The 117,839-nt window shown below is 39.6% G+C and overlaps 2 protein-coding genes and 1 long non-coding RNA gene across 3 annotated transcripts; 2 read left to right on the top strand and 1 right to left on the bottom strand.

The window, feature by feature from the left end:
* Positions 1-20,799: 20,799 nt before the first annotated feature.
* On the bottom strand, positions 20,800-28,412 carry LOC146443273 (uncharacterized). The gene is made up of 2 exons (XR_014846678.1): positions 28,263-28,412; positions 20,800-22,035 (listed from the first exon to the last, which is right to left on the bottom strand). It is a non-coding gene; the product is annotated as an uncharacterized LOC146443273 (long non-coding RNA).
* Positions 28,413-43,652: 15,240 nt separating this feature from the next.
* MAPK11 (mitogen-activated protein kinase 11) lies at positions 43,653-75,098 on the top strand. The gene is made up of 12 exons (XM_085041813.1): positions 43,653-43,983; positions 56,975-57,104; positions 58,054-58,112; positions 59,205-59,316; positions 61,568-61,597; positions 61,734-61,781; positions 64,175-64,289; positions 64,413-64,484; positions 66,083-66,162; positions 69,550-69,628; positions 71,003-71,176; positions 74,422-75,098. The coding sequence occupies exons 1-12, from the start codon at positions 43,871-43,873 to the stop codon at positions 74,493-74,495; spliced, it is 1,086 nt and encodes a 361-aa protein (XP_084897939.1). The 5' UTR covers positions 43,653-43,870; the 3' UTR covers positions 74,496-75,098.
* Positions 75,099-83,211: 8,113 nt separating this feature from the next.
* Positions 83,212-113,800, top strand: MAPK12 (mitogen-activated protein kinase 12). The gene is made up of 12 exons (XM_085041826.1): positions 83,212-83,412; positions 84,107-84,236; positions 93,538-93,596; positions 94,930-95,041; positions 102,432-102,461; positions 104,144-104,191; positions 106,296-106,410; positions 107,048-107,119; positions 107,721-107,800; positions 108,554-108,632; positions 110,178-110,351; positions 111,141-113,800. The coding sequence occupies exons 1-12, from the start codon at positions 83,297-83,299 to the stop codon at positions 111,209-111,211; spliced, it is 1,086 nt and encodes a 361-aa protein (XP_084897952.1). The 5' UTR covers positions 83,212-83,296; the 3' UTR covers positions 111,212-113,800.
* Positions 113,801-117,839: the final 4,039 nt, after the last annotated feature.

Genomic DNA, 117,839 nt, shown 5'->3' with positions numbered 1-117,839 from the left:
GATATCTATCAACCAGAACACATTCAGTGTAGGGCCATGGTGACAGCTGGGTGCTAGAGCACTTACCTTGGGAGGGGAGTCTGAGGGAGATGGACTTGCCCAGCCTTTAGACAGTCCCCACTACCCAACAGAGGTCATCAGAAGCACAGAGCCAGGCTCTTCATGGTGTGGCATTAGAGAAAGGCAACAGGTATTAGACATAGGCCAACACCCACTCCGTGAACTTCCAGATAAGTCTGTGTCATTGTTCTAAGAAGAAGAATGTCATTTTGTTTGGATGGCAATCCCTGGCCTGTACTGCTAGAAAATAAAAAGATCTGGTTTTAAGTCTACAGATCTATACATATTGAGCTAAAAGTATCTGTTACTAACATGCTACATCAGACACCCAAACCCCTCCCCCCAGTCAGTAACAGCATCAAAGACTTAATTTTCTCTATTATTGGGTATGTTGTTTACAACTACCCAGAAGATCACAGAGAGAGTTAAAAGGATATTTGCCCTCTCTCATCAGCAATGTCAACACTGTCTCTTGGGTAAAAGGATCTTGGGGTAAAATGCTGCATCTGGAAGGTCTGATTCCGTAAAGTTTTTGGTGTCTGATTCGTATGGGATAGGAGAGGCAGAGGGCTGTGTCTGTACATCAGTTTCTCTTACTTGGAGGCAGGCTATATTTTGCAAATTTTGTTTTCCTATGTTTTGAAAATGGGCAGTTACAAGTCATTCACTCTATGTTGTTTATAATTTTCTGTTCTTTCAGAGTAATTTTCAAAACACTTTGATTTTCTTTTCAGCTGTGAAAGAATAATCCAAAACCAAACATGTCATTCTTTGAAATTAACTCACTCACTAAAGCTGGTTTCCCGATAAATTTGACTGAAGTGGATGATTAAGAAGTCTTCTCTAGAAATAATGCTTCATGCAATACAGCTGTAATGAGACTACAGTCTGATTATTTAAAAGGATGAACATTTTTATTTACTGCAAAATCACTTGTGGCTTGCCCTATATTTAATACTTAATGAGACTTTGAAATCACAGTAGTGGTTTCACACATTGTTAGGGAGGTCAACTCCAAAAGCTGGTTACTTCAGTCCTCAAAGTTGACTCTGGCCTTCATGTTTCCCTAGGGCACCAATTAAATTTAAAGGATGAGCTTTACCAAGAACCTGAACTTGGGAGTTAGCTTCCATATACTGCCTATTTTTGTGCCCTGCACAGGGCAGGATGCAAGGTTATTTGGCCCTAGTGGATTTCTGATGTTCTTTAAAGAGCTTCTAAATCTCTCTAACCGAAATTTGAATTGAAGGCATGTAATATATGCTGGATCTTCTTCAACAAACTGATATTGTTTTAAGTTATGCTGCAACTCTTTTTGACATCTTTTTCTGAGGTCTGGTAAAATAGTTCCTCAATTATCTATTACACTGAATTTTTACAAAGGACCCCTAGGAGGAGCACCTGTGTGATCTAGGATCTGAAGGCAGGTTACTCATTCAAGAACAGCCAGATGTCTCTACAGAGGCAAACCATTAGGGGACATTAGTTTGAACCTGCACCATGCCCAAGCCACCCTGTCCTACTTCTCGGTACCACTCGCTCTCTCTGAGCTAGTTATGCCACTTTCAGTGCTGGGCTTGCTGTGGCAATAGACTGTGAAATAAAGTGCAGCCTAAGCTCCATGTGCTACTGTAAAAGGTAGATATGCCCAGAAGCACTTTCATTGTTTGCCTCCAGACTCAGGTACCTTCAAGGTTGGCAGGCAATTGTGGTTTGAATGCTTTGCATTAGAGAATAGTCAAAGAGAAGGAAAATTGTCTTGCACTAGAAGAGGATGAAGAATGAGTTTTTTGCTACATTTTCATGTAATGACAAAACTGAACTATAGTGATACCCATGAGGGAGCTGTGTGATGCTCCTTATTGATTCCAATAGGTGGTTCTTACAGGGGTGGTGTCCGCTGTTCTTTTTTAGAGAGGGATGTAATCAGACTGGAGTGGAGAAGGAAAGCCCTTCCTAGCAAATAATTTTAAATCTTGCTGACTGATCAGAGGGGGAGTGTGAAGCATTTAGACAGGCACTTTTTCCTTGACTCTGATATTACAGAACCAGAGGCCCATCAGAAAAATCCCACTCAGAAAGGAACTTCCTTGAATTTCCATGTTTTTTTACTTTGTTTTGCACAGATGTCTACTTCTCCTGCCAAATTCTCCAGCTTAGTGCATGCGAGACAGAAAGGACGATCTGGATCTGAGAGCTGCACTCTACAGTACTTAGCTGAAGGGCTAACTGGAGTGTTTTAGAGGCCAAAAAGTCCTACATGACACAGGTCTGTTGTGAAGAAAAATAGAACTTTTTAGACTTCTAAATGAAACTGATTGTTTATGGTAAGTGGAACAGTGTGTACACTGGAACAGGCTGCCTAGAGAGGCTATGGATGCCACATCATGGGAGTTCAAGACCACATTGGACTGGGCCCTGAGCAACCTGATCCAGGAAAAGATGTCACTGCCCATGGCAGGGGAGGTTGGACTGGACAATCTTCAAAGGTTCCTTGCAACCCAAACCATTCCATGAGTCTGTGATTTATGAAAAAGTATTTCAACCTCCCAGGTAACATGCCAGAGAGCTCTCAATAAAAATAAGCCATGTACAATTCCTGAGTATTAACTGGTCCAGAGTATAAACGTACTGAATGTACCTTTCTATGTATAGACACAAAGGGAAGTGGAAAGGAGAGAAAAACTTAGAGATGAATTTTGAGGCATCTTGCTTTTTTTTCTGTTGGGAGTGCAATCTGGCTTTCCTGAACACAAACTAGAGAGAGTCACATAAAAGCAAGAGACAACAAATGCTGCCTCTGTTTCTGGTGCAACTCTCTGGTGAAGAATGACAGATGCACGCATAGCCTTATCAGACACAGATGTACACAAGCATCAGGTTGTTTGAAGTTCTTCTTTTAGTTGTCTTTTTGGCCAAAGAGTTAGAATAACATTGGAAAGGATTCAAGCTTAGTCAGCTTAACCAGACTTCCCTGAAAGACATAAACAACTAGATAAGAAAAGAGAAAAAAGAAGACAAGGAAGCTGAAAAAAGGGATATTCAGGTACAACACAGTGGATGCAATCTAGCCAAATTCTGGCTGCCTGAGCAGGTGACACCTCTGGGCTTCTGAAGGCGCAGGGCTGTCACTGTGGGTTCCACAACCCCGAAGAGGGAATGTGGCAGTCACCACAGTAAGGCTTGCTCCTTTCAGTCCATCTGCTTTCCTGTCATTGATATTTACAGCCCAACAAAGGCGGATAGGCCCAGCCGCCCATGCTTTCATTATTAGACCCAGCATGAAGCACATAAAATTTGTTCATTAATTCCCAATTGCACATTTGTATTATTTATCAAACACAGCCTTTGGGGGATAGTAATGAGAATCTTGGGGTTTGCTAATCTCATTTTTTTTTTCTTTAACCCTTCCTTCACTTGTATGAACAATATTGGATAATGGCTTGACTCTGCTTTTTTGTTCTGTTTTGGAGACTTGAAATAAAAAACTCTCATCACTGTGCCCTCATCTTTTATAAACCTTTCTTGCAGTTAGCAAAAAGAACCAGAATAGAGGTTGCTAAAGAAGTATTGCTATATGTCTCTATTCTAAACCATCAGTGCCGTTTACACTCATTCCTGTACCAAGAGCATTTACTCCTTCTGTGAACTTCTGTCTCTTACCTTCCTTCTGATATCAGTAAATATCATTTTTCATCAGATCAACTTTAAAAAGATTTAAAGGACAGGAATGCAGGAAACTCTTGTCAACATGGTTTTAGGGAAATAGCTCCTGTCAAATACCTGAATTACTTCTAAAATTGTTGTTTTAAAATTGTTTGACTGTGTTGTAGCTCCACAATTATCTTTAACTTCTATAGATCTGTTAAACTAATTCATTATACTGATCCAAAAATTTGTGCTATATAACATAAATGCAATGAGGTAGAAAACAAAGTCTGGAAAACTCATTGCCAATAGAGCAGCATCAGTAAAAAAGTTTCACTAATCTGATATTTTTTCAAAACTGATAAAGGAGGAAATTGCAATTCCAGGGACAAAGACTGAAAAAGCAGCAAACAATAATAAAGGACAGAGCAGACAAAACCCTCTGACTGCCTGGAAACCTGAGTAACCTATTCAAAAAATTGGTATAGCCAAAGGATATTCTTCCTTTTTAAAGATGAAGGGAAGGCTAGACTTACTGAATAAGGGAAAGGATACAAGAAAAGACTGATGGTATGATAGACCAAAACTGTAACAACAAAATCCAGCTAGGGGAAGGCTGAACAGGATTAATAAACTGATTAAGTGCTATAAGTACTGGTGAATGAATACTGAAATACTCTATGGGGTTTGGAGACTATTTTTAAAAAGAACATTGACAAACTGGAAAAGATAAAGCAACTAAATTATTTGAAAGCTGGAGTGGAAAAGATAAGAAGCCTGGTCTCTTTTAGCTGACCAAAATGATGACCAAAGAATGGCTAAGTAAGCATTTCAAAGGAAGAAACTGCTGAGTTTTCAATTCTAGCAGTGAAAAACCTATCAAGAACCAGTGATGAAAGACAGAAAAGGAAGAAAAGAGAAGAGAAGAGAAGAAGAAAAAAAAAAAAAAAAAAAAAAAAAAAAAAAAAAAAAAAAGAAAAGAGAAGAGAAGAGGGAAGAGGAGGGAAAAAAAGAAGGATGAAGGGAGGAAAAAGGGAAGGGAGGCAGTGAGGAAGCAAACCACAGGACCACGTTTTAGAAAGCAGGTGGTTAAACATTGAAACAAATTACCAAATGACAAGGTTTACTCTTTTCATCTGGGCTTCTAAATTAAGTTTACAAGCTTTCTCAAACATGGCTTTCAGTGGAAAACAAAACATATGTTCATAAAGAAACAATTATCACTTCAATATAGGATATCCTTACCACCTGTGACATATGGGAAGCTCAAATGGTCTAAGGAACCCTCCAGTCCTGTAAGGTATTTGTAAATGGTTGCTGGTAGTATTGAGATCAATGGTTAAGCAAAATTTGCTCAAAACCTTGTATTAGGCCCTATTTTCTCCTAGTTAAAACTTTGCCGTACTTAAGCTGTAAAAAGCACCAAAAACATATGAACTGAGTGCATACTTCATGGTTCCGTTTTTTACAGTCACTTCATGCACAGAAAAAATTGCCTGGTGTTTTCTTTGAGATTAAATGCTGAGGAAGCCTGTTGCCTTTACGGTCTAGGGCAGAAGTTTGAAATAGGGCACAGGAAAACTCTCTTCTTCTGGCCACAAAACATTTATGTTTTATGTTATGTGCAATAACTAATTTAAGAAAGGGGAGGAAATGCCAGAGAGGCAAAGAATGATTAGGGAATAAGAAGTGTGAGAAATAGCTGAGATGACACCAAATGTCTTTATCACGACCCATGAGTTTACTCACTCCTACTATTCCTATTTTCTCCAAGGACTGTCTTGCTGAGGGTGGGGGCTGAGCAGCTGGTTGGGAGTTTTGACCATTATGGTATCAAGCATTGGAAGGGAGCACAAGGAGCAGCTCTGTATCAGGACAAGGTCAAGTCACATCCTTTTCCTCCTTGTTGTTTCCTGAGAGGCATAGCAGAACACGCAGTGTACAGTCTCTTTTGCAGCATGTAGATGAGAGGACATGGCTAGGTCAAGACACAAACTAAACTGCTGGCCAGGGCCAAGAAATACTCCTCCACACAATTCTAGGCTATAATTCAGGCATTCAATACCAGTCTCAAGAGGCAAACTGTGTGAGCTGACCCATTTTGGCAGATAAGAGAGTTTAATGGTAGGGACACAGCTTTTTCCATACCAGTTAGCCTCAGTGTCAGAGCCCAATTCTGCACACACTGAATTTACAAACAGTGACACACCCACGCTGCCCTCAGGTTCTAGTCCAGGTGAACAAACACTTATTTGCATTTACAGGGTTCACAAAGTTAGTCACGTCCTTGCCTGGCATTAAACTACACATTTAGCAGCTATTCCTTGGAATTCACCCTGTCTCTTAAATTTTAATGCTCTTGAGCAAAAAGTATTTTCCCTTTTTCTAAGCACTGCATATTGTTCTTGTCAATTTCAATGGTTATTTAATTATCAACTTAAAATCTCCCTATTTTCAGAGTAAACATTTGATTTATTATAATTATGCCAAGTAAAAATTAATGCATGAATTTGTGGTATATAATTTTTAATGTTGCAATGCCTTGAGACCTTGAGAAAGACCATATGTGCTTGCTTTAAAAGGCACTTCTGGTGTGGGTAGAATTTAAACAAACAGTGTATGCAAATAGAGTAGTTGTAAGTAATCAAAAGAGAATTCTCTACTCTTAAGAGCTAATATTTATTACTGTTGCTATCACCATTCCTGGAGCCAAAAGTCACAAAACTAGATTTCCTAATTTGACTTATTCATGAATAAATAAAAAGAACCCAGGCCTCTATTTTTGTTTTCCTTTTTTTTCTTCTTTTTTCTCCAAATGAATTAAGTCAAGTTTGTTTCCGTCTTCCATACCTCTCCCAGATGAGCAGCTTACTGCACTACCAGTGGATTGCAACAGATTGTGAAGGAGTCAAGGAGACATTTGAAAATAGATTTGTTCAGCCATACACTGCAAACAGCACATCTGTTATTGACAGATTGAAAATAGAGTCTGCAAGGAGTTAGCACTAAATGTAATTCAGACTCAGGAACAGAATTCTTGCCTAGATGTTACTTGCTCATTTTCCTTAGGTAAAATTGTGTCCGCTTCACTACAATTGCCATAAGTAGATACAGAGGGTCTGTTTTAAAGGTTCCTAGGCAATGAAAGACACCATTCAAAATCATATATTACAGTTCACTCCACATCATGCTTGTGACACCTTCACAAATGTGAAAAATCTTTTTTAAGGGAACAGAGAGATTACAGTAAGAAGAGCTCAAACTGTTGGGTCATTAAGGTTATCAAATCTCAGTGGACATGCCTTATTTTTTCTCCTGGAAATGTTACATTAGAAGAAATTGAGCTTTTTGGCTCTTCTCTGATTTCTAGAGAGTTCAGCATTCTGTGCAGCCAGTGTGCAAATTATTTTGGTGCAATCTGGGAATCTAAGGACCCTTTCTGTATGCATCCAAGAAATTTCTAAGACCTACAGCATTTGTGGGAAATCTCAGAATCCAAGCTATTCATAACAGGAGTAATTTGACTCCTGGGGTGTAGTCTTAATTCATATCACCTGACTTCAGCTATCTAAAAGTTTCTCTTCAGCATTTACTTTCCTATGGTCCCTCTAAAACTGGGAGGGAGGACAGGGTATGCCCAGATGGGTGACAGAGATTCACAGTGGTATGATAAGGTATTAGGTTAGACTGGACATCAGTTTCTGCACAGCTCAAGTCCAGTAAAATGATTTGCAGCTTTTACATGTAGCCATTTTGCACTCTTGACATTCACATTCCACATATTTTACATTTGCATTTTTTGTTCAGACTCTTCTGCTTCCAGAAAGCAGTCTTCTCTGAACAGGCACCCACTCAACATATTTTCCTAATCAGTACAGAAAGCACAATTCTTGCCTAGGTCTTCTTGGCTGCACACAATCTAAACCCACATTGAGTTGGATTGTTCATATCCTCATTACTGGAGCTGTAGCCATTTTTGAGAGGAGAAGCCAATCAGTTAGGTTTAGGTGTTCAGCAACCTGCTAATGGAAGGCAGAGCTCTTGTCTCCAACCTAAGCAGCCATCACAGTTTGTTACCAGCTGATGGAAGATGCTGTTCCCCACCACCATTTTCCAAGTATCCAGTCAAACACAGAGCTACAACAAACACCTGTGAAAGAAAGCTGAATACAGGCAGTTTGGAAAGTTTTGTCCTCCCACAAAACTATATCTGACTGTGTGAGTATCTGCACAGCTGCCTGTATAAAGTTGCTCTGCTTCTGTTGACCAGACAGGGGACTTAAATTACCTGTTTGGCTCTTTTTAGGAGAATCACATTTGTCCACAATTCCCAGACCATTACTGGCCTAGCAGAGATCTGCTAAAATGAGCTGCTAAGACCTAGAGAAGGCTTTTTTGTATTATTAAAAAAATTAGATTTCTTTAGAATGTAAATTAATTGAAACCACAACCAGCCTTCAAAGAGAAAGCAGGGTAATTACATTGCTACAAGGCAGTAGTTGAATTACTGGTGTAAAGGAATACTCATACATGTAACTATCCCAAAGGTAATGTTATTATCAGGCTATATGTGATACAGATGCTATTGCTTCCCAGGCTTACTGCATTCTCCTTTCATATAAATAGCCTTCTTGTATTTCCATTTTTACTGACTTATTTACATCAGGATTTTCAGTCACTTCAGAAATTAATCACCTGCAAGTCTTAATGCAAGTCCCAGGGTGAGGGTATGGAGACTTTCCAGAGCACAGCTTCCCCTGATCTTGTGATCAAGAACATTCTTCCTTCCCTACAGCTAAATTTTAATTAACCCTGGCAGTTAAAATTATATTGGGAGGTCTTTCCCAACCTTAAGTATCATTTGCTCCCAGTGCACAAATTGAAACTTTCACAGTAACAATGTTCCTGCCATCACTCTGGTGTGGCATTTCCAATCTTGGACACTCTACTGTCAGGTAAACAACTACCACCTGCTTTCTTCTGTAATGAGTTCACAGTAGCTTATAATTCTTCCTCCTACTACTTACTATATATATATATTTTTATTTATTTTTTTTTTTTTTTAATGTTTCAACTATTGAAAAATACCCTTGGTAAAAAAAATAATTTAGACCACAAAATACTAGGGACAAAAAGGATTAGGATATCACTTTTTCTCCATCTGGAAAGCTTTTGTCTATGCATTGCAATATCCTGATTTTCTCCAAACCGCTGTATTTTATTTTCAAAATGACAAAATTCACAACAAAATACAGGAAAAGAGCTATTACGTCTGCCCAGACAAAAAACAAAATACAGAATATGATACCCTTAGTTTAGATCTTACACTTTTTCTACTAAGTTTTTTAATGTTCTCTATAGTTTGACTTTCTGGATCAATAAAAACCATTCTGTTCTCTATTCTGTTTTCTTTTGGGGGGAAAAAAATCTTATGTAAGTATTTATCATGAGCTCAGGCAGGAAGTAAAGACATCTCAGGCACAATCTTTGTGGGGATGGTTTCATCACAAGAACAAACTCATTCAAAGTCTCAACAATGTTGAGAGGTAAAAAGCTTTTTTTTTTTCTCCACTTGCCATGTTATCTCCTTTCTACTTTGCTTCTTCATCCTCTTCTCAACATCCCTCCTTCTCATTGTTCCAGCTCTGGGGTTCATCTGAGTGTCAGGTTTTCATGGCCTGTTTTCATGTCCCTGTATCAACTGCAAGATAAGCTATTATCTATCACAAGAATAATTTTATTCCACATTGGGCAATACTGTATCACATAATTTATCAGTTACAAAGCACTCAATGTTAGCATGTTAGGTAGGTAAATCAGTCTGTCATCTTAGAATGGTCACTGTTTTCTTTCTGTTTAAATGCCACATTGGTCTGAATGCTTTCAGTGCTTGTTCCACCACAGGGCTCACTGCAATGGCAGGACCAGGATAACTTCATCAGGGCAATTAAATCAGGAACATGGCTTCCTTTGCTAAAAATATAATCAACTGGGAGAAAATCAGGCATATCCAAAGAGAGATTCAACTATCAGACCTGTCCTGCAAATCATTCCTCTTTTGTCACAGCAGGAACCCACACCAGCTCTACTCCTATGAAACATTTACATCAAGCTCCAAAATTCACCAGGACCAATCTCCTCATGTACCTCCAATAAGAGGAAACACTTTGGAGGTTGAAATCCAGCACACAGTAGCTGGCAACCTGATTTTGCCACTGCTCTGCCTGGGCTATCAACCTTATACCTGATGTGCTCTTGTTTCAGTTTCTCAATAACATTTTGAAATAGATTGGTGCGAAGGAATACATTTTAAATGTCCAGATCAGCAGAGCCTGGGCCTTTTATTCACAATGGAAGAGGATATAAGAAACAACTGTCGTAAGTTCAGGTCCTGCCTTTCAGGTGTCTCTACAGGGCACTGATGTCAGACCAGCTCACACTGCTGGTCTGATGCTATACACCACCTAGAACCTTCTGTTTTGCCAAGGATTTACTTAGTAGAGGAAAAGAGTAACATGCATGTTGCAACACTGTAGAGATTCACCTGCCAAGTTAGGGATGATAGAGCAGATGCAGAGATATGAATCACTATGTCCAGAGGGTATGTGCAAAGAGGGTATGTCAGGCTGATGTGCAAACCTCAGTTAGCTCCTCTCGCATTGAAGACGAACCCTGAGTCATGTATAGGGCAAGTGCAGTGTCCCCAAACAACCCGTGACAATGCATTGGTGGTTGGGCATGCAGACAAGGTTGTATTTTTAGGTGCAAACAAAAACCTTTTCCTGAAGCAGAAAGAAAATTGCAAACAAGTGGTTATATTTCCCACATTTTTTATGCTGCAAACACTGATTTGTGTTTGTTGTTAGTAAAGACTGCTGTGCAGACACATAAAACTGGAACTGAGAGATCTAACACCTCCCATGCTGGCTAGAGCGACCGGAGATCAGCCAGGCATGCCAATACAGAAACAGCTCCTTGCTAATGAGGTGAACTGCAATGAGGCAGTTTAATTTTGTGAAAATCTCCAGGCATAAAAGAGGCCAGAAAGCAGCGCTGAGTGTTGCTGTTAAATACTTCCAGGGCAAGAAGAGCCATGAGGAAGTGGTACTGACCAGAGTCAGAGCTGCCTACCAATCCACATCTAATTAAGACTAATGAAAGCCAATAATGCTATCTCTAGTTACGCCTACCTAAAAGGCTTATTTCCTTTTGTCTTAGCAGTGGGTTAAAAGGTGTTCTTTGCTGTAAGGGACCTCCCTCACACTGAGGCCAGATATATCACAGAAGCTGAGTGTTGCTTGGACCAGAATCCCTGGACTCCACAACCAGAAGAAATTGCATCTTTAGTTTTAAAGATGAAGAGAAAGTTCTAAGGTGACACACTCACTGCTGCCTAAGTGTTTCCTAAGAAACATCTGTCCTTTCTTTGATCATTGAAAGCACTTCTGCTGGTTGGAGTGAGTAGGCAGATGGGCTGAGCTCCAGGCATGCCTCCTTCTTAACTTTCAAATAAATTTGTCTGAATAGTCAAAGTGAGGCTAGGGCCCTGACTGTTTCACCATAAAGATACACTACTCCTGAGTAGCCACTTCTAGCACTGCTTAGGTAGGTGTAATACCAGCTCAGTAATTAGCAGCTGCACCCTCAGCAACTGCAGTTGTTTGTTTGATAAAACAGCCCTGAGTCATCAGGATTCTGAACTCTTGTGTCCTGGAGGACATCAGCTCAAATTTATTCAAGGAAATAAACTAATGGCGGCTAAGGGTGTTCATAGCAAAGGCATGAAGAGAAGAACATGAGCAAGGAACTATTTCCTGAACCAAGTGCTAAAGGCACACACATGGGAAGCAAAGTGGTTGGGGTTCAGTCCCTACTCCAATGGCTTTGAAAGAACTGTGAGCAAAACCAGAGCAGTAAAAACAAGATAGTTTGTCCTGATCACTCTGTAGCTCAGGCATTTGTTCAGCTTCCTTCTCAAAGGTAGGCAGAAAGGATCTGAACTCAGATTTCATTCCTTTCATGACAACTGATGTATACATAAAGGGCATCACTACCACTTCTCCCACTCTGTGACTTGATTTTATTAGATCTGTTCAGAAACAAACCAAAACAAGGTTATAATCTATTCTCATGGTGTATTTCGACAAAACCCTGTGCTGCTGCATAAGGGTCTGTATACAATCTGGTCCTTTCACTTCAGCCAGGGTAGAAGTTGAACAGCAGAGATGGTAGCAGTGAAGATGGTCCAAGGCAGCAAATAGTTTCGTGCAAGAGAAAGCCAAATGGATGAGGGGTCTCCAGGTAGGAAAAAGACAAATGAGGAAGGCTAGAAACAATGAATGGTGCTGAAGAGGTGACGAGGTAATGACTATTCACTGTGTCACACCACACAAAACCTACAGGGCACCCACTGAAATTATTAGGTGTCAAATTAGGAGGAGAGAGCAGGTATTTCTTCACACAGTGCATAATTATATTGTCACAGGCTTCTGTGCAGGCCAAAAGTGTTGCTAAAGTCAAAAAGTCAGAGAAATTCAGGGAAGACTGGTCCACTGGTAAAAATTAATAAATTTTTTAACAGAACAGTAGTCTTAATTCAACCTCTGACTCAGAAAGTAGGGCAGGAGAGATCACTGTTCACATTCTTTGTTCACTGTTCTTGTGCTTTCTCTGAGCATTACTGCTGCAGTGCCATAGTGACAGGCAAGCTACTGGGCTAAGTTTTCTGTACAGTGATGTTAAGGTTCTCAGTCTGATGTTAATTTTGTTTTACTTTTTGGATGAGAAAATCAGGTATGGACACAGCTCGCAGCACAGACATAGGTTAGACGGAGATACAATGGACACAGGAACCATCCTAAATCTCAGATGTCACTATCACGTAAACTCCAATTCCAATATTTTGAATACCCATGTCCTTAAGCTCTATGTATAGCTGCAAAAGCATTATATGAAGAGCATTAATTTAGTTCTATCTCTAAGGTTACCATGACAGAAGTATTTATAGTGGAAAAATGAATACAAGACAAGTACCATATCTCACACAGAACAATGAAACTTTGCACTTTCTCCTGCTAGGATATATTTAACTTTCTGTAAGTGTGCCACTGCTTCTATGCTGTTTCCTATGTTGCCTCCAATATGTCCTTTCTGAAACATTAAGAAGCAAATTAAGAAGCTTGTTTATTCAAGGATAAACACTGCCATTCCTTTGCAAAACATCCTTGTCTATCTTGGGATGGAATTTGGTACATCACCTAGCACTGTACAATACCTTACAACCTAGTCTGGGTTGCTGCCAGAAAACTAATGTTTAAAACCACCTAAGGGAACATCTCAAACTTGTTTGACATTTCTACTAAGATTTCTACTAAGAGAAATTATAAGCTGGGGTAGGTGATGTGGGGACTTGGACTAGTTCTTAGAAGAATTCTTTTTCTTCTTCATGAAGGACCATTAGTTAGTGCTCAAGATGGCTGGTTTGTCTCTCATGCACACTACCCCCTCTCAGGGTCTCTACCATGGAACCCACTAGTGAAAGTCCATGCCCAAACATAGCAGCCCCTGCTCCTCCGAGCCTTCAGTGATGCTCTGGCAGCACTGAAATTTTTACAGAATTGAGACACAATACAGAGACCTATGCCAAAAGAAATTCTTTCCTGTTAAAGTAAGTTCGACAAATTAAGAGGAAATAAAGTACTTTTTTTTTTTTTTTAACTTTGGAGCTTCTTGTAGAGTTTTCCCTCATCTAATGAACTGTAGGAAGTTTTTTGTTCTGATGACATAAGCCTAGGCTGCCTCCTATGGAAAACTTAATTTTGCTTTCAAAACAAAAGCTTCTCAGAGGAGCCTGTCTTTTTCCCTAGGAATCAGGCAGTTATGCCTCTAAAAAACTATCCTATTCAGCATATCTCAATCAGACAACTAAAAGAGATTTAAAAAGACACTTAGAAAAATTAGGCAAGATGCAGTTTAAAAGAAAGCCATTTCTGATAACCAAAACTATCCTAGTACACTGCAGATGTACATTACATGTTTGTTATATTCCTGCCCAGCTATACTAAGGAAAGAGTAACAAAGGAATGAAAAAAAAATATGTATCAGTTTAATTAGACAATAATTTTCTCACTTTGAAATAAGCATTAAGCATGGAACAGCATACCTTTTGAAAGTTACCATGAAAACAAAAACTTGTCATCATTGTATGCTGGAAAAGAAGCCAGAACAATAAAGGGAAAGTTTGTTCCATGTTTTTTCAAATACTAGATCTCATTAGCTGCCTATTGAAAGTGGCAAAGCTCAGTTTTTCTACAGGTTCTTTTGTTTTATAATTTTTTTGTTCTCACTATGCTGTTCACACAGACTTTGATGTCACTCAGTAGCCTAATACAAAAATGGTCTGAATTTCGGAAGGAAAAAAAGACAAGCAGGAAGCACACACTCTCTGCAGGGAAAGTGCAGCAGGATGCAGCACACAGCTGGCTGCTTTCCCCAGGAACCAGGGGGGTCATTCCTGGCAAACCCCCTCGCCTGAAGATTGCACCATGGTCCACATGAGGAGTGTGATGGTAACTTGTGGCTGAGCTGAGCTTCAAACTGCAGTGCAAATTAAGATCTAGGGAACATGCATGTCCCAGGGGAAGGAGTTTCCTACCTCAGAGACACAAGTGAATGATCTTTCTCAGGGTGACCTTTCATCTAGAAGGAAGCTATTTCCCTGCCTGTCCCCAAAACCCATCTGTTTATTTGAGGGAATGTGAGAGCACCTCTGCACTGGCTTAATTCAGAGGACAATATTAATTTATTCACTTACTAGTTCTGACCAATTCTGGGCTTAAAATAAGAAAATTAAGTCGGCCCCAAAGCAGTGTTACATTTCACATCTGGAATGTGTGTTGCAGCTGTACTTCAGTCTCAGGGCAATTATTTCAATCCCAAACCCAGTTGCTGTAAATAAATCTAATTAATTAGAATGTTTTTCCTGTGCCTTTACAGAAAAATACTCAGTATTTCAGCAGAACCATAACCACCAGAAGTAGATTCTCGCTTCTCTGCTGCTCAGTTGTCCTAATTTATAAGAAATGTTCTCCAGTTAAACCTCCATCTATTTCCCACCCACAAACTCAGTTTTATCTCAGATTTCTGACACTAAATCACTTCTATCAAAAAGCCTGCATCATTTCCCTGAAGCCTTAGTTTAATGCAAAGAAAATTAAAACTACTACATTCTGGAACATTGCTACGCAGTTATTTTACTTTCATTTCTACTTTCTTCTTCTTTAATGATTAGCACACAGCTTGCAAAAGTATTACAAACACTGAAATAAATTGTGCACGCTTCCCAGATTCCCTGGCTAGAATTCCCCTCCAGATGAGACAGCAAAAATGCTGCAAGTTGGTAACTATTACCAGTGGACATTCTCATAAAACAGTAGACTAAACAGTTTCTTGCATTCCTAGGAAACTCTTCTCTGTCTCCTGGCAAACCAAAAAACAGACTTTACTACGACTATACTGCTCAAGTACAGTGATTTCCAGTTAAAAAACAAAATTTCCAAGTGATTTCAAAATTTCTGAATAATGTCACACACAACTAAAATCTGTTTAAAATAGATTAAAAATGCTTTTATTGTAATTTACTGCCTTTCGTAACGCAACTGCAACACAAAATACCCCATTGTGTTGTAACTGTATTAAAGAAAAGGAAAAAAGAAAAAAAGAAAGAAAGAAAAAGGAACAGTTTGGTGGCCCAGCCGTCAAGTCAGTCGTACGGTGGGGTTTCCCTTAGCCGTGGAGATTCCCTACCCGTGCCCCGCCAGCCGCTCCCGGGCACCACAGCTACGTTTGTCCCAGGGGCGCAGGGTCCGCAGCAAGCCCTGGGGGACGGCCGGGAACCCTGCCCAGCGGGAAAGCTCTGCCGCCAATCTTCGGGCACTCGCCTGCATTTGTCAAAATCCCAAACATTTGTGTAAAAAGTAAATAAACGGGCTCTCTGGACAAGTCTAACGGGGCGGCCAAGGCCAGCCCGGCGCCGCGCCATCCCAGCTCTTCCCCCAGCCCCAGCAGCGCGGCGGCTCCTCTGGCGGGCGGCGAGCGCCATCTGGCGGCACGGGGCTGCCGCTCCCTTGCCCCGCTCCGGGCAGAGGCCTCAGGGGGCAGTGGGAGCAGCTCCCGGTGCTCGGCCTGGGCAGGGCCGCATGGCTGCCACGGCCTGACCCCGAGTCAGGACATTGGGCAGCAACAATCAAACGTATTTTTACAGCGCTTGAATGGCCAGGGTCCTCAGTTCCCACAACGCCGCTAGTTACCCAGAGTCTCTTGGAGAAGGCTGTCCTTTTGTGTTCCCCATTTCTGCACTGCTTCCAGAAGGAGTTTAACTAAAATACTAGTATCTAATACCCAGAATTAACTAGGGCTAGGGTTAGGGTTATGGCTAGGGTTAGGGTTGAGAGATGTAAAGAGCCTCAAGCTGCAGGCACACTGGCGCTGGAAAGAGCCTCCCAAGGCCATTGCGAGAAGGCCCTAACATGGCTGCTCCTCCATCTTTCTCAGCTGCAGAAGCCAGGTACTCTGCTCGGGTTATTAACTAGGGCTAGGGTTAGGGTTATGGCTAGGGTTAGGGTTGAGAGCCCTAAAGAGCCTCCCAAGGCCATTTGGAGCACCTAAATATACACCTGCACGCCCCTCAGGCACCATGCCAGGAGTCCCTGGTGTCAGTGACATGGGGATACTTCACCGGGCCCTCTCTTTAGGAATGGTTGGCCAGCCTCCCCACACAGCTCTGTGACCTGCAGGGCCTGACCATCGCTCAGTGAGTAGCACCAGCCCTGGTGTTATAAAAGACATCTTAAAGACATTGACTCAGGGGTCTTTGCACCGTTTAAAAAAAAAAAATTAACTGGGAGATTGCTGCTGCAATTATCTCATGAAACTTGCTGTCACCCGTGTTGCCAGTAACCCCTAGTAGGGCCACAGCTATTGAGCTGAAAGCGTGAGGCCATATTACCTGTTTCTTTGTGTGACAGGTTAATTCTACAATCCATTATTTTCATGGGCAATAAATTTCACAACGAAATTTGTCTCTTGGTAACACTGTGAAATATTTGTCCTCGCTTTTGCCTTCACCTAAATGAGATGGCTTTTGTGAGTCAAGTGCTGATAAAACCCCCTGTCCTGACCCAGAGCAGTACCAAGACTAATAAACATTTCTGACAAATTTTTTCAAACACAATTGCAACCTCCTTGTCACAGCCTATTTTCGGAAGACAAGGCTTCCCTACAAGCTATTTTACAATTCTATTAAGAACTGTACTCTGAATAACAGACCTGAGTACTTGTGAACATTCTACGGAGATGTCATATGGCTGGGGATCAATTAGGGTGTACAAGCCCAGCATGGCAAAGACATGACAAAATTAGATGGTGTTAATGCTTTGGCAATCGTAGCTTATGCAGCAACCCATGCATTAAGAGTATTTTGTCCATATAATTTTTAATGTACCTGGCAAAACTATTTTTCTTCAACTTACTTAGCAGAATATACATCATCCAGATGTTGATTATGGTCTGAAAGTGAGAGACATTTAATTCACTGTTTAAATTTCGATAGACTTATGAGACATTTATTTAAATATTGTGAGAAAAATAATTTTCATAGGTTAAAACCAAGCTCCATGTGTTTGTTAAAGACACAAGCTGTCAAGACCTTACTTCAGAAGTCCCATATCTTTGTGTTAATTATTAACCCATTGCTTCCCTTCATTAATTAAAAGGCACTGACTTGGATGCTTTGTTGCTGGGCAGCTATGAGAAAGATCAGCAAACTTAGTATGAATGATGAGGTATTGAATATCCCCAGCCAGGTCTCCTTCATGTTCTTGAATGCAATCTAATGTGGTCAAGTACAGCCTGATGTCCTTTTCTGGACATTTTTTAAGCAAAGCAAATATTTATGGCAATTTGCTAAACCTTTTGTTCAAACTCAAAAAAGAGGAAAAAAAAGAAAACCAAGGAAAAAAAGAAAAAATGTGGGAAAAAAAAGGAAAACAACCAAGCAAGGTTCCCATAGGGTGATTCAAAGGGATAATTAGGTAATAGAAATACTAGTGCTGACACAATAACATTACTTCTAAAACAAATATAATTACTCTGTCTCTTGCAGTATTAACTAAAAATGACAAAGAGTTGTGCAAATAGAGATCCAGTGAATAACAGAAGGAAAGAGCATTTCTTTCAGAAAGGTGCAAACTGGAGTATTTTTCTGCTTATTTTGTCCACGTAGTGGGTAGTACAGACTGATCCCTTTGCATACTATACCATGCACAGTGCTATTCTACTTCAAAACTGAGCGCTTAAAGGGATTAGTGTTTGTTGATTGCTTCCATAAGATAATATAGCCTTGTTCTCCTCTATGCTTTTTACCCATAATCTTTTATTTCCAAGGAGAAAATTCTGATTAGCCCTATGCTTTGAATAGGAGAATTATTTCCTAGAGTGTGACGATTGTGTAATCATTCAAATAAGCCAGTAAACAAGCTGGTACAAATTTATCCCCAGCATAACACTTCTGATTCAATTGAAATGAAAACAGTCAAAAATCCCCAGTAACAGAGTTAAATTCCCATGGGGGTTCAACAAGTGAAACCTCTCAGGCTGGAAATACCTGTTTTGATTTCTTAACCAGATTAATGCATCAGCCTTACAGAATATACTGTGTGTTAAAATACAGAAACATAGTCAGAGACCAACAAAACCAGCTCACAAACAAGCTGAAATTGCTTTAGTGAATATAAAGCAGAACATTATAGCTCATATAGGTATCTGGGCTTGGAAGTAAATTATGAAAGGCAGATTTCTAATAACTTTTTTTTTTCAGAGATGAGCTGAACCTTTAACAGCTTAAATTACAACAGAAAATATGCATGTGACTTTTCAGAGAGACATGGATAGGCTTCCAGAGCACTGAAGTCAGAAAAAACAGTGATGAGACAATTTCTTTTACCTGGTGGTTTATACAATGACAAAGTCATTGCCAGAATGGCTTTAATTTAATGCATGGTTAGAAGACCAAGAATGCACGATACATCCCAGAGCATTCCTGCACCACAGCTGAGATGAAGACTCTATGGCTGTACCTGGAATACTGCCCAGCACTAACTGCTATTTTCTTTGAAAAACTCTGAAAAATGTGAATGAACTTCCAGAAGGGCTTAAAAGAATTATATAAAGCCCAGGGAACCTAATAACAGAACTTCAAACTGCTTAGTTTGTTGAAGAGGAAGCTCAGGGTTCATTCAGTTGAAGTATCTGTTTAGAAGATTTCTAATAATCAAAGGAAAGGAAGATTCTTTAGCTAGAAACTAAGTCAAATAAAATGAGAACAGAAATAGGACTACATTTTTCACAGTGAGCGTAATTAACTCCTGGAATTATCTACTCAGGAAGCAGGTGTTTTCTCCATCATTCTTAGTCTATCTGGGGCAGGTATGAGCTTTGCACAATAATGTTTGGAAAGAGACATACGGAAACTGGCTGAAAAATATTGCTGCAGCCTGCCCAAACATTGGAACTGCCAGCTTACCCAGATGCAGCAAGAAAAGCCCATGATTCCGAATAAACTGCCTGCTGCTGACACCAGTAGGCTGTGTAGAAGCTATTTCAAATCTTCCTGTGCTTGACCCAGCTGAGAGGAGTAAGAAGAATGTGTCACTTGGATCTAAAGGTTCCACTGCTGTACCACAGGACCAAGCAGGATCACAGGTAATTTAAGAGCCAGCCTCAGCAGCCCCCTTGGACCTTCTCTTTCCCATCATAGGGGGAGTTCAACCTCCCAGCCAGCACATCCCTGATGCCAGCCACATGCATGACTCTTCCTCAGGAACCACACTCGAGTTGCCTGCATGCCTTACCAGGCCCAGAAGTCACCCTCTGACCAGCCCTCTCAATGTAAACCTAAAGTTAAACCCTCTCCATGTTACTCAAATAAGTAGAACATCCTGTGAACATCTGGTTGGACAAAAAGGCAATGTGTGGAAAGGGGACATGGGGAAGAGGGGTCCGTTGAATATGTGGTGGTGTGATGCTTGAGAGGTATTGCTGTTGGGAGTTCTGTAACAAGATAGGAAACATCTGTGGCTGCTGTAGTGGACAGATGTGTTAACGCTCTCTGTCTGCATATGAGTGACCATCATATGAATCATCAGCACCAGGGTGCAAGGCAAGAACCTGGAGAGAAAAGACCAGGAGGGCCAAAGACCTTCTGAAGGAACCTCGTGCCAGGCATAAGGGAAATAAAAGGCTATTTAAATATTTCTCCTGAGCTCAGAAAGTTTAGAGGGTGCTTAAAATGTTCTGGTGAGGCTGTGAATAATTCTTGGAATTACACAGATTCACTCAGCTGGACAATAGTGTCAGCAGAGCTGTGAAACTCAGCTGGACCAACTCACAGTCCCAGGACAGTACCTACCTGGGAAACCAGCCCAGCTCCACGGCAGAGCAAGGTATGACTGTAAAATATGAGTTGCTTCTGTTTTATAAAATTTTCTAATTGAAATTTCAGTGCAGAGGAGATATTCAACAAAGAAATTTAAACAAAACAATGAACATTTGGCAAGACTATAGCTGTGATGAAGTGTATGAGACCATATTAATTGAATATTAATTGAATCATATAAGGCTGTACTGTTTGTATCTTCTGCATTAAATAATCTCATTTGCAGAGGGGGAGAAACTTAAGTTCTTGTTAACAAGAGATTACAGTGGAATCAATTATTAGAAGCCTCTAAAAAGGAGTGCTGCATTTACAATTCTCCTATGTAAATTCAATGGCAGTTCATTTCTCTTAAACTGCAGGTTTGATTTGTGATAGATGTAGCCTTTTCCATCACTTATTTCTGAAACTTCAACTTTTAAAATCTTCTCTTTTAGATATTTATAATATTTCACTATAGCTAAAATCCCAATGCCTCTGATAAAAAAAATGTTCTTCCATATGTTATACTGCCAGAAGTGTCCATTACTAGGAGACCTGAATCATATTTCCATTTCATTTTTCTGAGGAAAAAAATACACTGAATTCATTTCTCATTGCAATTATTATGTTAATTTTTTTATTGGGAGACTCTTCTTTCTCAGAAAATAGGCTGGCTTAATTCCCCTTTCAGCATTCACACGATTCACATAGCAATGTCCAAAAATGGCAAATTATGTCAGGCAGCAGTGGACTTTTCTATAATCAATCAATCAATTTATCTGTTTATCCAACTTCAAAAAAGACTTTCATATATTATATCCAGTGTTCTGAGTGAAGCTTACCCAGTGACATAGAATCATTAGGAAGAAGTCTCTCACCATGTAAGAAGAATGTAAGAATGGACTGCCTGGCATGGATGCATGGGAGCCAGTAAAGAGTAAAGTGGGTGATCTTTAGGTGGTCCCAGTATCTCAAAACCAAAACATCTTAGCACAGAAAGCACAAGCCTGGAGGGGATGTCATGGGCAGGTTTGACCAGAAGTCAGCCCCTAGGCTCCGTGAGAAGTCTGTGTCAACCTACAAGGGTAACGCAGCTTAACTAGTTGGAAGTGTTGAGGTCAGGTTGGTGTGGCTTTGAGCAACCTGACCTAGGAAAAGATGCCCCTGTGCAAGGCAGGGGTGCTGGACTACCTGTTCTTCAAAGCTCCCTTCCAACCCAAACCATTCTCTCATTCTGTGATATCACAAGTTATTACAAGGAGGGGTCATTTTTACATTTTCTGAAAACGTTGTCCTTTTATAATTCTGTTTCTGTGTGTGTCTGTCTCTCTATCTTTACATACAACACAATTTTACCTCTTTTTGAAGATTCTCATGGTGATTTCAACTTTTCCTTGGCATAAGCCTACAACTTGACTCAGCAAAATAAGTTCAAATATATATTTATTTTGTATTTAATCTATTACATTTAAAGGCCTAAATATTGCCAACAGAAGTAGCTAAAGATGCTGGAAAGAGCTCTGCAAATTTAGTCTGACTGAGGTCAGTGGCAGTGGCCTTGATCTGTGCCTGAATTAGTCCAGCTGCTGACTGTGTGCTTTGAGCTCAGCCTCAGGCATGCCCTTCTCTGGACAAGCTGCTTCTGCATGCCTGTGTCCTCCACAGCCTCCCTGCCTATGGGAGCCTCTGTCATTAGACATCTGTGGGTCGTCACCTGGAGTCACCAGGAAGGGTATCAGAAGGGAAGTTCCTGACCTCTGGAGGGGTTTCCTGTACTTGAGAGGCAGGCTGGAGGCTCGCTGTCATGTAATCCAGATGTGCCTTTCCTTATCCTGAATGCACCTGATATGTGCCTGCTGATGTGAAGAAGTAAGGTTACACACCTTAGTACAAAAGGAAGTTCTTTTAAGCTACTCTTTTCGTGTTTTACAAGATGTTGGATAAGCTTACATGGACAATTTAAAGAAATGGGTTTCCAAATTCCCAGCTATTCTGTCTGAAACAGGAAAAAATTGCTAAAATGGTGAGGCCTGCATAAATCAATTGTTTTACACAAATATCTGATATGTTGTCAATTTAAGCCTTGAAATTTACAAGTGATTTCAGCCAGGTCATTGTGAAAAAAATTACAAGAAAATTTCTTTGGAGGGCAGCTACTACTTATAATAAGGGAACATTTGCCTGGATCTTATTTTTCTGAATGGACAAAATTTCCCAGGCTGGGAAAATTTAGCCAAGAACAAGACAATCCAAAGATATGCTAAGACCCTTAGGAACATCAGCATAAAAACATGCTGCTGAAATTAATTGAGAGGTATCTCTTCTTAGTGGATAATATCAGTATTTCATAAAGTGCTCTTGAATCTAATATGTTTTAATGATGATGCCCTTTTCTAGTCCTAGAATTATGAGCCAGACACAGTTAAAGGGATAAAAGGCTTTTACCTCAGTATTTAATGAGGATCCTCATGGTGCACAATTTGTCAAGGTGGGAAATACTGAAATACACACCCCATGAAATGCATATACAATTTTTACAGACCTTGAAAATTAGCATATCTGACAAGGATCCCCCAATAAGAAGCTTTAATAAATGGTGTGACATCTCCCTATTTGAAAGTATCCCCCCCTCAGATGAGGCTTGAACCCTGTTTGCAAAATATGTTCCAAAGAGAAGGTTGCAACTTTGGTTTCTATAGAGAACCAAGATAGCATAAGGGCTTCTGGCCTCCATCTGAGGATGTTTGATCTCCCTGCCTAGCAGAATCCCAGAACTAGTCTACAGTATCAGCTACAATATCAGGCTAAAAATTACAAATATGTATGCTAAGAATACAGAGAATAAAAAGAAAAAGGCAAAAATCATCATGGCATCAGGAAAACTTCTTATTTTCCTGAAAAAAACCCATTGCATTCTGTTGTAAACCACCTAAATAAGTAAGAAAATAAATAAAAATTATTCAATAATGTAATCATCCTATCCGTGTAGTGGTACATTATCCTGTTATGGGATTAAGACTGTTTTTTCTCCTAACTAATCAGATGGAGGGATTAAAACCTGCATACGCAAGTGAAACGCGAAACAGCCAGAGGGAGAAAAGACAATTTGATAGGACAGATGGGCTGGCAGACAGTGACATGCAGTGTCTTATTGTGGCAGGAAAGAAGAGTGGAAAGTCTCTCATGGAAGTGGATTGGCAGAAATATATCAACAATGGCACTTTGACAGCCCAGAGGATCTGCTTTTCTTGCCTCTAGCTTTCCAGGATACAGGTTTTTCAGGAGGTTTTGTATGAGGGCACACACAGGTGACACAGATGATGAACTTTCCAATGAACCCTTACCACTTGAAGTAGTTATGACATATCCCATCTACAAAAGGGCTCTAAACATGCCTTGATGTGTAAGCAACTGCTGCATTAAATTAATAACTGTCTTCCCTAACATCTAACCATTTAATGCTTTGATAGGTGTATATTTCAATGCACTTGCTGAAACCATTGCCTCTACTTAGATCCCACATCAGAGTAATGCCCAGTCTTACCTTTTCTCTTCTGCATGGCTTGTGGTGCTTAGTGCAGCTCTGTGCCCCTGGAAAACCAACAGCAGCTGTGCAAGTGGCATATAGACTCAAAGATACTACAGGCAGTTTCTGAATTATAGAGGATCAATATTAATTACATTTAATCACTTTGACACTGTACTGAAGGGAAAAAAAGCTAAAAATAACTCTATTTTTCCTGTTAATCCTCTTCCTCTTTTCAGGCTTTTCATTCCAGTTCTCTTTATTAAACTCCAGTTGCATACACAGAACTAGCTCAGAGGCATCCCAAACCATGTTAGAAAGAAAAATTTGCTTTATGTGGCTTTCAGAAGTCTTTGATCCTTGACTAATCTGAGTGGGGGTTGACCTCTCCACATCCCTGGAGCAGGGCAAAGACACCCAGGAGCTGCCTCATTACCAGCTGTATACCTGAAGTGTCAGGTTTTTCCATCATTCTCTTCCATCTCTTTCCCCTTGGACAAGCTTATTTTTCATGCATCGTTTCTTACATTAATTTGAAAATATGTTTTTTTCCTTTTGTCTTTTTAATATTTTTTCCTTCTTTATTTCTTCAGCTTGACATTCTTTCTCTCATTCAAGATTATTTTTATTATACACACACGGTCATTCACTGCTAATTGCAGAAATCTTATGTATAGCACTGGTAGTCTTTCACCATTTCTGAAGTTTCTCATGCTTTCAGTCTGAAGAATCATAAAGATATGCTTCCAGAATCATAAAGATATGCTTTGGAGGTTAACTTTTGGGGTTTTTTTCATTTCTCCTGAACTTTTCTTCATACACAGTTCCTTCATCCCATGCATCTCCAATTTAATCTTTAAAAATAGCTGCGTGTTGAGCTCTAAGACCTTTCAAGAATGTGGGCTGCATTTTAAGTTAGCACTTTTCATCTTCCAGTTTCTAAATCATAATTTCCCACAATGATCACTACTTCTTTACACAGTAAAGTATTTTCAGAGACATAGTCTAGCATTTTCATTACTCTTGCACAAGACATCATTTTCTTAACACTGTTACTCATACTCTGTTTTCTAGGTCTTCATCTCCCTCTTCACTGATCTGCTCCTTGTTCTTCCTTTGTGGTTCTATTTAATCATCATTTGCACTGTGTACAGCTGCTGGCTTCTTTTCCCCAAGCTATTTCATTTCTGCTGGAGGAAGCTATATCTGCTGCATCTCCCCTTGAAAGTACCCCTCCTTCTACATTAAAAGTGGAAATCTCTTTTAGCAGCTTAATTAAACTGGAACATTTCTGCCAACAGCACTTACAGTTCCTGCAAGGGGACACCTTGTGTTGCATGCAAGTGATAGCTTGCTAGAAAAGCTTCATTAAAAATAAGAGAAAACAAAACCTCAGGTCTGACTCTTCTCCCTACTTCAGCAACATGAATTGCAGTTGAGTTATTCTCAGTTTGTGTGAGGAAAAGAGAGGAGGATATGGTCCTCAATGTGCCTGTAGAGCCTGTAGATCACCTGCACGCATATTGGGACTTATATTTTAAGTACAGGAGTTGTAAGTAGTATGGATTTCCAAATAATTAAGAAAATCTGTAGATCCTTATTCCCCTCCCTCCTCTTTCCTATTCCAAGTATTCATTAACAAATGCATCCAGTCACGAGCACCGGAGTGGCTTCCCAGTTCTTCCACTAACATGGTGGCCACAGTCAGCCATGTGTGTGATTCAGCAATCAGGAGTCCTTGTTTGTGTCAGAAGTACTTCCCCGCTTTTACAGAATAGCTCTTTTGCCCAGGATGAATTTTGGTTCTTCATCAGTTTTCGTTTACTTTCTTTTACAGGAGAAAAATCTATTTTGATGAAAGGCAACATCCTGGACAGTGTGGAATGACTTGTCAGAAACAAATCAGTTTGCAATCAGATGGGGACTGCGTAGCTGCAGGGATTTTTGTAGTCAGCAAGCTGACTACACTAAATTTAATGGAAGTTGGGAATAACTATTCAACATTACATTGGCCAAAGTGTGATGAAGCAAAGGAAGCTGTGGGCTACAGCTCTAGAACACATTAACAGACTGTCATTCCCCTCTCACCACGAGCTGGCATAACTCTGTGCTGCTACTGTCATCACTATTTGCCTCCCACATCAGTAGGTTTGATTCTGTGTCTCACAGAAAAGCTGATTTCTAGAACCCTAGTTCATGTGCTTATGAGTGTTCACATAAGCATATAAGCACCTTCACGAATGTTATCACAACTTGAGGTCCATTAAAGTTTAAAGCATGTACAAGATTAAGAACTACAGCACTTGAAAAAAATAGACATCTTCTGAATTAGGGCTAGAGTCCAGAAATGCATTTGGTATAACAATCTCGCACGGTGTAAGTTGAAGGAGCAGGTCTTTAGATATCATCCCTCAAAATGTTATGAAAGTATCAGGCTAGCTAACACTTGAGATATAGAAATGCAAAGCCTTTGAAATGTGTAGAACTGCTTTTTTCCCAAATTATTCTAACTCTTATTTTTCATATTATATTGTAGCTACATAGTTGTTTATTTAAGCTTTCTGTTTTTATTATAGAAAAACATGGTGTATTTTGAATTTGTACACAAAACAGCAGACATCTACAAGGAATATGTAAAATGCAAGTCACGATGTTCAATACCAATAGTTCAAGGAAGAAACTTAAACCAAAGTTAATTTTAAGCCTGCATCTTTATCTTACATGTTTCTTAAAACTGAGTAAGTTCTTCTTCACTCTGCTAAAAATAACTGATGACATGGCAAGACTCCATATTTAGTGATTTATATTTCAGAATATTCTCCAGATAGCAACCTTAGCCTGGCTGTGAGCCAGACAAATGTGTGTTTCCTTTCTCTCATTCAGCTTTTTTAAAATGTTTTGCTTTTAAGTTTTTAGCCCAGAGCTGTAAAAAGGCAGCTAGATACAATAGGGATCTCAGGATATGATGTGATTCATAGAAGATATACCAAAATTGTAAAAGCTCTTTCAGTCTGGAGCTTTAACAGGTCCAATTAAAAACTGTGTTTGAGCCCAAATAAATGGATCATCCTGAAAGACAACTGTATTCTAAAGCTGGAGAAGCAACTTTTTCTAGAGCATATGGCAAGCTGTATTTTCTTTCTCAATTTAGAGGTTAGGGGTAGCTCTGGTAGAAGATCAATGGGAGCAGAGCAATGCTGCCTTACAGAAAGCTGATACTAATCAACCAATTGGCAGTACCTTGCCTCTGAAGGACAGGGACTGCCTGTGTTCTCTAAATTCAAATTATTTCCCTGTATCCAAAAGCAACTACAAGCTTTTGTCTTTCACAGAGGAATTTTCAAATTGCAGAATTTCCCAGCACTGTCCCAAACTACCCTGGGGGCCATTCAGAATAGGCTCCTGTGTCACAAGCTGTTGACCGCTGGCCTTGGATGTTATTGAAGGCAAGTGGATTATCATTACTTAAGTAAGAGGAATTTTTGTGTGCATAATCAATATGACAGAATTTAACATTATCTCTTGATTTCAAATGCCAAACACTGCAAAGCATAGTAATGAAGGGTTTATCCTTTTTTTGATTCTGTTGTATGTGCTACATGTCCCTTTCACCCCTAGCAGCAGTGAAAACAAAGTCAAACTTGCACTGATACCAATTCAGTGCTGAGCAACAGGCTGCATCCTATGTCCAGGCTTTCATTAGTCTCCAGCAATAGGGACTTAAAACAACTGTTGATGAGTCTTTACTGGGGAGTGAAGGGAAAAAGGGCAAACAAGACAAGCTGCTGAATGGATGTTTATCACCTGTTCTCCAGAGTTCCTTCTTGGGAATTGATTACCCTTTTCACAATGCTTGTACCAGAAAGCCATGGCCAAGATGCAGCATAGTTGTGATAAAATTTAATAATGACACAGTGCAGCTGAGAAGGTGTGAGGCCTCAGAATAGATTTTTGCTACACAAGGACATGCCAGGTTGAAGTATATATGCCTCAAGGTGAGTGCTGCAAGGGAATTCTCTTTCTTCTGAGATCTTTTATTGTATATCTGAATTACTGTTCGTATTGCCCATGCAAACTTTACAGATTGCTCATGCTGAGTGAATGTCTGCTTCAAAAAGCAAGATTACTCTTAAATGCTTAATTTTTATGCACTGCTTGAAGTCCCAAATTGTTATTCAGGGACAGCAAGCATATTTCTAGCAATGAAAACAACTCAGTGGGAAGTTTAACTATTTTATTCTTGCCTTCACTGTCTCTCAAATGAGACAATGTTTTTTCTTTTCAAGACACTGCTCTAATTCAACATAGCTGAAAACTTTTTGATAACTTGTCTGTCTTTTAAAAGCAATACAGATCTCAGTGCATCAGAAGTTTACATTTACAGAAGCATTAAAACACAAATCATGGTGCTTTTTAAAGATGCAAAGGAAGGGTATGTTTTAACATCTTCTTGGTAATAAAAGCCCAAAGTAATAAATTAGACCCGCGGAAGACATTATTTAAAATAAAACTTTTCTTGGCTAGGACATGGCATGAATAACTTTAAAAAATACATACCAAAAGCAGTACAAAGACCAGAGGCTTGGCTCTCACTTGCAATTAACTCCCTTTTACTCCTGGTACACGTTCTTTCTTGAAACTATGGTACCCAAGCTACGGCTGGTGAGCTGCAGTGTGCAAAATGACACAAGTATCAATTGTTGTCTGACAGCCATGACATAAGTGATTATACAAATGTGGCAATAAGCAGATGTTTTTACCAGTCCAGCCACAGTAGAAGTTTCCTGCTTGTTTTGATCTTGCACTCTCTGCCTTTCTCACAGTTTGATCAAGATGTACAGGCAATAGCATGTGACATAGTCTAAAGATTTATAAGCAGCTTGAACTCATACAGTATGTTATCAATTATTTATGTACTTCAGAATGCAGCTCTTAAAAAAATTAAGAAAATTATAATGTAAAAACATTTGTGATGCAGTTCAATCAAAGTCTTGATCCTTGCCTGTGCTAATCAAGCTTCACACCCCTCCTGGGAAAGTGAACTCATCAGCAGTTATTTCTTGGTAGAATTCCTGTGACAGCTGGTTTCTGAGCTGATGATCATGCTTATAGGATCATGCTCACTTCAGCCAGTCATAGGATGTCCTATCAAAACATACCTTCTGACTTGTGACAAAATCCATCTCTTCGGACAGTTCTGCACATAAAAGCTGCAGCATCTAGCTTACCTGTCCCTCCAATTGGCCACTGCCTACTAGAAACTAGGTTTGTCTGTGAGAAACCTGTTGGATGAGCTAGGGGAGTTGATCATCTGGTCTGCTAGAGTTGATCAACCACCCTCTAGATGAAGGTTGTGGGAAAAAGATCAGTGGTGTTTTGCCCCCATCTGAGCCAGATCTGTTACTGCCTCCCTATACTCAGCATCTCCTCCAGCAGTGTCAGGGCTGTCACTCCTGGCTCAGAGCTTGCTTCTTACCCATTATTAATCCACTCCCTCCTGCTCACTCTGAATCTGCTTCCCACAGAACAGGCACTGAAGCCAGGCTAGTGGGCTTACCTGAACCTGGCTAATCGACTTCAGTCTCTCAGTAACTTCAGTGTTCTCTCCCCATGCTCCAGGCACCTGAGGCACACTGCAAAAACCCTAAGCCTAAGCCTAACCCTAACCCAATACTATGGGTTTTCCAGATCAGAAAGATATAGGAGCAGCAAGGCTGGGGCCTTGCCAGGATCACCTTGGTATGCCTTTTCCAGCTCCAGTGTTTCTGGAGCTGTAAGCTCTTGACTGTCTCAACCCTTGACAAGCCTAACCCTAACTGTAATACTAACCACCATCTGTAATGACTCCTGTAACCACTATCCTTAACCACTATCCTAAACACTACCTTAACCATTACCCCCAACCACTACCCATAACCACTACTGTAACCACCACACTTACCATTACCCGAACCACTACCCTGCTCCTACCCCTGACCACTACCATAACTGCTACCATAACCAGTGCCATAACCACTACCCCAACCACTGCCCTAACCACTATCATAACCAGTACCCTAACCACTACGGTAAACACAACCCAAATTGCTAACTCAGGAAAGTTCTCATGTTTCTCAGGTTTCTTCAATTTAAGTTTCAAAAGGGAAAGTCCCTAAAACTGATATAGAAGTTGGATTCCATGCCTTGATGCACCCTCAGCTCCCATGAGATCTTTGCTTGCTTGAAAATTTCCTATATATTGAAAGTAAGTGTAAAGCTAGATGGACTGTTGCAATAACACTGACCTGTGTCTGGATGGGTGTTTATCTCCTAGCACCATTCATATGATGCATGCCAAGGTTACTGAAAACTCAGACACTGCCAGTCAAGAGGCCTTTCTGTCCACAGACTCCTTTGGCCTTTTCTGCCAACCATATTTCTTTTCTTTTAAAAAAAATCAAAACCAAATAAAACAAACAAACAACAAAAAGAACCCACACACAAAAAAACTCCACCCCAACAACAACAGAAAAAAACAAACCTAGGGACAAAATCCAGGAAGCCAAAGCAGCCAATTAATAAAAGGAAGAATTAATCTAGGTCAAGGGAGATGAACTGACCTGCTTCTCCTGACAGACTACTCTGCTGCCAGAATAACTGCTATGGCAAACTTATGTATGACCCAGTCACTTTTTGTTTTGAAAACCTTTCCTGCTACAATAGACTGTTTGGCCCTGAAACCTCTGCTTTCCTGTGTTTTTCACTGTCAGAAAGTGCATGGATTTGCATTACTTGTATCAACACAGCAGCAGTCAGCAATATTTTAAATATCATCAAGGCACAGGAAGTCAATGACATCAGTTCTGACTGAGTAGAAAATTATTTCTGTTAGCAACTTTCGCCATGTATATTTTCTTGAAAAATACTACCCATTCTTTTACTCATGTGTCTACTCAGCACAATTCTGCGTTACCTGTGAATACCTGGGCTGCTTCTAAATAAGCCACAGTAGCATAGAGTTCCACATCTGATCACTAACCCCACCTTTTCTGTAATGTTGGCTCATCCGCCTTTGCTCCATACACAGTATGCAGTGTGGATACACCCCTCCAGATAAATTCCCATGGTATACTGAAGGTGTGATTGTATCATGGGTTGGTAACAACAGCTGTGATTGCAGTTCTCAGTACAGACTAGCAACCAAAGCAGGCACAACAAGATACACCTAGACAATAAAAACTGACTTAGTTTTACACTTTTAATTGTTTGGTCCCTCCCTAGAAGCCTATCTTATTCTTCCCTTCCATACAGCAACTTTCCCAACTGTGAGGAATTGAAGGCTGCATCACTGTATTGGACCCAGCAAGTGACTCAACTTCAGGAGGACATACATGACACAGGGTGAAGGTTGTACCTCTTTACATAGCATAAGGTGTGGGAGAATGCCTCTAGGCATGAGCTGATACATGAGTTATGAACAATGTACCTGCTTCCCACTCTCTGACCAATGCCCAGCCTATCCTTCAGCAGTTACTGGCCCCTCCTGGCCTACTACCCCCTGTTTATATACTGGGCATGGCATTCTATGGTGTGGAATATCCCTTCAACTAGATCAGCCATGTCCTGGCCATGGTCCCTACCAGCTTCCTATGCAATTCCTAGCAGAACATGGAACATTGAAAAGTCTTTGACTTATCATCAGCACTACTCAGCAACAACCAAAACATCAATGTGTTATCAACATTATCCTCATACTGAATCCCAAACACAGCATTGTACCAGCTACTAAAAAGAATATGAAGTCTGTCCCAGATGAAATTAGGACAACTGGATATGCAATGTTTTACATATTCATATAGACCCTCATTACCATGCAAGCTGACCACTTAGCATTTTTTTGTACCTTTACCATCATAAAAAACCCTGGAACATGTAAAAATTATTACTGTTGTATATTAATAGAATGAAAAGAACTATGGAGGGTCAGCTTCAGAAGGTCAGCTTTTGGGCCCACCTTAGTTTATAGACAGCAATTAGATGCAGAAGTCTGATACCATGAACTTCAAAACTCTGCCTTCTACTCCTAGTGCCTGAATCCATACTTATCAGGGTTTTAATAGTGATGATCTCTTGCCTACAGTTCTGCTTTTGTGAATAAATGGAACAGCTTTGATCTCTTCAGGCCTAGCAATTCATACCTCTCATGCTCAAGCTGAGTAGGATCTAAAGATTATGCTTTGATGAAGTGTATCCATTGAGCAACATCTCTGGAATACATGGTCTAGACAGTTATGGCACTTAAGAAATGACTGGCTGGATTCTGTGCCTTGCTGCTCATGCAAAACAAAGTTCTTCTTTCTTCTCTTTGCCCTTTCCTTCCCCCATGCGCTGGGACCTTGAGTTATGCAAGTGCACCAGTGCTTTTACCTACTTTGTTTGAAGCAACTCCATTTTGCAAAAGAGAATCAGGTATTCACTAAGAAAAAGAGATAAAATTATTTTAAATTTTAAAAAAACTGTCCTTGAAAACTTGATTAAAGCAACAACTGGAATCCAGGTATACCATACTACCAAGAACAGCTTATTTGCCCCCTGGCTTGTTTGTACTTTAAGTTCTGTCACTACACATTCTGTAAGAGGAATAGTTTCTCCTTCTCATCCCATCATAACCCATTTGTACTTCCCTTCCTCCTACCCTATACCTTGGAACCTGGGGACAGGAGCAGTTTTAGGCAGTGGGCAGAAATCTAGGATTCAAAACAGTAAGTTTGAAGGAATAATTGAAATCATATGTCTCACTCCTAGATGAGTTCTCCAAACACTGAAGTCTTATATGGAGAAGTGTCTGTTCCTCCTTATATAAGAATAAAGTAATGATTTTTTTCACTAACGCTAGATGCTTACTCTCCATGCACCTTTGGTACCTAACTCTTCATATTGTATTCTTCTTCAGAGGGTGCAGACATAAAATTTTTAGGCATTAGAAAAAAAGCAAGTTGTTTTAACTATCTGGACCAAACCATTCACAGAACCTTTCACAGAGTACTCTGAGTTGGAAGGGACCCACAAGGATCATCAAATTCAACTCTTAAATGAATGCCTCATACTGAAATCAAACCACAATGTTGGCATTATTAGCACCATGCTCTAACCAACGAGTTAAATGATTTGTATAAAATCCCGTAGGATATCTGTGAGCACGAGAACTGGACCCACATTTCTTAAGACCTAAGCAACTGCTGAGGTTGGTGAACACCCTTCCTCTTTCTGGCTGATACTGGATGTGTCTGCTTGCTGTGTGAATTGCCTGGAGCAGTGTGTGGCTTCTGGTAAACAAGAACAGAAGAGCCAAGATTCAAGTTGTGCTGAAGCCTGTTTGCTTACCTATAGTGATAACTGAAGCTGTAATAATTGCCTTCTCATTATGACTGAGAGTGGGACAGCTGCTATTTTAACAGATCACCAAGCACGTGCAGAAGCATGGAGTATTTTACTTCCTGAAGCCACCTGTCCCATACTTTACCAAGCTACCTGCCAAAAAAAGAGAAACAGCAGTGCTTTCATTTGCTCTGTTTTTGTCCAAGATTTATTTGTAATAAAAAAACCTATTTCTATTTCATAAAACCAGATTTATCTTTAATTTCCTTTCCTGCTTTGATGGAAAAATAGGGCAGGGTGGGGGAGAAAGCAATAACCCATCATTTTTCTTCAGTTACTCGTTGCTGTTTCTGAGAATTTAGCAGCCCCTGTGAAAAGGCTTTAAATCATGGAAAGCTATTTCCTGTGTGCCTTTGCATTACTTCAGAAAATTCACCAGAATGACTTCTGGTCACAGCCTTTCCTGATTGCAGGATTGCAACTTACTCCTGTACATGAGAGTGCAAAAATACAGTGTTTGTGGTTGGATTGCCCAGGAAAGCTGCACCTGCAGGGAGAGGCATGGGGCATGTGATTGCTTTCCGGAACAGTAGAGCTATTAGCTTTGTGGCAAAGGCCTAGAGCTGGAAAGATTGTGTTCATTGTGTTGGGGGAATTGTTTGACTGCTGAAGCCTGCCATATGTGTGAAACATTTGTCTGCTTTCCTCTCTGTGATTACAGTTATTTCATTAAATAAAGTGGGAAAGCTACAACATTTATGGTGTAAGCATTCTCATCTGTGGCCATTTCCTTTAAAGTATCACTTGTCATATTCCTTAAGCTAAGGGCCATCACCTTAACCAAAAGGTCCAATGAAACTGATATTTCTGTCTAAGCTACACTTTTATCAATTTGTACCTCAGAAAGCAAATGTGAACCTTGGTTAAGCTTTTGTTATTGTTATTTTTGTTTGCTTGTTGAACAAATATTGCCTAACTATTATTAGTGCAGGTTGACTTATGATTACTGCATGATGAATGGAAATCAGGTCACTGACCCCAGTCTCAGCCAATATTTTCCTCATACCATCTTAACAGTGAACCTTCCAGGATGTTCACATATACATACTATCCGTAGCATGCACTATAGAGGAGAAATTCCCTGCTAGGCAGATCCTTCCAGCCATACAGCCTGGATCTATCAGCAGAATGGTGAAAAGCAAACATAAGGGAAGAAAGAGATCATGTAGAATCGAATAGGTCAAATCTCCACATTCTAGCTAAGCTAATGAGAGAGAATGCACTATTAAAACAGCAGTGGGGACTAATGCAAGCCAACCCAGCTGCCTCAAGTTTCTTTTTATCTTTTCTGATATGCAGGACTGTGGGAAACATCTGTAAGGCTTGTTTTGGTCTAAGACACAGGAAAGAAAGAAAGGGAACAATGAAAGAAAATGTTCACACTACGGGCATGAATATCTAGGAAAGGAATGTCCAGGAATAATTACAATAAGTTGTTCTTCCTCTTAAAGCAGAACTGCTGATAATTATGCATGTTTAACTAGAGAAAGAAATAACTTAAAATAGTTTAAATATTCTCTTGGAGGAGCATACAGCCTTCTCATCTTTAATTTTTAACAAAGAAAAAAAAAAAAGTGTTTTCTGGTCTGCAAAGGTTTTCACACAGCTGTGAAGTTCTGAGCTCTGGTGTAATTAAGTTTTGTAGTGCAGTTTGAGGTAAAATGCATGCCTGGACAGTGAGATTGAGGTAGGGGACTGTGCCTCCACAAAGCACTCCTTCTTGTGCTGTTTCATATGTGATGATTTAGCTTTTCCTTCTCTTTGCCATTTGGTCTTTCGTGTGATTTGTAATAGGAACATCATAGCACTGGCAAGGAATGTCACAGGTCAAGTCCAGGCTCCCATTGTCATCAAATATTGTTATAACAATCATAATTGTTGCCAAACTGTGCATTATGAATGACTTGGTGGTGTCCAGTTTTAACAAATGTTTACTATTTTTGGAGTGAGAGTCCTGCCAGTTTGAAAAGAGTCTGGAATCCTCAACTGGAAATGAGGAAAAAGAAGAAGCCAGCTGAATTAAACTAAAACGATCTCATCACATTGCAGCTGTTGCAGTGTGAGAAAACCACTTATCTAGGAGGCAAAATAGTTTCAAAAGGCTGGATGCTTACAAAAAATCTACCTGCATAAGGAGTGTGGGAAGTTCTAATAGCTAATGATATCATTTATTGATTTTCTGAGACTAAAGGAGCTACTCTATAGCTAGCAATTTCTGTAAGTCAGCACACAAAATAGTGCTGAGATTGAATGACTTTGCAGGATCACCTGCCCACAAAGCCACTGGTGATTGCAAAGCTCTTCTGCTGCCATAGCAGAATCAAATAGAAAGTACCTTATTTTTCCAGTATGCAGCTGGATTAAGAGTTTGGTGGGACAGCACAAGTTTAGCAATTCATCACACCAAAGCAAGGGGCAGAAACTGCAGCAGGAATAATGGGCTCTTTTGAATGGCACATAGCACAGATGGTACAGAACCAGACTGAGGTGTGTCTTGGGGGAGATATCAACAACATTCACTGGGATGTCACTGGGTTCAAAACCCAGCAGCCTCTATTTTTATAAAGACAAAACATTACCATTCCACTGAACTCCTGGTAACATGCTTGTTATCTAAATTGGAGGAAAAAACAGTCTATCACAGGCATTTGAAATGTTGCTAATCCTCGTTTCAAAATATATGTTAGTGTAGGATACATGAAGTGAGGCAGCTCCAGATATTGAGTTGGGCCTTAAAAATACATTAATAGTTGCTGAGTCATGGCAGAGACACTTGGTAAAGCTGTCAGGTAAATGCAGCAGCATCACACAGAATAAAAACAAGATACAAATCAGGCAGAAGGAGTAAATGGATGCTCTGTAAGGGCATCCATTAAGTTCAGGAGACCACAAAGGACTTGAATTTTATAATATGTAACAAAACCACTTTCAAATGAAGTTTGATTCAAGGTTTTCTGCATCTATATTTCAAAGCAGAAAGTTGTGAAAACCAGTAAAAGGAGAAAAGTTACAGAAAACTTGTGCTTCTAAAGCCCCTACTGAGAAAAGCATTCTACAGAGCTTTCTAGAAGAATTATCTAAAACTGATACAATATTTGCTAAACCTCTATGTTATGAATTGGAAGGATAAAGACAGGCAGAGAGAATTGGTTTCAATTTCCATGCTTCCAATAATTCCAAGGTTTTAAAGAAAATATTAAGTTCTACCCCTAAGTGAAAATTGTTGAAACTGCTGGACAATGCTGTTGGTTGATGTATTTCAGAAGGAAACAGGAATAAACTGGGACACATGAAACCTAAAATTATACTTGAAGAAGAGGCTCCTTACAAACTCATCCACTGTTTCACACTACTGCAAAACAGAGGCAGACCACTAGATATAGAAGTGTAATTGGAGTAAGATTTAACATGTTAGTTACTGTGGTAGAAATAAAAGCTGGGCTCACCCATCTCTGCAATGGTTTCAAGAACACCAGTAGCATGGCATAAAAATCACTAACTGTAATCTGCAATTAAGGACATATTTGCCTTATTAGCTGTTGATAAGATTTTTCTCCACCTAAGTCTAATCCTACATAATATGGAGACTGAAAAAGATAAGAAGTAGTGTTAAGAAACATTAGCTTGCCAAGGTATTTTGCTGTAAGACAGGCTGGTGTTTAGAACAAATGTGCTGCCTTTGACAGTAAAGAGGCCATTTCATTGGTTCCATTTGGTGGGACAGAAACATTAACTTTGTATGCATGAAAAATTTATTTTGAAAAGTACCCCACTGCACTCTGGGAATGCAAAAGGTTTTGCCACAGGTCACTGTCCTGTCACTTAAATGTTCACACAAATAAGGCAATAGGCATGACCTTTGCTTTTGAAAGCCCAGTTATGCCACTCATGTCTGAGAGTCCCAATCGATAACAAATCTCAGCCTATTTATTATTTTACCATTTGAAGCAGGAGATAACAGTAAGCAAGCACCAAAAGGGACGGTCTGTGTATTTTACTACAGGATGAGTAAAACCCCAAGGAAATTGGCAATAATTAATTCCTCTTTAAACAACAGACTCTAGTATGAAAAAGGATTACTTTGTAACTTCCTGGTGGCCACAGAGAACCGTCACACAATATTTTTCATAAAATGCTCAACTCCACAGGAGGAGCTGTTACAGTTTTTGCTTGGCCTTCTCCTCAGAATCATACAGAAAAGGGGTGAGCCTATCTTACCACAGGAGACAAAAAGAGCTCAGAGGACTTAATTTCAATGCTACCACAGACACACTTGATGTCTAGAAATGCGGTGGGGGAAACCAAAACACCAAAGAAAGGCCAGAGATCATCACCGGCATAATCACAAATATACATTGGTAGACTACCAACTAATATAAATTTTCTGATAAGGCCAGTGAAAATGAATTACTTATTAATTGGCACACAGTAAGTTTGTGATGGCACATGTAATTCTGTAATTCAGAAACCTGTAATTCAATGACTGGAGGTCACCTCCAGTCTTATATTGTTCATCAGTGTCGCAGCCTTCCCATGAAAACTCTTTTCAACACAATTCCCTTCCCCTTTTCTTGTGGTCATATGCTTGTTGCACTTAGGATTTGTTTCACTTATTCCTTGCAACTGCTGATAACCTCACTCCTTTCCAGGGCCTCTGACCTTACAGTGATTTAATATTCCCTTTTTTAAGCTGAAGTTTATAAAAGGGATATTAAAGCACTTAAATCTCTAGATTCAAGTTCCTCAGTTAATTGTTCCTCAAAAGCACCTTTTTATTGCCATTTCTTTTATTCATTGATTTAACTGTGTAAGTCAGGTACAATAGTATAAAACAGGTAAACTGAGGCAACACCTGATATTTATTTCTGAAATATTAGTAGATGTATATCATATGTCTACACAATTCTACATACAAAGGTTTATGGCTTTATTTGTTTCAAGATGACAATACATATATAATGAGGTTGGTTAAGATGTGGGCACAGCTTATGCAGCCCAGTTCATAAAAACTCCCATAAGGACAAGAAAAACTGAGGAGTAATAAGCTACTCTTTCACAGCATAGAGATTATGTGGGTTCATTAATAGAACTATGATTAGATTTCAGTAGATGCATGGTCTACATAGCCTGAAAGAGCCAACATGTATCAAACACATCCTGAATTATGATGAAACTGTGAAAAATTGTCTTCTTTTATGGATGGCAGTTCTTGAACAGAATGTGGATCACAGTTTTTATCCAAATGGTTGTTTGAAATTATTTGAAAAACATCACATTATTGTCCTACCATCATGCCATAATAATAAGTAGAAAGTGTGATCCAAATATTTAGCAAACAAGGTATGTTTTGGGTCCAAATGTGCCCAATAACAGCCTGCCAAGCCACACAACAGTCATTTCCCTGGGTTTATCAAGCCCCTGTGAAGCCTCAGTAGAGGGCATGCCGCCATCAGATCCATTATTGTCCACACTGCTCAACATCTGTGGTATAATTTGTCACACTACAGTCACATTGCAACCATTATTTGAAGCCTTGCTGACACATTTACTTTGAGGAACCCAAAGTCTGTTCAGCAGAGTGCAAAGACAGGTTATTAAGACAAAACCAAGAAGGTGACATTGTAATATCAGTGAGGAATAAAATGGTATTAAAGTAGAAATTCCACTTTTCACCTTTGTGGAACAGCCCACTCTGCACTGGAGTCATGCTAATAGAAAAAACCCTGCAGATAGATTGAACAGGAGTATATACAATGGAACAACTGAACTTGTACCATTTTTCTCAAACTGCCTGAGCTGTATCCTCACACAATATGTCAAATAATGACTGAAAAACACAGCAATGAAGAATGATGCAGTATTTTCAGTATGACAAGGTTGAATGTAACTGCTTTATGGGAAATGAACAGCAGCAGATTGGAGGACAAAATTCTGCAGATGAGTAGCAGATGGCAAATGAAGGCATGTGAATACATGCACCTCATACTAAGTTCGCCTAATTTACTAGAAATTTGTGTTCCGCTTTTACAAGTTTGCATTGGTATCAATTTCTTGTAAGTGTTCATTAAGAGTTAAAGCTGAATCAGATATTGCTCTCATACTGTTCTCTCTCAACTGCAAATACTTGCATATTTTTAAAGCACTCTAATAAAGTTTACCATGTTTCAAAGCTCACAGGAATCAGGCAGAGCAGCCCTACAGGTGTAGGTGCAAGTTTGTGCACATCTACAACCCCACGGTATTTAGAAGTCCTCTAAGTAACAACTTTTCTTCATATTGACTTTGTGTGCAGAATAAGCACAGTTTTAGCCAGATTGACAACTCATTAATATAATTGTTCCAATACATAAATATTTTTAGATTGTGATTAGAGGAATTCACGATTTGCAATGCACAGCCATTTTAAAGAACCCAGGGTGTTCTTTGGAGCCAAAAGAGACAACACAATAGTCAATTAAACAGTCGTCCCTGACTGTGATTTCTTAACGTGCATCAGAAAAGCACAGAGCTTGTTGTACGTGAGCTCTTATATCTGCATCTGCTTTTATCTTTGGAGCACCTTCGGAGTCATTGACTGAATGAAGAAATTTACAGCTGATGTATATTCAGGACAGAAGCCCAAATTAATGCATTTGGAACAATGTGTTCTTTCTCCCATTCTCATAATGAAATTTGACTTGAATGGGAGCAGTGCTGGGCTCTCTGTAGCTACTGATTATACATGTCAATATTAGACTGTGTTTGAGTGATGCTGTATTATGCATAAGAATAAAACATCATGGAGTTGTTGTGAGACAGCAGGCAACATAATTATATGGATTGCAAGTGAAACACAAAGCAAAATATAGCACTATATATTAATAGCCCATCTCAACATTTCCTCATATCTGTACCTTTGTTTACTTAATCAGGAATTATTACAAAGTTACATCTCTTTATTTTTCTGATGATGGCCTTGTTCTGAATGTACATACACTGAGAAGCTCTTGTTGACATGACTGAGCAGGATATTGTATTTTATTTAATTTACGTCGGAGACTTCTGACACCAATTGCTAGTGTGCTTGCAGTCCCAATCACATTGAAAATCTAATAGGAACGTGATCTTAGAGTAACAGGCATGTGTTGTTCCTGCATGAAGAAAAAACACTGCCACCCTGTTCTGGTAGACTATGGGAGGCCAAGATACACTTCCCTGTAATTTCAGGTAAAGAAGGCTGATTTTTTGAGAGAATTATATTATTTTAACAGGATATTAAAAGAGTATTTCCCACCTTGTATCCATAGCAGTATGAAAGGAATATGTGAAAAATTGTTGGTATCAGTGTCTGCAAACAAGAACCTTAGCTAGTACAAGTGTTATTACTATCTGAAGTAATATCAATCTTATATATTTATCCACAAAATAAGGAAACAATTCTAGTCTCAGTTCATTAATGTGGAAAGCTGGCACAGAGATATCTAGTGGCCATCCCAATTCCACACAGAAAGAATGTGGAAGAGAAGGAAACAAAGTCTGAGCTCTGAACTCAAACCATATTAGAAACTCTCTTCTCAAAACAAATAAAAACCTACACTTACCATGTAATTACTAGGATATAAGCCAGATTTTGAAAGGCCTCAGTCAACAGCAGGATTTCTCATTTGGTTTCATACCTCATCATTGGTATGAAATGTCTTGGACTTTTCATGATCAAACTTGAGGTTCAAAATGAGTAACTAAATTTTAAGTTTTCTCCAGTGCAAGACCCTGCATGATCTCACAAGGTAAAAAAAAGTTTCTCCAGTTTAAATACCTAAGCTCTAACAGGGCAAAATAGTCTCAGGCTGGAGCAAGCCATCTGAATCAACCTGGGTGCTATGAAGGCCTCCAAATAGGTATTTGGCAACAGGGAATGTCAATGGCAGAAATAAGAGAGAGAGAGAATCTCATGGGCAAATGCAACAAGTGTCTTGTGATTCAGTAACAAAGATACACGGTCCCTGTCAAAGCAATCTCATGGAAACCAGTGTATTAAGAGTAGCTAATGATTGACTTGCTATTTACAGAGGGTTTCATTAAGCCTTTACTGCTCTCTGTACTTTGTCTTTCAGTCATTACATACAGAAGCAGCTTTCCTATGTTATAATTACATATTTGTAGATGCAGTTTCAGAAATTCACAAGAACCTACAAATAAAAACAGCACCATAGCTACTTACCACAATGTTTTATTATTAACACTAATGTATGTAACATTCCAATATAAATTTTTCTTCTATAAAGATGGTACATATTCTGTACAACATTCTCAAAAGAAAGTGGCACAGGAAGCACCTTCACAACATCACTACATTTAGTTCATTGTTATTAACTTCAGGTGGGCATGGTGAAATATATTAATGGTGTATATATATATATATACAGTATTTTATTTATAGACAGTGAAAATTCCTAAGAAGGCAATGTATGTACAATGGAAGCTGTGACCTTATCTTTTCTTTGTCTTCACACCTCCTGTAAAACTGTAACTAAAAGAGAAGAATCAAGCTGACAGGGGAGCTGTCTCTTTCTCTGCCTCTTCCTCTTTCTTCACAGAGCCAGCAAAGATGGATGAGCTGATTCTGCCACAGCAGAGGCAGCTGTTAGGGCTTGCTTTGTGGGAGGCTTCTGCAGGCCTGTAACCTACCTAGCTCTGAGACAACTCAAATACACTGTCCTTCAATCTTCGTGTTTTCCATTATCTCCCTCATTATACACAGTAAAAGACCATGTATGTAGTATCCAATAAATCAAGGATATCAAGCACAATCTCAGAGTCATGAATGCAATACAAATAACTGACAGAAACTCACAGAAGACAGACAATTGAGACCAACTGTAAATATTAACCAATATTAATCAATAATATTAAAAATTAACTCCCATGGAAATTGCACGATTAAAACCTTAGGCAGATATGGACAGACTCAACTTCCAAAAATCATGGCTGCAGTTAGAAAGAAATAATCTAATACACAAAACATCTCTAGAGACCAAGTACAATAAAAACAAGTATGAATATTTGTTCCATTTTAGCAATGGAAAACATTTGGGACCACTTACTTTAGCAGCAAGTGAGATGGGGGATGGCAGTGACAGAAATATTTCTTCTTAGCATGGTGTAGTGCACTGTTATTAAGTTTTTAAAACTCCATACAGTGGTGCTGAGAAAAATAAGACAAATTAATGTATTGTTGGATTTTTCACACTTTTCACTTCCTTCAAGCACTATACTCTCAGCATAATTCAAGTGGGACCAAGGACCAGTCTGGAGAGAACTGGAGAGGTTTGCTGCAATAGAGCAGGGTAGAAGTGAGAACTATACTATTGCTTTAGGAGCACTTAGTACCCTTTGAGTGGATGGCTGGAGATAAATGGCTGTAGTATCATTCATAGTATCATTCATTTATTTTTTATTTGAAATGCACCCAGCAAATGCCAAATTGCTGGTGCTGTTCACTTGAACAGTCCTAGCATGGAAGTCCTGTCATGCAACATGAGCTGAGGTTTCAGAGCTAGAACTTGAACCATCCAGCGTTTGGAGCATCCATAACACTCATCTTCTGTCTCATTGTGCTCACAACTATTCAAGCATATGTGTTCTCTACACTCGCGTTATGTCCTGGCACAAACTGAGCAGCTATTTGTCAAAGTGAGCTGCAATCCATGGTAGAGAAATGTAGTGGATTTACATGAGGGTTCTGAAAAGAGGGGATTGATTATATGAGGGTTCTGAAAAGTGAGTTCCACAGTGATTCAAAGGCAGGTGTAAAGCAATCCCAACACACTGAATCTATGCAAACAGGCTACATACAAGTCACTTAGAGGTGCTCAAGGAAGCTTAAGAAGCCATGGAAGGAAATAATACATAAATATACTGGTAACATTGCAGTAGTCTTGCAATGATTCCAGAGGTCACTGAGATATTGTATAAGGTAGATTTTGGAGAGAAGAAAAAGGCAGTAAAGAAGTCAGAGAACCTTTAACTGGTGCATGAATTTTGGAGTTAAAAAGTTTTCAAGATTATCTGTTATCTTGAGGGCTCGAGTCTTCCTTGATGAAAAGGAAGAGGACTCAGACGCAGGAGTCAATGCGGTAAGGGGAAATTGGAGGCACCAGAGGACTGCCAGAAAATCCCAGACCTGCATCAGTGAGCGGGTGCCGCGCTGGCCCCACGGGCGATCCCGGAGCAGGGTCACCGCCGCCGTCGCCGCAGCCCGAGCTGGGGGAGGGGGGGAGCCTGGCGGACCGAGGGGAGCTGCAGGTGACCGTGGCAAAGCAAGAAAGGTGCCAGCAAGGCTTTACAAAGCCCGAGAGACGCCAGGGGAAGGGCGGAATGACCGGGTCCGGCGGGGAGAGGAGGCGGTGGCGCGGCCCTTTCCCGCACATTCGGGCAGGAGCTGCCGATGCGGCGAGGCCGCCGCTCTGGTCCGTCACCGCCCCGGCTGCGATGCTCCGGGGCGGGATCGGCGCTTCGCCACTCCCCGCAACCCCCCGGGTGGCCCCGCGGGAAGGCACCGGGCGCCGCTCTGGGGCTCCTGCGCCCCTTCTCCGAGCGCCCCTCGTCCCCACCCGGGCTCCCCCGGCCGCTGCCCCCACCCTCTCGGCCTCCGCCTTCCCCTCCCCTTCCCCTCCCGGTCCCTCCTCCCCGCCGGCGCCGGCCGTGCTCGCCTCGGCTGAGGGGCGGCTGCCGCTGCTGCTGCCGCTGCCGGCGGCGGCTCCGGGAAAATGTCCGAGCGCGGAGGCTTCTACCGGCAGGAGCTGAACAAGACGGTGTGGGAGGTGCCCCAGCGCTACCAGAACCTCACCCCCGTCGGCTCCGGCGCCTACGGTTCCGTCTGGTAGGTGCGGGGCGGCGGCAGAGGGGCCGGGAGCCGGCAGGTGCAGCCGGCGGGCGGCGAGGACGGACAATGCCGGGCAGGCAGGATCCCCGCGCCGCGCCGGGGGTCGTGTGCGGGGAGCGGGGGGCCCGGCGGCGGCGGCGGGGCGGGGGCGTGTCCGCCGGGCACCGGTGTGAGCGGCGCCGGAGCTCCCGCCCCGCTGCCCCGGCCGGCGGCCCCGCGGGGCCGGGCATGCCGCGCCGTCACCCGGGCAACCGCGCCCGCCGCCGCCCCGGGGCGGCCCCTGCCCGCCCTCCCGCCGCTGCTGCCCCGGGGCCGTCCCCCGGGCCGGCGGCACCGAGTGACCGCCAGCGCCGAGTGACCGCCCGCCGCGGGGCCGCTGCCGGCCGGTGCTGCTCCCGCCGGAGGGAGAATTGCCCCGAAGCCGGGAATCGTGCACAGTCATGGCGGTTCCGAGCGCGGAGCACGGCAGGGGCGGCGGGGCTGGGCGAGGGCTGTCGGAGCGGGGCTGTCGGAGCGGGGCTCCCCGGCGGCCCTTCCCAGCCGGGGGATGTAGCGGGACATCCCGCAAGGCCCCGGGGCATCAGCGGCCGGGGAAGAGCTCTGTCCGCCAAGACAATGGCAGCAGCCCCCGGAGCGGGCAGGCTGAAGAAGGAGACGAGGGGCTCACGCCGTGCTTTCGGGGCAATCGCAAATTAGGGCAGATTGCCGCCCCACGGCTTCTGCAGCTTGAGGCTGTAGAAGTGTTTGCCACGTATTGTCATAAAACGTTTCTCTTTCTTTGATAATTCCGACGTCAGGTTTGCACTCTCGGGAACTCCCAGTGCAGGTTGGGCTGTTACTTTGATATTTGATGCACACTTTACTACGCTTGTAAAAGCTCTGAATCAATTTTTGGAAATAATAGTGGCATTCAAGGGGGTTTTGGAAAAGGGATGTGTTTCTTTTGTAAGCTGGGTAAGTGCAATTATGTAAAACAATCCATAATGGGCCTTTAAATAAAAGTACTAAAAAAAATTCTTTAGAACTTAACTTTTTGTCATGCTCTAAATCAATGCAGTCGTTCTCACTTTTTCTCTCTTCACCGTAAGATACCAGAGAACATTTATGGAGTTTTGTATTAGTTGCTTCTTTCTCTAGCTCTGTGAAATGTCCAAGTTTACACCTAAGCTAGGAGTATGCATTTAAAAAAACCTCCAACAATCAGCAGAAACAATCAGGACTAGTCTGAAGTACCTTTGAATTCCTCTCTTTTTTATTTCTAATCTATGCTTGCACCGGGGAGGTCTAGGCAAATATTATGTGATACCTGTCATTGTAATTAAGCATGTGATGAACTGCTATGAGTAGTTCCACAAGGACCTAATTTATTTACGCTATAAAAATCTTAGTTTGTAAAATAGAAGAGGAGAAAGTAAACTAAGAGTTGGATATACTGTGGCAGAGTAACTAGTTTTGTGTTCCAATTGGAACTCCATTTCTGGTTATTTTCCCTATTTATGCTGACATAGTTTTGAGGGGAAGACCTACTTTGCTGCATTTTGTAATGAGATGTCAAGACTTTAGAGAAATTGCAAAGGATATGAAAACATGTCGTGGTTCACTTGCAGCACAGCTGGTGCTTTGGTTTTTTAAACTGTCTGCAAAGCCAAGGAAATCCTAGTAATTTTCATCAATTGCAAAGCCTAGGAACTGAGATGTAAAATGGAGACTGGAAGATGCTATAAGAAAGGTTTACTCTAAAATAGACATTTAAAAATAGAATATAGCAATAAAATACTGCTCTATATTAATAGCCTTGTTAACATCAATGAACTAAAAACCCAAACAGAAGCCTGAATGTGAGGAAAAGGTATGCATCTCTTTGAGAAAAGCCATCTATTTTTAGTGTCTATTGAAATTGATTTTTTTTCTGTCTGTGTGCATGTGCTTTACCCAGGAGACCTATGAGATGTAGCCATTCCCTTGAGTTATATGCTATATTGCTTTTGTGAGTAATTGTACTCCTATTCAGTAAAATACCTAAAAACATATTCAAGTCTTACAGAAACTACTGGAATTACACAAATTCTTAAGTGCTTTGATGAATAGAAGCCAAGGTCCTGAACTCCAAACACTGGCTTTAGAATGAGAACTGAGTTGTAACAAATTTTTTCTACCTCAGTGAAACTCTTCTCTAGTTTTACCCTATTCTTTTTTTTACCATAAATTATTGATCATATCCAGTAGACTTGGATAACTGAATTGATATCTGGTAATCAGAAACATATCATAAATACTTGCATCTAAGCATCGTTTGCTGGCAGCTCAAAAATCAAAGAACAGTTTGTGTCAGGAGGCTGTGTTTTGGCCCAATTTAATAATATTTCATAAATGTAGTAGAGTTCGTGTTTGAGTTAGTTGCAGATTTATCAAATATGCTGTGGAGATATTACTGGTTTAAAACAAATTCACTTATAAAGAGATATCTGTGCCAAGCACAGTGCTTTCCCATTTGGGGTTTTTTTGTTTGTTTGTTTTTATTTAGATGTGGAATAGATATGAAAACCAAATCTTCCCTAACATAAAGAGCTCTAATGCTTTCTCACCTTTTAAATGACATATCACAAAGAACATTTGTATTTGGAAATCCTCCCAACTCAGCTGCACTGCCAAGTGGAGTTGCACTTTAGCATCTATGTGAATCACAGAGAGAACTGTGAGGTCTTTCCCTCAAGTACCTAGTCCTTGCAATACTTCCTGTGTTATTCCTGTACTTTAGTTTTGTGCAAGACTTCCTTTTACCTGGACTTTCTCTTATGGCCATTCAAGCCCATGAATGTTCTGTTATTTGCCGCTGTCTGATTTTTTTAAGTTTTAGAAAAAAAATTTAAAGCCCTGGAGAAGTGGGGGGTCGGGGATGTAGAAGTTTAGTTACATGTAAAATTATCATTGCATTTTCAACAGTACATTTTAGTTAATTTCTCTTTTTTCTAGGGGTTGTTTTTTATTAGCAAATATCAAATTTACATGCACAACTGATTTGGTTTGGAGTTATTTTCTTTTTTGTGCTATAGCTTTGCCTATCAAGTTGGGTGGTTTTTTATTATTTGACAATTATTTTTACTTTCTCAAACTAAAACTTCATTAAATGTAAAGTTTTCTTGAAAAATGCATTTTCAGTGTCTACCCTCAGAGTTGTATTTACTTCTCCCAGAAGTCAAAGAGCAGGTTGACTCTTAAGGGACTAGACACTGGATCTGCTAATTGAGAGTTTTGTAGCGTTTAAGTTAAATTAAGCCATTTAGATGGGAAGCAAGCTATTTTACTTTCACAAGGTAATCCAAATCTACAACCCTTTGTTTTCAGTTCTAGAGAAAAGAGGCTATGTCTCAGCTCAAACTGATTTTTAAGTTCTTGTTCCTTGTGACTCTGCTTTTTAAAGCAAGAATTCTGGCTGTGTTTGGGTTTTCCAACTGTCCCGGTGCTTATAAAACAGGATGTTTAGCCTGGAGCATCTGTGCTTTCCAGCTGTGTTGCCCTGGTAGTTCCACTGTGGTTTGGTACCTGACCACCTTTTCCTCTGGGAGATGGCATTGCTACCTGCTTGAGAAAGAGCTCATTTTTTAAAAAGGCTTCTTCTTATATCAGAAATGATATAACATGTATAGATTTTTTGTTTCCCGTTGTTTGGGGGTTTTTTTAAAGCCTGTAGGCCTCTTTTTATGCCAGCTTTTGAAAATTGTCTTCTAACCTGTTTAGTGTTATTTTTGCCTGGGAGGAATTGACGGCATTCTGCAGCATGCTGTCTCTGATCTCTCCTTGTATGCCATTAGCATATTGCAGGCTCTGTGTTCTGCCTTCTTTGGAAAGAACAGACCTTGCAAGATGAACCAAACTGAGCTCAGAGTTTCCTCCCAACCATAAACTCCAGCACTGTTTTTTCAGTGTCTGTTGGCATCAATAGTACTTACATTTAGTCTCTCTTGATTTTAAGACTGTGCAATGCCTAACACTAGCTCAGGTGACCTAACACATTTTTAAGGAGAGACTTGCTAAGTCAGAGTGTAATGGCACCGGCCTCAGTTCAAAAAAAGCAGGAAAGCAAAGCCTGCCTTAAGTCATTTACATGGTGCAACACTTCATCCTTCTATCCTTTAAACCTCAAGCACATGCTTAGGATTCATTAGGATTTTGCCCTGCCTAATTTTGGGTAAAAATGGGGGAAAGTGGATGATGTTTAGGCTACAGTTTTGTTTTGAGGAAGTACAAGAGGAAAAATAGAAGCAGAAGGCTTTAATCTTGAAGTTTAACCCCTTCTTTCCTGCCATCCACCCCATTCTGTGCTTCTGGTTAGATGGTGCTCACAAATGTTTTGGGAGCGTTAACTTGCCATACTAGAACGTAGCATTGCTGATACCATCCTTTTCACATTGAGGAACTCTAAGAAGATGCTAAGATAACTCAGTAGCATGTGAGGGTTTTTAGAAGCTGACATCAACTGACTTTAGCTGAGAAAGAGAAAAATTCCTTCATCCAAGATTGTACTTGATGATTTCCGTTTGGTTTTTTTTAAGTATCTATTTACTTAGCTGTAGTGATACTAAGTGTATGATTTCAACTGTAAGATCAGGTTACTAGAGTTATGGTGTGCATCACCATAACACTGCATGCTACTTTAAATAGTAAATGCTGAGGTGAACTTCTAGGGTAGTAGTAACACACAACTGCTGTATGTAAATACAGCTGGAAACTGAAGATGATATGGATCTTTACAGGCTAAATGCACAATGCCAGGCACATGTAGATTTCAGTGGAGTCATTTGGACTTCTAAGTCTTTTGTTTCCGATGCAAATACAGAGGCTGAACTTCATCTTAAAAATGGTTATATTTATTGGAAACTTTTCACACAATGTTGTTAAAATACTGCTTTCCAAGCCCTGCAAGGGGTTGTCTATTTTTTGTATGCATCATTCAGAAGGAAAGTATTGAAGCCTTTCATTAGTTTTGCAGATATTTACAATGGGCATATTCAAGCACTTGCATGAAAGCTGAGATGAAGGCTGATATGAGAGGTCAGTCAGAGGCAGGACACCTCTTAAAAGTCAGTATATGTATAACAATACTTAGAAACAAGGCCTTGAAGGTGAGGTTGCAACAGAGAGGAGAGCTAAATAAAAGGATTTGCCTGGTCAATATTACAGATTCGAAGGAGGATCTTTGCAGTATTGGTGGAGTGAATGGATGAAAATAAGTGAAGCAAAAAAATATGTAGGAGAGTGAAAAAGACCCTCAGAGGAGCATAAAGAAATAGCCATAAGAAATGAAGACACAGTGAGATTTGCAGCTACAAAGCCAAGGAAAGTCACAAATTAAAAATTTTTGTGAGAGATACATGAAGGAAGATGGAAGGGTGTTTCTGAGCACTGGCTGGGGAGACATCACAAGAGAGTTTGTTGAGAGTGTGTTTTGGGAGTGCTAGGGTGGAATGCAGATTGCTTGTCATTCCTTTGTCTGGTTTTATCCTGAATATTTACTAGCTGGAACAGTGTAGTTAACAGACTTGGGAAAGGAAAGGGAAATGACATGGTAATTAGCGGAGTCAAGGTCCCTATTTTAAATGAGAATGTCTAAGAACACTTTTAATGAAGGAGGTGTTTGTGGAAAAGGGTGAAAAAGTCTGAGAATTGCTATGACAGAAATTTCTGTGTAGGGTGCTGTCACTAAGCCTGTGGAGTAGTTTGAGAGCAGATGACATCTGAGCGTGTCAGACACGTGGGGAAGGGAGATAGAGGGATTTGTAGGAAAGGTGAAGAAAAGACAAGGTTAAGAAGTGGAGAACACCACTTTGTATTGTGCAGGTTTTCTTTCAAAGGGAATTAATGAGATCTTTTTAGAGAAAGGGGAGGTATGAGATGGGAGAGAGACAAGAAGCAAGAGGTGAACCAGTTGTAGCAGAAAGGCAGCAAGGGTCATGGAGTGGCTGTAAGAATACATTACAGAGGGTATTCTCTGCAGAAGGCCTCCTCCATCCTTACTTCAATATATTTTTTTATGATACATACCTTCCTGACTACATGAGGCAGCAGTGGCATAGCTGCCTCCTTTCCTGTCCTGCTGTCAGCAATGACTTCAGTTGGCTAGAGCACACAGTCCCTGTCCCAGAGACCTGAAAGTCTTAGGGCCTGGTTGCTTGTTTCAGTACAGCTTCCCAAGGAGCTGTTTGCAATTTTAGAACCTATTAGTTGGTTGGTACCAAAAATACAATATCTTACTTCTGCCCATACAGTCAGGAAGGGAGGGGACATTTCAAAACCCCTACATGACCTGGGAATAAATTGCTACCATTTTATGTTTTGGCTGTTGTAGAGAGAGGAAACAGGAAATGTGAACGAGAAGTGGGGGGAGGAATAGGAAAAAGAAAGACAAAATATAAGTGAGATTTTGTCTGTATAGGTTTGTGTAATGTTTTTGAAAGCACTGATATTTTTCATGTTAGACTTTATATCCAGATTAACCACAAGCATTTCTAGCTGAAGCTTTGAAGCCCAAAATGTGTAACTACCTGTCAGTCTTCTTTTTATGAAAGGCTGAATGGAACACATTTGTCATTAGCAGTGTACTGGCTTAGTGGCAGCTGTCTGATATTCTTGTTTACATACTGGCATTGGGCTTAGGCTGTCTAAACGACATGATTATTTTAGTATCCATGAGCTGGTTGCACATGCTGTGGATTTTTCTCACAACCATGATTTTAAGTGCATCATTCCCGCTGATATAAGCTGTACTGTCTGTAGCTTCACCTAAAAAAGTGTGACTGCTCCTCTGTAAAGTTATTTAAATGTTTAAGTCACTGTGGAGGCACAGGAAACAGATCAGAGAATAAAAAATGGCTTGTGGATTTGGAGGCTGATACAGCACTTTTATGATCACATTGTTACACTGAAAGAAAACTGATAATGTATTCACGTAAACATGTGGAGAGCAATTATTTTTTAGTATTTTTCAGTGTCTGCTTAAAACAAAAAAAACCCAACATCTTTTTATGTTGGTTTTGGAACAATTATGTTGCATATATAAGAGATATTTTGTGGGTTTATGTTTAGATTTAAGGGTAAATTATCTGAGATAATTAAAAGTCATTCTACTAAAACCAAAACAATTGGTTCTAGTGCTCAGCCTGGTGTGTTGGAATAATATCCAAGTGAGGGGATATAATTTTTACAGTACAATAAGCTGTCATCCTCAAGCAAGTGGGTTTTTTTGTCTAATGAGAAGATTAACATGTAGTTTCAGAGCTTCCCATTACTCATCCTCTCACGTTTTTTCTTGCTACGTTTTTTCTTTATGGTTTCCTTTTGATGCACATATATGTTGTGATTTGTGTGGCTTAGCAAACAAACCTTACAGCTAGCTCTTAAAAGAGTGAAAATCACCAACATGAACTTGCAAAACAGCAACAAAACTTCTACAAAGAAGAAACAAATGAAGAAATGAACTGGATTTACTTTACTGCTTAACTTAAAATGGCTGTGGGTAGCTGTTTTCTGTTCTCTTGCTCCACTGCCAATAGCTGTTATGGTCCATTTTCTGGTATTGGATGGATGCTGTGTGTGCTTTTTTTCAAGACTACTCCATATCTCAATAAAACGTAGCTTTTTATTTACATTAAAAAAAAATAAAAATTTGTATTTAAAAAAGGAAGAGCAAGATCCTGGAGAAGACCCAAAAGACAAAGTCACAAACTAAACCTTGCAAACAGAAACCAAAATCCAGGGTATTCATGTGATGACTTTCTTTCATTTATATGACATTCATGAGAAGTGTAGAAAAGGGTTGTTATTCACTGTAGCTGTAGGAACCCAAATTACATGAAATTACTAGAAAATGTCCTGGGGCAAAGTTTCTGTAGTTACTCTTTTCTGTCTTACTTGCCATGCTTGGTGCAATAAGGGCTGCCTCCCTCAGTGATGAGGTTATCTGTGTTGACTCTTCATCAGTTCTTTCCCCTTCAATACCTGCTCATGGAGACCCTTCTGCTGCTGTTACTTGTTTTTCTCAGAAATTCAGGATCTTACAAATTAAAAGGACATCTCTGCACAAGGAAGTTCATGTCTCCACCAATGGAAGGAGTTGGTGTGTACTTTAAAGGGTGCAGAGGTCTGCAGATAACAACTCAAAATTGTGAATCTGTGTTTAGAGCATGTATTGTGTTTTGGGTTTATTCTTTTTGTTTTTTCTTTTTCTTGTCTATCTCTTAACATTTACACGTAATGGGGAATTTTCACATGTTCTGGAGGAATGTGACCCAGAGAAGGAAAGAAGCTTGTGCTGCACTTGAAGAAACACAAGTAGATTCCTGGAACAATATGGGGAAACGCCAGACCCAGTATCACTGTCATATGTGCTGTGTACAGCATTCTCTCCAAGTTTTGGTATAGTGTGTCCAGCCAGTTGTCAGACTTCTGATGATGTAATGTAACAGCCTCACAAGCGAAGACACTGAATCACATTAAAAAAAATTTGAAAAGTTAGTCTGGTTTTTGTACCTAACCCCAAATCAGCCACTTAGATTATATATACCTAATTATTTTGTACAGCTATAATGCTTGTGAAAGACTTTGTAGACAGTCAAAACCTTGCAGTTATCCAGAGTGATGGGGATGGAATGCTGATGGGGATGGAATATTGGCTGAAGTGGTAACCTACAGCAAATGGGAATGTTGCTGGAGGCACAAGTCTGGCACCACATAAAACCAGCTTTGGGTCATGCCTTCATTCTGCATCAGCTACACCTGAGCTGGCTCCAGGAATGAAGAGAACTCGTAGACCAAACACTGCATTCAAGATGAACTTTTCCCAAGCACTGTGGGTAGTGCTGTGCCTAGCTAATAAGCCCTCTCTGAGCCCAAAGCATTAGGAATTTCAGGGACTGGCTGTAGTTCAAGGGGACCAGCTGATTCTGGGAAAGATTCTTCCTGCATTCAAGACTGGATACAGGAGTTTAACTAAATAGGAACTGAAGTTTTACTAAATAGGATACAAGCTGTCTCCATGTGTGGTTTGTTAGATCAGACTCCTACAAACAGCCCTCCAACTGCTGAAGCAAATTTGATCTCAAAGGCTAAGTAGCCATGGGTGAATAATGTGCTTCTAGTCCCAAAATCCCTGAGGGGTTGGAGCAGCCTGCATACATGAATGGCCTGTCTGTCCAGTTTTACTGCTCTGCAACCTTAGAGGATAAACTCCGTGGATACTAGGGATATTACTGTATGTACAGCCATAGTTAAAAGCATCAGCTACCAAAATCCGTGTCCCATCAAAAGTTATAAAATTGTCTCAAGGTTATTAAAATCCCAGGCTTTCTGTGTCTTGAGTTTTTGTATTGCAAAAATTATGTTCAAACTTTTCTCTGAAATCTGAAGAACTGGGAGGATGTGGATATAAATAAAAGTTGATATTTCATCTAGTGGAACTTCAATAGGCTTATTAAATATAGGAGTTGACAACACTAAAAAGGTGGGTCTAATTTAAGCAACGATTGAAAATCACACTAAACGAAAGTCTCTAATCTGTGTGAAAATGATGTCATCCCAGCAGAGTAATGGCTTTTTATCCTTGATGTTGAAAAGGAGAGACAGCCGAAAATGTGTCGTAACTCTATGGGTTCTGGGTCACAAATGATCATATCTGAAAAAGCTATTGCTAAGATTGTTGCGAAGTTGTTTCTTGTTAACTAAAAAGATAGTGGTAATTCTGTTTCTTTCTAAATTATGATAGAAAGTCTCTCTAAAGTGGTGTTACTTGGAATTATGATTACATTTTATTATATTTTGTTTCAATTATTAAATTATTCTTATCTCAACGCATAAGGTTTACTTCTTCTTTCTGAGGTGGGGTGCAGGGGAGTGAGCAGGCAGCAGTGTACTACTTAGTTGCCAGCTGCTGTTAAACCATGACAGAAGGCTTCTAACCTTTTTCTTGCCTGTTAAATCAAACTAGTTTATAGCACAGGTTTGGGGTTTTTAAGAAGCTCTTTTCAGTCATTTTAGTCATGCCGGTATCAGACCCCTGAGGAAGGATTTACAGGTGCCAAGCAGAGGTTGGCCCATATTTTTGCTGTGACTGGGACCAGAGATGGCCTCTCAAGGGACTACTCTGAAAGCTGAGCATTCTTGGGCAAATCACATAGGAAGGGAAGCAGCTCATCCTGCTACCTAACAGTTTGCTCAGGGGCTGATGAAGGATTTGGGGGACAAACCAGGTTGTAGTTGTGATGACGTATTAGCAAGACAGAGAGATCTAGTTAAAAGTGTGATCACAGAGGCAGTAGCAGAGATCGCATATGCAAGTCATCCTTGAATGTGACAAACAAGACAGTTCAAACAACATGAACCATATTATTGAATGCTTTACTTGAATAACTTGAATTATGATTATGGTAAACCAGGCAAGGAAAGAGTCTGAAGGCATTAGCTCTGATTATCATTTGATACAGTTACTTGAGTGTGGAGGAACTAATTTAAACCAAGTCAGTCCCTTGCCTGTGCAGCTTTAATCCTGATTTCCTATTGGAGGTGTCAGGAGTCAAGTTTTCCCTTGTCTTTCTTTTCTCTTTTTTCTTTCCTTGTCCTTGTCCTTGTCCTTCTCCTTTTCCCTTTTTCTCTTCTTTCCTTATGAGGTTCCATCTTGGGTCTAAAAAGTTGCTGTCATCAGAATTAGTGAAGCTAAAAAGATTGTGCTTTGTGCCATCTGAAAGCTTTGCAGCCTTGAGTCATATGGAGGATAAAAAGCAGTTCATCTCAAAGATCAGTTATTTTTAAACCACTGAAACTCACATTTGAACTTAGAATGGGGAGGAGAGCGATGTTTATAATGATAACAGGATTTAAAATCTAGTTCTTCCTAGCCTTGTATAATGTGTACAGTATTTCACAGTCTGGTACAAGCATGAGTGGGAAAGCTTTTGAATTACCAGAAGAGCTGAGATGTTAAGCAGACTGCTGTTTTGAGCAATGTTATTTTTTTACCTGGATAAACCTTCCCAAATAAATTGGAAAGGCTATTGAGAGCATGCATTTGTAAGATTTGTCAGTGTTCTACAGTGCCTTTGTTGCCCATGATTAAACACAGGGGCACACAATCTTTGTTATATTAAAAGCTAAGCATTGGCTTCCTTTTTATTTCTTTAGATTTATTTATGCAACCTTTATGTTGTCCCTGTGACTGGTCATGTGGAATTTAAGGTATTTCTGTTGTCAGTTCGCACACTGTTCATTCCTTGAGCTGCTCCACATATTTAAGCTACACAGCATCATCATACTCTGAATAACTCTGTCCCTGCCCTACTGTTGGAACAAGTTTCTCTGTTGTATCCCTTCCATCCACTCATCAGAGTGACCCCAGTCTTCTCCTTCTATTCATTCTTTCTTCTGCTCAGGGAATGCCCTTTCTGAGGTGTTCAGCAAAGCCACAGCACTCTACACCTTCAAAATTTGCCTGAAGATCAGCTTCTTGATGCTTGCAAGAAACTAGCTATGTAGTCTGCTTACCTATTTCATTTATCTCATGAGTGACTCCCTCCTTCCAAAGCGCCTGCAAGAAACTTAATTGCTTAAATCTTACTTACTTACTTACTTACCTACTTTTATTCTGTGTTTATGAAATTCTGGATTGGCCTCATGGAGGTTGGGTGAATTCTAGGACAGTCACCTTTTGGATGCCACTGTTCTTCCTGCACATTATTTGGTTGTATCTCTTGTTTCTTCTCATTAGATCACCACCTTGTCCTGCAGATAGAGGCTTTGCCCTTCGCTTGGCTCTTCGTGACTTTAGCATAGCACCAAATATGTGTAAGAGTCCAGCTACTTGGAGCTGATTGTAGACTCAGTGTACTAATTTTGGAGCTACTCCAGGCATAATCAATGTTTTTTTGTCTCTAGCAGTTGTCTCCTACAACAAATTGTAGGAGTGTTTAAAACACTTTGCAGAAGGAGTTAATAGCATTTGATGTGACTGCTGATTGTTGTCATCATACTCCATGCATTTTTCATGTTGTCCAATATTTGTGTTTGTAACTCAAAAAAAATCTGTAAGATAAATATGTGGGAAGGTTCTTGACTTGTTAATGCTCTCTAGCAAGCACGGATAGTGTTATCTACACTTCAAACCGAGAATTTCCAGATAGTTTAATTGAACACAATTACTTAATAGATAAGAGTAACAATTTAAAGAAGTTGTTTTTCTTCATAAGAGGAGGTAACAAACAGAATCTTTTTATAATTGTACTGTGTAGTGTCGTGAAGTAATACATACAGGGATCATTTTTATTCCTGTGCTACACATCAGACATTTATTTGTGGCTTGTCCTTCATGTCTTTCTGATACCCAGAAAAGAGTGGTCTCCCTTGCTTGCAGTTGTTGACTTTTATATTTAGTGTCCTTTTCAGCAGGGCGCCTCCATCTGTGTGATGTTAAGCTGGAGTATAAGACGTTCCCATTGTTCCCTTGTTGGGGAAGGCATGGCCTCAGTTATGTCAACATCCGAATTTTGTAGCATTTTGGGGATATTATCATCACCACTAGCATGCTAATGGTCACATAATAATTAATATTCCTAGACACCATGGCAGTGTTCCTCTAATTAGTAAAGGTTCCTGTTTGCTCAGTAAGAACAAACTTACAAGCCTTGCCTTGTAGCTGGAGGCTGGAGCTGCACTAATGGAGCTAATTCTCTAGTTACTTTTTCTGTCATTTGGGGAAGGGTTGCCTGGGGATGTCCTGAACAGTATTTAGTACATTAGTAATTTGCTAGATGGAAACAAGGGACCTGTGTTTGAATACTCCGGAGTTACTGCTGACAAGCTTCCTAGTTGCAGTCCCTGAGTACGTGAAAGAGGGTGAAGGAAGGGGTAAGAGCTCCCAGGAGAGTGCAGGTTCCTTCAGTGAACAGGCTGAGAGCTTTGCTGTAGAGCATGCCATCAATGTGGACTTTTTCTTTCTCTCTTCCAGCTCAGCTTATGATACCAAAACAAGACAGAAGGTGGCAGTGAAAAAGCTTTCAAGACCTTTTCAATCACTTATCCATGCCCGGAGGACCTACCGAGAGCTTCGGTTGCTTAAGCACATGAAGCATGAGAATGTAAGTGGAGAGTGAGTTCTTTCCCTTTCGATTTCCATTTCAAAAGCTTCCAGTATAGGCTTAATTTCTGTTAGATACAATCCTTTTCAAAAAGTATATGCAACTGTCTAGCTACCCAAGATATCTGGACCTAGCCATCTTAGGTGTAGTGAAGTCACTGGATTTAGGAAACTTTCAGTAACAGGCTGCATTTTTATTTTAAAAATATCTAATTAAATCTTGAATATGACCTTACTGAAATTCAAAACAAGTCATACTTCTCTCCACTAATGTAAGTAATAAAAGTATTCTATTCACTACTGTTGAAACATCTTGAAACATCAGTCCAGGAAAAAAAAACCACTTTAAACATACTGTTGCTGAATTTGGATTCTGTTGAGAGATTAAGGGCAGATTAGTCTCATTGCAACTGACAGCAGTGTAACAGCTAAATGAAAGACAACAACTTTGAGACCCCACATAACTGAGTACTGTTCTATGTTTATGTGGTAAACAGTTGGTTTCAGTGGAGCATCCACTTGCTTAAAAGGAGTTTGATTACTTGAGGCCGGAATAAAATACAGTGGATTGAAAAGTATCCTGGAGAAAGGATAAAAAAGTTAACAAAAACAGACCAAGAAAAGTCATGAAAGTGACTAAACTAATCTAAAGTATAACAATTGTATTAGGCATGTATCAGGTTTTCTGTGATGAGACACTACTTTTTCTGCCTTTCTTTTTGAATATTCTAAAGTCTTATTGTAATTACTCTGTAATTAAGATTGTAATTAAGATGGCTGAGGTGATACCTGTATAGACCGCCAATTGTGTCAGTCTTCAGGATGACCATTTGTCATATTTTTGTAAGTTTCATCCCAAAAATTCTGAGCACTGTCAGTACTAATTACATGTTGCTTTACAGGTTTGTAAAAATAAAATGTCACTTCCTTCGCCTTCTTTCACCTGACAGGTTATAGGACTGCTAGATGTTTTTACACCTGCAACATCAATAGAAAACTTCAACGAAGTGTAAGTAAAATTTTAAGAAACTTTCTGACTAGTTACTGAGTAAATACCATTCTGGTTTTAAAAAGGAAGAATGTATATTTCTAAAAGACTCTCAGCCACAGTCAGCTTTGTAAAAATCTTTTTTCAACTTTTCCACAAAAGAAGAGGCAGGGAGATGAACCTCATTTTTGAACTTTCTTAAAGGATAATTTAAATCATTTAAATCAGATTATAGGTATATGGTAAATGTATTAATGCTGCATAAATGCCAATAAACTTAAAGCTTTTTCAGTTCATTTGTATTTTTGTAACCTGTAAATTATGTTTTCATAGATAGATGGGATAGGTCAGGAATGCAGGAAAGTATTCTGTTAGTTAACTGAGACAAGGTAAATTTAGGCTAGAGTCTTGGCTAACTTAAATCTAGGTATATTTTGGTATGACATACTATTTATGCTGAGTTCCTTTTGGTTTACATAATCATATAAGCACTTAGGTAAACAACTTAACAGAAGAAAGAGTAATTAATATGGTTTTGTCTCTGTGGAAATTAGTGACCAAACCCCTTTGACTTTGGGGCAAAAATTTACAAATGGGAATTGGGTATGACAGATGCATACTTTTGTCCCAGCACTGCATTTGGAAAAGAATCAATGTTTCTGCAAAATTTGTCAAAAAATTAAACTTCCAGTGCGAACAGAGAGGGAAGTTACACAAAGCACTCTTATTTCTACCAATCTAATATTGTCCTCCATCATCAGATATTCCAGGGCGTTGCATGTCCTGTATTTTTGGTGCCTCAGGCTGCCCCTTTGACATTGGGTGAGGCTTCATCTTCTTCAAAAAATATGTTGCATGTATCCTGTAATGTGCCATAGGAAAAAATTATAAAAGCTTTGTAAGCTTTTATAAAAGCTACTGTAAGGATTTTTTCTTTTTCATTATGTTAAGACTCATAGCAGTGATTGTGTTATTAGTGCTCATAGCTGATTTAAAGGATATAAAATGTGTTAGTGGAAAAGGAACCTACATGGCCTGTGCAGATGCTCTTCTAGAAGAATTTATCTTCTGCTGTTCAGTGTTGGTTTTTTTCTCACTGTTTTATTTTAACAGATATCTTGTGACAAATTTAATGGGTGCTGACCTGAATAACATTGTGAAGTGCCAGAAGTTAACGGATGATCATATACAGTTTCTCATCTATCAGTTACTTCGAGGTCTTAAGGTACTGTCTGAGTGTAAGAATCTAAATGCTGTAGTAATGAGTCAGCAATCTAAATTGTAGTAAGTAGTTGTAGTAAGGACTGGTTCGTTGCAATGAGAGTGCCTAAACACTTTTTATTAATGTCTTAAAATTGCACAAATAGCTGCAACGATTTCAGAAATTGTCAGGTAATTTTTCTAACCAGAAATAAACCCCCAAGCCTGCCAATGTTTACGTACACAATACACGTGAATACTCCCCTGGAACTTTAAGTTTAGATCAGTGTCTATTTCAGTTACTGTTGCAAGACAATAACATGCTATATCATGTCTCAAAAATTCTGAAGAATGCAAAATGGATAAAGAACAATATGGAAAGTCACTCACATGTGTGCTTTGAAAGATGTGAGCCACTTTGAAAAACCACAGTCCTGATTTTTGTAGAGAGTGTCACATGAGTGAAGAGATAACCAAGTTGGTTGGGGCCTTTGGGAAATGTCTGGAAGTAGAAATTTGTCCCAGCAATGTATGATGCTGGACACAATCACTTAGGATTTACTCTGCCTGTCAAGTCATTATTTCCTTTAATCATATAAGTTAAAATTTATACAGTTAAATAACACAGGCAATTGGCAATGAATCTACAGCAAAGTTTTCTTCCAAAAGACTCAAAATAGGTATCATTTTGCTGATGTTTACCATGTAAGTGTCTATAAACAGGAGAAGATGTGGGTGATGCTTCCCATTACTAGGTACTAGCTTTTTCTCAGACCAGTATGGATTTTCCCCAGATAGAAGCAAACAGAGAAGAGAAGGGCCAGCAGTTTTACTAGCTAACTTAACAGTAATTGATATTTTAGACATGGAAAGTAATTATATGTTTGAAAGCAAGCCATGGTAAATACTGGCTCTGAAATATACTTATTACATTATTTTCAGCAAGTCACCTTGTGCCTGAGACAGTAATTTTTATTCATGCATGCAGGTTCCATCACTTTAAGTGCAGATTTTAGTGAATAAAAATTGCAAAACTGAGCCCTTAATTGCTTTGTCTCATTTATGTGAGTTAATAGCCTAGTTAGGAAGATGGATTCTGGCATTAATTATCCAGCTTGTGGTTTTGAATATAAGTCTATGTTGTGTCAGAGCTAAATAATAGTAAGAATTGTGCTCTAAGTGAATATTAATTTCAGAAATGCACTCAGGTGTATTTCTGGCTCTGTTTCGAAGGGTGGGGTTGCTGGTGGCTCATTTCTTCTGGAATCTAAATTCTCATGAAATTCTCATGTCTCATTAGTTGAAGAACATTTGATGGTGTATATGACTGCTTGGTGGCACCAGGAGGGGCTCCTGTGGTTGTCTCAGCAGAGCAGGGACACAGCTCCTTCTGTTGCAAGCCGTGGTTTGGTTTCCTGTTCATTCAGCTGCTTGCAGCTGCTGTGAGGAGCACTGAAGTGGCCCAGCCTTCTGATAAACAGTGCTGAGGTCTGGACCATGAGGAATGCCCTTGTGTTCTCTTAGGGTTGTCCCATTTGCTATGCAGCTTTTGTGTATAATCCCTTCTCCTAAAAGAGGTGAATTCACCTCTGGAGAATAGAAGATTTTCAAGGTCTTTCTGATGCTGGTTGATAAGATCACAGATAAATTTGCTGTTTATCCTAACAAGAGAACAGTAGGAAATGACAGAGTAGGCTTTTCTCAGTTTTTGATTTTTAAGTATTTTATGTAAAACAGCAGAGACACTAAATAACCACTGAAATACTGCTTTGAAAGTGGACCTGGAGTAATGCTGTGGCTTAGGGGTCAGTATTTTGGTCACTAACCTGTCCCAGAGTGAAGTGTGGCTGCTTTCACCCACATAAGTGTTCACAATATGGGAAGGTGACTTACATCATGTTGCAGTCAACCATGCTGCTCCCTAGGCCACTGACTTCACTAGCCGCTAGCTGATAAACATGGACATTCAGGTAGGAGTGAAACAAATTCAAAATTGGTAAGAGACTTTAAACAGAAGGATCATTGTGACTGCTGCCTTTCATGGTAGAATCTAGACTTCATGGTTACCTTTCTTGAAATACGCAGTTCTGGATAAGACAAAACAGGGAGGTTTTGAAGTTTGACATACCTCTGATCTGAAAACATGGTGTGACGTAAATATTTTCTGTATATAAAACAGTCAAGTCGCAGAAGTGAAAAAATAAGGCAAGTGACTTTGACCTCCCTTCACCTCTAACTTCAAATCTTACCTTTTTTTTTTTCTTTTTGTTTCACAGTATATTCACTCAGCTGGAATCATCCACCGGGTGAGTTCACTCATTGTGGTAATGAAAATGAATGGACTCTGTCCCTCTGTGCATCAGATGTGTTACTAAGACAGAGTTACAATATATTTTAAAAGGTTGAAATCGTACTTGACTAAGTCTCTGTGTTCTGCTACAGGACCTGAAGCCCAGTAACCTAGCTGTAAATGAAGACTGTGAACTGAGGGTAGGTATCATGCCATTTCAACAAAGAGTGTTGTAAAAGTTCTCAAGATGATAGTTTTCTAAGAAAAAGTTGCCATTTTTATATCTCATTCCATTAATTTCAACTGTTTGTTACTTGCCCATTTCCATGAACCTGTGTTTTCTCCCAAATGTTAATTTAATATGAATGCAAATATCTTTGCAAAATCCCTAGATACCCCACAGATGGTACATAGCTAATAGTTTGGCCCCTGAGTGAGTACTTCACTGAGTGTATCTTAAGAGACTGACCTGTGATATGTATCTGCATCTGCCATGTGTAGATGAAACACTGGAACAACTTTCATTTTTGTGTCTATAGAACATACAAGCTAAATTAAATAACGATGGCAAAAAATGTACCTGTATTACCAGTTACAGGCAGTAAGACAAACAAAAAAAACCAAAAAAACCCAACCAACAAAAAAGAACTGTGTAATCCTTGGTTCTCAAATGCTGTTTTAACATACACATCTATATAAATACATCTGTTGGTGTATCTATGTGATATGATACTACATAATAAGCATGAGACTCTCGAGAAGGAAAAGATGTCTTGTAGCTTTCCAAGCCTTTAAGCTTAAGAATGAGAAGTTTAGCATTTCTCCATGACAGCCAGAAACATCTTTATACTGGTTTCTAAGACTCTGATGTAATCACTTTATTCCAGCTGCAAGAGATTTAAGAAAAGACTCTAAATACTACAAGATCAGCAAAAAATCACAATAATGACTAAGAGCAGTGCAGTTAGGTTCTTGCACTAATCCAGATCTGTGGTGAGGAACTGTAGTTCCTGTTTGATTAAGTGACACTTGGAGATGCTCAGCAAGTTTCATTTTTATCTCTTTAATGTCTTCCTGCATGTATGTTCAGCATCTGTGAAACTTCGTGGGTCATCTGTGTTTGATCATGCACTCTAAAATGTGCACTGTATTTTTGTACTTTCAGTAAAGGAAACTTTTACAGGTTTTTTTTTCTATTATTATGAAATATGTGCACCTCCCTCTCTAGCATTTGTTATACTGCTCTCTGCTCTGTTTATATTTATAGCTTTACTTCCTCAAATTATTTTTAATAGAACAAGCTAGTGGATATTTCCAAGTACTAACAAAAAGGAAATAGAAGCAAAAAGAAGGAGTGTTCATGCATGTATGTGTGTCTGTGTCTCTGTGTGTATGGGTGTACATATTTTATAGAAGGGATCAGCTGTTAAGGAAAAATATTGCCAAAGCCCTTATAAAAATAAGGACATTAATGTTTGAGTGTCACACCATTATTTCTGCCTGGTTTGCCTCATGAATTTTTCTTTGCTTACTTAAGAAATAAATTATGCTTTTAAAAGATATTGGAAGTAAAGGTGTTAATTATTTATATCTTAATATTTTTCTTTTGGCTTTTTGTATATTTTAATTGGATTATAACTGAGGAATTTTGAATGATACTCTTGAAATTTTCTTATTCCGTATGAAAAGGATTAGCTATCAGCTTAATAAATAATCCTGGATCTCATCACAGGAGATATTCAATGATCTTATTCACATTTCTATGGGAAGAGATGCTAGCTAGCTCACATGACTGACTTAACAGCACTGAGGCTCAGATGGTACCCTTCCACAGCAGTCTCTCTAAGAGCTAGGGTCCGTAATTAGTGGGACATAGACTAAACAGAGAACAGAATAGAAAGCAAAGAAATGAGCTGGAAAAATTCAGTTGAAATCACTTCCCATCAATGTAAACTTAGCAAGGGAAAGCATCTGGAGGGGAACACTTTGCAATCAAGCCTCTGTGTACATAAATAGAGCTCCTTTGTTGTTTTGGTGGGCAAGTTGTACCGAAAACAAATGGAGTGTGATTTAAATTTGCATTGTTTCACGGGATATAAGTTTCTCTCCTAGTAGCATTGGGCTCATGTGTGATTTGGTAAGTGGTTAGACATGAGAGGGAAACAACAGAAATTCTGCAGATTTGTGATCAGCTCATTTGGTCTGTAAATGGCCACTTCTGTTCTTTAATGGTACTTGCTCTTAGCATTTTACACAAACACTCCCAGTTGATAACAATATTTCATTTTTTATAGCCGCAGTTTATTTTTAGTAAATGAACGTCAGTGGAAAATTGAACTCAAGGCAAAATGTAAAGTTTGCCTTGGAGAACAAAGGGCCAGGTTCATTGCAGTGGAAACATCTTTATGCAGCACTGTAGGCTGCAGGGATACAGCAGGGAGAGCAGATGAGCTCATCTGCAGAGTGCTGCTGTTTTACTTCACCAATAGTGAGGTACTGTGGAAAACCCAGAAATGAGTAATGAGAAAATCAGGACCTATAACAAAAGTGAAAGGGGATTTAAAAAAATTATTATTTTATTTTTATTCTGTAGATTTTAGACTTTGGTTTAGCTCGTCAAACTGATGATGAAATGACTGGATATGTTGCAACAAGATGGTACAGAGCTCCAGAAATTATGTTAAACTGGATGCACTACAATCAAACAGGTAAACTGTGAAGGCTTGCATGTTGCTACAGCTGGATATAGTGATAGTTTTAAACCAAGAAGCAACTGTGCTTGAGGATGTCTTTGATTCATTGTGCACATTTCTGTCTCTGTTTTTTGGCAGTTGACATATGGTCGGTTGGATGTATCATGGCAGAGCTGTTGAAAGGGAAGGCTCTATTTCCAGGAAATGATTGTATCCTTAACATAAAACTTAAAATACAGCTATAAGAATACTCTCTAAATCTTCCTTTTTTTTCTGAAGGACTTGAGTGTTTCTATGGAGTGTTTCATGTTTTTGAGGTAACAAACTTGTAAAAGAATAAACAATTTGCTAATCTTTCAGTTCACTGTTTATGACAACTGAATATGAGACCCACTGGTAAGATAAAAACCAGTAACAGATGTTCCTAAACAACAAAAGGTTACATTTATTCTTTTGTGTATCTGTATTTAAATAACCTGGTTACAACAGTATAGATTTCTTCCATGTGTGGATCTTATTGAAATAACATACACTAAAACTGAAGCTGAGTAAAGGCACTATTTTTTCATCAGCTAATACGATTTTAAAAAAAAGAGCTGCTTTTAAGCTGGAAGTTCCTAAAATGCAAATGAGTTAAATTTTAAATAATAAGTGAATTAATAGACCTACTGTGTGCTGTTATATATTTAAAAAGCCAGTAGTTGCAGAAATGCCACAGGAGCAACAAAGCCCTCTCTTTTCTGCAGCACTGTGCTGTGGTCCCTGATGGAGCATCAGGGATTTCCATTGCATTTCCTGTGCTGGCAGGAGAAAAAAGGAGACATTGCTGAGGAGAGCAGTAAAGTAATAAAAGAAAACTGAAGAAAAACACATAATAAGGAATGAGGAAACAACTGCATTGAGGAGGAAAGCTTTTAATATGAGAAACAAAACACATTCTTCTGTTCTGAATGTTGACATTTCTTGCTACTCTGAAAACCCTCAAAAAGCAATGCTTCTGCTTATACAAAGCTGTTGCTGGGTGCAAAACATCATGACATTGGAATTGCCTAAAATACTCCTCTTAAGAGAGCTGAGACCAAGTCTCCCCCACTGACCTTTCTGTTGTGCTCAGCATCATTAGACTCTTGTAACCACAGGCATTCTTCAGGTGTTCATCATTGGGAGATGACTGTCCTCAGACTGTTTAAATGAAATGTAATATTTGGAAAAACAGAGTTTTCAAGAAATAAGACATTTTATTTTTGCTTTTACAAAATATATTCTACAATTATATGATTATATCAATTTAAATAAAACTGTAAAATACCCTTGAGTCTCTGTAAAAAATGCAATATACTGTACAGGTCCTATATGGCAATGAAAAATCAAGATTTTCAAAGTTTTTAATCCTGAGACCTATATAAAACGGATTTTTAAAGTTACCAAATGAGAACTTTTCACTTGCCAGTCTTTGGATTAGTAATCTAGCCCTATGAGCTATGTATCATGTTAGACTGAGCTTCAGAAATCCTTCAAATCACTGAAACATAAATGGGCTATTAAGATTAAGCTTAAGAATATATTAAATTGGGCACTAGGACAGAAAAGCAATATTTTTCACACAGCTGACATACCTGACCAGTTAATACGGTACAGTAGAGAATTTGATACTCCAGGACTAGGTTTAAGCAGGTATGAATCCTTCCATGGACTGCGGTGGAATTGTCTTGCTGAATGGTTTTAAACATCTTAGTTATGCATGAAAACTCACTAATTGTCTAAACCAAGAAGGACTGTGTGCTGTTTATTTCCCTGAAATAATGCAGATATTGATCAACTTAAGAGAATAATGGAAGTCGTGGGCACACCCAGTTCTGAACTTCTGAAGAAGATATCATCAGAACATGTGAGTTCACAGCTTCATTCAGTTAACTGACATTCTTTCTTTAATTTGCATTGTAGATCACTGGCTGTGTTACACGGACACTGTGATTTGAAAATGAGCAAATATCTTAAAATTACCTCTAACTTTTGCTGCTAGAAGGTCACCATTCAAAAAATATGCTTTTGGAGGCTTCCAGATTTCTAAACAGAGATGTATCAAATAATGTGTGTTCTGCATGAGTGCTGTTTAGATTCCTAGTTTGAAAATCCTATTTATTCATCTCTCTAAATGCTTGTGTGCAGTCCAGTTTCTTGATAATATTTGCAGTGAAGAATGTGCTTTTTAACTTTCCATGTGACTCCTTTAAAATAGCAATCTAGTAAATAACCAATTTCCATTTAGTTTCTTTGCTAAAGTTACACTTAAAACATTCATTGTAATTAATAACTGAGGATAGCCAGCTGAGGAATGAGATTTATAAAGGCATTGATTGATAAAGGCAGGTGATGGGCACAGTGTAAGAGTTCAGATAAACAACAATGCACAGATGCCTCCTAAGCTGCAGCTGTTTTCTTAAGCCTTTTCTGTATATACCTCAGACTAATAATAATGGCTGTTCTTCAGCTTGTGCATATTTGATGGGTTTTCTTTGGCCTTACTAATGAATACACTAGTGGGTTAAGTAGAGCAGGAGCAGTAGGGGAGCCAGAGCAACCCTGTATTTCTGGAAGGCCCAAGCATAATGAAACCTCATCATCACAGGCCAATACACAGTTCCAGAGTTTTTGGGTACCCAGCACGTGGGAATGGCTGGGGCAGAAAGCTAACTAAGCATCCATCCTTTTGTCAGGTACTGCATCAACCAACGAATCTCAGACTGTACTGTCCTAAGCATACATCCCTATATATTCTCCTAGGTCCTTTTGTAGCCTTTATGTGCTAGTAACATCCTACAGGTTTTGCTGTAACACATTCACAGTAGTGTATACAAATGTGTTATTTACCCACAACTAGTGAGCTTTTTGATTGTGAGATTAACACCTTAAATACTTACTGGAAAGAGTGTCTGCTTTGTTCTTTTAATTTCTTGTGTTTCAGAGCATACCTCAGTGAGCTACAGGAATCCTGAAACTTTTATTTGGGCTAATTATACCTTTAGAGCACAGGCAGAACACAAAAACCAGGTTAATGAGCAGGAGTTCTGCTAGGTCATCTCTGGGCTGCTGCTGCCTGATTAGAGGAGCAATGTCAAAGGAGATGCATACCTTGCTTGGAGGTAATTGCCAATTGCAAGGAGTTCCTTCATTCTAGCTCTTCTTTACCATGTAGTTTGGCCTTATTGTTTAGGTATTTCTTAATGCAGCTTGCAGCCATGGACAGTTTTTAACATTTCTGTAACACCAATGTTAGAGATTTGCTGAAATGCCAAGCCTATTTTCAGTTATAAGTAGAGGATTAAAGAATTGGAAACTAAAAGATCAACCTTATTGGATGTTTCAGCACAAGTTACTGAGGTGTCTGTCAGTTTTTCATGTTAATGTGAGTTTAAATGGTAATTGCATTTCAGAATAATTTAAACATTGGGATTCTCTTGGCTGCGTTTCTGTGATGAGTATATAAGCAGAGGGGACAGGCTGGTAAGTGCACTTTGATAGGTCTGTATTGTTTTCAAAAGACTTCTGGGCAAGGTTGGAGGTAATTTTCACTGCATCTTGTTCAGTCATGTTAGGATTAGTTGTTCATTAGATTTTGATAGAAGTCCATACAGAAACAAATAATAAATCCACACATGTTTGTTATAAGGAAAACCTACCTCATTTCTACCTTAGTCCATAACTTCCATGAAAGAACATGTGATAGCTCTCTTTTGCTCTGTTGTTCTTTTATATATATGTCTATATAATGGCCTGGCCTTAACTCTCATAGGAGCTGCACACCCTGACCTTCTAGGAGGTGTTAGCTGCCATTATGAACCTTAGGAATATAATAAAATAGGTGCAGTGAAGTGTGTTTGACTAGTTTTTGAACATCCTACTCTGCCTGACTGGGTACAGCTGTTCAGAAGAAACCATCCTTTTAAGAAAGCCTTGCTGTCAACCCCAATAATAAAAAAGGAAAATATTAATATCATTTTAATGGGTTGGAGACATAACACATAAAGGCTTTCTTCTTTTAGTAAGGCTTTGAAATGTGTCACTAATGGCAGTCTAGAGTTCTGACAGAATATGCTTACATCTTACAAATAGCAGAAAAAATAAATATATCTGCCTCATTAAACTAGAACACAACTTGAAAAGAGGCTGTGTTATGTAATGATTTGACATATCTTTATATCAATTCATTGTAGCTGCAGAAATTAAGATGATGGCTGAGAGAGAACAATGTAGGGAACAGGATCAGTTTCCCAAGTGCAGTTGTAGGATTGCACCGAAGGTATGTCATAGTATTTTATAGTCATTTCACAATAGTCCATAAGATTACTCCACCATTCTCAGTCTGGTATCTCTCTTGAAGCCATAGAGCTGCTTAGTAGGAGCCACTTTATTTCCTTTGCTGTTTTCCATAGGCCAAGGATGCTTAGTTAGGCTTCTGCATGTAGTGGCCTTCTAACAGGACTGCTAAATGTGGAGAGACATCTGTGTAACACAAACATGTTTTAAAAGGGTTAGTGTTTGTCCAGAGACCAGCTGGGGTTTTCAGATGGTTTGGGTAATGGCCATTTCCTTCTTTTCTAATAGTTCGTTTTCAGAATTCACTGTTCGGTCTGATCCCAGCCCTTAGGATCAGTATTCAGCCTCTTCTCTTGCCAGTCTATCTGCCTCAGCCTGAAAAATTGTAGCTCACGTGTCAGGCTGACTTTTGTGGATCCTACATCTGGGTAGGCTTTTGCCAGTTGAGTTTGGATGAGCCTTTCACAGCTGCAGAGAAAAGGCAATCTCTAAATTCTGTTAAACATCTGAAAATCTGTTCCCTTGGAGTATCAGAATTTGTTCTTTGGTTAATGAAGCTACTGCTTACCAGAGGAGAGGAGGGGGAAGGCTGCAGATTGAATTATACCACTTTGCTGAAGGTAACTGAAAGATGATTTTGGCTGCAATTTCTGATTGAGTATTACATGCATGTGTTCACTAGGGATGTGCTGCTATGAACAAGAAAGCACAGGTGAAAACTAAAGTGCTAACACACAAGCCTTGACCAAAATCCACCTGCTTAAAATTCTCTTGCTTGTCATCCAGTATACAGCAGTGAGCATTTGAAACGAAGTCATACATTGTGACTTTATGTAAAGATTTCCCATGTGTAAGAAACATAAAAAATATAATACCTGTTTTTTTGGAGTCGATGTGGTTACTGTTGAGCAAAATTTAACCCTTGTGCTTATGGTATGTATATTGACTTAACTTCTAGGCAAGAAAATACATTGAATCTCTTCCACATATGCCTCAACAGGATTTGAAAGCTGTGTTTCGTGGTGCCAATCCATTAGGTAAGAAAGCCAGACTGCCACAGATAAAATTTTTCACTAACATAGAAACTCAAGCCTTGCTTTGCTGTATGATCCTGTATAATAATAATAATAATAATAATAATAACAATAATCAGACCAGTAAGGAGAGCATTGCTTAACCTTTCATCCTGAGGCTGTTTTCCTTTCATGAAGTGTCTTTTTGTTTCTGGTGGAGATTACAGGAACGTCCAAAAGGGAAATTGTCCATGGATTAAAAGCAAAAGCCAGCTATACATAGCAGAAATAAATGACAATGTCATGGGGTCTAGATTAGAGACATCACTTTTGGCTCAGGAAGGCCATGAGCTGTAAATTGCTGGCAAGCAGAAGCATATTCCAGGAAGTATAGCTGTTTGAATGACCCTTTTGAGTATTATTTCTTAGGAATATATGAGCCATTGTTGGACACAGGATACTGGGCTAAGACAGACCTTTGATCTGATTCTGTACAATTGTTTTTCTGTCTAATTGGTTCTGCCTGTGCAAAAGAGATGTTTCTGTGAACTTTTTTTTGTGGCATTGCAAAGGAGACATTTGAGTCCACAGAGTCATCTCACTACAGTACCTGGTCAGTTCCATTGAATACACATTATAGGGAAGTATTGTGAGTTAAAATGCTTTGAATTAATTTTGTGTATTAATACCAATATTGTTCTTACAAATACAAGTAGTTGGGAACACTTTCATGTTAAAAAATGAAATTTATTTGCCTGAAATACATGAAAGCATGCTACATATTAATGTCATAAAGGCAAATTAATGCCAATGCTTATATGAAAGCAGTAAAAAAATGATATAGTATTTTAAATAGTTTGGATAAAATTTCCATTAAAAACTAATTTCAGTCACACAACTTTCTCTCATTTCTAGTATACTTCAAACATATTTTGTTTATGCTGGGTCCTGTGAAGTTGCTTTGAGGTTTTCATCTCATCATTTCATTGGTGCAGCTAATTAGAAGTGTAATCTCACATTTTATTATTCATGAGTTACTTAGTTTGGTCCTGATCAGTGCAAAATTAAGCACATGATGCACAGCACAGGATATTACCTTATAAGCACACACATGGATCTTTTTAGAATTAAGTCCTTGGAAATCTGAAGAGGTGAATCAGATCTCAAATTGACTATAGTGAATCTTTGTGCATACCACAAGCAAACCAAAAGCTTCCTTCAGCTCTCTTTTATATTTGCAGTACAAAATTTTCCAAACTTACTTGTTATGTTGCTTAAATTTTGCCAGTGATATTGATTGTGTTTAAGGTGAATGAGAATAGGTTGTGTGTAAACAGTTGCCTTTTATTTCTAGATGGTCTCTTCTGGTTTTGAACTACGTTTCTCTTTTTCCCTTAGCTGTAGATCTTCTTGAGAAGATGCTTATATTAGACAGTGATAAAAGAATTACTGCCTCGGAAGCACTTGCACACCCCTACTTTGTACAGTATCATGATCCAGATGATGAACCTGAGGCTGAGCTGTATGACGAGTCCATAGAAAACAAGGAGAGAACCATAGATGAATGGAAAGGTATCAGAATTGCATGCAGTAGTTAAGATATGTAGCAGAAGAAAGGCTTACTTAAATAACAGTTTTCCTCCATTTGTAGTCAGAGGAATTTGAACTTTTAAGCCTCAGGCAAACAAGGTAAGTTCATATGTGTGTTTGCGGGAGTGGAGAGGTGGAAAGGCTTATGTTTCCTCTCTGGATTTTGCCCCCTCCCCCCATTCTATTATCTCCTTACTAGATTCCCTGTACCAGTGGAAGTTTAACTAAAAGCTGATTCTAGTTCCCAGATAATCATGCATTCTGTTTTGCTTTTAGTTTTCTAGGTCAGATCCCCAGCTGAAGTAACTGTCCTAGGGCAGGTGACACTACTTTGAATTCTGGTCTAGCTTTTTTCAGAAGTTATATTATCCACATACATGTGTATTTTGTAAATAATTCTTTAGATAGCGAAGGAATTTGGATTAATAACTGAACCATGCTATTGGTCCTGTTTGAGATGAGAGTTGATGATTTTACTTGGCAGTGACACCCCAGAACCCTTCTTTGATAAATACTGCAACAACCTTCCATGCTTGCATCACGATCATATTGCACTGCAGTATCACGGAAGTAAGGTGGCTCAACATTAGCTTGCAAGTACACTGAAAAGTACAGTCCACTTTCATCACTGTCCAATGAGGACATATTATTCTAAAAATTCCTTACTAAAGATTTTAAATTGAGAATAATGTTGTAGAAAACTGATTGTTTCTGTTTATCAATACAGGCATTTCCTTGCCTTAAGATGAAATATATATTCTATAAAATAAATGTTCTTTTGTTTCTATTTGCATTTTCTATAACTTTTACTCTGGAAAGGTTTGATAAAAATGTATTATCATAGTGGTTAGGTTTATGATGAAGAGTACTGACCTCTCATGTCTTCCTGATGCCCATCCACTTGTGCCATGTTTTATCCTGAGCATTACAGGGAAGACAAACAGACTGTCTCCAGCAAACACATCTTAAAGATAATAGTGGGGTCATCACTATCTCTACAATAAATCAACCTCCTAGAGCCCTGGAAAGGCTTTTCTAGAAGCTGACTGTGTCTGTGCAAAAAAGGAGTATTGACTGGCATCACTTACTCCTTACACATGCTCTGCTCTGCAAAACCTGGCAGCCTAGAGTGCTGCCCATATATCTTGTTTTTTGGGAGTTGTGTTCATTTGCTGCTGTACTTTGGAGTGAATGATTTTTCTTCTGCTATTTTTTCAGTTGCCTGAGTCTTTAACAGGAAAGTTTAACAATTTCCTGGTCATGAAGCTGATTTCTGTTTGTGATGAAACTCCACTGAAATTATTTCAGGAACAATCTTAGCTTAACAGCTTAACACTTTCTAAACTGAAATGAGGACATGAAGGTGAATTCTCTAGGAAGGGTTGTATTGTATTCTTTATCGTTACATTTATCATGTATCATTTTTTACATCACTGTCCTTGGTGGAACTACAGGTCAAATTCCTTCTTTATTCAGGTTAAAAAAAAAGACCTGAGACAAAAATCTCAAAACTGGCACAGCTGGTTTGCTGCTTTTCCTTCTTCCCTCTGGCCATATTTTTATCTTGGGGAATAAACGTTTTACTTTCAAGTACAGCATGTGCCACATTTAAGTAAGACGGTGTAAAATGTTTGTGTTGTTGATGAAATATTGACCCAATTTCTCAAGATGTTGATGGCGTGTTCCTGCTCTTTTTCTGTTCAAGTTAAAAATCAGTGGTGCCTGATCCTGAGGGACTGAGCACCAAAGTAAAATGAGATTTCAGACACTTTGTCTTACACATTATGTACTTCAGAGTTTCCTTGGCCTCCATTGCACACTGCTGAGCCTTGCAGCCCAGGCTCATAGATTTCTTACTGGTAAGTTTAATCAGTTAGAAAATCTTTCAAAATTGTAGAGGCCAAGAATATGCTATTCAGCATTGAATGCTATACATTCTCTCCTTGGATGTTGCTCCAGTTGCACATATCTCTGCTGAGTAGGTGCAGTGAGAAGTGAATAAAGAACTTCATAAACATAAACCACACAGCCAGTGAGAATAATTTCTAATACAGTTCCAGGTGTCCAATTTGTGAGGACACTGGTTTCTCCAAGTTCAGTCAGCTCTAGCTCCTCCCTGGCTGCCTGTAATGCTATGTAATAGCCATAAGTCAGTCACTCAAAGTCACCTAACAAATCCTCCCATGCCTGGAGTTCTGCACGCAGAATTTCTTTCAGAGAAATCCTTCACTGAAACTGGCATGTGCATCGCTGTACGCAGTGCTGTGGCATAACACAGCTAGAGCATAAGCAAGATTCAGTCCCAAGATTTTTTACATACTTTTTAGAGGAGTCCTAGGTACTCTTGCAGGCATAGCAGCTGTTTATAAACAAGCTAATAGGCACGAGTATGATATGATTTAAACATCACATTTTGGAAAACAGAACCTGAAGTAATGTATTGTTAGCCATATGTGAATAGGATTTGGTTCTTAAAAAGCAGTATCTAATTTGAGAAAATACATAAGAGGTAGCCACTTACAACATATTTCATTAATGTCCAAGGCAGAAAACAAGGACATGACTGTTAGCATAAAGAGTTAAAGGGTTATTCCTGAAGTAGGGTAAAATAGCAAGTAACCCATGTTTCTAGTTATTGATGAATATAGAACTTCTTGATGAAAGCTGTTACACACTTCTAAGACAAAAAGAAATTTTTTTCAGAGTATCTTAAAATTAAGTTAGCTACAGTAAAACATTTAAAAAAAAAACCAAACCTCAAAAGCCAGGATCCCAAGGCATTAACACAGAATTGCAAATGATTTATATTGAAGGCAACTCACAGAGATTATAAAGAATGTTCTCCACAGTTAAAAATGTACATTTTAAAACCTGTCTAGGTACTTCTAAAGATTCTATTTTCCATTACATTTTATCTTTTATTACATCATTTTGGCAGGTCATCTGACAGCATAATTGATGTTTTCATTTCATGGCCTATGTGTTTTAGTAATTAGTAGAAGGGGATAATCATGTTGTACAATAACAGTATTTGTGAGTCTAATTTATAATCTGAGGTTAAGAGGAGGATTCCTAGTGAATTCAGTCTATATTTGGATCTGGACTCTACAAAGGCTGGAATACAAACTACAAGTCATATTTATCTACAGAACTGTTTTGTCTGGAATATTTTTCTTTTGAAGAGAACATCACCTAATTCTTCTCTCTTCTATACACCCCCTCTGCAGAACTTACCTATGAAGAAGTGAATAGCTTTAAACCACCTGACTTGAAAATGGATAGCCTGGAGATAGAACAGTGAATACAGGCAGCTTTGTCTTGCCTTGCTGCACTATGAAGACTGTTAAAATATAACCATACTATTTAACCTGTGGTCAGACGTAGATTTTACTATCCAAAGATGTTGGAGGAGATATGGAAAAGCAGATGCATTAAACAGAAGCCAGATGTTGTCTGTTTTGGGTGGGGTTTTTTTTGCCTTGTAATATGAATGTATTCCCAACTCACAAAGGGTGGTAAAGAACTGCTTCATTCTGACAAAATTATGCACTGAGTTCTGTCAAAGCTGTGTGTTCTGCATGTTTCATTTTATCAGTTGTATTGCCAAAATAAAGGTGACCTTTTAAATTAATTTTCAAATTGTACATTTAAAGCATGAATGTATACAAACATGAGCAAGAAGCCCATACAAGCAATCCTTTTTTTTTCCCCTGGCATCTTATCTGTCTGTTTTCGTACTATTTATAGTTAGTGCCTTTATGAAGAGAGGGCGTGGTAGTGAGATAGACAGAATATGCATATGTAGTCATATCTGTGGTGGTCTTACACATTTACTGGATGTCTCTCAAGCAATCTTAACACCAGTTGAACGTCAGTAAAAATAAATCTTTCTCTTCTCTTGCCATTCAAGTGTCTGTTCTCATTATTTTCCCCATGTATTTTTTTGGTGTGCACAATACCCATTTGTGAGACAGTTATACTTCCCAACGATACTCCTAACCATGCCATTGTTGCACTGTTGGTGAATTTGCCTGGGTTTACAGGAAGGTGCCTTCAAGGTACTGCAGCAGAGCTCTGTAGACTTCTGCAAGCTTCAGCAAAGGCTGTCACACATGGCAGTGCAGGAGTGCTCAGTTTAGTTCACAGCCTTGAATTAAATATTCTGCGTTGTTTTATTTTCCTTCACGTAATCCTTGGGAAAGTAATCTAATAATTGCCATTGGAAGACATGATAAAAGAAGGAGATTTAAGAATTTGATACACTCTCGTAGGAGTTTTTTTTAAGCAAAATTTTAAAGGCTTTCAACTCTGAAAAGTTGGGAAATTAAATTAAAAATTGCAGGATACACCAGATACTGAGATTGCTTAAATAATTAAATTTATCAGATTCCTCCATTGAATGCATAATACTGTAACAGGAACATCATTTTGGCACAAGACCTCTTGTATTGTACTGGCTGAGTTTCTATACACTTGTGATTCACAGTTGTCCAATGTACATTTTTGTGTCTTGTTCTTGCTCTGTCAGAGTCTTATTTTGGAGGTGGCTTTTTATAATATTTAGGTTTACTGAAACTTTTGTCATTAATATTCAATTGTATAGCTATTACATAAGGTAATGGATTCTACTGCATTTACTTTCCGCTGTATCTTTTCTATGTAAAATGAAAGGCTTTTTCTTAATAAACAGATTTAAAAACAAAAAAATCAAGTCCAAGAACTTTGATTTTTCAGAAATCGGCATTTCATCTAGAAAATGTGCTTCTAATTTGTGGACTAAGTGACAGACTGTTTTGATAATGTCAGCTAGTTATTCAGTACTTTTATCCAATGGAACACAGCCACTTGTATTCAACTTTCTTCAGGGTATATTAATCTGAAAGTAAAGCCTGCATGGATTTCTTACTACTCTGAAGTGCTGTCAACCATCATTACTCTGGCTTCTTGTGAAGCTGGATGGGGCCTGTAATGATCATGCAATCACTGAATTTCATGCTGACTAAAATAGGAGAAAAACTTGTAAATCTTTAAATTATTTGTCTGACTACATAATGAAAATATTCTCTCAGTCATGTCTTTAAACTTTTTTCTTTTCAATTGTTTGTTTGCCAGTTGAAAGAAAAGTAGCTCAATGCTTTCTTTTGTTTGAAATCCGATACTGAACTTAGAAGCCTATTTGGCAGCTCCATTTCAGCTGGAAGGGCAAGGACAAAGTAAAGAGATTTCACAAGAACTTTTTGTGTCCAACGATTATTTGGTATGGGTTTGTCCCTTCATTTGTTTAATCTGATTTCCCAGCTATGAGGGTGGCCGCTGTGAAATGTTTCAAAAGATGCATAAAACTGTGGTTGCCATAGCTCTGCCACTCAAGGCAGAAAGAAAGTTTTGTATTGCTTCCCAAATTTGTTCTTCTGGCAACTCTGAATCTTCCTCTGAGTATTTCCTTTGACATTCAAAGATGCTTTTTTTTTCTAGGAGATAAATTATGTAGGAAGAATGTGGTCATAGCCACATTTAAGCTAATCAAAGGTGACAGTAATGGGCAACAACAGCTCAGCTCTTTTTAATGAATTACCATCAAAACCCATAAATCATCTGATTTTAATGTCAAGATAAACAGAAGCAAGACAGACATCTTTTTCCTGGATGTGCAAAATGAAGGCCATTACTTAGACCTCAAAAGCCAATAATTAAAGTATTTTTCTAGAGCAGGTAACCAACTCCCTTGTGGCAATCCAACAAGGGACTACAATTTAATAACTTTATCAGTTTACAACAGCAGGAGAGGGTAATTGGAAAGCCAGTACCCCACTGGGACAGACAGGTGGAAAGCTTAGAACTAACAATGCTTATCATTTGAACACAGATGGAAGAAAACATTTATCAACCAACACAAAACGGTGGATGGAGGTAAACATCGAGGAGTGAGGGCTTTGTCAGGCTTGGTGATGCAGATGGCTTAAAAGTAAATTTTAAAGAGTAAGTTATAAAACTTAAATAAAAATTTATGTGCTAAAAATGTCTTTAATTAAGGCATTGATTACATGACCCAAATGTTATTTGCAAAACTTGTAGTGGCGCCTGCTTAAACAGTGGGGATTTAATCTGACAGGACTCTTACTTTCATTAGCACAGTCATGCTTTTGCAGGTGCTCTATACATTGCAGGCATGTTTGAAGAGAGCAGCACAGGTTTTGGTCCACACTAAATTATCCTGTTCCTCATCCCTGGCCACCTGCAAAGCACAGAGGGGAAGCCTGGAGGAGCATGGCTTGTGGAGGAGGCGGCTCAGACTTCCACTGGGAAGAGCACAGCTGTCCCAGGGCTTTCTGTGGTTAATTACTGACATTGTTAGCAATTTACTTTTAATCTGAACTTACCTCATTTCAGCTTTCAGTCACAAGAGCTTGTTCTCTGTCCACCTACTGAATTGAAACCACTTCTAGTATTTATTATCTCACTCTGTAATCGGAGTTCATGCAACCCCAAGTCTAGTAATTTTATAATCACTGGCTGCAAAACGTCTTGCAAAAGAAAAATCATTTTGCACAAATTTCAAACCTTTGGCATGCCTAAGTAACACTACACTTCCAGAATCTGCATCTTTATTTTTTAAGCTCTTTACCTCATCAGCACTGAAACCCAACAACAGGAAATTGATATGACACAGCCAAAGCAGACAAGAAAAAAAAAATTAATCTACAGTGGACCAATGGAAAGGAAAACCAAGGATGGTTTAGAGGAAAAGCACAGTGTTAGAGGATATCACGTGCCATACCCTGAAGATACCAAGTGGCTATCTGAATATGAAACAGCAGGGTTACTAATAACTTTCAGAATTTATAGGTGGGAAAAATAATAGAAAACTAGATAATCAACACTCATATATGAAAAAAATATGTCATGTATGACCAGGTCAAGATAATTATTTAGACAGCCTTATTGCAGAGTTCTAAATAGTGCTCTTGGTGTGGTTTTGATATCATATAAAAGATGAAAGCAAGAGGGAAGGAGAGTCAAGTGTGCTGCAGGATCCAAAACAGTGAGCTCACCCTAAGGGTCGGGAGGGGAACCCTTTCAAGGACAAAATGTTGGCAGCAAAAGCACCTTTGACAGAGGTGGGAAGCAGCTAATACAAAAGTCACTTCCTTCCTTTCTTTCTGTTGCATGTGCTCCTGATCATAACCTGAAAACAGACCTCCCTTTCCCCCACTCTTGGGACCTGGTCAAAGATGAATCTTTACAAAAAGTACCATATTGAGCTGCTGGCACAAATTACTAAAGTATCCTTTGCTCCATCCTTTCTGACTTGGACCAAGAATCCCTGACAGATGAGCAGTGGTAAAAATTTAGCTCTCGTGAAAAGAATTGCACTGTAAATTGGGTAAAGTATGTCTTTTGGTAGCAGCAAAAAGGGATTCAACCTCAACATGATCATTCTCCTTAGGAAGGAATTAATCGCAACACCTCTGTTTGCCTTTAAAGCAGCTGCTTTTTTCTCTCACATTGCTGCTAGTGCTGCTAATGTTTATGCATGCAAACACTGGTCCTTAGAAAATCAGCACACTTGCACAAGTGAGACTACCAGGTGTCATTAATTTATGAGTCTGTGTAAGGGGTTTTAAGGAACTAGTACCATGAGATTTAGAAAGCTGCATTAGTGTTGCTGCCACTGCCCTTCTTTCTGCAGTAAGATAAAATATTGAGCTGATACGCCTAAAGGGGTCTAAGTTTTCACTACAAGGAGGGAATATATTGTGAGTTTTTTATGTGAACACTGATCTTCCAACCAATCTGACACTCCATCCATTAGACAGGAAATTTCTACATAATGAACAAAACTCTTCAATTAGGCTTCAATCTTGCACACATACAAATGCCTCATTTTGCACTCCCATAGTCCCCCAGCTCCAATTATTGTCACAAATTAAGATGTGTACCATAGCACAGAGGCTTTAGCTAGTCCTTTTCGTTTCCAATTTGATCACAAGCAATGTTGAGTGCAGTAGAAATACTGAATCATGGTGTTAGCCCTGAGACAACTATACATTAAATCTGCCATAACTGGCAGCCTCCACCGAGCAATACTTAGTTTCTTAGAGAATAATATCCTGTAGCTTAGCACCCAGATAATATATTCCTATTTTATATTAGAGCCTGATGGCTTGAATCAAGAAGCCGTGCAAAAATTATGCACAGTACTCCTGTCCTGCCCAGCTCCCTCATTAGGTTGAGGTGGAAACACAAAAAACTAAGGCAGCATTGAGAAGGATGGGTGAGATGGGGTTAAGAATGCCACGAAGGTTTTGGTGATTTAAACAGATGTGCACAACTTTGCAATGTCAAATGAGTAAAGCTATCCATCAGTGATATCCATTAACACTCTCTTCATATGATATTTGCATTGAAGTTGGGAAAATATTCAAGAGGTTTTTTTGCTCTGGACATTATATCATGTCATGCTGCGACAATCTGTGATAGTTTAAAAATTAAACTCCTTCAGTATATTGTAGGAGAAGACCTTTCGGTGAATTCTGAGGTGAAAAAGTTAGGAGAGTGTTAAAAATAGTTGATTTATACATAACTGTCTACTACCCTCTATAACTAACGTCACTTCCTCCACCACTCTCAGGCAAGCAGGGATCATGGGGTAGTACATAGTTACTTACTAAGTTCTCGATTGACCTCTTGAAAAAAATAAAATGTATAGTTTCTTTTTTTTTCTTTTTTTTTTATAATAAAAAAGCACTTAGGGGTGCATATTTATTCCTTTCTGCTGATGGCTGAGTGACCTTGCAACATGGCAAGGCCCCCAGGAGGGCTACAGAAACTGGAACTGATGCACTCTGCTCATGGGGCAGAGAGACAAAACCAGAAAAGTTGCAAAACAGTTGGCAGTAACTCCAGTGGGGAAGGGTGGGGACACAATAGCACAAGAGTATTTTCAGATTAAAACTGAGATTTTTTATTATTATTTTTAAGCTTTATTTCTTTTGTAATAAATAAAATGAACTTACTTCCTCCATGGCAACATATCTAAGTAGACAAGCACAGAGTTTTTTTTGAATGTGGGGGATATAGAAAGCTTGTTAAAAATAATTATATTTGAGGAATAAGTTTTTGACAATTCAGCAAGATTTTATGGTTTTTGACAATTCAGCAAGATTTTATGTTTATTGACATTTAAGGTATGCTTTACACAACTAAATTATTAATATGTGAATTAGTGAATTATTAGCAAGAATGAAATGATCGTGTAAAACAGGCAGAAAGGTGGGAAGATCTTTGATTTTTCAAATAACTATGTATGATCTCCTCTTCCCCACATTAGCAGTGCCTGGGATGGAGATCAGGTGCCAGTCCCTCTCCCTGCTCGCACTGATACACTCCTGCACCCAGGGCCCAGCAACTCATCCACAGTTCAGCTCCTGAAAAACAAGGCTGTGCCATTTTGTCATCTCAAATTCAGTTTGAGGTGAGCAGCATTGCCATCAAACTCTCTCACTAGACCTCATACATGCAGGATTTCTCAGCAAAACATGGTTAGATTGCTTGCTTGTAGAGCTTCTGCTCCAGCACAAAAGCTTCACCTCCAGGCTGGAGTGAAATTGAGCTCTCAGTTCCCAGAGGGATTAGAAAGACTACTGTACACATCCCATCTACCTCATATGCTTTGCAGCTGATGGCAACAATCCAGCACATCAAAAGTTGGCTCTTAAAAAAAATCCCACCACATTCCAATACCTATTAAATCTTCCCTATATGGGATGAGCATTAGAAAAGTGCAATTTTTGCACCATTAATGCGTTTATTATTTTTGTAAATGGTGTCTGAAGAAGATACCTTTTTTTCTATTAACTTTGCAATAAACATATGCCAGCAGCAGAAACATCTGATTAGCATTCCTTTTTTAAACTATCCTGTCAAGCACACATTGCCCAGAATAAGGTATGGCTGTAGCATCTATTAGTCTCCTTGGAACAAACTATCTTTGGGAAAACACATCCCCATGTATCCAGCTGAGCCTGGCAGGATGCAGAGACTCATGCAATCTGTGATACTGCTGTAAGATCTACCAACTGTGCGTGGATCCAAGTTTCTTGCCTCACTCCCTTCATAGACACTTTGAATGGTTTATTAGACAAAGCTTCCCTTGTTACAGAAGTGCCGATTTCCAAAACTTTTCAGAAAGTTTATCAGTTCATCTCCTGTGTGTGTGATATGATGGGGAAAGCTGATCTTGTATGTGGCCTACATGGCTACTTCATCTATCTATGGTAAAATATGCCTACTTATATGAAGGAAAAACTTGGGAAAACCAGCAGTGGATAACTTTGTCAATGAATTTAAAATATTTTTCAAAAGTTGCTCTGTAATATTCTCAGCTTCTGAACAAGAGTGACCTTGTCTTGTGCTAAGTTATTACTTTTATCAACTGTACCAAAAACATCTACTTTCTGCCTTGATAAAAAGCAAGCAGTAAAAAAGTATCACTTTGTCACAACTGGATAAAGGAAAAGTAAGCGAGGGATGAAAAGCAGAACTAATCCTCACTGTGTTAGAAACACATATAATGGTCACTAAAAGCAATTTAACTAATGGACTGGTTCAAAACTGAGTGGAAGCTGCTCTAAAACCTTCACCTTACCTGTACAACATATCACTCCACCCATCATCTGAATGGCAAACATAGCGTAGAAGGGATGTCAGAAATTAAAAAATCATCTCCTGGGGTGGGGGATTTTTAAAAGTGAATTTCTACCATAGATCTAACACTTCTCACAAGCCTCATGTTAACTGCTAAATGCCAGAAGGTTGCTCTCTATTCTCACTAAACCACAGAGTCGAGCATGTCAGCAGTCAGCGGGGAACAGCACTGGAACACAGGGCTGTTGGCTGGAAGGTTGTGTTCTTCCTATGCTCCGGGAGGAGTGAGGACAGGGCAGCTCTTCCACACTTGGTAGGCAGGAACGAAAAAGGCTGGGCCCCTGGCAACTACCAAAACAGCATCAGGAGCCATGAAACTCGGCTAGATTGCCCCTTTAGAGCTAAACCACAAACTGAACTCTGGTGGCAGCAAGTCTGGATTATCTAACCTCAGCAACATTGCTCAAGGGTGAAGTCAAACAAAACAAAGGCTTTACCAGACCCTGAAGGACAAGAATTTTAATTATATTCACACAGAGAACATATAAAACACCTTCTAAACCAGGTCTTTGCCTTACACGTGTTGCTGGCCCCAGGCCTATTTATTACAGAGCTACTGAGAAGGTTGCTTCTGTCCGTACTCCAGCACAGCAATTATCTCAAGCCACTGCTGTAACAGCTCCATTGCAGTTCACTCCAGCCATGCACAGGACCACTCGCTCTGAGCACCTGACCCAAGCGTGTGCTGGTTTCCATTTAACTCTATGGAATATTGTTGGAACTTGCCGTCTGACCCTGGGAAGATCTGGGGACCCCTCAGCTGCTCGTCTCAGGGCAGAGACCATGCAAAAGCTCACTTTTGTACTCCCAGCTATACCAACTGCAATCCCTCGTACTCCTGAACACTTGCCCGCAGCAGCCGGTGGCACCTCACCGGAACCTGAGCACAAGCACAAGGCGGGCCCCGCGTGAGGGGACAGACGGGCGGGAGGGGTGTGCTCCCACCGCCGGGACAGCGCCAGCCCCGGCACCTGCCCGCTGGCCGGGCACGCTCTGCCGCCGCCGGGACACCGCGCCCTTCGCGCCTCAGCCTCGGCGGGGCGCAGCCCGCGGTGCCCGGGCGGTGCCGGTGCCGATCCCCATGCGGACCCCGGTGCCGGTGCCGATCCCCATGCGGACCCCGGTGCCGCTGCCGATCCCCATGCGGACCCCGGTGCCGCTGCCGATCCCCATGCGGACCCCGGTGCCGCTGCCGATCCCCACACGGGCCCCGCTGCCGGTCCCCAGGGCTGAGCCGAGCGGCGGGCGGTGCTGCCGGCGGGGCGGGGCGGGCTCGGGTGGTGCCGCTCGCTCAGGCCCAGCCCCTCAGCGCAGCCCGGCTCGGCGGCGCTGGCCGCTCCCGCTTACCCGGCCCGGGCTCTTTGTCGGCGAGTGCCGGCGGGGGTCGGCAGCGCCATGTCCTCCCCCAAGAATGACTTCTACCGGCAGGAGATCACCAAGACCCTCTGGGAAGTGCGGGACCGCTACCGGGACCTGCAGCCGGTGGGGTCCGGCGCCTACGGAGCCGTGTGGTGAGCGGGGCGGCGGGGGGCAGCCCGGGAGCGGCCGGGGGGCGGCGGTCTCTGTCCGGGCCCGGGGGCGCTGCCGGGCCCGGCCCTCCGGCGTGTTGCTCCGTGCCAACTTCTCCCGCTTGTTGTGCCCCTCCTGGTGCCGCTGGCCCCGCCGCTCACCTGGCCGCCCCGGGCCGGGCTGTTCGGCCGGGGAGCGCAGTGAACCGCCGGGAGGAGCAGAGCCCTCAAGTTCCGTCCCTGGAGCGAGCAGAGCCCGGAGCGCTGCCGCAGCCCTGCCCGGGGAGCGCTGCCCGCGGCACCCCGGAGCGGCAGCGCCCGCGAAGCCAGGGGTGTTGTAGCCCTTGGGGCGGACCCCTTGGTGTGCGCTGGTGATGGGTTTGGGATTTTCTGGGATTTTTTATCTTATTTTTGGTTTGGGGATTTTTTTCTCGTTCTCCAGATGTTCCTCTTTAAAGCTTTTCATAATTGTCTGAATTTCATCACAGAGTCTGGTAGCTTTTAAACGAATGAAATGAGACGGCTGCTGGCAGAGGTGCTTTGGGGAGGTGATCTCCCCGTGGCACGGGGGGCTCCGGGCCAGTGTCCCAGCAGCATGGGGCAGGATGCAGCCGCTGCCCAGCGCCAGACGGGTTTGCTGGGGTTTGCAGATTTACTTCGGTCCTTGCTCACCAAACTCTTTTTTCTTCCCTTAAAGCTCAGCCGTCGATGGACGAAGTGGTACCAAAGTGGCCATTAAGAAATTGTATCGCCCGTTTCAGTCTGAACTCTTTGCCAAACGAGCTTACCGAGAGCTGCGTCTCCTGAAACACATGAAGCATGAAAACGTGAGTTGGGTTGTTAGCCCAAAACCGCACCTTAGGCACTCTAAATCAAAGAAAGTACATAGATTTGGACAAGGCAGATGTGTAGATGAATGGAATTCTGGAATCTTTCATCCTGTTTTTTGTCTGTGTGTCCTACAAGCATCAGTTCACACAAACAAGAATATCCTGTTGGAAGCACCACTTAATTTCCATGTAGGAAAGATTGGGTGGGGAAGGTTAGGACCACAGTGCAATTTGTGCTCAGTGCTAGTGAGAGGAATTATAGAGCAGAAATTACAATCTCCATCACTGTGTGCCTATGAGTTGCAGGAGAATTATGAGCATGGGTCTGTGAGTCTCAGGTGCCACCATCTTCTTTTTTGGCTTCTTTTTCCCTTTGAGCTTGCATGAAGATGCACACATGCATATCTTTGGGGAGGGGTTAGCATTTTTCTCTTTTTTTGTCATTTATAAAGCATTTGAAAGTTTCAGGCTCATATTAACATGAAGCAGGAAAAGTCTACAAATGACTAAACAAATTGAAGCAGAGAATAGGTTATAGAGCTCTGCACATAATACCCATGTAGCATGAAAGAACAGCTGTAGAAAGACGTGTTGAAAGTGTAATTGAGAGAAAGATACTTGGTCCCAATAGTGCTTAGTGGTTTAAGAAAAAAAAAAAGAAGTTTGCGTGAAAACAATTTTTGTGGAGTCAAAGCATGGATTCCAGATGAGAAGGGTCCCCTGGAGGATCACAGTAGTAGTTTTAAGTGTTGTTCTTGAAGATTCATATGGGATAAATAGTTTAAAGGGAGATGTTAAAATGATGCGTAAGAGCATCTTTTAAAATATTAGTTGATGTGGAAGGTTAGAGTATACCTTCATTCAGAGGGCCTTCACAAAAACTGAGAGATCAAAAGTGAGGATGAGAGTAATTGGTAATAACAATAACTGGTCGTTTCCATTTAACATTATGGTATTAATATTGGGAGTACCAACAATATCTAGGTTTGTTTGAGGAATAATTTGTGGGCTATCCTGACTGTCCAGAAGGAAAAGAGAGTTTTTTGTAGGCTTGAGAAACTGTCTGCTTGTAATTTTTTAATCTAAATCTTTTTGTCTGATTACTTCAAAGTAACTGCCTCATAATCACTGCTGCATATGTTAAAGAGTTAATGTTTGCAGGAAACTTCTATGTATGGGCTTTAATACTCTCAGCGTTTTCTTTACTGAACATTTGGGAACAGAGCAGCCTGTGCAGTTGCCAAGCTCCTAACTGTGTCCAGAATTTTGAGATTATTTTTCTTCCATTTCCCAGAATAATCTGTTGGGTAGCATTTTCCACTCCTAGCAGGTTTTATGCAGCGTATGCCGTTCAGAATAATACTCTTGAACTCCACTGTGGACCCGATTGGTAATTAAAGAGTCCAGAAAAAGATGCTTACTGGGGAACACGAGCACAATTTTTACAAGTTACAAATCAATATATATGAAGGAAGGGAATAATCTACAATCTTAGGAAACAGTTTGGGCAACAGAAGGAAGAGATCTATGTACTAAGAAAAGTTTTAACATGAATTATGGTATCTACTCATTAGAGAACGAAGACTGAATGAATGATCCTGCAGGGATTGGAGGCAGAAACTGTTCCACCCATCCATGATAAGACTTGCATGGAAGTACAGCCCATCAGGACAATTCTGATCTGCCACCCCAGCCTCACATGCTTTTGTTGATCATGTTGCTCATGGTGAATTAGGAGCAGCAACAATGCTTTTTGGGATTTTCAGTTCCTGAGCTCATCTCAAGGGTGTTCCTTCAGCTGCTCCACCCATCCAAAATTAAACCAGAATGGCAGTATTGCTTCTTATCATGATTTTCAGCCTGACTCCTTTGACCCACGAGCATTCTGCCAGAGAGCCTCTTTTTGTATATTTCATAGAATCACAGAACCATAGAATGGCTTGGATTGAAAGGGATCTGAAAGATCATCTAGTTCGAACCCCTCTGGTGTGGGCAGGGACACCTTTCACTAAAACAGGTTGCTCAGAACCCCATCCAACCTGACCTTGAATACTTCCAGGGATGGGGCATCCACAACTTCTCTGGGCAACCTATTCCAGTGTCTCAGTACCCTCACAGGAAAGAATTTCTTCTTAACACCTAGTCTAAACATACTCTCTTCCAGTGTTAAGACATTCACTTGGTCTCTTCAGGCTGAAGAAGAGACTATGGGGAGACCTCATTGCAGTTACAACTTCCTCAAGAGAGGACTAGGAGGGGCAGGCATTGATCTGTTCTCTGTGGTGACAGTGACAGGACTGAGGGAATGGCCTGAAGCTGTGTCAGGGGAGGTTAAGGTTGGGTATTAAAAAAAGATTCTTCATCCAGAGGGTGGTTGGGCACTGGAACAGCTCCCCAGGGAAGTAGTCACAGCACCAGCCTGACAGAGTTCAAGAAGCATTTGGACAATGTTCTCAGGTACATGGTGTGACTCTTGGGGATGATGCTGTAGAGGGCAGGAATTGGACTCGATGATCCTCTTGAGTCCCTTCCAACTCAGCTGATTCTGTGATTCTCTGTTGTTCTGTTACTACATGTTCTTCTAAATAGTCTCCATCTTTCTTGTTTCTATCAAAGGATGGATTTACAGGCAAACGATAATGTCCTTTCTCATTCACATCAGCAGTTCAGAGTGTGCTGTGCACACCATTAGTGGCATGTACTGTAGTGGCAGGAAAGCTGCACGTTTTCTGTCACCATTGTCACTTCCATGAGTTAAGCTATGGAGTTTTGGAAGTGCTCCACTCAGGTGGGTGTCTGTCTCATTATAATGGGAATTAGTAGACTAGAACAGTGATTGAAGAACCTTTCCTAATGTTTTTGCTAACTAGCATGTTATAGTATGATTGTATAAAATAGCAGGTTGTTTCCTTCATTTAATCATGCTAGTTTGTAGTATTTATTCCACTGGAGCCTTAGCACTTCTTGATTATTTCTTTCATATCTGCTGAATCTTGTACAGAGGAACAGTCGTCTTTTTACCTTTAGAAAATATTTTCTAGTAGTGCTGCTTCTGTTCTGTGTTTCTGTCCATTTTGAGTTCATTTAAAGTGAGGACCTTTAAAACTTACCTATTATGGCTCTGGCTTAAAACCAAAAGCAGTGAGAATATGGCCAGCGTGCTAACTTCAGCCTTGGCTTTAACTCTCAAACATATGCATAGCTCTGTATTTGTGTATTCTTCTGCAGTTAATGGAGATGTGTGTCTATGCAGAGTGAAACCCAGACGAGTAAGTGGAGGCGCAGAACCTTTAGTTTCTTTTGGCAGATAACTTGGATTTTCTTGCACATTTACACTGTAAGTGGTACCTTGATACCTGCTTTTGTTGAAACAAGTACACAGTCACTCGCAGTGGTCCAGCCCTGGTGCTCTCCCCACCTCCAGTTTGTTAAGAGAAGTTTTCAAATAGGAGTGCAGAATAGCTGGCAAGAGGAAATGGCACCAGAGAGAGGAAGGGAAAAGCAGTAGCTCATGCTTGGTGGCTCATGTCAAAACAGAGTGTGGATTTTATCAAAGTGTGATGTGTGTATATATGTATATACTTATGTGTACATACAGTCACCTGTGGGAATTTTGACACAATTCTACCAGTTAAATTCTAAATGTGTTTCTGGCTTAAAATTTCTGACAAATGCCCATTAAGCATTTCTTGGGTCAGTTAATATTCTACAGATGTTTTCACTTCCTGGAAACTCTGTATGTAAGAGGCCACTGCAGTATTTGTTTAAAGGTACTCTACATTATGCTCTCATTCATTGCTCAGAGTGGAAATTATTCTCTGTTGTATTCCCACATCTGAAGACCAGTGTGTGTTTTGCATTAGCATGTAGCTTTTCTTTCCCCCTTAGAAGGAATTGGATATCCAACAGACACCAAATTGTCTGTCTCTCTCTAGTTATATTTTTGAGGATGATACACTTTTATGTTGGCTGCTTTTTGATTCTGTTGTCTTTTTTATTTTGAAGAATGTTGAGCTTTTTATTACACCTACACAGTGTCAACCAGGGAAGGAATTAGTTCCAGAGAAAATAGTGGGTCACACTATGTTCCTGCTTGAGAAGAACCTTAAATCTGTCACCATTTGCAGTTCATCTAGCCTGACATGAGCAGTGGAAGGGCAACAGTGTCTGCAGTGTACAAAATCTGACCAACAGGGGAGTTGTAGATGAGTGATGCCTTAACAGATGAGAGCGTGCTCACTGTGTTAGAAAAGGTTTCCTGCAGCAAGTCCTGCAGGACTGCACCAGCTAAAAATTCACATTCTTTGGGTATATATGTGCCAGTAAAGTGTAGTTGAAGAATCCTGTCTGGAAATGGCAGATCTCCTTGTTGGTCCTAAGTTATAATTGGACCGTTTATTGCTGTCAAAAATTTGCAAGGGAGAAACACTCCTGTCTGCTTTCCTGGAAGCTGAAAGCTTAGCACATCTAGGGAGCTTAACAGGACACCAGAGTAATTGTATTTTGGTACTCAAAAGTCAGTAAATCAACACAGGGGTATCTATTTTCATTTCTTCTTACTTTCCTAACATGACTAATAGGTGTTTTTTGTAGGCTGGGCTTCAGTTGATAGCTATTTATTCACACCCAGCCTTGGTGAGAATGAAGCAAACTGATGAGCATATTCCATAAAATGAAAATAAAAAAGGCAACACTGAAACCCAGACCTTCTCTTTAGATTGCCATGCAATCTAGAGATGAAGATGAGTCTGTCTGCAGGATTTGAATCTGTCCAGTGTAGCATATGAATCCTTTGAAGGAAGAGTGTGGTGATGCTCATGGGTATGGCTTGTGACTGCCAGTGTGCTGACTGTCAGGAGAAAAGAAAAGGAAGTCTTGCTCCATCAGCGGGCATCCATCATCTCATGTGCTCATAATCTGTGGGGAAAAAAGGTGGTATAAGCCTTGGCATGGATAGTTAAAATTTTAAAAAGATTGAGAGTTCTTAGAGTAGAACAGAACAGGGACATTAAGCTAATCCTGCAGAAAATTTAATGTGGCATAATATGTAGTTCAGTGCACTCTAGTGAGGCTCTCTCTTAAAAATGTACTTGCATGTTTAGCCTGAGTGCTAAAGCCACTCCACTTCACTGTGTTTTCATGCATAAGATGTACAAGAGAAAGCAGCACTTACTGTTTGAGAGACGTAATCTACATTACTTATTAATTTATACTAGATTCAGGTCTGTTCTTGATGTACTGGTGCTTACATCAGAAACTGTCTTTTAGAGAAATGTAATGGGTCAGTCCTTGAATAAAAGTAATCCAGTATGTCAAAGTACAGGGGAGGACAGAGATGAGGAGCTATTCACCATTGTGCCCTGCTGTCGGAATAGTATTTGGAAAAGGAGGCAGCTGAGCAGGGCAGAAACCACCTTATTAATGCGAATGTGTTGTTTATCTGTTGACAATAGTTAAAGCTGGTGAGCGTGGTCAGGAGACACATGCAGTAGGGTTAAGAAAGGCTAGAGATGCTGTCACCCACCCCCACTGGTAAATATATTGAAATAAAAGTAAATATATTGAAATAAAAGTAAATATATTGAATAAAAGCATACCTGTAGAAAACAAGTTAGACCAGTAGTCGGGTAGTTTTGTGGATTTGCACTTGAAGAAGATGGAGCATCTCTCTTATGAAGACAGGCTGGGAGGGTTGGAGTTGTTCCACCTGGAGAAGAGAAAGCTCTGGAAGGACCTTACAGCAGCCTTCCAGTACCCAAAGAGGGCTACAAGAGAGCTGGAGAGGAACTTTTCACTAGGGCATGTAATGACAGGGCAAGGGACAATAGTTCAAATGGAAAGAGGGTAGATTTAGATTGGGCATAAGGAGGAAGCTCTTTACTGTGAGGGTTATGAGGCACTGGCACAGGTTGTTCAGAGAAGTTGTGTATGCTTCAACCCTGGAAGTGTCCAAGGGTGGGTTGGATGGGGCTTTGAGCAACTTCATGCAGTGGGAAAAAGTATCTGCCCCTGGTGGGGTGTTAGAACTACATGAGTTTAAAGCTGCTTTCCAACCCAAACCAACCTGTGGTTCTGTGGGAGAGACTCAGTATTAGATCCTGTCCTTGAGATAAAAGCTATTCAAGTACTTCAGTACAGGCTGAAGAAATCCGGTTATTTTTTAGTCAAATGTACAGTTGGAAACAAGATTCATTCTTTACAGGCTTATTTATTTGATAAATTGCCTTTTGGCAGAGTTAATAGGGGTAAAAGTAAGACACTTAAAAGGCAGCAGTGCTGCGGATTTCCATAGAATGCTTTTCATTGCCTTTGCAGAGTGTACTGCGTTCATTCCTCAGCTGGGCTTCCATCTTTGATAATGTTAGTATTTGTGCTGAGTAACACCAAAAATACATCTACAGAAGGTTTCACAGATACCTCTGTTACATTTCATATAGGCAACACTATGAAAAATAAGTTATTCTTGTGATTGTTTATGGTGGCTTACTTTAGTGCTGGAGCATTATCTTTAAGTATCATAAAGTTCTCCACAAATACTGGCTTTAACTGAGAGCATTTCAGACAGAAACAGGATTTTCCATCACGTTGTAAAGGAGGGAGTTGACTACAATTTGTCCAGTTCTTTCCTTTTTCCTGAACAAGTAGCTAGAGTTGTATCTTCCTCAGAGGATTTATTTTATCTCATACTTCCTTGTGCTTAATATAGCTGCAAAAATCTCTGGCCTAAATGGAAATATGAGTGACTCTGCTCCAGTACAGGAAAATAATCCCAAACCACAACTGTTAAATAAAGGTCACTGAGGAAAAGGAAATGGCTCCTTCACTTTTATTTTAAAACTGATTAACAATTTACTAATTGTCTTACCATTTTGGACACTAGGGTAGATTTCAGGATTTTTTGAAAACATAATTTATAAAGCAAGAAAAGAAGTATTGTGAAGTCCTTGGCATGTTTAAAGAGTTTTCTGGTTCATTATTTAAAATTCCCTTCTTTGGGAGCTTAGCATTGATCCTGGTGGCCTTATTCACTGTAGAGAATTTGCAGCAATAGTAAGTTTGTCTCCATAAGTTTGCAAACTTACCTCAGAAATAATGTACATCAGACAGCATTAAGGAAGTACCAGGAAGTCTGTTTACTTGAATGGATGTGCATTAGAATGTTAGTGAACCTTATTAGTGTGTTTGGGGCTGGTATGTTCTGTATGGAAACATGTTCTTCATGCTCCTGTGTTTCACATGGGATGCCTGATAACGCCTTGGCACACAGATGGATGCGATAGAGCAGCTTCATCATTTCATCCTCCTCTGTGTCCTTTCATTTTATTGTGGTGTCCCAGTGCATTTCACTGCTACATTCAGATGTGATGGGGTTTATTTTCTAATGGTTCTTGCTTAGGTGTATGAGGGCATAGAAATACCTGCTTAAGGAGAGCAAGCAAGACTTCTGAGAAGGTGGAGAATGATAAGGAAAGATGCATATTGAATAAGATTACTGCTAAAATGTTAACTTCCGTCTTTCTATATGTAAATCTGTGGAGAGCACACAGCTTTTCTGGCTGTGTATGCTCTGTGTGTGTGTACACATGCTGCCTTAGAAATGCCTGGAGAGCTGCATTATGCTCCATTATTGTAATGTGCATCTTTGTAATCCTGTCCTCCTCCTTTCTCTCCCTACCTCACAGAGAAAGTTATGTAAAACTGTCATAAGAGAAAATTATGTAAAGCTGTCATAAAAAAAAAAAAATCTTACTGTAATGTTAACACTAGAGGTATTAATTCAAATAATAACCACATCCTCTGTGTGTTTAATTATTGTTTTATGGTAGTTATTCTTCTTTAATTTGTTTCATATAACAATCCGAGGAAAATATTATCAGTGACTTTTTTCCAAAGATATATGTGGCAACAGAGAAAGGGAGTTGTAATTTTCTGCTTTCATCTTTATTAGTCTTTCTATCTACTTCATCATTATGACATTTTGATAATATCCAGTTGTAGTAGTTTGCCCTGAATATGGGAAGACTAAAAATATGTGCAATAAGGATTTCATCATGGTTGGGGAGTTTTATTTAAAGCTTTAAATAAAGGAAGTTGTTGTTTTCTTGCATTTCCCCCCTCCGTTTCTGCTTGTGCTTCACTTTCTTTTCACTTTTGTTTTTTAAGATACCTGATTTGGATGACACTTCTTGATGTATGACCTGATGTCTGTATGGTCACAAAGACAGGGTTGGATTGTAAAGGTTATTAGTCTTTTAGGTTGCTTTCCAGGAAAGCCCTGCATGACCCTAGGGTGCCAATAACACCAAAGTTGTGGGCTTGATCCCCATATGGGGCACTCACTTCTGAGTTGTACTTGATGATCCATGTGGGTCTCTTCCAACTCAGACTATTCTGTGACACAGCAGCCTGCACCTGGGAAACACCACAAGATCTGGGGCTTGGGAGTCTTCCTCTGAACAGGCAAAAATGGTCATGGATTAGGAGCAGAGGTAGAAAAGAAGCAGCTCTAAGAGCCTGTGTTATTTAGGCACTGCCTGGATTAAGCAGCATCAAAACTAAAATCTGGCTTTAGATAATTCCAGCTACTTCTCTTTGAGCACTGAGTTACGTATATTTTATTTTCTGGTATTTAATGGGCTTGAAAGAAGCATTGGTATTTAGTATAATGCATCCAGTCAGTTTGTATAGTTCTCCTGAAAACCATACTAATAGGAAAAGCTGTGGTGGAAAATCCATTTTACTAGATTGTTTTTCTGTTCAGTGATATAGAACGCTTTTGTTTGACAAAGCTCTTTGGAGAACCTAAGGTATAAGCCATAGTAAATCATATAAATTTCTTGCTAATTTTTTCTCAACAAAAACAGTTTAGTTCAAGTTTCTTTTTGTACTTCCAATTAGCTATTGTAGTCTGTGTACCTAAATTACCCTGTTACTGAAATTAGAAGATGTTTAAAGTGTTCTCCATTGATGAGCAGCAGGCCCAGCTAGGTGGAGAGCACTTACGAGTGCTTCATATTATAGACTGATTTGTCTGGTTTATTTTCAACACTTCAGTACTTAAAGTGATAAAATAACTGTCTTCTCTTATATAAAACTGTCAGCCTCTGAACTTTTAGTTCCAGTAAATACTTCTCAAATTTTTTATCACAGGGTAAAACTGCCCTCCGAGTAACAAAATTTAACACATAACAAATCCTGGCACTACTTTAGGGGTTTTTTTCTGCCATGTTTATGCCTGTAACTAATGTCTCACTGTGGAAATGTTTTGGATTTTTTTTTTCTTTTTTGGTCTTTTTAGGTCATTGGAATTTTGGATGTGTTCACACCAGACATAACACTGGAGAAGTTGAATGACTTGTAAGTTCCACGTTGTTTGTGTTTTGGAGCAGGGCATTGTTGCTTGTGTAGGAGGAAAGGTTGTTGCTTTTTAAATAGAGAACTTCAAAATTGTTGCTTCACGGACTTTTTTTCCTGAGTTTCATCTTAATGTAACTCTTATATGCAGGTTTGGTAGGCTAGGATTTTCAGATTCTTTATAGAACCACTTTCCTTTCTTACAAGGTGTATATTTCTTTCAGCCCTTAGTAAACAGCAGTTTGCTGAATTCCCTAATCCATCTTTCAAGTATTTATTTCTTACCCTAAGGCCCAGGTTGCTCAAATGGTAGGACAATTCTTAGCCAAATCAGGTAGGCTGAAAGCTGTCCCTACTACATAGCACATCTCAGTGGGATCCATGTTAATTCAAGGATCAGTTGAAAACTGCTGATGCCACTGAATTTTTCAGTGTTTGTCTGCATTACAACTGTGACTGTTTTTCCATTCAGTAATCCAAACAGCACCTGATTCTACCACATCTCCCTGAGCCTTTGGTGATTCCCTGATGCCTTCAGTGGCATCTCAGCCACAAGATGCTTAACATGTCTGCTGTTTTATTTGTTTACTGCTGCAATTCTTATGAATTAGAGTCGCTAGAGAAACAGTGCTCAGAAATCCTTTTGGGCCTAATGAAGATTTCCTGTATTAATAGAACTGTTCTGGATTTCATCTAGTGTAGCTATGTTTCCTAAACAACCTTGTGTATTTATATGTTAAAAAAGAAAGCTGTCTGACAAAAAAATGTAGAAAATGAAGTACAGAAAACATGGAGCATGTGTTTATATTGATCATTGAGCCAAAAGGAATGTTGTCTGTATTGTCTGTTGTACTAGCATTTTATACAGCATATGTAATAGAATGCACATGTATGTGATGAGCATTGAAGGAACTGTGTTTTAAATGAGATTCTAAAATCATCTTCCAGATTTTGCTAGTTCAGTGCTGTGGTTATAACTGTGAGGTATATTGCCTTTTGTGAATGTCGTAGTTTTCTGTGTAGCTGTCTTTGAAATACTACAAGGCTTTTGATTAGTTTCTTTCTAAGCTAGTTCTGATAACTAGCAGCTTTCCATAATCAGTGACAGAACTGGGCAATATATCTTTATGACACTCGGATAAAAACAAATAGACTTGGAGGGTAGGAGGATGATGAAGGAATTGCTTGGTAAATGGAATGATCTATAATTTAATATTTTAATTGAACTATAACATACAATTATGTTTAAGTTATATGACAAAGTTAATCAAGTTTATTTGCTTGGTTTTCTTTACTTTGTTTGTTTGTTTTGTGTTTTGTTTTGTTTTGTTTTAAGCTACCTCGTCATGCCATTTATGGGAACAGACTTGAGTAAGATAATGAAGCATGAGAAACTAAGTGAAGATCGAATCCAGTTCCTGGTATATCAGATGTTGAAAGGCTTAAAGGTTTGCCAGTTCTACTAATATTTTGATTTCACAGTCTTTTATCCTAGTCAGCTGTTATGGAGAGCTATAAATACTTATCATTTAATAGCAGGATAAAATTTATCTCACCTGTATAGTAAAAGAATATATATATAATATAAACCACTATGTTAATTTATTATATAAATTATATTTTTACAGCTAAATAATCCTGGCTCTCTCAGTTTCTCATCTTACATTAGATGCTCCAGTCCCATCATCATCATGAAGGTTCACTGAGTTTGCTTCAGTGTCTCTCTTTAGCTGAGAAGGCCATGGCTGAGAATAGCACTCCAGTTGTGTCTGACCAGAGCTGAGAAAAGGGGAAGAATCACCTCCTTCAAGTTGCTGGCAATCCCCTGCCTAATGCATGAGGCTTTTGGTTGTCTCTGGTGCAAGGGCACAGGTCCTTTTCTGCCAAGCTGGTCAATCTCCTGCCTTGTCTGGCATTTGGGGTTTTTCCCTCCCAGGATTTTGTTGAACTTTGGTGGGTTCCTGTCAGCCCCTTTCCTCATCCTGTGGAGGTGTCACTAAATGGCAGCACAATCATCTGGTGTGTGAACGTTCTTCTCAGTTGTACATCATTTGCTGAGTTGATGAGGGAGCCCTCTATCCCATCATCCAGGTCAGTAATGAAGATGTTAAACAGGACTGACTTCAGTATTAACTCTAAGGGAGATGGTGATGGCCTCCAGCTGGACTTAGTGCGACTGATCACAACCCTTTGATCCAGGCAGTTCAGTCAACTTTGATCCAAGCAGTTCAATCACTGTCCATTCCATTAATGTAACTCCTACTTCCACTGTCTCTCAAGGTGTTTAGAGCATTTCAAAAGCCTTGCTAGAGTCAAGGTAAACAACATGTCTGCCCTGTCATCCACCAAGCCAGTTGTCTTATCACAGAAGGCTAACAGGCTATCAGGGGCTGATTTTCTTCTGTAAATCCTTGTTGACTACTGCCAATCAGTTCTTTGTCCCTGTGATGTTTGGAAATTGTTTCCAGAATTACTTGCTTATTACATTCCCAGAGAGTGAGGTGCAGCTGACTGGCCTTCCTTGATCCTCTTCTTCCCTACCCTTTTGAAAACATGAGCAATATTTGCTTTCTTATCATCATAAGGAATATCTCCTAATCACCATGACCATTCACATAAAATTAAGTGGCCACAAAATTAGATTGGCCAGCTTCCCTTAGAATTCATGAGTGCATCACATCAGGGTTTTCAACATTTGTTTAAATGTTAAATTTGTGTTTGTTAAGATGTTCCTTATCTGATCCTCTTCCACTGAGGGTTAAGTCTTCCTTGCTCCAGACTCTTCTAGCAGTTTCAGGGACTTATGATATGGCAAATATTACCAATAAAGATGGATGGAAAGAAGGCATTGAGTACCTTGGCTTTTTCATGCCCTTCATGCAGTTGCCCATGTTTTCCTTAGTTTGATTTTTGCACCCAGTTTGCATGTAGAAGCCCTTCATGTTCACCTTTGTGTCCCTTACCAGGTCCAGGACCAAGAGGGCTTTGCCTTTCCAGGTTCCATCTCTGGACCCTTCGGCAGTGTCTCCATATTCCTCCAGAGAGACCTGACTCTGTTTCCACCTCATGTACACTCTTTCTAGGAGAGGCATGCTGTTTGCCAGGGATGAAAAACATCGTTTGTGCTAACTTTACAGGCAAGCAACATATGAACTGTAAATAATTAGGTGATGTTGAGTGTAGTGGAAAGGATGAATAATTAATTTAATTCCAGTGAAATGGTTTAGAAACATATTTTGGTCCTAGTGACATATATTATCTGACAGAGGCCAGCAGAGCAGAACTTGTGGCCCCAAAGGTTGAAACTGAAGTCTGTTGTCCAAACGTGGAGGACAACTGTGCATGGTTGACATACATAGGAAGAAAAGAGAGCAGGAATTTAAGAGGATATATTGGGCAGGTTTGTGGGAGGTTTTGTTTGTTAGTGAAGGCTGCAGGGGTGGCTTCTGTGAGAATTCACCAGGAACTGCCTCCATGTTGAGCAAAGTTCCAGCTGGCTCCAAGGCAGACCTGCTGCTGGCTAAAGCTGAGCCCATCAGCAATATTCATGGCACCTCTGTGGTAATATTTAAGGAGAGGTATAAAAATGCTGTGCAGCAGCTGTGAGAGGGGAGTGAGAAAATGTGAAACAGCCCTGCAGGCACAAGGGTCAGTGAGAAAAGAGGGGCAGAAGATGCTCCAGGTGATGGAGTAGAGATTTCCCTGCTGGCCATGAAGACCATGGTGGCACAGGTTGCTCCTCGGTGACCTGTGCAGGACCATGACAGAGCAGATACCCACACAGCAGCCATGCTGGGGTCCAGGAGTGTGCCCTAAATAAAGCTGCAGCCCATAGAGAGCCTGTGCTGAAGCAGGCCCCTGGCAGGTTTTGTGACAAGACCTGTGGCACATGGGGGACCCACACTGGAGCACTCTCCTGAAGCACTGCATCCTGTGTAAAGAGCACGTGCTGAAACAGTTCGTGAAGGACTGTCTCCTGCGGGAGGGACATAAAAATAAAAGCAGCTCTCATTGCAGTTACGTGGCAACCAGCAACCAGCAGGAATGCTGAGATAGTATTAGAAAATTTATACCTCTGATCTCTGGAACTATGTTAGATCTTCTGTAAGAAGTGGTTTGCCTGAATGGTTTCTTACCCCATGTTTTTGAGAGCACAACTGTGCTTACCTCAAAATTACCAGTGGGAAATAAAATATTATTCAACGACTAGACTGTTTTGTTATTTCTTATTACACAGCAAACTCTGGAGAACAGTCTTTACAGTATCTGTTTTGTTAAATTTTGGATTCTTGTTGAACCATTTCAGCCAGAAATACACACCTAGCTGGAAATATTTTTAAGAAATAGGAGTGGTCCAGTGCTTGAGGCACATTCTTGTAGCCCTGTCTGTGCTAGGAAATGTGTTAAGCTGAAAGCAGTGTTGCTACTATGCAGAGAAAAAAGAAAATGAGTCAGTAATTTGTTTATTCTTTTGCAGATATCAGTAAATTAGCTGTTTAAGAAAGGATTTGCCAAATTTTGCATGAAAATCTTGTCTTTTTTAAGGTCTACTCTATCTGGGTTAAAGACAGCCCATCTGTGTTTACTTAGATTGCTTTTTTGGCGGGGCATGGGGAACAAACACACACTTAGCTAGCACTCAGTTGAGGCATTATAAGGGGAAAATGCTTGTAACACCTGGGAAGGAGGAGTATGCTAGGATCTAGGTGTACTCCTCTCATTTGTATAATGACTTTTTTTTCACCTTTTAACTTTGATGATCTCTGTTGTGAGTGGTTTTTTTTAATTGTTGTTAAAGATGTAACCTGCAATATGCATTTGTCCTTTGTAAAGTATCTAAGAACTTTATGGTATCTGTGTTTATGTCTGGCCAAAGGCAAGAAGGCTGTTCATCATTTTTGTCACATTGCATATTCTACTCTTAACAACCTGTTTACATGTGACAAATGCATGTAGAAAAAACCCTGCATGACTGCTGTATTGTGAAGGGATAAGGGAGATTTTTGCTAAGCCCCCCAGTTGGTTCCTTGCAGTCTTCATTTCTGCATTCTCTTTGTAGGCATGTTCTGGTTTGGTTGTATACAAAATGCTCAACAGGCTTGATTTTAAAAAATATGTATAAATTGAGGTCAAGAGAAAGTTCATACTGAGTTCATGAAGATTTGTGTCACTTCTTCAGTCTTTGCTCTGCAAGTCAGTACAGTTCTTTTTTGTCAGTTCTTACCATTTTACTATCTTCTTTCTACAGAGAATGAAATACTCATTTCCTTTCTTTGGTGAGCTGTGTAATTTATCAGAATTCAATGTGATGTGACACCACTTATAAAACAATGACATGCCTCCCTTTTGTCTGTTTCCTAGTTGGGCCTTAGTCTCACATTAAATATTATTTGAGTGTCAGCTTGCATCTTGGAAGGACTGTCATAATTTCTATTTTGTTGTTTGGGAGAAAAGCTGTGTATTGTCAAAGAGTACAGAAGGCAAGGCAAGCTAAACATAAATGTCTTTATGTAGGTGGAAAGAGGCTGGAGCTTTCAGGCTTGGGTCCCTCTTCTGCAGGAATGCCAGCTAGGCTCCTGTTCATAGAGGTCTGGGGAGGTGCTGTCAGTCCTCTCTTACTATGCATAGTGTTTGAGAAGGGACAGGCAGCTCTTGTGCCATACAAACACCTGTTCAAGCTTCTTCTGCCATACTTATGGTAAGATTTACCTGCTTTTGTCCTCTCCTTTTCTCGTCTGTCTTTACTGCCTTTTGTTACATTTATGCTTGATTTTTTTTCTGCTTCTCTGCTTTCCCTTCCCCCTCACTCATTTCCTCTTCAGTTTTCCCTTCCCTGGCAACTTGCTCTTCATTTTCATTTTGCATGTTGCCTGGATCATATTCTCCTGAGTCTTTGCTAATTCTCTTTTGATTAGCTTTTTATTTTGTGGAGAGATTACATATACAGGAAAGAATGCTTAAAATTTAGGTGATTGTTGGATGACTTCCTAGTGTGATCTAAAGCTTACATTCCAGGATTTATGCATATTACTAAAAATTGTCATTAGAATAATGTGCAGAGCTCCTGTGCTTCAAGGCATTTCACTCATGTTAACTGGGTTCTTGAATCTAATATTGTTCAGATGAAGTGGTAATAACATTGTGAAGGATATGTCTACTCTGGTCTGAATTGTTTTGCCATGTTAAGAATGAAAAATCTATCAATAAATGTCTAATTTAATGAGGAGAACCAGTAAGAACAGGATCCCATTTCAGAAGGCTATTGAACAGAAATGGAAAATCTTCTGAATGAAGACTGGCATAGTTCCAGTGCTGCTACCTGCCAGGAGATAATGAAATACAGTTTAAAAAATACTGCTATTCTTAAAGAAACACTGCAGCACAGCACTAGTATTTCAGCTTTCAGAAAGGCTGATATGTACGTTACCATGAGGAATAAATGCTATTTCATGTAATTGTAGTGTTATCTTAAGAGGAGTGTTTAGAAAACATAGGAGCTTTCCCCAAGTCTTAACATGATTTTGTTGCTGTGAACATTCATAAAACCTGCAGTGGGGTGAGAATGCCAGCAAAACCACACTCTTCCCCCCAAACAGGTGAGATTTACTTTAACTAAAACTGTGAAGGGTGCAGACCGTTTAATTCCTCATTCTGCATTCTGCATTCTTAGATGCCAAATGACTGGGTCTGCCAGCTATTTCCGTACGGTGTACAGTCTTACCAGCAAAAACCGACTATAGAATATTTTAAGCATCTGTTCTGGAAAATCAAGAGGCTTCAGTTAGAAGACATTGGAATAATTTAGAATGCAAGTAGACATTGTGATATCCTTGATCAAGATAGCTATGACAGAAGACATCTTTTTCTTAATTTATTATTAAGTTTAGCTATTTACAGTTACTTTTTTTTTTTTATAAGCACATATATTTTCTCTAGTCTCCATGTACAGTTGACACACGTCCCCCTCCTCCCATCCCACTTCATTTCATGCGCATCCATTTGTAGTTTTTTGTTTGCTGTAAGTTTTACAGCCAACATTCCGGGGAGCAGCCATGTACCTTCAATGTCTTGTATCTGCCCCAGGAAATCCTGTGAAGGGCTGTGGCATTTCCTATGGCTGATGTTACTCCTTGCCTAATCTGCAAGTAATCTGTGGCAGGAACTGGTCTGCCACAGATGCCAACATAGGCCTGAGCTCTGGCACAGCAGTCAGTAGTGCAATCATGCAGCAGCAGGGCCCTACCACAGCTGGGGCTGGATTGGTAAAGTTGTAGGCACAGGGTTAAGGGAAGTGGGGGCTTTTTCCACCTCCCTCTTTTCAGAACCTGAGACCACATCTGGTGCAGCCTGTCAGCTGTAAGAGAGGAAAAATTAACTGTCAGAGATTTTTCAGTCACTGCTTTAAAAACTTGGCGTCTTAAATGCAGATCTCGTGCTGCTTAGGTTGTATGGGTTTTAAGTTCAGAAATCTAAGTTTGAAATGCACATTGGATCTGTCAGAAGAAGTTGGTTTTTGATCTGTAACTTCGCTTTTTTTCCTGGTGTTTCTCATCAACTGGATTATGAGGACCCCTTTGCAGAGGGACTGTTGCATTTATGTGGTTAATTGCCCATGTTGAGGCCTGCTGGGGAAGATGGTCATTGCTGGGGCTGGGGCTGATTGGCAGTTATCCTGCCAAGCTCCTTACTTCTGTGCATTTCTGTGATGCTGTGCTGACTATTCCTGGTTGGTCTTCCCTGGCCATACCAACTGGTTCCCAGTGACTCTGTTACCACTTCTTCTGTCCCATTCTTCAGGGTGGAATAAAATGAAAATTCTTCAGGTGAAGCTGGGGGTATTTGCATCTTACTCATCTTTTCTTGAGTCTTTTTATTTAAAAGCTTTTATTGTTCTCATTTTTCTTAGTGTCAGTAGTATGGTCTGTCGGGGTTTCAGATCAGTTCCCCACACCTGACGGGTCTAGCACATCCCAGGCTGCTCTTGGAAACCATGTCCTCAGTTCAGAACAACTTCCTGCATTTCAGTCCTTTCAAGAGATGCCTATATCTGAACTAGTTACTGGAGGTTCACTTTATTGACTGTGATGAAAATAGTCTCTTCTAGGGCATCATTCAGCTAGTGAGAGGAACTACATACCTCAGTGGGGAGCATTTGGTGACAGTCATGGGTCAAACATCTGTATTTGATTAGGTGTTGTCCCAAAAGAACTAGTTCTGGGTGTTCAGTTTGTTGGTTTGGCTTTAGTGAGCCCTTAAATAGGTCACTGAATGGGTGATGGAAATATTCAAGGGAGAATGTCTTTCAGCTTGACATTTCCATTTTCCATTGAGGAGATACTGAAGCATGTAGCAAGAATTCTCAGATAAGACTTTGATTGGCCTTCATTCCAGTCTTAATTATCTCTTAAAAGTCAGTGCTGGTGAAAAATGTGAATCTAAACTATGATGGCACACCAGAGACATCTATTGCAGGAGAGCATTTCTGATACATAAAATAGCATGTTTCATTCTGATACATATACATATATATATGTATATATATGTGCCAAAATTAACTGAAAACAGCATTTCATGTATGGGAAGACTTTGTAAAAAACTTTATGATATGTTGCAGTACTCAAACTGATTTAATGATTTCTCATTATTACGGGAGGGAAAGGACAAAATGTTATAATTATCTGAACATTAAAACCATAGCTAAAGGGATCTTCCGCGCAATAAATAAACATTTTCTAATTTCAGTTTATTTTAGCACCGTGAAAAAGTACTTTCTCTCATACCTCAGGCAACTTTTTTAAGTCAGGACCTTAACTAAAAAAATACCTTCTCTTTTTACAGTATATTCACTCATCAGGCATAATTCACAGGGTAAGTGGAAAAATATGAAAGATGTTTATATTTTGATAATGTGAATGATGTTTGTGTATAATCATGCTTATAAATAGGCCTGAAATTCTGCTTATAGGTTTTCTCAGTTTGTTGGTGCCTTTGGTTGCTCCTTCAATAGGAACAAAAGGTGGCATGGCTATGTTGGTGTAAGTTGGGCACTCAAGTTGCACTGAATACAGCTTAGATTTGGGGTTCCTAAATTACTTTGTGAAGTTGAGTTGTAAGTCTCCACAAGAGAAAATTGTGTCTAAATTGAGATGGATAGAGTTTTTTCTGTATTTTTTAAAAATTAAGATTAAACTTTTAAAAACAATGTTTAGGTTTTCTTTAAACATTATATTAGTGTTCAGAGTTTTGGGGGAACCACGGAAACCAAAAAAATTGTCTAAAAATATGGAGATTTGAGAACCTCGAATATTTTTTTTTGGGGTTTTTTTTTTTTTGTTTTGTTTTGTTTTTTGTTAGGGAAACAAGGCATTTGGCTCTTTTGGAATCCTATCTCTGTATAAAGTCCACTTAAAAACACTTTTGCGCTGTGAAGACAGAGTTCTGAACAATGTCCTTGCGGCACCAAGCAGCATATCATCCCCCAAAACTGCGTTAGAACAGTAGACATTTTTAATAAAATATCAGGAGCATCATAGAAAGTACACATTGTATAGTAGCTTTAAGCTGGACGTAGAAGCTAGAGATGCTGAGAAAATAATGTAAGATATTTATATTTTTATTTTTGCAACTGTTGTGATCATGGTCTAAACTTACCATTGCTTAGTCGTTTTGTAAGGTCCCTCTCGATGACTCTTGAACTTCTTGGTTTAATTGTGGTTCTTTGCACCAAATTGTTTCTCTCCAAGGCCCTCTGATCTTGAGACATTTTTGTATAAAACAGGTGGATCCCTGTTAAAAAGTTTAGAGAGACGATACTTCTAAATATGCTAACATGTATCAAATGTTTGAAAAGCTGAAGGAAAATACATTTCTAACTGTGTATGTCGGAGTCACTGATGTTGCAATATCATCTTAGTCGTTGCCAGGGCTCTTCCTTTGCTAAACTTTATAACTGTGGAAGGTCATTAGAAGTCCCTAAGGTATCTTAAGAGACTTAAGGGAATACTTTTTCATGATGCAGTTCTTTTGACTTTCTTAGGAAATTGATTTTTCTGCAGAAGAGAGCATAGGGTTTTACATAAAATCTTGTTTGATTCCTTCAGTACTCCTAAGTCTATCAGGGTAAGGAACCTTTATAATGTTTTGAATTAATGTTTGAATATATATGAATTGTTAACTTTGTGGTGTTAGTATTAAATGCATAAAATTTATGTCCAAACCCCACTCATAGAAAAATGAGTGAATTCCTCCACTGGCAGGAATCTTCCAGACTTATAGAGGAAAAAAAAAAAGAAAAAAAGAGAGGGGGGAAAAAAATTCCCGGGGGGGGTGGGGCAGGTCAGGAATATACGGGTATACTGGAAAGAAGCCAGCTATATGCAAGTTTGTGTCCTTGTTTGTGTTGTTATGACATCATTTTACTTGTTGCTGTTCAAAATAGTTACATAAAAATTATAAAACCAGAAAGAAGGAAAGAAAGCAAAAAAAGAGTACCTTATTGTCTTTTTGTAAAAGAAAAAAATAACCAACATTCATTTAAAATCTGGTTGTAGGATCTAAAGCCTGGAAACTTGGCAGTAAATGAAGACTGTGAATTGAAGGTAAGGTATGTTTATTTGTAAAAACAGATATACTAGCAGACAATAGAGGCAGCAAATGTAGACATGCTGGCTTGTTTCAGTGTTGGGCCAGGCTTTTTGCCCTTGAACCACAATTGGCCTGTACATCCTCACAAAACAGCAGGGAATATGAATGGGGACATCAGTGTCCTGATGTGTAAGGACACATCAGATCTTATGACCAAGGTTACAAGTCATTTTTGTTACAGTTACTGAAACAAGTTAGGAAAATTAAGTTTGCTATCCTTGAGGAGCTGAGAGGAATTGGTTCATTCTTTTCTAATTCACAAATTAAAAAAAGGATTTTCAAACTTGCTCTGAAAATTGCTGTGAAAGTTCTAGTTGAAAAGCTGAAGATTAGAGTGTGAAAATAAAAGTTTTATGTCAAGATAATTGTTGAAATGGTACCATGTTAATATTAAGTACAAATAGGATATGCTCCTCGAGCTTAAGGAACACATAAATGAAAATAAATTATAAAGTTAAGACATAATACAAAAATTCTTGCTGTCATTTTCTACTTTTACAAATCTATGAAACCAAATTATATTTCAGCTGTTAAACTCTACATGTCACAAGCCTTGATAGATAAAATACCTGAAAAACTGTGACAGAATAGACAATACCATATCTGGCTTTGACCTGTTACATAAAACCTTTTTCTTCCACTCTCCCTGCCATTTTACTGGGGAAATATAATGTGTGCTGAATATGTAGAATAAATTGGAAAGCCATATATAAAAGTGTATTTTGCTACTGCAAATATTTTGTGTCTAGTAAATCTTCAGTACCCAAATGCAATCAAGTGCATTTAATTGGTAAGAATAAAAATATCTCCCTTTGCATTCTATTCCTGTTTTTAAATTGATTGGTAATTAGCAGTTATGAGGAAAACATGGAAATGATATTTCAAGTATGGCAATAAAGATAAGCCATAACATTTTGTAGTCTTGATCTGTGAATGAAAGTAGAATTTTCCTTTTTCTTAGTGTCATGGAATGATGAAACTATCCTGAAGTATTTTAAAATGTTTAATTACAGAGAGCATTACAAAAACATCACTCTTGGTATGGTAATGCCCAGGTAAAAACTCCTGCCCTGTCAATAAACACATGCAGCCTGATCCACATGGCAGCTAGTGGCTATCCATGCAAAGCTTCATACTCAGTTGTCTCTGGGTGACCATGATTTATCTTCAATAGACTTTACTTACCCAAGCCTCCTACTTCTTGTTAGAGGCATGAACTTTCTGATAAATACAAACTGATTGTCGTTCCAGGAGTGGAATTTTCTTGCTGTTGGCTGCATCTTTGGATGGTCCATAGAGGTGGGCCTTCTTAAGGCAGATTTTGTAGAAGTTGACAAAAGCCTATAACACTCATTTTTAATCTTGCTGCTGTACACATTGCTATATCTAGAGAGAAATATCTGAGAATTTTAGAAATAAGCTGAACTGTGCATAGCACTTAAAAAAATTGCACTCATCTTGTATTTCTTACAAAAGGCTTATCTGTAGTTGATGCTGGAGGTTGGAGACAACTTGGTGGCAAGAAATTATGGTAATTCCCCACTCTTTTTGCAGGTTTTCAGTGTGACCTAGAGGAAGTCTTCCCTTGTATGCATTACTCATAAAGTAGAAATAACAATACCTTCTTACTTCAGAATATTGTTGGAAAACACTCTTGAATAATTGTGCTACCTGGTATATAGGAGCAATGGACACTGTCTAAAATGGGTGCTGTTCTTTTAGCTGTAATTTGATACAATGGTGATTCTGTGGTCAGGGAATTTTTTGCATTGATGTGTCCAGTATCTTTTTAATTAATAAGTGAATCATTTGTTATATCTTTGCTGGGTTTACAGCTTTTGATGGTGCTATAAGAGTATGTAACTTGAAAAAAAATTATTCAAACCTCTGTGCTAACTCTGTCTTGATTTTTAAAATGAGAACAAGACACTTCAAAGAGACAAAGATAGAAAAATAAACTAATAGATTGCTCCAATTTTTTTTCTTACAGTTGTAAAGACCTGTATGAACTAGATAACTAGCTGTCTGATCTGAATGTTCTTTGTGCTTCCCCTACAGATTCTGGATTTTGGGTTGGCAAGGCATACAGACAGTGAGATGACAGGCTATGTGGTTACAAGGTGGTACAGAGCCCCAGAGGTCATACTTAATTGGATGCATTATACTCAGACAGGTCAGTGTCACTTCAGAAGTATCTTAACAGAGCTAAAGCATTTACTGACTCAGGCAATATATAAACAAGACTTTGTTTCTGAAATGAATGAGAAATTGGAGGTGGAAATGACAGTAAAATTATGCAAAATTTCCTTGTAAATAACTTGCAGGTATTTGTGTGGTGGTGGTGAGTTTGGGGTTTTTTAGATATGTTTTCTGAGAGTACCAGGATGTACCAAGGCAATTAGAAAAAGATTATTTAAATTATACAGGTGTGACAGTCTGGTCTCTGTTCTTGTGTTCCTGTAACGGTGTGCTGATTTTAACTTGAACAGACAGGAGAAAATGGCAAATGGAGGAAATTCAAATAATACTAGGATAACTATGGAAGTTTTTGAAAGCATTGAAAATTTACTTCCCATGATATCTGCCTGTTACTGAGAAATTCATTCTGCATATTATGAGATTATCTTCAGTTTGCTCATTAGAAAGTCTGGTAGTTTTACCTGTCCTGTTCATCATACTTGGCAAGGCACACATTTGTTTTATAACAGGCTATAAAGGTAATTTTTATACTTCTTAAAAATATGTTTTAAATTAAACTTTATGTATATTTAAATGGACAAGTTAATGTGCCTCTTGGTCTTTTTTTTCAGTTGACATCTGGTCTGTGGGCTGTATAATGGCTGAGATGATAACAGGGAGACCTCTGTTCAAGGGAAATGATCGTATCCTTCAGTGAATTTATGATACTAACGTAAGAAAGTTATGAGATTCTTATGTGGTACAGTAAGTCTGTTCAAAAACGGATGAGTATAAATTGAAATGAATAGTGAAATGGCTTGTACCTTTCTCATTAAATGGTTATTTCATATCTCTACCACTTCTGCACACCTGCCAATTAAAATTTGTATTACTGACTTTTTTCAGTAGAAGTGATCTTTGAATCACATCTCAAATCATCAAGTAAAAGGCTCTGTGATAATAGAAAATCCTTTCTTTTTTTTTTTTTTAGTGCATGCAATACATATGTTGATTGTTCAGATACTCTAGTACTTTTGGACTGATTTTTTTTTCCAAAAATATAGAACAGGTCTGATAATATTATAAAATTTTGCAGATTGTTCGGTTATGTGTTCCCAAATTATAGGATATTTTCTTTGCCTTTTGTAAGAAAAATTGAGAACTTTCATATTTTATAAATCTGCTGTTCAGTCATTGAATTGAGATTTTTATTTTATTCTCCAACAACAAAGAAATTCATTATTTTTGCAGGATGCATAGGTTTTCTAATGGTGAAAGAATTTGTTCCTTATTTCTGGTATTCAGATCTGGACCAACTCACAGAAATAATGAAAATAACAGGTACACCAACTCAAGATTTTGTTCAAAAATTGCACAGTCAAGATGTGAGTATCCTGCTTTGTCAGCTGGTTTCACGTGTCTTAATTTTACTTTAAGCCATGCTCAGTTCTTAGACTGGCTGAGAAAATATGTATTGACTACTGATATGGCCCCTGGTGGTCCCTCTCTGGCTTGAAATGCTTTGTGCACCCACAAGAGCTACTGGAGATGGGGGGCAGAATGACAGAGAATTATCAGAGCATTGTTTAAATACTTCAAGATGCCAGTGTGTACCATATAAACAGCTGAGCTGATACATTGCAACTTTTATTGTAAAGGTACTGAAAGCATGAAGACACTCAGAAAACCCACTTGTTTGCAAATGTGTCTTTCCTGCTCTTATGTGGATGTCCTTCTAGAATCCTGAAGTCCTTACTATAAAGAACCTAAATTAATTCACTGGACTAACTGTACAATTTAAATATTAAGGAATTACTGTGTAAGGTTCCCTTCTAGAGATTGCTGTGAACTTGCTATGACATTCTTTCAAATAATTCATACATATTTATTTGAATAAATATATTAAATATGGAGCACTAATAATTAAAGCTTTGCATAATTTCCAAATTGTGGTTTTAAGGCTCAATTAAAAAAAAAATCTGTTCAGCAAGAAGGTGAATATCATCAGGGTCTGTGACCCAGAAAAAATGCATTTGTACAATGTGCTGTCAAAACATTGTTGAGTTACCTATTAAGTGTATAGTTAATGTCACATTACAAAGGTGGCAAAGATATAATTTAATATACTTTTTTTTAAGGCAAAAAACTATATCAAAAGCCTCCCAAAAGTCCAGAAGAAAGATTTTGCGTCCATCTTGAAGTATGCGAATCCTTTGGGTAAGACTGTTTGTGTGGATGTTTGCAGCTTGTTCTTGTGTTTGCACTGGGGGCAGTAGCAGTATCAGTCATGTGACAGGGTATGTGATGGTTCTTGTGCCATTCTGTCTCTTGCTTTACATAATTCATAGTTTTGGTTGTAGCAGCTGAACTTCGCCAAGTTTAAACCCTGCCAGGAATCAGTTGTTTCTTAGAAGCATCAAAAAAAAGAAGTAGTTTGTGTTTTAGGTTTCAATCTAGCACCTGCCTATTGGTTTTACTTGAGCAGTTTTCTCAAGAGCTCCGGCAGATTAAGTGTATGTAATAAAAGTTTCTCTGTGTTGTATTTGCAGTATAATTCTGAAAGCTTAATCTGATCTGCAGTTGAAATGCAAGAAAATGGAAAGCTAACATTTTAGTAATGGAATCAATACATCCTGAGGACCATCTGTGCATTCCTGAGAAGCACTGGCTTGGATTCGATAGACATAAACAGCCGGAAGAGCATACCAAGAGTGCATAACTGTGACATGACCTGAGGCAGCTAGAGCTCTGAAGTGACACCCCCTGAGGATTATCAATTTCCCAATGATCTAAACACTCACAAAGCCAGTTTTATTAGAATATTAATTAGGAGTGATTAATTGAATTTTCTAAATTTAAAAAGTTAAAATTTTAGGTTCAGATATAGTAGAAATAAATCTGATTAATAAACAGCTCTTACTGCATGGTTAGCTCAGGGACCTTCTCAGCTACAACAAGCTACGCATTTGCATTTAGTTTGTAGGATGTCTCTTCTTGTCATTTCTGTGGCCATCTGGCTGCTTCTGGTCTGGGATAGAAATTTAGAGAGAATATACAACATGGCAAGCAAGAGTTGAAGAATCCTGTCCCACACTTCTGCCTCTACTTCCTTTCAGCTGCTCCACCAAACCCAAGAACATCTTTTCAGGATAGAAAAACAGAAAATTAACAAATCATTCATCATACCTGTTTACACTAGTCCATTTTGACAGTCTAGCAATGGACCTGATCCAAAATCCACAGGAGGGGAGCATAAAAATTTTAATGGATTGTTCTGGCTGAGGTCAAAACCGCATTGCAAATAAAGTCAACTCTGAGATTCTGAGCATGGACAACTAACTTGTCTTAGTGAACTTCAAAGTGTACTTGGGTTTGGAGTTGGTGACACAGAGTGCAGTTTTCTTTAGGTGTTTACCTGTTCATTCAGCTGCTCTCAGAGGAGCCTTAGAACCATGAGTGGCTGGGAAAGCCCCTGGAAAATGGTCCTGGAGCCAGAAGCTGAGAAGTCATTATTAGCTAAGGTGTTTTCTGTATTGCACACAGAAGCAAGCGAGCATCTCTGCATTGCATCAAGCTTTGTACACATCCCAGCTTCCTCACAATACTGTCATGCAAAGGGGCCCCACTGGCTATAAATGGACACCCAATGATTCTGTGTTATTTCTTCATGTATTTATTTGAAATACCTCCAGGGCAATATTACTGTGTACGAGTGGAATCAGTTGTGTGATTTGAATACACTGTTGGTTTTCTGTGCAACAGCTGTAAACCTTTTGGAGAAGATGCTAGTGCTGGATGCAGAGAAGCGAGTCACAGCAGCTGAGGCTTTGATGCATCCTTACTTTGAACCAATTCATGATCCTGAGGAAGAAATTGAAGCTGAGAAATATGACGACACATTTGATAACATGGATCTTCCCCTAGATGAGTGGAAGCGTGAGTTTAGTTTTGTGATGTTTTCAAAAATAACCAGATTGAAAGGTCAAAAATAAAAGTGTCCCCCTTTACAAATTAACTTCCCTGCTTTTGATCGAACGGAGTAAAAATAGTGTTAAGAAAGAGAAATGCTACTGATAAGCCAGTGTTCCTTTTATCAAGCCCTCGTGTAAGGATCTTCAAAGGTTTCTTCTCTGCTTCCTAACAGAGGCTGTCCTCCATTTCCTTCGTGTTTCTGTCCTCCCATCTTCTGCAATATAGAAAAGTAACTATTTCTGTAACTTGCCTTCCAGTGGATGGGGCAGGTGAACAGATTGTTTAACTATCGCTTCTATAGGACTGCAGTGATTGTTGGCCTTAAAGTTAGGTTCTCTGAGGAGAGAAAACATATCTGTGTCAGCAGAGATTTAAATCTAATCTTGTTTTCTTCTAAGGTCAGAGATTTGTATTTGGGCTTTTAAGTGAGAACCTGACTTTTAAAGCTAATGTGCTCATTAGCTCTTCCTGAGGATATTTCCTACTATATACTTGAAAATCAGTGCTCATATCCCTCTGAAAGCACCTATACCATTTCAGTATTGGGCTACTTCTTTGAATCAAATGGTGAAAAAATTATCCTTGATTCCCTTACTTTTTGTACTGTTCCTCTCTTTTTGCCTGAAGAGGTCTCTCTCTTCCTGAGCTAGATCAGAACCAAACCATGCTGGGGTTGCACCTTGCATATTCATGTTTGTGCAGCTCCTTTTCTGATTAGACCAGCAGTGCTATATCTATTCTGTTGTTTTGCAGGCATTACATACAAAGAGATATTGAACTTCAAGCCACCACAGACATCAGATTCAAAGGAGACAGCAGTGTAATTGTATGGCTCAGTATTTTCAGAACTCTGAGGAAAACAGAAAAGTTGTAAATGTTTGTGACATTCCAGGTGTATAAAACTGTTTATAAATAAACTCTATGTAATCTGTTCCATCTGCACTGTAAGAAAGAGCAACGTCCTTTACTCTGCATGTGGAAGTTGGTGCCTTTGGGAGTAGCATTTCAAAAATATCCAGAAACTTATTTCTGCCTACAACTTCTTCCTTCTGCACAAAAGGACTCAGAATGCAATAACCTGGTGCCATCCTCAAAAGAGCAGGACTAGTTCTTCAACTCAGAGATCAGAAGAGTACAAGTTGTCACACCAAGCAAGCTGAGAACACAGTATGTCAGAGATGTACAGTGACTGCTCTCTGAGGCCACTGAACCGTCTTGAATGCAAGAAGTATTCACGTGACTTCCTCTGGATTATTTCACTTTGCTGAGATGCCTGGTAAGGCTAATCATCTTCTGTTACCTCAGGTACTGCAGTGGGTAGTAGAGACACAGCCCAAATGAATTCCTGTGTCCCCTGCCTTGTGTGCGTGGAAGAGAACCTCAGAAGTGTTATGTCCTGGATTTTTTTCAAAGTAACCAGTGTAGCAGGACAAGTTTTCATAAACTTGCTAGGTGAACAGTCACTGGATATACTGGGTATAATCACTTTATAATATTTATCTCAATGTGTGCAGTTTCTCTGTAGAGTAGACTAGGGATCAAAGATTTTCAGGGAGAAATTATTCAGATTTTCTAAAATTTTGTAAGCTCTCTAACATCTTAGTATTGAAATTATCTCAGACAATGTACTGGTTATAGAATCAGCAGTGCTGGTTTTAAAAATAAAGCTGCATATGGGTCACCTTATAGAAATTGAAATGAGGACCAAAATGATACACTGCAGCTCTTTGTTGGGAATACCTGCAGCAAGCTGTGTTTTTCAAAGTGTACAAAGCTGTTACCAGGTGAAGTGTAATTGTTTCTTTTTTTTTAACCTTTTGAACTCATCTTACTTGGAAAAACCTTCAGACCGTCTGTTGAGAGGTACCTTAGAAGGAATCAGCTTCCTGATGGGATAGATTAGTTAGATGCTTCATGAGTTCCTCTTACTGTCCTGTTACTGTATTTTCCTAGGTGCTTTATTCGTAAGGATCTAAGAGGTAGGAAAAAGAATTGGCGAAGCTTTGTGAAGAATTTCTATGTGAAATTGGTTGTCTTTCTTAAAGATAGTGTCTTTACAACCAAATGTTTGGATGTGGGTTATTCCCAATGTAATACGCTGTGGTGTGTTACTACTGAGTGAAATAGATGGGAAGGAAGACATTTGATCTTAGCAGGTAGTAACTGGAGAAAAAGAAGAAATTACTTTTTTTTTTTTTTTACTTTAATATCAAATATAAACCATCTGTTTAAAAAGGCACAGTTATTCTGTTTCTTTCAATGGATGTTTGAATTAAACACCTGTAAATATTAGTATTTGTTTAAAAATTGTGATGACTGTTGATTAGCTGAGGTGGACATCTAGAGAGATTAAATAGTAACAGAAACCTTAAATTCATGTATTTGATAAGTCATTGAAAACTACCATTTCAGGAATGCGTGAAGAAAGGGGCCGAGGATGTAAATGGAATCAAAACGTTTTTCCAGACTACAGGTTCCTCACCAAGGAAGGCACACTTAAGAGTCATACCCCATTTTGCACTATGGACTTTCTGCTTGGTCTGCACTTCTGTGTTAAATAGAAACTTTATCTTTTACAGAATAGATGTTTTCTCTTAGCATCATTCTCTGTGGTCTTCTTAGAAGTCATGGGAGAAAAATGCCTGTTGGAATTAGTGGTGCTGATAGAGCCAGTCAATTGGAAATGAAAAATGTCAAACACTTACTTGAAAATGCTGCCTCCATATTTTAAATGGATTTCAGCAGCCTAAATTCTAGCAAATGCCTAAAGTCTGGAGATAATGCAGATGGCTCAAATGTTTGTCAGACACGGAGGGAGCATTTTTTTAATTGAAAAACTGCTTTGTATTTTCTTCCTAAAGGCCAACACTTCAGTGGGCGTTTCCACAAAGTCAAGCCCTAAAATCCTCCATTGGCTGAGGTGAACTTTTCCCTCTCTTAATGTTAACTCATCATTGGAGAAGCAGCCAGCACACATGAGAAAGAAATAAGATAATGTTACTTTTTCTTGATAGTGGAGAAATGCAGAACTCTTAAAGTAACTGAAGATCTTGATGCATAAGTCAGCAAAACAGAAGTACTGCTGTGCCATCAGCAAATAGCAAAGGCAAAATCAAGTTGGTCAAGAAGTTTCTGTGAAGAGGTTGAATTCCGCAGAAATTACTCCAAATGGCAATAGAGATCATTAAAAGAACTGTGAGGTGAAAGCAGAAATACTTTGCAGCGGAAGCAGCTGCTACTCCAAAGGGAGAGACAACAGTTCCTAAGCTTTTATTTGCTGTTCCTACTGGTGCTAAGCAACTCAGGAATAAGAACCCAATTTCTGTTTGCCTTAAAAGAGAAATGTGAATACATTTTGCATGAACTTGAAATGTATTGTGAAAAATAAAGGTTGGAAGTTTTTTACATAATAATGGGCTTATTTTCCATATATGTATTCCCAAAGGTATAATGAGTACTGAAAATACTGTTTTCAGTGAAGGGAACTGTGTGAAACTAGTATTGTAGGTACATCTTGTGTAATATTAGCTGCTGGTGTAGTTTCTTTTGGAAGTTAGTCAGACCACACATACTAGTCTTTCTCCCGTTTTCCAAACTTGGAGTTGCTACAGAGCTGATCTGACTGTACTACTGCCACCTAATTATTTCTTAATAGCATCTTGCATTTTACCAGACATCTCTGCTTTGTTCTGAAGGACAGGAGATTGGTCCTTAAATGCAGTTCCATTTCTCAGCCTGATTTTAAAGGCCAAAGTCAGATGGATGGTCTTCAAGCATATACATCTTTGAGTTGGACAGGGAAGTTTGAATTAACAGAGTTCCAGTAGGATATATGGGGGTCCCATGCTCCCTGACTTGGAGCAAGATTGTCCCCTTAAGTATTAGTCTTGTTAAAAACTCACCAAATGTTGAATTTTGATAATGTATTCTTGTGAGCCAGATGTGGTTCACAACTTACTTCCTTATTTTCCTTTTTTTTAACAGGATATCACTGAGGTGCATATTAATGTGTCCTGCAAAATGTGCTCAGAAGATGTACTTTGTTCTTGATTTGGAATTACTGGGCATATGAGCTGGGTGGGATTCTTTGAGTTTCCTACTTTCTGATCTGTTGTTAAAATACAAACACCAGATGATTCTGGTCTATTTCAGCTAAGGTTGTCAGTGAATGAAGCATCTGTTAGATGCTATCATTCACTGGATCTTGATACAAAATAGCCACGTATTTTGATGGTCCCTGCAGGTACCACAGAAAAGAATAAGGGGCTCAAAACACCTGCTGTCTCTACTGATTAATTCTCCATCTCCTGCATAGACTGGGGGCAACTGGTTGTATGAGTCTAACAATGCCAGAAACAGTTTCATACACAGCAGCACTTAGAATCTCCTCCTAAGTCCTCATAAGAATTCAGAAGCCTGAGCTGGAGAAGGATCAAGGGAGGAGGACTTTCATCATACAGACACCCTTTGAAACTTCATGGACTACAACTTAATGAGCAGCTCATGTGCACAGGTTATTTGCACTCTCTGGAACAGTAACATCTGAAAACTGCATTTTCACATAGCAACCACCTGCGGGTCTGAGGCGTTGGACTGATGTATGCTTTTTAGCTACTAGGAACAGCATCCCACAAGGAGGTGAGTGGGGACAAGGAAAGTGGTTTAATGATTCATCATTTTTATCTGCTTCTATTTTGCTCTGTAATGGGAGTTCCATTATGCTATACCTCATTACTTTTCCAAGCTGCAGTTTTCTAGTTCATGGTGTGTTTCATCAGTAAGCAACAAAGTGCGTTTCCCAGCAAAGTTCCAGGCATGCAGCTCTTACACCTTTCCTTGAAGCATTTTGACTATGTTGTTATCTTTGAGAGGCAAAAGAGACTGCAAATGAAATTAAATGCAAGGAAAAAAATAGTTTCGGTCCTGTTTGAGAATGCTCTCTGTTTTGCCATGCAGTGTCCTGGGAGCACATGCCCCTGGGGAGCAGGTAAAGTCTCTTGCTATGTTTGCATGATGCCAGCTGTGAGACTCTTGTTGGAGTGACACTCGTAATGCCAACACAAGACTGCCACCTAATGCAATTCAGTCTGATACTAACGGGAAATTCGCTATTACTATAGCATTGTTATACCACAGGTGGTAACAGTAAAATTGTACTGCTCGGAAATCCATAGGCATCTAGTCCATGTGGGCCTGGGCCACAGCAGCATTTTTTTAGGCGTTGTTACAGTCCCATTTACACATGATAGTTCCTCCTGCCAAGTAGTACCACTTTGGCATGTGCCCAGACATTTTGCCATTTGTATGTAACTCCTTACGTTTTTGGGTTTGAGTCAAGTTTGACTTTCCTTTTTCATAAAAATGGTAGTGCACTACTGCAAGGAGAGAAAATGCAGCTGAGAAATGTAATCAGAAAAACATTAACCCAAGTTTTCTCTAAAGCAATATATCCGGCAAAGTGCTGCAGGCATGATTCATTTGCTAGCACTGACATGGCCACAGAGCCAACAGTGCCTGGAAAATCATGCTCAGCCAAATTGATGGGTGCATATGGCTGTCAACTCTTATCTGTTTTTCTTTAGCTGTAAAAGAGTAACAATGCAGCCTTTGTGAAGTAGTCGTTTGGGAAAGCCTGATGGTGAGCTGTGCTGTAAGGGTTATGAGAGCATCCACAGGAGGTCATGGAGCTTGGGCTGCTGGGGCCGGGGGCCAGCTCAGAGCCAGTGCAGCCAAGGGTGGCCCTTTCCCCATAGTGACCCTGGGGGGAGGCTGCCAGGCACTGTGGGGCCAAACCCTGATGGGGGGAGCTGCTTCCAGCCGAGGCTCTTGCCTTGGCCCTGTCTGAGCTGCAGCTCCCCACCATCCCGCAGCTGTGTCCCTGGCCATGGGTCCCACCAAGCCACCTCCTCTCACAGGCTGATGTCCCAGCCTGGTCTGTCCCCATCCCCAGGGAGGTGCCTCACACTCAGGGCTGGGGCTGTCCCCAGTCGCCCCCTGCCATCTGCCCTGACCTAGATATGGAGGTTTACATTAAATTAGGGTCAAGTTGAAAAGATTTGTTGGCAGTGCTCCAAAATAGACTGCATACATATGTCCGTGTCATTGGCAAATCTATTCTAAGTTGCTGTGAGTCTCTATTTGGACTGTCATGACAACATAATTCATGAAGTTTTTTATACATGACAGATGCATTTGTGCAAAAGGTAATGATTCGACAGGACAGAAAACTACTGCAAGAGAGCACAGATTTCCTTTAAAGAACGAAAAGAGAACACAAAAAGATTGTTTGGAAGGCACTGCTAATATTGTAGATAAACAATCAGACTCACCAGAGAAGTAAAACCACAGCAGTGAGAATATTGTGAATGCTGAGATCAAGTCCTGCCTGCTGGCAGAGTGGGAGAGCTAAGTCACCAGGCATACATATAAACTCCAGGGCTCATGTCACCTTACAGACTTTAAACATTAGGATGAGGTTGCTTTATTCAGCCAACCCTGTGGCAGGGAAAGTACCTTACATACTGAATCCTTTTGTAATATCATGAACCAAAACCAAACATTTTATAGAGTGTTCTTAAAGATAATTCACCAAAAAGACTGAAAGGGTGGCCTGTGAAAAGTTGGCCACCTTTGTCAGTCTTTCTCACATAAAGGTCTGCCATGAGACCCTGACATCTATAGGATATATTCTAGCACTCAGCATAAGCAAAACAGGCAGAATTTGGGTTTCTGGGGTATAGCCATGGTTTATGGAAACTCTTTGCCTTCCCTGGGTACAGAATCTGTCTGTCAATAACTCCAGTACTTCTGTTTCATTTTGCTAGAATATCAGAAGAAAAATGTTAGTCAGTATGAAGAGAAACACATAGCATTTTCTCTGGACATTTCTAAAAGTAGTTTTTCTTCTCACCAAACAATTCATGGCCTCCTGTCCTAATACATTTAACATTAGTAATGCTGTAGTAGAGATGTAAATGTAGCAACGCTTATGGGTAGTAGCAATAGGTTTTATCACTTTTATCAGACAGATGAAAGAGCAGAGGAAAAAAGCTAAGGAAGCTGTCAGGCAAACATGCTCCTTTTAAGGTGTGAAACTAGAGCTGCCATCACAAATCCTTTGTCTCTGGATGCTCCAGAGTCTAATTTCAAAATACCTTCCCCTCTAAACTATTTGCTCCTCTATGGTTTCCATAATGAAGGGAGCCTCCTGTGGAGACAGTTATCAATCTGTGATCACTGCAACCAGCATGAAACCTTTAAGGCTATTTAGAGAATGAAAATGGATCCTAAGACCAAAAAAACCATCAGCCTCTCCTGTCTAACCTTAAATTTAATTATTGCTCTGGTTGTGCCTCCCTGAGCTTCATAAACTAATTAGAAGTAAACCATACTTTTGGACATCATTTAGATACTGATTGATTTTAAGCTATTTTTTAATTATTGCTCTACATT

This window comes from Lichenostomus cassidix, chromosome 1Aa (genome assembly GCF_008360975.1).
Source record: "Lichenostomus cassidix isolate B80296 chromosome 1Aa, HeHo_3.0, whole genome shotgun sequence".
In the NCBI taxonomy this organism is placed as follows: Eukaryota; Metazoa; Chordata; class Aves; order Passeriformes; family Meliphagidae; genus Lichenostomus; species Lichenostomus cassidix.
The sequence above is the reverse complement of the archived record's forward strand: the minus strand, read 5'-3'. Positions and strand labels throughout refer to the sequence as shown.

Bases quoted from the DNA above. Each gene is read 5' to 3' on its own strand.
- MAPK11 (XM_085041813.1), top strand. From the start codon at position 43,871: ATGTCCGAGCGCGGAGGCTTCTACCGGCAGGAGCTGAACAAGACGGTG. The intron at 57,105-58,053 runs GTAAGTGGAGAG...TTCACCTGACAG, and splicing joins AGCACATGAAGCATGAGAAT to GTTATAGGACTGCTAGATGT. The intron at 59,317-61,567 runs GTACTGTCTGAG...TTTGTTTCACAG, and splicing joins AGTTACTTCGAGGTCTTAAG to TATATTCACTCAGCTGGAAT.
- MAPK12 (XM_085041826.1), top strand. From the start codon at position 83,297: ATGTCCTCCCCCAAGAATGACTTCTACCGGCAGGAGATCACCAAGACC. The intron at 104,192-106,295 runs GTAAGGTATGTT...CTTCCCCTACAG, and splicing joins ATGAAGACTGTGAATTGAAG to ATTCTGGATTTTGGGTTGGC. The intron at 107,120-107,720 runs GTATCCTTCAGT...TCTGGTATTCAG, and splicing joins TCTGTTCAAGGGAAATGATC to ATCTGGACCAACTCACAGAA.